The following is a 144,179-nucleotide window of genomic DNA, read 5'->3' on the forward strand; positions in this document are numbered from 1 at the left end:
TTTATTCATCATTGCTCCTGGGAGAGCCACTATTGGTGAACTTCATGTCATCATGTGCCTTCCTGTAAATACTGTGAGTAACAATACATAAATGTGAAAAACAGATTTTTACAGTTTCAGAAGGTTAATATCAAGTTTATCACTTAATAATATAAATGTCGGCAATGCACCATAAAATATATACAGGGATGGGGAGTAACGGAATACATGTAACGGGATTACGTATTTAAAATACAAAATATAAGTAACAGTTACAGTTTAAATCATTGTAATTAGAATACAGTTACATTCAAAAAGTATTTGATTACTGAAGAGATTACTTTGCCTTTTATTGTCATTTGTTTAATTTAATATTTAATCCTTTCAGATGGAAAACTTTTATACATATCAATTATGTGATCCAAAGTGCATTTGAACAGCGGTGAAACACTTTCTAATGATGTGTTACATTCATACGAGCAGACAGAGAAGTACGTTTGAAGTAAGTTTGGATCAGAAGAAATAGAAATAAACCTTGTGTAAATTGTCAGCGTTATGCTAAGATAAAATGCTATTTCTAGCCATTTTACATGCACATGTTACCAGACACGATCATATTTATTATCAAGAAAAGTCACGTTAGATCATAATTACTTTTTTTCTAGTAAGATCTTTGATATTAGGGAAAAAATCACATTCTTGATAATAATTGTTGTATTGTTTTCCTGTAAAAATATCTAAAAATCCTTAAAACATGATCAGTTTGATTTATCTTGTTTTAGAAACAACACTGCATAATATATTTGATTTTCAGAGAATGTATTTTTAACATGTGTATTTTGTCTGACTGTACTGGCAGAGTTTTTATAGTCAAAACAAGTGAAAAAAAATCTACCAGTGCTGAAGAAGTAATCCAAAGTATTTAGAATACGTTACTGAACTTGAGTAATCTAACGGAATGCGTTACAAATGACATTTTACAGCATGTATTCTGTAGTGGAATACATTTCAAAAGTAACCCTCACAACAGTGTATATACCGGCATCAAAATAACATCCTGCACATTTTTACATTTATCTGGATTTTAAATTTATTTTACAGTGTAGAGCGTTAGGAACTGGTTCCCAAGGAAATAACGGGAACCATATGCTAACGTAACGCGAACTACTGCTGCTGATTGTGTGACGTCACAAGTAACCGTGCTATAAACAGGCTTATGTTTCAATCAATCAATTAATCTATCTATCCATCCATCCATCCATCTATCTTAAAACGAAGGTGCTGTTTTCAGAACTAGACACCTGCAGACACCTTATAAACTACGTCACAAAAGTATTAGAGCTGTACGTACTTGCGCACTAGCCTATATCAAGAGGACACACACACACACACACACACACACACACACACTAATAGTGAGCAATAGATGCAATCATCACATTGGGAGTGTGTGATGTGCATTGTTTACTTCTTACTGTATAATGGCATTCTGTAGGTATCCCAAGTGGCACCAAAAAAACCAACAACAAAAACCATTATCAAGGGTGCAACAACTGTCCAGCAGTAATTAATAATTAATAGTATCAAAAGCACAAAATAGTGTTTCATTTCAGTGTTGTGCGCGTGCCAGCTCACCAGAGCGCGAGAGTCCAACAATCGCGCGCTCTATCAACAAACTTGAGTACAAAGTTAAATTGTTAAAGGGTTAATCAGTTTCGGTTTAATTACTGCTATCCAGTGAGCTAATTAAAAGTTATGTAAAGGGAAATGTATTGTGGCGTTCACAGTAAACCCTTAAGGTGAAGAGATTCAAGATGGCGTTCTGACTGAAACACAATCATCCCTGAAAATGTGAATAACAAAATAAGCCCGCGCGACAGGAACACAATGGTTAAGAAATAATTTAGTAGCCTGAACTACACTGATGACTTTGCCAGGGAAAGGTGCAACAATGAGGGAAAATCTCCGATAAGATACGCGTTTCCCTGCCAAAGCAGAGATAACAAAAGAATGCGCGAGCGCTTAAAGCATCCACTTAGTTCGAACAGTGTCAATATGTCAATAGTATCCATAACGTGCAAACCATCAGGAAAGCATAAATAGACCGAGATATGTAGCATGAGCACGGTACCGGTGGGTTCTGGTCGGTAAAGCTGGTCTTTGGGTCGTTGGCAACTTTCCTAACAGCCGAGCAGTTCTGTCTGATCACCCAGCATTTCAGCTGCTGGTATGTGTAATATAACGTTTTACTCGTTTAGATATAAAGCACATGTGTTACACCAACACATATTGAAATGTATGTATATAATGCACCATACGGGAGCCACTTTAATTCGAGCACATTTAATTTATAGAAGGTTTAACAATAAATAATCGCAGTAACGTCACGCGGACTCGGTGGCTGGACTGTGTTAGTTCGTCAACTACATCAGCTTATTAAAAACGAAAACGACATTTTCCATGAATCAAACCCATCCGGTCCTCCTATGTGTTGATTGGGCTTTCATGTGCATTTGGTGTTCCCCAGCTCGGTTTCATTGTTTTGGGTTAATTTTACCTGAATCCCGCAAAATAGATCACCGCGCTCGTCAGTTTGAGTCGATTTTCTGGGGAAAAAAGTTAAAGGCTAGACGAATTCATGCCAAAGAAACACACGGACGTAAAGCCCAAAGCCTCCCCTCTTCGACCGTGGCGCTGGGAGGATCGGTACCGAATCAGGCTGGCTAAATTCGGCCTCAGTTCGAGGAGGAAGAAACACAAACCAGCCCGCGCAGATTTCATGGAAGCGCGCTCGATCAGCTGCTGGCAGTTGGTGTTCTCAATCACGTCCGCGTGGAGGCTTTATATACAGTACAGGCGCACTTTGGCGAATTATATACACACTTTCCGCAGCGCTAATTCGGATGAGAGTTTCTCGTATTTACATAAATACCTGAATTGGAAAATCGAGGTGTGACGTGGCTGTGATTATATCTGCACTCATATCGAGCTGATTTCCGATCAACTCGCTTCGGTTTTTTTGATTGAAATCCTCAAGGACTGACCAAAACTATTTTTTGGCCATGGCTGAGACGGCAGCAGCCCCCGCGTCCAAGCCCAAGAAGTCAAGAAATGCCAAGAAATCGACGTCGCATCCCAAATACTCCGACATGATCAAAGCGGCCATCGTCGCGGACCGGAGCCGAGGAGGCGCGTCGCGTCAGTGCATCCAGAAGTACGTGAAAAATCGCTACAAGGTGGGAGATAACGCAGACTCCCAGATCAAACTCGCCCTCAAGCGTCTGGTGTCCAACGGGTTCCTGCGCCACACCAAGGGCATCGGAGCTTCGGGCTCCTTCAAGCTGGCCAAAGCGGAGGACGCCAAGAAGCCCAGGAAACCCAAACCGGCGTCGGTGAAAGCCAAGAAGCCAGCCAAACCCAAGAAAGCTCCCAAGCCCAAGAAAGTGGCGAAGTCTCCCACGAAGTCCCCCACGAAGACCAAGAAAGCCGCACTGAAAAAAGTGAAGAAGGCGGCCGAGAAGAAAAAGTCACCCGTCAAAGCCAAGAGAGTTGCCAAGAAGGCGAAGGTGGCCAAACCGGTCAAGGCGAGGAAAGCGAGGAGGGTGAAAACGGCAAAACCCAAACCAAGAACAGCGGCCAGGAGAACGGGCAGAAAGAAGTAAACAAACTCCATTCCGCCGGACTGACTTTTACAGAACTCAATATAGACACTTTTTGAAGGGGGAGGGGGGCATATTGTTATTTTTGTAAAGTCTTTGTGCGCGGACTTTTTCCAAAAACTTTTTTTGTGCACAATTGTCAGTTTACAAAGAAGAAGAATCCGAGATATTTACATTTGAAACGCATAAGCAGTTATTTATTTTTAATTTTTTCTGTTGAACATTTTTTTTTGTGTGTGTTGTACACATACTAATTGGGATATGTCGCAACAATAAGATGTTAAGAAATATTCGTAGGTTATTCGAGGACTGTGAAAGAAAAACATCTCATTGTTTATTTGGAGAACGGTGCTGACGATGATGTACAAAACCGAACCAACTTAGTGACGTGGACTGTTGTAGTCTAGACTGTCATGTTCCATTGATGTCCAATAATACTGTCATCGCGTAATATTTCGCATCAATAAACTTCTCATTTTACGAACAAAAGCGTTTGCCCTGTTTTATTGACAACGTATGGAGATCATAAGGTATATTAGTTTACAGGGGTGTTACTATGACACTAGTCCCGGGTTGGGATGGGGTCTTTGGGGACCGCAACCTCCGGCTCCTCCAGAGAGTGCGAAGGCAAATGTGAAGCGCATCTTCTGATTTTAGGACTATGCTTGGCTCAATGCTGCCTTGCATTGTCTGATCTGGGAACTGCACTGGTAAGTGTCATCTGGGGTAAATGCAAAGAAGTTTGCATGGCGTGCTAATACTTAGTCTAAAATAATTTTTAACGGCACATTTTGTAAAACTATTAGCCTAAATTATAGGGGATAAATTCGTTTTTTTTTTTTTCGAAATGATTCATTTTTATTGATTATTGAATATTTATATAGCAACATCATTTGCATGAAGATAAATAATAACAGAAGGTAGCTTTGATTAAAATTTGGTTTAAAAAAAAAGGTGGTGAGTGAACCTTTTACCCCAAGTACGTTGGTCTTTTACGCACTTGGGGTAAAAGGCCAACGCACTTGGGGTAAAAGGCCAACGCACTTGGAGAAAAAGGCCAACGCACTTGGGGTAAAAGGCCAACGCACTTGGGGAAAAAGGCCAACGCACTTGGGGAAAAAGGCCAACGCACTTGGGGAAAAAGGCCAACGCACTTGGGGTAAAAGGCTCACGCACTTGGGGTAAAAGGCCAACGCACTTGGGGTAAAAGGCCAACGCACTTGGGGTAAAAGGCCAACGCACTTGGGGTAAAAGGCCCACGCACTTGGGGTAAAAGGCCAACGCACTTGGGGTAAAAGGCTCACGCACTTGGGGTAAAAGGCCAACGCACTTGGGGTAAAAGGCCAACGCACTTGGCGTAAAAGGCTCAGGCTCATGCACTTGGGGTAAAAGGCTCAGGCTCATGCACTTGGGGTAAAAGGCTCAGACTCATGCACTTGGGGTAAAAGGCCAAAGCACTTGGGGTAAAAGGCCAACGCACTTGGGGTAAAAGGCCAACGCACTTGGGGTAAAAGGCCAACGCACTTGGGGTAAAATGCTCAGGCTCATGCACTTGGGGTAAAAGGCTCAGGCTCATGCACTTGGGGTAAAAGGCTCAGGCTCATGCACTTGGGGAAAAGGCCAACGCACTTGGGGTAAAAGGCTCAGACTCATGCACTTGGGGTAAAAGGCCAACGCACTTGGGGTAAAAGGCTCACGCACTTGGGGTAAAAGGCTCACGCACTTGGGGTAAAAGGCTCACGCACTTGGGGTAAAAGGCCAACGCACTTGGGGTAAAAGGCTCACGCACTTGGGGTAAAAGGCCAACGCACTTGGGGTAAAAGGCCAACGCACTTGGGGTAAAAGTCCAACGCACTTGGGGTAAAAGGCCAACGCACTTGGGGTAAAAGGCCAACGCACTTGGGGTAAAAGGCTCACGCACTTGGGGTAAAAGGCTCACGCACTTGGGGTAAAAGGCCAACGCTCATGCACTTGGGGTAAAAGGCTCAGGCTCATGCACTTGGGGTAAAAGGCCAACGCACTTGGGGTAAAAGGCTGAGGCTCATGCACTTGGGGTAAAAGGCTGAGGCTCATGCACTTGGGGTAAAAGGCCAACGCACTTGGGGTAAAAGGCCAACGCACTTGGGGTAAAAGGCCAACGCACTTGGGGAAAAAGGCCAACGCACTTGGGGTAAAAGGCCAACGCACTTGGGGTAAAAGGCTGAGGCTCATGCACTTGGGGTAAAAGGCCAACGCACTTGGGGAAAAAGGCCAACGCACTTGGGGAAAAAGGCCAACGCACTTGGGGTAAAAGGCTCAGGCACTTGGGGTAAAAGGCCAACGCACTTGGGGTAAAAGGCCAACGCACTTGGGGTAAAAGGCCAACGCACTTGGGGTAAAAGGCCAACGCACTTGGGGTAAAAGGCCAACGCACTTGGAGAAAAAGGCCAACGCACTTGGGGTAAAAGGCCAACGCACTTGGAGAAAAAGGCCAACGCACTTGGGGTAAAAGGCTGAGGCTCATGCACTTGGGGTAAAAGGCCAACGCACTTGGGGAAAAAGGCCAACGCACTTGGGGTAAAAGGCCAACGCACTTGGAGAAAAAGGCCAACGCACTTGGGGAAAAAGGCCAACGCACTTGGGGAAAAAGGCCAACGCACTTGGGGTAAAAGGCCAACGCACTTGGGGAAAAAGGCCAACGCACTTGGGGTAAAAGGCCAACGCACTTGGGGAAAAAGGCCAACGCACTTGGGGAAAAAGGCCAACGACTTGGGGAAAAAGGCCAACGCACTTGGGGTAAAAGGCCAACGCACTTGGGGTAAAAGGCCAACGCACTTGGGGAAAAAGGCCAACGACTTGGGGAAAAAGGCCAACGCACTTGGGGAAAAAGGCCAACGCACTTGGGGAAAAAGGCCAACGCACTTGGGGTAAAAGGCCAACGCACTTGGGGAAAAAGGCCAACGCACTTGGGGAAAAAGGCCAACGCACTTGGGGTAAAAGGCCAACGCACTTGGGGTAAAAGGCCAACGCACTTGGGGAAAAAGGCCAACGCACTTGGGGAAAAGGCCAACGCACTTGGGGTAAAAGGCCAACGCACTTGGGGAAAAAGGCCAACGCACTTGGGGAAAAAGGCCAACGCACTTGGGGAAAAAGGCCAACGCACTTGGGGTAAAAGGCCAACGCACTTGGGGAAAAAGGCCAACGCACTTGGGGTAAAAGGCCAACGCACTTGGAGAAAAAGGCCAACGCACTTGGGGAAAAAGGCCAACGCACTTGGGGAAAAAGGCCAACGCACTTGGGGTAAAAGGCTCAGGCACTTGGGGTAAAAGGCCAACGCACTTGGAGAAAAAGGCCAACGCACTTGGGGTAAAAGGCCAACGCACTTGGAGAAAAAGGCCAACGCACTTGGGGTAAAAGGCTGAGGCTCATGCACTTGGGGTAAAAGGCCAACGCACTTGGGGAAAAAGGCCAACGCACTTGGGGTAAAAGGCTGAGGCTCATGCACTTGGGGTAAAAGGCCAACGCACTTGGGGTAAAAGGCCAACGCACTTGGAGAAAAAGGCCAACGCACTTGGGGAAAAAGGCCAACGCACTTGGGGAAAAAGGCCAACGCACTTGGGGGTTATAATGATATCATTTAGATATAATGACAATAGTTATAGGGTAAAATTTGTCAACTAATGCAAATAATGTTTTTTTTTACTTCAGAAAAGTTTGCACAATTTTCTGTTAATTTCAAACATATTTGGCATTTTTTAACATCTCAAATATTCTACAAATTAATTTCCATTGTAATTGGATCAGTCGATGTGAGCCCACTTTGAACATATTTCAGAACAAATATATCCCCGCTCTTCAGAAAAACTGTGTTTTACCCCAAATACTGTCCTTTTACTTATTGGACAGCTATTAAAAAACATTTGATTTAATGACTTTGAACAAAACTGAAAATGATAAATAAGTAATTAATCTAAAAATAAATGTGTTCATTTCAGGGATGTTCATTATCTACATAAATGTGCAACATATACAAAATTATGAAAAATTACAGTAGATCAAATTGCCTCAAAATCAACCTTTAGACCCCACACGCAAAGATCTCACGAATCGGGACATTTCTGCAGTTCTTAGTGACAAACAGGTGTTTAGGCAAGTACTTTGGTCATTTTTGTTGCTATTTATTGTTTTGGGAGAAAATTAATTAAAAGGAGCCCTTTACACCGTGGGGCCTGTAGCCCCATTGTACACTGTTTGTATGACCTCTTATTAATCAACAGATTACATAAAATATGTATTTGCACACATTAAAAATTCAATTGTCTAAATTTTTTTTGTAGCACCACTGACTCAACCCAACAACATTAGGGTACACAAACAAAACCCATTTTAATGCTTAGACCAGGTCAAGTAGATCTGCACCCCGGAGATCTTCAAACAGGGTGGAAACTCCAAAGGGGGCGGGGTTACACCAGAAGGGGGCTGGGCCCACTTAAAAAGGGCACTGTAAGTCGCTTTGGATAAGAGTCTGCATCTCTTGAATGTAAGCAAATTTGTGACAATGACCATGTTAACTCATTCACTGTAAAAAATAAAAATCCAATTTAATTTACCGTAAAAAAATAAATAAAATAAAATAAAAGGCAGCTGTGGTTACCAGAAATTTACAGTTTAAAAAAAAAAAAAAAAAAAAAAGACTGACCACATATCAGGCTTCACGGGTTATAATTTGATGCCTGTAAATTTTACGCTTCACTACCATTTAAAATACTTAATTATTTAAACTTGATATACTAACATTCTTGAACTATGAATGTCTTCTTTTCACTTTAAAATGTATTGTTTATTACATAGTAACCACAGAAGGGCACACGGTGACATGAAGTTCATCAAGAGTGATAATATAACAGTCTAGGCAGGTTTATAAATTAAAGTAAGATCTGCTAGAATACTGTAAATGCAGCACAATGCATATTGAACGTGAACATGTGACCAAGTGAATGCACCACATTTCCTGACATCACAGAGCACAGTAAACAAGATCTCCTGAAAAATTGCTATTTTATTACAAAATAATTCTATTAGAACACACTGGATTCATTCCGAGCATCTCATTTAATATTTATGCTGCAATGCAACAGAGATACAAGCCTGCAGTATTTTAAAATTGGGCCCACCAACATAAACAGTAGTGATCCGTATGCGTCTTAATACTGAAGTTATTGAAATGATGACAATTAAACAGACTAATCAGAACAGCCAGAGAAATGTTTGCTTTCCCTTTCTTTTTTCTCAAGAATGAGTATCTTCATGCTGATTCAAATGAATGAGCAAGATTGGCAAATGTGAGGTTAGCTTTGTGCTGATCTGACCATTTAAAAAAATATCGGTTATTGACAAAAATCTATACCGAGAGTGCCAAAAGTTTTTTTTATTCCTCCGTGTTCCTTTGATCATGTTTTTTAAAGTGAAGCGAGGGCATGCAAAGAAATGCGACTATATGGAAACGTCCCTCGTCACCACATACATCCTGTCTCCAACTTCATATATTGTGAATAATAATAATAATAATAAATATATAGGCTATAATAAGCTTGCATTGTTGCATCTGCTACTGAGCATGCCCACTGGAGGAGCACTGTGGCTGAAGACATTACCCACAATCCCCAGCGCTTCAATTTATTCATGTGTGTTTGGTCAAAGCGTACCGACTTATGAGGATATAATATGTAAATAATCGGTTTTGAATAAATAGATATTTTAGCTCTTAATGCGTTTTTAATTATGTTTTGCTGTAAAACATTGTGTTTTGTTTAAAGTCACCATCAGGGTGATTTGTGTTTGCTTTGATGAAGTTTAATCATTTCTAAAATGGACTCAACTTCTAAAAGTCTGAAGTACTTGTAACCTACACCATCTTTTAAGTTGGACCGACTATTTGGTCTCTTGATGCGGCCATTGAACATATGATTTTATAAACTATTGGCCGATTAATCGGTTATCAGCTTAGTTATAGTTATTGGCAAAATCCACTACCGGTAGACCTCTAGATTGAAGGAGTCTCCGATCATCTGAGATAATCAATAACCTGACAGAGATCCTAGATCAATCCAGCACGGACAATTATAAACACAGTCAGCCAGGCTGTTCTCTACGGATTACTCAAGACTTATTATCCTTTCTATCAATTATTGTGATGATGTAACTAGTGATACCTGGTTCTGTGGATCCTGCAACAATGGGACGGCTCTGAACAGGAGCATCATTCAGCATCAGAGCTTTTAACCTTAAAAATATAATTTACAATACACTTATTAACAGCATCCATCTCTACTTTAATTTTAAAACAAAATTAGAAATCATTCTCCCCTACAAACAACAGATATGCAAAACGTTGGAAAGCCTGGACAAGTCTAGCTATTCTGAAAGTCGTCAATAGAATTTGCCTAAAAAAAGAGAAAATAATAACACACACACACACACACAGTCATCGTCAGCCGTGGCCCACGCACATTAATGTCCATCTAAAGGACAGGAAATGGAAATGCAACAGGATTGAGGTTTATTCTGCTTCATTTCAGCCAATGTGCATGATGTAGTAGTTCTCTTGAGCATCTGTGGCATAAAGTCGATTTCCACAGGTAATAATTTCAACTCGTACATCAGTTTGTAAAGAAAAGAAAAAGTGCATGTCTATAATCGTTTAGTCTTTTTCTGATGTCCAGTAGAGTTTAACTTTGTTTTTGTTTTTCTTAAATGTATTAAATACTCTGAAACTGAGCTATAAATGAAGTGCTTTCCCTGAACTGGCCGAAACAAAACAGAATAATTGACCCCATCACTGAGCTTTTGAATACCTGTCCGGTAAGGTTCAGGAACGGAATATGTTCAAATGGAATACATTCTTCATCCATTTGGAGATCTTTACCTCTTAAATACATTTTTAATACATTTCAAATGTAATACAAATATCAAATCACTTCCTAATATCGCTCCTTACTCCCCCTGTGCTCAATACAGTAGCTTTGAGCTCAATTTGCAAAAATGTTCCCTGGGGTCAACCATTTAGATCAAGGTCAGGAAGTTAATAATAAAAGCAAACCCATAAATCTCTCATTAATTTATGCGCATCTGTTTGTATGTGGAACACATTTAGTCCAACTTAAAAAAAAACAAACATCTGCTTTCTTCTGTTTTTATGTATTTGTCATTGTAACTAGAAGGGTTTCAAGCTCCCGTTCCGCCAAAAATGACTCCGTAAGGTCGAGACAGTCAGCAGGAAATGAGTACGAGTGTGTTTATGTTTGCATTGCGAGTGAATGCGTGCATTATTTGTGTCGGCTAAAGGCTCTGTAGAGAGCGAAGCCCAGCATGGCTGCTATTGTGGCGCCCAGAGTCACGCGCAGCCAGAAAGACGTGCTGCTCATATCTGATCCATTCAAGTGCCTGCAGACAAAAAGTGACAAAGAAACATTCAAATACATTTAATGACTTTCTGTGACCTTGATGACACACGTCCACCCATTTAAGAAGGCTTATTTTAGCCACAAATGCGTATTAAACTCTAAAAAGTTTCCATTTTTGGGCTGCGGTCTGTAATTATTTACACAAATGTAAAAGCTCACCATTTACACATACTGTGGACTAATTGCCAAAAATTGGTCAAACGTTTTTAGACCCCCCCCGGCAATAAAAAAAGACTCAGTAATATTGTACATGTTTACAATCTTATGATTAATAGATTTTATTTTTTAGATTTTTTTTGTTGCTGTCCTTCATTTGTAAGCATGTAATTGTGGTTCTGTTCCTCTCCCTACAAAACGTTTTTTTTATTCAACTAGGTAACAGCAGAAATGCCGATCTGAAATGCAGGTGGCACTCTATCACATTTAAGCCTTTGCAGATGTGCTCATGCATAGACATTCAGTCTAATTTTCAGTTCATGCACCACCCCCATTGTTTCGGCGAATATCTCGGCCTCTGAGTGGACTAGAAGCTCAATATATGTGTCATTAGAAAGCGGAGATACTCTTCTTTGCAATGGTCTAACATTTTACAGATCAATAACAGATGATTTGTTTAGCATGCTTTTTCTGCTGGACCGGATATTTTGTTCTATAACATTGTATTATTCACACAAGCAAGCTCACAGACAAGAAACAATTGCTAATGTTTTGAAAACTGCCTTAAGTTTAAGCAGATCATGTTTTTAGCTATTTGTAGCTTACAGAAGCAGTGATCAGCACATAAAAGAGACGTTTGTATCTTACAGAAATCATATTTTACTTTGAGATTCTTTTGAAAATCTTTCAAAGTGTGGTATTTGGGCAACAAACTAAAAACATGATGTCTATTTAAATGCTATTTGAAAGACTTCTATATTCATATTAGTATTTTTACCACATGACCTCTAGGTGGCGCTGATTTGCGGCGTGAATGTTTTCAGGCCTTATTTTGTTATTTTATGTAACAAATGCATAAGTGATGGTTATCATGCAAAGTTCAGATTCTAAGCTTTCTAACGATACCCCATATGCCTGACTTATGCATTCGGAGACTTGAACGTATTAAGCGTAACATGTTTTTTGCAACATAGCGCCCCCTTTTAGACCCGCCGGCGGGTCCGCAAAGTTGGTGGTTAAGAAAATAAATAAGGACAATTTTGATGTTTAAATAGTTAAACTAAACAGTTTATTTTAATTATTAATAATTTGACCATTTAAATTTAAAATTTAATTTAAAAGATAAGTCTTGGCGTGATTTCATCAGTAACCAAAAACATGCATTAGTTAACCTGCTTTCGTATTAATTAAATAGGAAGATGAACATAATCTTAAAATTATTTATAAAATTTGCATAGTTTATACAATTTTAAAGTTAAAATCACTAAATGTGGAATTTAGTAAATACTGCTCTACATATTTTGTCACTAATTTTTGTCTCTATTCACTGTCAATAACAAACAATTTGAAAATTAATTTTCAAAACTTTCTCCATATTTATACTAAACTAGAATATTCTGAAGGTACATTTTGGCATGTTTTCAACAGGTTGTTGAAACAGGAAAATGTGCATTATTTTAAATACATAATTTATTTGTAAGCGTTTGAAATATGTCAGGGTGTGTGTGTGTAATACTTACGGGTACATGGCGGCCCAGGTCAGCTTGCTGTAGATGTGTGTGTGAGTGTTTGTGAGCAGTGCGGAGAAATGGAGAGGTGAAGGCAGTCGGTGTTTGTAACAAAACTCAGATGGGCTCATACCATGATGCTGTTTAACTTCTATAAGATCAGCTTTAGAGCCCACCACTACACACGGGATCCCACTGTCCATATAGTGCTGCTACAGATGAGAAAAAAAACCAAAAGAAACAGACTGATTTGACCGATGAAGGGTTTCAGACAGTGGAACACATGCAATGCATGTAATTATGTGTGTGTCAGAGTGTGTTTGTAAAGTATTACTACAGAGCTAAAGCATCTCGTGCATGTGCATTTCTTACCTTATATATACTAGCACAGTAATTAAATGAGTCTGGATCGGTGACATCATACATGAGACATGCCACATCACACGCTACATCTGCTGCTTTTAGAAACTCAGTTTCCACGTCAACCTCTTCCAGCTACATGAAATAACACACGTTCAAATACAGTTTGTGTAAACACTTGGCTCAAAGACGTGATACTATTTTTTTAATTTAATTATTCAAAAATACATTAAAATGCAATTAACACCAAATAATTACTTACATTTTACTCGACACATATGCTATAATAATTCTTTCATTTCTGAGTTTAAAGTCGTTTTTATATTTTTTCTGGGTAATTAAAGTAAAATATCTCTCAGTGGTGAAACCGCCCAAAAATAAAAAAATAAAATAATAATAATACAATATTAAAAACAAAACATTTTTGAAAGAATAAATGTTGGTAATTTGGAATAAACTTCTAATATTATTTCTTAAGAAAAAGAAGCAGTAAAACAATTTAGTTTAAAATATTATCAATGATTGAAAAACGTTTGTCCAACAAATTAATGTCAGGCGGTGAAACCAACATGTTTTGTCATGTGACAATAAACTCATTAAACAGAGAGGACCCCTCATGACAGGGTGTTTTTACAAAAATAACAGATATTTTTTAATTTTTATAAAAAATTCACATTCTTGTCATTGTTCTGGTCAAACGGAGCAACCTTAAGAAAACGTGACATTCGTGACTCATAAATTCATATTTCGAACTAATATCCCCCCCAAAAAAAGTGTTCACTCAACGTGAATCTGAGGTGCAAGGAAAGTATTTTAATACCTTTATTTGATGGTTAAACCACTTAATGATATTTAAAAAAGAACTAGAAAATGCTCTAAATGTTTTTCAAAATGTACGACACCAACATGGACACAAGTATTACACTTCTACAAACATGGTACATGTGTTTTAAACTCGATTTTTACAAGATCTCACATTTTTATAATCTCAGACAAGCTTACATGTCATCGACCAACTTACTATGAGATACTTCTCCTGATTGGCTACTGAGACGCTGTTGATGGCGTATCCGGCGGGGGGACCAAGGTTGCATCCGTTTTTCTGAAAACACACAAAATTCAGCTTCATCACCACCTCTGTAAATATTTGGGAGATTTTAAAGTATTCTATTTTTGTTGGGTCACCCTGGTTAGCTCCACCAAGGTATATTAAAGCTGTATATTAAACATGGTCGCTTCCAGTCAGTTCTGTCAAAGGAGTTCAAACTGAAGTTTATATTCTTTCACCTCAGCGCTCCGCTGCAGAAAAGCTTGAAGGAAGTCTGTCTTTCCCGTTCCGCGAGGGCCGATCACTTTACAGAGGAACACAGTTCGATGGGTCTGTCTCTTCTCCAAATCTAACGGCTTTTCCCTCGTTACTGAAACACACGTGCAGAAAAAGACAGGCATACTCTTAGATCAAACAACCCGATGTACCAGAGTTTAAACGCATGACTGGGTGTGAATCAGATTACCTATGATGGCAGACGTCTGGGAGTCTTGGTCCATAAGAATCGGGTAGCCGAGGTAACCCAGATGCTCCAAACACCGGTGGACATCCAGATATGCAGACAACCTGCAGTCAGGTCAATGAGATTATGGATTTGGTTCAAAAGATGAATACACAAAATCTGGATTGTGAACTGATGCTACATATGAAATCTACAGCTTGGGTGTTTCTTCAACTTTGGGCAAGTTGATTTAGATTTCACTATCTAAAAAAATACAAAAATAAATCATACTCTCATTAAATTCTCTTCTCTCAATGTCCAACTACAGGCCTGTGTCTTTAGGCCTGTCCAAAAAAAATATTTCTCTAAAAAAAGATTTCTCTAAAAATGTTTTATTTTTTTTTTCTCTCTCAAATGTTTTTTTCACTCCAAACATTTTGGGAGAAAAAAAATTTAGAGAATAAAAAAAAAAAATAAAAAAAAGGTAATGTATTTTTTGTAGGACATAGGCTCAATGAAGGCACTAAACACCTAAAAAACTAAACAAAAATTTCACAGTGCGTTTTAGGGCTTCATAACTAATATTTTATGTACCTTAAATACAAACAAATAAATATTATTTTCACAGGTTTTGTGTAAATTGGGCAAAACTGAAGGATTTTTTAAATTTTGAAACATTTGTGGAATAAAGAAATAATTAAATTGTTTGTTTATTTCACTCATTGTTTAGATTGTTATACATGTAGTTTTAAACAAGTAATAATTTTTTTAAACAGCATTTAAATATGGATGATTTCATCCAGTGCACCATGAGCATCTGAGAAAAGGCTCTGGGTTCATACTAAGCTGCAAAAACTGAAAAATGACAAATTTTTAACAGTTTATTTACATGATATACTTACAAACTATTTTGTAAGTATAATATTGAAAGTTCAATATAACAGAAAAATCACTACAGAAAAGGCATCTGTCCACAGTTAGACAAATTCTGGAGTACCGTGGCTACTCTCTCTAGAAGTGGCCGTCCAGCCAAGATGACAAAGGGCACGTCGCAGAATGCTCAATGAGGTAAAAAAAGAACCCTTGAGTGACAGATAAAGACTTAAAGGAATCATTGGAACTAAACTCAATAAAAGAAACGTCCTCTCACTTTCAACTGCTTTTATTTTCAGCAAACTTATGATGTGTAAATATTTGTATGAACATAAAAAGATTCAACCACAAAGACATAAACTGAACAAGTTTCATAGACATGTGACTAACAGAAATGGGACATTGTGTCCCTGAACAAAGAGCGAGGGAGGATCAAGTAACAAAAGTAACAGTCAGTATCTGGTGTGGCCACCAGCTGCATTAGACCTCTCCAAATGATCCAGAATGCAGCAGCACGTCTGGTCTTTAATGAACCTAAGAGAGCACATGTTACACCACTCTTTGTCTCTCTCCACTGGCTGCCGGTTCATGCACGTTTTAAATTCAAGGCCCTGATGCTGGCATATAAAACAGTCACTGGGTCTGCTCCAGCATACCTAAAAACATTTATGCAGAGCTACACTCCTGCCAGAAGCCTGCGGTCGGCTAAGGAACGTCGCCTTGTCGTACCAAAACAAAGAGGCACCAAAACACTTTCCCGGACTTTCAGTTTCATCATACCACAGTGGTGGAATGACCTTCCCAACTCAATCCGGGAAGCTAACTCACTCTCTATCTTCAAAAAACGGCTAAAAACACATCTTTTCCAAAAGCACTTAACCAGTCACTTAAAAAAATAAATAAAAATATATATACAGTGAGGAAAATAAGTATTTGAACACCCTGCTATTTTGCAAGTTCTCCCACTTAGAAATCATGGAGGGGTCTGAAATTGTCATCGTAGGTGCATGTCCACTGTCAGAAACATAATCTAAAAAAAAAAATCCAGAAATCACAATGTATGATTTTTTAACTATTTATTTGTATGATACAGCTGCAAATAAGTATTTGAACACCTGAGAAAATCAGTGTTAATATTTGGTACAGTAGCCTTTGTTTGCAATTACAGAGGTCAAATGTTTCCTGTAGTTTTTCACCAGGTTTGCACACACTGCAGGAGGGATTTTGGCCCACTCCTCCACACAGATCTTCTCTAGATCAGTCAGGTTTCTGGGCTGTCGCTGAGAAACACGGAGTTTGAGCTCCCTCCAAAGATTCTCTATTGGGTTTAGGTGTGGAGACTGGCTAGGCCACGCCAGAACCTTGATAAGCTTCTTACAGAGCCACTCCTTGGTTATCCTGGCTGTGTGCTTCGGGTCATTGTCATGTTGGAAGACCCAGCCTCGACCCATCTTCAATGCTCTAACTGAGGGAAGGAGGTTGTTCCCCAAAATCTCGCAATACATGGCCCCGGTCATCCTCTCCTTAATACAATGCAGTCGCCCTGTCCCATGTGCAGAAAAACACCCCCAAAGCATGATGCTACCACCCCCATGCTTAACAGTAGGGATGGTGTTCTTGGGATGGTACTCATCATTCTTCTTCCTCCAAACACGGTTAGTGGAATTATGACCAAAATGTTCTATTTTGGTCTCATCTGACCACATGACTTTCTCCCATGACTCCTCTGGATCATCCAAATGGTCATTGGCAAACTTAAGACGGGCCTTGACATGTGCTGGTTTAAGCAGGGGAACCTTCCGTGCCATGCATGATTTCAAACCATGACGTCTTAGTGTATTACCAAGAGTAACCTTGGAAACGGTGGTCCCAGCTCTTTTCAGGTCATTGACCAGCTCCTCCCGTGTAGTTCTGGGCTGATTTCTCACCTTTCTTAGGATCATTGAGACCCCACAAGGTGAGATCTTGCATGGAGCCCCAGTCCGAGGGAGAATGACAGTCATGTTTAGCTTCTTCCATTTTCTAATGATTGCTCCAACAGTGGACCTTTTTTCACCAAGCTGCTTGGCAATTTCCTCGTAGCCCTTTCCAGCCTTCTGGAGGTGTACAATTTTGTCTCTAGTGTCTTTGGACAGCTCTTTGGTCTTGGCCATGTTAGTAGTTGGATTCTTACTGATTGTATGGGGTGGACAGGTGTCTTTATGCAGCTAACAACCTCAAACAGGTGCATCTAATTTAGGATAATAAATGGAGTGGAGTTGGACATTTTAAAGGCAGACTAACAGGTCTTTGAGGGTCAGAATTCTAGCTGATAGACAGGTGTTCAAATACTTATTTGCAGCTGTATCATACAAATAAATAGTTAAAAAATCATACATTGTGATTTTTGGAGTTTTCTTTTTAGATTATGTCTCTCACAGTGGACATGCACCTACGATGACAATTTCAGACCCCTCCATGATTTCCAAGTGGGAGAACTTGCAAAATAGCAGGGTGTTCAAATACTTATTTTCCTCACTGTATATATTTACATTTCTTGTTGCACTTAAATCTGTTTTGTATACTATTCTGATGATAGTGAAACGTTGTAATATGGCATGCTGGAGGGTCATGTCAGGATGAGTCTGCAGGAAGGGTACCACATGAGGGAGGAGGATGTCTTCCCTGTAACGCACAGTGTTGAGATTGCCTGCAATGACAACAAGCTCAGTCCGATGATGCTGTGACACACCGCCCCAGACCATAACGGACCCTCCACCTCCAAATCCATCCTGCTCCTGAGTACAGGCCTCGGTGTAACGCTCATTCCTTCTACGATAAACGAGAGTCCGACCATCGTGGTGAGACAAAACCGCTACTCATCAGTGAAGAGCACTTTTTGCCAGTCCTGTCTGGTCCAGTGAAAGTGGGTTTGTGCCCATATGCGATGTCTGATAAGGATCTGCCTTACAACAGGCCTACAAGCCCTCAGTCCAGCCTCTCTCAGCCTATTGCGGACAGTCTGAGCACTGATGGAGGGATTGTGCGTTCCTGGTGTAACTCGGGCAGTTGTTGTTGCCATCCTGTACCTGTACCTGTCCCGCAGGTGTGATATTCTGATGTTTTGATCCTGTGCAGGTTTTGTTACATGTGGTCTGCCACTGCGAGGATGATCAGCTGTCCTTCCTGTCTCCCTGTAGCACTGTCTTAGGCGTCTCACAGTACAGACATTGCAATTTATTGCCCTGGCCACATCTGCAGTCCTCATGCCTCCATGCAGCATGCCTAAGGCACATTCACACAAATGAGCAGGGACCCTGGGCATCTTTCTTTTGGTGTTTTTGATGGATTTCAGAGTCAGTAGAAAAGTCTCTTTAGTGTCCTAAATGTTTATAACTTTGACCTTAACTGCCTACCGTCTGTAAGTGTCTTAATGACCGTTCCACAGGTTCATGTTCATTAATTGTTTATGGTTCATTGAACAAGCATGGAAAACAATGTTTAAACACTTTAAAACAAAGATCTGTAAAGTCATCTGTTCATGAGTTTACTATATGGAAAACATTAAACAGGCATAGCTATGATTGGTTCATAGTAATGTTGAAACATGCCACACTTGTGTATATCATGTTAAATATGGGTGTCCTTTTCCTTTCTTGTACTCACATCCACTGACAGAAGTAGCCTTGTTGTGAGATGTAGTTCTCTTCTGTTATGGGGACGTTACTGTACACTGAAGGGCCCCAGGGCATGTAGGGTAAAACACTAAAGAGATTTCTCAACTCTGCAGGTGAGAGAGCCGAGTCCTTATCCTACAGGAGAGAGACAGACTATCATTACACCAATGAAGCTCTATCCTGACAAGATTTACAAAGTTCGTAAGAAGGTGAAATCCATTAGTGTGATTGCTCACCTCATCATACTTATCAAAGAGCTTCTGCAGGAACTGTTGACCCACATGATTCAACTCTGTCGTACAACCGACAGGTACTCGCAATCTAAAAACACACGAATACTCTCATTTAAAATCTGATTTCTTTAAGCAATCAAATGCTTTTGCACTTAAAGAATAAAGCACCCAAAAATGAAAATTCGGTCATTATTAACAAATATACAACTGTTAGTTCCGGTCCTCGAATCTGATTGGACGAGAGATGTTCCATGAGCACTGATGGTCTGACACCATCAGCACTCCGACGCTTCACTGTGTGTGTATCACTTCACTGTGTGTATTCACTTGTGTTCATCCCGTTCTAAACTAAAGTGTAAGAGCAGTGCAGATGTGTTAAGAGCTACTGTATAGGTGTCTCTTACTGTATCTTTTGTTTTATTTTTTGACATTACATATGTTAGCCAGCAGGTGGTGGCAAAAGATCTGTGATCGCTCGTATTACTAATTACTATTAAACTATTAACTACTAAAGCTAGGAAATAGCTTTAAACAAACAACTTCAGCATTAAGGCACATCCCACCTGAGAGACACAACAGAAAGTGGCAGAGGACATTGCGGTATCTATAGCGAATGACTCTTGAACATCATATAGAGAGAAAAACCAAATAGAGAGGAAAACCCCTGTTTGGACGGCTATTTTTCCACTGAGAAATCTGACCTTCAGAAAGCTGACAGCATCTCTGCTTGAATTTGGCAACAGGTGATCACACATCTCTCTCTCTCTCTCTCTCTCTCTCTCACACTCACTCACATCCATCCTTGTTTATCCAATAACTTGTTTGAACCAGCAACGGCAGATTCTGATCGGTAACGCAAGAATGTAGTTCCATGCACAAATGCGTTTTTAAGACCTTGCTCAGTTTTTCCTAATTTTTTTTTAATTTACTTGTTCATTGAACTGTTGTATACAAGCAATATCACACGAACAATAGTGCGATATGGCCCTAAATCAGCTCTGATGTGATTGCCTACGGCCTCGTGCCTGCGGCCGAATCACAGCAGTGCTGATGTAGGGCCATATCGCACTATTGTTCGTGTGATATTGCTTAAGTATGTATTTGAAAGAAAAAACAAAGAAATGAACATTCTGCCTAACATCTCTCTTTGTGTTCTGCATAAGAGATAAAGTCATATGGGGTTGGAACAACATGAGGGTGAGTAAATGATGACATAATTGTATTTATTTTTGGAGAACTATCTCTTTAAATATGCAGACAGACAGACATACTGCGGGTAGAGGTAGTCGTCCATTAGTTCCAGGGTGTCATCGTAGCCAAATTTGCGCAGGATAGTCCAGGTGGTCTCATGACGTCCTCTTTGGATAAAGAGTGTGTTTAAAAACAGGAACCCTACAGAACACACACACACACACACACACATACATACATACACACACAAGGATGTGGAACAGGGTGTGACAATAATAAAAAATGACAAAGATAATAAATAAAAAATACAATAAAAACCAAATATACAAAAAACTACATTGAAAATAGAAAACAAGACTAATAACTGTGAAATCTAACAAAAATGAAACCTATTTAAAAGCTTATTTTATCTAACACTATAAACCTACACCCACTTGCGTAAGGAAATGTAATATTTGTTATACGAGTCCCCTGTTTACTGTAGCAATGTCAGGAATATGTTTGAGTGTTAATCACTTCCTCCAGGTAAATTCAACCACTGTCTGCATTATATGCAGTAGCTTGCAATTTTGTATAATTATCGCAACTTGTTCGCATAAACAGTGAATCTGAGATAATCCGATAGCTTTTCTCCATGTTTGACAGTAGCAAAAAGAAATGCACGAAAAGTTTGACGCAGTCGAGACTTAAGTAGCTTGCCCCCTTTGTGTCACTGCATTTATGAACCCTCAGTGACCAAGAACATTTGCCATTACACAAATAATCACATTCAAAATCCTTGTTTAACTTTCGTGGGACCGCGGACGATGCGCATAATTCAGAGAAAACGTTTTATGTTCTGGAGCTGCTCTGAGTGTGGTCCACGGTGCGGGTCTGTGACAGTCCGAGTTCATTTGGAGTGCTCACATGAAAATGACAAGCAAAATCGTAGTGCTCTATAATCACAATTATCCCAAATAAATCACAGTTAAAGAGACAGAAATGTTTTATTGAAAACAATTAAGTGTCTTCCGTTTCACCTATTAAATGTATTGTATTTCTGTGTGTATTTATTATTTTTTGTTTGATGCATATCCAGTTATTATGCACAAAATATTTACAGATAATTGCACTTGTACATCAATGACACAAATTACACAAGTATACTATGATTATTTGTGAGTTTCCATTGCAAAACAACACAAAAACACAGCAAATTTAAAAAAAGAAATTTGAGAAAAGCTGCAGCAAATTCACTCAAGAAAAAGTGAAGAGAAAACTTGGTGGGACGGGTTAATGTCGAATGAGTGTGTGCGCGTTACCGTCGAGTGTGAGTCCGTTGTCCTGCACTCCATCACTGGTGTTCTTCCACACAACTGTTTTCACATCCTCTAAAGCTTGAGGAGCCAGTGGATTCCCAAAACATAATTTCTAAACACACAGACCAATTCAGATCTCATCATGCCATACAAATCAATGGTAGATTATCATTTTATTTTTGTAAGTTAATTAAACTATTATTTAGCTAAGCTACAGCACATTTGTTAAAATCAACATGAAATCAAAATAGACCCTATTTACACTGCGAAAAAGTATTTGCCCCCTTTCTGATTTCATCCATTTTTGTGGATTTTTCATAATTATTTTAGACCTTCAAACGAGGTATCATTAAAACAAAGGCAAACTGAGTAAACACAAAATACAGTTTTCAAATATATATTTTTTATTAAAGCAAAAAAAGATATTCAACACCTATATCACCCATGTGAAAAACTAACTGCCCCCTTAAACTTAATAGCTGGTTGTGCATCCTTTAGCAGCAACACCTGCAACAAACGCTTCCGATAACTGGAGATCCGTCTTTCACAACGCTGTGGTGGAATATTTGCCTTCTCTTCTTTGCAGAACTGCTTTAGTTCAGCCACATTGGAGGGTTTGAGAGCATGAACTGCACATTTAAGGTCCTGCCACAGCATCTCAATGGGGCTCAGGTCAGGACTTTGACTAGGCCACTCCAAAACTTTAATTTAGCTTCTTTTGAGTCATTCAGAGGTGGACTTACTCCTATGCTTTGGATCAATGTCTTGCTGAATAATCCAGTTGTGCTTAAGCTTCAACTCACGGACTGATGACCGGACGTTCTCCTTTAGGATTTTCTGGTAGAGAGCAGAATTCATGTTTCCCTCAATTATTGCAAGTCGCCCTGTTCCTGAAGCAGCCAAGCATCCCCACACCATCACACTACCACCACCATATTTGACCGTAGGTATGATGCTCTTATTGTGGAACTCTGTGTTTGATTTACGCCAGATGTAACGGGACACGTGTCTTCCAAACAGTTCCACATCTGACTCATCAGCCCACAGAACATTCTCCCAAATGGTTTGAGGATCATCAAAGTGTGTTTTAGCAAAATTCAGATGATCATTAATGTTCTTCTGGGTTAGCAGCGGTTTTCACTTCGCCACTCTTCCACGGATGTCATTTTTGGCCAGTGTCTTTCTTGATTTCTCTAACCAGGTTGCTATGCATTCTGATAAAGAACATGTTATTTGAATCATGTTCAAGTTACTTTTTAAAAGTTGAAAAATCAACGTGAATAGTCCAATGTAATTTGTTTTGCCATATTGGCCAGCCCTATTTTTGGCAAACGTGTCTCCTGACAGTATTCCTTTTGCATGCATGTTCAGAGTATGTTTCAAAAGCTAAAACACAAACAGAGCATATCTGCTTGGCAATGTTTCCACTGATACACAGTTTCATCGATACGCATTTAATGGTTAAGGATGGCCCTGAATTAAACATTTTGAATGTGAAAAGACCTTTTGTGAACGATTCGTCAATGCATGTAATTCTAACTAAAATAAACATTTTCATAATCAATCATCAAAATGTAATAACTTTCTCCAGCACAGCAAGAACATTTCTGTTTACACCAACAAAGCTGCATGGGCGGGGAAAATTATAACTTACAAATAACATCATAGTCTAGCATCCATGATTCAATAAAATCCCAAAGAATAAAATCAAGTCTCAACCCTATGTTAATTCCAGCTGAATATTCAATTTCAATAAAATTGTTTACATTAGGTAACTTATACAGTATGTGTTGCAGATGCTGTTTCTAGTTATATTTCTATTGTAAAAGCAAATGCAGGGGGAACCCACACTGCTGTTGTGTGCTCACCTGAAAGCAGTTAAGTTCAGCATCACTGAGAATGTGATCGTTATCCTGATCAGAGATACTGAAGATACGACTCAAAGCGCGCACACACTGCGGCTTGAGCTATACAAACACAGAAGAAATACAGAAACCATCAAAATGCTCCCAAACATGAGTGTATGTATGTGAGAAGACATGCAGAAGAGTATGTGAGTACCTGTTTGTCTTCAGGGTCGTAGAGAGGAGCAGTCGGGTGTAGAACGGCTTTTTGAGCATAGTAGAAAAGCTCCGAAATATTCTTCAGATTCTTAGCAGAGCACTGCGGACACGGACACACACACACACCATCTTATAATCATCCCACACAGTTATTTGAATGTTTTTGGACTGGCCACATTCACTTCTATTGTAAGTGCCTTGCTATACACTATGCTACAAATAAATGTTGGAGTGGGATTTTGGTGTATTAGTGTACTGGTCAGACCACACCAACACCAACATTCATACTCCTGACTAACACACATATGATTTGTCTGTATAAATTGTATGTCCCTTAACAATGCTGACACTATAAGGGAAAGTGGCGCCACAGTGTTTATGTTAACAGTTTGTGTGTATTGTGTGCGAGTGTAGTGGTTCTGACCTCCACACAGGTCTCAATCTCAGAAAACTGGTTCATGATTGGCAGGATGGTTTCCATGGAGCTGCCAGAGCGAAGGTCAGACTTGTTGCCTACTAGGATAATAGGAATCCTAAGACAAAAAAAGAGATTTTTTTTTTACATTATACATTTTAAAAATGCAGATATATTCACTAAGAATGCACTGACGTAGTGGGCGCCGATATTTATCGGCCAATTATTGACCAAATTAAAACCATCTGCAAATTGGTTTTAAGCATGAAAACGGCAAAATGAAAAAGAAAGAAATAAAAATGAAAAACAAATGGTTTATTTACACTGCTTGGATCTTTATATCTTCCATTGTGGCTCTCTTTAAAATGTATTCAACAGATCCAATCAGTAGAAAGAATTTATTTTTAGAACAACAAAAAGCTTGTAATTTTTTTTAAAACATAATATCTGAGCAAAACAGTGATCTGATGACAAAATAAGGCAAGTGGCAAAATATCGATATTTGTATCGGCCAATAGTTTTTTGTTCAAATCAGTATCTGCCACTCCCACCCCTGAAGTCGTGAGTATGAATTCTGGGTGTGCTGAGTGACTCCAGCCAGGTCTCCTAAGCAACCATATTGGCCCGGTTGCAAGGGAGGGTAGAGACACATGGAGTAACCTCCTTGTGGTCACGATTAAGTGGTTCTCGCACTCAATGGGGCACATGGTAAGCTGTGCGTGGATCATGGAGGCAACTGAGACTTGTCCTCCACCACTCGGATTAAGGCGAGTAACCGTGCCACCACGAGGACCTAGTAAGTGGTGGGAATTGGGCATTCCAAATTGGGAGAAAAGGGGATAAAAATATAATGTATTTTCAGTGCATCCCTAGAATCCAAACAGTCAGCAGAGAGGAATTCAAAAACATACTTGCTTCCTTTTTCAGCTCCTCCATTCACCAGCGGGATCCATTTAGTTCTGATCTGAGAGTGAAAAAAAACAACAAACAAAAAACAATGAAAAGATCAGTTTATAGAAAACGAGAAACTGTGAGGGAAAAATATAGACACACTGAGATAGTTTGGCACTGACATTGATACCTTGTCAATGGTTTCCTCTTGTGTGACATCATAAACCACACACACGACATTGGCCTACAGAAATGACAACATAATCATATTCATAACGGGCTTCTAGAAGAGGGAATTTGATAAATAGAAGTTTTAATGAAAATGTATGTTTTTTTATTATGTAGTAACTGTTTTGTAAATGCAATAAGGTTGTGCTATATAGAGTGCAACAGCCCACTTTTATAGCCAGAAATATTTTTCCCATTAATTATTTTTCCATTTGGATTTGATAAAATCATTCATAAAAGAGTTGTAAGCTATGAACCAAACCAACCAACCAGTGCTGATGTGAATCACAACATTACAAACTTTGATATGAAGCAAAAAATATTGGAAAATCGGCATAATCGAAAGAAAATGAAAACGATTGAAAAAATGTCAGATATATACAAAAAAATAAGTAGTTTTAGAGTGTAGGGAGACCAACTTAATCAAATCAATTTCAGTGTGTCATTGAAGTGGGCGGTCGCTGCAGAGCTCTTTTGGCGCACTTTGTTTGCCGCGATTCTCCGATTGGTGGACCTTTCTCTTTAGGGTCATGGGTAGAGTAGTTCTTTACCAGAATTCCAGTTTTACAAATGATTAATAAAAAATTATGTTGAAATAACATGGACTGATGGCTTCAAATTAAGCACATAACATCAATTAACAACCTCAGATCTCACGGTAGTTCTGTCTTACAAGATTTATAAGTTATCATTAATAATATATTCCCCTATGGAGAAAATAAATGTGATTTCTACTTCTGGAACCAGACTGTTGCTCTCTATTGTGAATATAGTCACGGCAGAAAAGGTCTCAACAAACAACACCCTTTGGCTGTGACTATATATTTACAACATTAATTGACCTCTCGTACCTTATAGTGTATTCATGTACAACTCAAAGTTAATGTCTCACCTTTATGATTTCTTCTCTCAGCACTTCCTCAGTTTGCTCATTTTCTGTAGTGAAACAAAGAGTATTAGTAAAATATTGCAAGGCAAATATTACAAGTTACTTATTGCACATGCACGGACACAAACCTGAATAGTCAACTATATGTGTGGGCACTTTCTCAGGTGTGACGTCTGCAGGTATCGTGATCTCCTCTGCTCGGAGAGGAACCTGACGGCAAAAACAAATCAACTTCCTCTAACTGCATCATGAACACACCAGCAGCCATGCTGTATTAACACAGGATTATAGAACAACTTGTCAAACTCACCTGCTCTGGAAACTCCTCTCCAACCAGAGACATGATGAGCGAGGTCTTCCCCACTTTGGCTAGAGGAAAAAAATAATAAGACATTCACTTCATTTTATTCCCTATAGATTTATGACCAACAGCTCATGATAATATCAAGGTCAAATCTGTGATATGATTAATGACTGCACAGCAATCACAAACTATGTTGCCCTGATTCCTTGCAAATCTCTGAGGCATGGTTAAGAACTTAATTAGATTTATGAGAAGAAAAGGCTTCTGTCTTGCCCCCACCCCATAGCCCATTCAGATGAAGAATACAGGAGATTGTTGTCACATGTAGCCAGTACTTGCCAGAAATTCTTGCAGTTCTTTTAATGTTGCTGTAGTTCTTGGTAATGTCTCTGTTGTGCCATATTTTCTCCACTTGATGATGACTGTACTCCAGGTAGGGAAGGAGGTATTGCCCCAAGTGAAGGAGTTCAAGTACCTCAGGGTCTTGTTCACGAGTGAGGGGACAATGGAGCGGGAGGTTGGCCGGAGAATCGGGGCAGCATTGCACTCGCTCTATCGCACCGTTGTCACGAAAAGAGAGCTGAGCTGAAAGGCAAAGCTCTCGATCTACCGGTCAATTTTTGTTCCTACCCTCACCTATGGTCATGAAGGCTGGGTCATGACCGAAAGAACTAGGTCACGAGTACAAGCGGCCGAAATGGGCTTCCTCAGAAGGGTGGCGGGCTTCTCCCTTAGAGATCGGGTGAGGAGCTCAGTCATCTGTGAGGAGCTCGGAGTAGAGCCGCTGCTCCTTTGCGTCGAAAGGAGTCAGTTGAGGTGGTTTGGGCATCTGGTAAGGATGCCACCTGGTCGCCTCCCTAGGGAGGAGTTTCAGGTACGTCCAGCTGGGAGGAGGCCTCGGGGAAGACCCAGGATTAGGTGGAGAGATTTACATCTCCACACTGGGCTGGGAACGCCTCGGGGTCCCCCAGTCAGAGCTGGTTAATGTGGCTCGGGATAGGGAAGTTTGGGGCCCCCTGCTGGAACAGCTGCCCCCGCGACCAGACTTCGGATAAGCGGTTGAAGATGGATGGATGGATGATGATGATGACTGTCTTCACTGTGTTCCATGGTATATCTAATGCTTTGGAAATTCTTTTGAACCCTTCTCCTGACTGATATTTTTCAACAATGAGATCCCTCTGATGTTTTGGAAGCTCTCTGTGGACAATGGCTTTTGCTCTGAGATGCAACTAAGAAAATGTCTGATAAATCCTACTAGAACAGCTGAACTTTATTTGTGATTAATCAGAGTCACTTTAAATGATGGCAGGTGTGTAATAGAGGTCGACCGATTAATCGGCCGATTTGTTTTGCATTTTTTACATAATCGGCATCGGCCAATATCCACGCATATCAAGCCGATTATTAGGCAGGCGCATCTGTGGGCAGCCTAGTGTTGTTGTGGAACACGTGTTCGACGCACACTGCCCCTAGAGTCATTTTCCAGTAGAGTGAGCAGTGTCTAAGGAAGGTGCTGTCGGTACTGGAGAAATTAAGAAAATACATTCTTTATTGCTATAAAGAGAAAGTTATTTTATCTCGCCAGCCATTTCTATGTATAATAATATGAAACCATTTGTCTGTGATGCAATTTAGCTATTCGCAGTCAGAGAGAGAGAGAGAGAGAGAGACTCGCTCACGCGGTGCCACAGCGAGCACAACACGAGCCCTGCTTAATGAGTGACAGAACTAAACATTCAGACATAGCCTGGTTTAGATCTGTGATTATTAGTCTGATTTTATTTTAGATTTCGCCTTCCAAAGATTATAAAAAGAATATTTATACGTAAGCCGCATTCTGTCTAGCACAACTTCCTTCTCTTCACAGCGGTGCACTGACATTTCTCCTTAAAACTCAAACTTAACGTCAGAATCAGCACGATCGGTGATTGTTGTAAAATGCAGTCTAGCTACTGTTGCTAAATTGCGGGACGCGTTTAATAATAAAAAGAGCGCAAGAGATACCGTTCCCAAAGCGGCGCGAGCTCGAAACACACCGCAAAGAGACAAGCAAACTATAGGCTACTTTGGGTTTCATGTGCGCGTCTAAACGATCAAATATACACAAAAATATGTCAAAATGACCGACTTGGAGATTCACTTAAACACAGTTTATGTCTTAAATGGACGTAGTTATGGAAATAGTTTGGGAGAAAATATGCTGCATCAAGGTGCGTACACACTGCCAGCGACTTTATCGCTGCAGGTCGCCAGTGGCTGGCGGTGAAGTCGCTAGTGGGTGTTCACACTACTGGTTGCCTAGTAACGTTTGTAAATGACATTCACGGATGTCATTCCATTGCTGTTGACAGCGAATCTCTTTTCTTGCCACTAAAAACAAACATTTTGGAGGGAAAAGACTAAATATAAATGGAATCAGTACATAAAATGCTTTATATCAAAGATGAATGAGAAACAAGGCATGCTGTTTGCCATAGCGGCTGTTTATCTGCGGCGAAAATGCAAATGCCGGTCTGTCTGGGTCCATAAAATCCCCGCGATCTCAGATACACCTTTCCACGCAGGATTTTTCTTAAAAATGTCCTTGTACGTGGGAAGAGACATATCATAGAGCACTGGAAAATTTCTAACAGCAAGAATTAGCCTTTCATCCATCTTTGCGTTACTGCAGGAGCTGAGAGTGAGAGAAGGATCACGTGATTTCTCCCGTCGTCTCTCCTATTGGCTGTCGCTTCCGCTAGTCGCTCCAAAGTTGAAGTTTTCTCAACTTTGTCGCGTCGCTGGACACGCCCACATCTAGCGCCAACGGTCGCGACAGCTTGTGTCGCCGGAAGTCGCTGTGCTCGCATTGAAAATGAATGGTATTGAGTCGCTGTCGCGCGCGATGTCGCTGGCAGTGTGTACGCACATTTAGGAGCCTATTAGATCTCGGTCTTAAAGGGGAAGCGGTCAATTAAACATGTGACGATTGAGCCATTACTGCGAATCAAACAACAAAAGGCAAAGAGAAAATCACTTACAGCTCTTGAATGAATAACTTATGCATTAATAAGCATTAATCTATCTATGATAAACTATGCAGTGTTATTTTACAATTGATTACATTATTAGATTTCTTTTTAGACCACACCTGAACAGTAATGTTAGTAGACCTTCCTGAAATTAAATCACTGTGCCTATATAACGTTTATATTTGTGTAATATATATATATAACAAAAAGAACCGTTAAGAATACCGTTAAAGTACCGGATCGATAAGCAGTATCGGTAAGAGTAGTAATACCATTAAAACCTTAATGATACCCATCCCTAGTTATGCCTGTGCTTCTCTTGGATGCTCTGAATATTAGATTACGTGTCTGGATTGCCCCTTAATTAAAGCTGCATTTGGATCTCAACCTTTGTGTCTCGGAGCAGTTCGTAACACCTGCTTTGTTTATTTAATATATTTGTTATACATTATTTATACAATATGTTTTTACATTATACATTTTTTATTTAAGTGTACAAGTGCAGATTGGTCAAGTGTTCAATAAATGTATTTGTTGAGAAATGTTGTCTATCTTAAGTAATTATTTGTGTTACATTTTATCTTTCAAATAAAAGGTTCAAATAAGAGGTTAAAAACAAGCACATATCGGCCAAAATAAATTGCCAGCATTAATCGGCCATCGGCCGACCCGGATTTCAAAAGATCGGCATCGGCCTGAAAAAACAATATCGGTCGACCTCTAGTGTGTAACGACTTCTATTTAACATGAGTTTGAATATGATTGGTTAATTCACACCCCCAGTTATAAGAAGGTGTTTTCATTTTTCCCCCACTAAGATTTCAGTTTGTTTTTCAATTGAATTGGTCACATTAAAAGTGGAAAAATGTCTGACATGATTTATCTTTGTCTCATTATTTTACATCACAAAAACCTGGCATTTTAACAGGGGTGTGTAGACTTTTTATATCCACTGTATATAATACATAAATCAATATATATATAATACATAGGTCATTGACAAATAAGGTTGTCTGAGGTGATAAAAAATAAAAATATTTTTAATATGTTGTTTAAAACACGTGTCAAGTTTGTAGACATGTAACTCGAGTTCATGTTGTTTTTAAAAGCATTTTTAGTATTTACTACAAAAAATTATTTAATGACTTAAAAAATGTCATGAAGTAAAACATATTAAAACAATTTCCTTAAAATAATATCCTGATTCAAGGTGAAAAATATCTTCTTCTTCTTTTTATTTTATTTTACACATATCATGCATTTTTAAGTCAAGAACATCAAGACGTTTTCTCATGATTACACCAAATGACCTGAACAGAATGTGCCTTTTCATAAACATTTAAATAACTTTATATTTAATGATATGACAAAATAATAATTATTTTATTTGGTCTTCTCAGTTTTATGAATTTTGTCACATGGGAACAAAATCGCTACCTTGGTGCACAAAAGTTTTTCAAATATTAATCTTTTTTTTTTTTTTTTTTTATAAAATGCTTTCACTGCTTTTTTATTCTTTTTTTTTTTTTTAAAGAAATAATACTAAAAAGATTATTCAACGCAACTATTTTTTTTTTCTGAAGAATTTCAGCTTTAAATAATTAAATAATTATATATATTTTTTCATTTTACTGTCTCTGGACGTTTACACCACATTACATTTTTTTACTGTAAGCCTTGGTAATATCAAAATGACTTTTCAATGACTCAGCAATTGAAAATATGTTCATCATAGAAGAAGTCCAATCAAGTAATTGTTTTGTGTAAATTCCATTTCTAATGTATTTTTCTTTTATTAATTTATTAAACATGGACAAAAATAAATACATAAATAAATCAGCGTCCGTCATATGTGACATGTCAAATGTCTAATTTTATAAATGTACTCTAATGAACAAAGATAACAGGAAAATAATAAGCAGGCCTTTATATTAATCACTTTACATGCGTTCTATTTGACACACATGCAGATATATACACACAATACATGTGCTGGTGAACGCTATAGGAATACACGCATTATGTTTATGTCACGTGTGCTGGTGTGATTTGTTTACAACTCACGTTCATTTTATTTTAACCTAGCACAATGATAGTAACACATTCATTATCAATTCACAACATTCAACGCACACTTAAATTTGTTAATTCGAGTTTATATGAGGAGGTATGAGAAATCAACATGAAAATTAAGCTGTCTAATAAATCAACACAAATATCTTCCTGTAACACGAATATACAACAAATCAGAAGGACCGAAAAGGTGTTACAAATTAATATGTATGAGTATTTATCAAATCCAAATGCATATTCAATAACAACATGTGGGTTAGTTAGCACTATAAATACATGCTAACTTTCATTTAACTGTTACATTTAGTTGCTTTGACATTTTTAGGGTATCTTACGTTCCCCCAACAGCAGTATCCGGACATCGCGTTTCATTTCACTCCGCTCTCGGTGCAACTCTCTGACAGGTGGCGTTAATCTTGTGCTTAACTTCAAATTAATTCAAAACTCAGTGCTAGATTCTCGCTAGCTCCATTCCAGTCAAAGAAACTGGCAGCTCTGCGGACTTCCGGTTAGAGCCCAAATGGAGCGCCCTCTGCTGATAGAAGCGTTTCATTTTACCCTTATTTTAATTTTATTTATGGGCTATTTTGTACATGTAAATATTTTATACGCTTTGGCAATTTTGTAAATAATAATGCCAACACAGAAGTATATTTAAGTACCATTATGGACTAATGTAAACAAAGGAATATTCTGCGTTCAATACAAGAAAAGCTCAATCGTCAGCATTTGTGGCAAAATATTGATTAACACAAAAATGTATCCTCCTTTTCTTTAAAGAAAGCAAAAATGTGGGTCACTTACAATGGAAATGAATGGAGCCAGTCAGTAAACGTTAAAATACTCACAGAAACAAGGCGTAATCAATATTCATGTTAAGATTTTTGTGTGATAAAATCGCTTACTAACCTTTTCTGTGCAAAGTTATACCCAATTTTAAACATAAATAACAACTTTAACCAACTTTACATTCAAATAATACATGAGTTTCAATAGAAGATTTAATGCAAGTGTTTAATAAAATTATAAGCTTCACATTTCTGCCTTTAAATCTTTCAAAATGTGGCAGTATTCACTTCCATTGTAAGTGTACTGTAACCTCCATTTTTGCTCTTTTTAAAGAAAAGGAGGGTCAGGGGGCCTGGGTAGCTCAGCAAGTATTGACTACCACCCCTGGAGTCACGAGTTCGAATCACGGGGCGTGCCGAGTGACTCCAGCCAGGTCTCTTAAGCTGCATTCACACTGCCAGCGACAAAAAAATCTCATCTCATTCATATTCAAGGAGAGCTGGTGACTTCCAGCGACACGAGCGGACGTTGTTGGTGAACAGAAGTGGGCGTGTCCAGCGACGCGACAAAGTTGAGAAATGTTTATCTTTATGCAAATGAAGAGTGACTTTCGGGAGCGACAGCCAATACGAGAGATGGTATAGCTCATGTGCTCCTTCTCTCTCTCATCTCCTGCAGTTACGGAAAGATGGAGGAAAGGCTACTCTCCATACTCACCACTAGCGACCTAACCGCCAGCCACTGGTGACATAGTGGCTGGCAGTGTAAATGCAGCTTTAAGCAACCAAACTGGCGCGGTTGCTAGGGAGGTGTGATGAAGAGGAGAGCAGGGTGCACGGCTGACCCCCAATCTGGCTAATCAGCCGAGGAGAGGGATAAGTCCAAGTCTGATGTGGCAGTTCAGGAGAGAGAGCACCACACGCAGCTGCCATTTGTGTTTATGTCTTTTTAAGTTTTCATTCAACATTATTTTGATGGTTCGTAAAGTTCCCGCCTCCTCCTTGCCCATTTTAAACCATGTTACATTGGTGCCAAATCCCGGGAAGGAGGAGGGACACGCTGTCGTGGAGTCCTCACCACTGCCACCCGCCCAAAGGAGCAACGGACGTCCGCTGCGGTATGGAGGAGTAGCTGCCAGCCGCCTGGACGTGGAGGAACGTCCGTGAGGGGAGGAGGGGCTCGCTGCCAGAACGTGGAGGGACGCTCCATCCGCCAGGGGTCAGAGGACTTTCTCCGGTCCGCCCGGGGAGGAGCGGCTGTTATCCGCCAGAGGGTAGAGGAGTGGCCGAGGACCAGGCAACAGCGTGTCGGGGAACCGGCGAGCAATTGTTTTTCTCTCACCCTCTCTCTCTCACTTTCGCTCCGCCTTGCCCTCTCCTCTTTTTGCTCCCCTTGTCTCCCGCCCAGGTCTCGAAAGATGGGGAAAGCCTGCCGGCAGGCGCAGCAAATGAGCAATGCCCCTCCCCCCTCAGAAAGGAGGGGGGGTGTACATCATGCCGGGGGTTCCCTGGCCTGAGGCAAACGAGGGAGAAGCGTTATGAGGAGGATTGCGGGACTGGCCCCCAAACAGACTAATCAGCCTAGGAGAGGGATAAGGCCGAGCCGGATGCGCCAGTTCGACATGTGGGTGTGTGTAAGTGTCTTTTTGTTTAAGTTCTTATTAAAATATTACTTTGAATGTTCAGCCAGTTCACACCTCCTCCTTTCCCATGTAGCTAGTAACCTTGTTACAGGACGGTAGAGTCACATGGGGTAACCTCCTCGTGGTCGCTATAATGTGGTCCGTTTCCGTTGGGGCGCGTGGCGAGTTGTGCATGGATGCCACGGAGAATAGTGGGAAGCCTCCACATGTGCTATGTCTCCACGGTAACGCGCTCAACAAGCCATGTGATAAAATGCACGGATTAACGGTGTCAGACGTGAGGCAACTGAGATTCGTCCTCCGCCACCCGGATTGAGACGAGTCACTACGCCACCACAAGCACTTAGAGCACATTGGGAATTGGGTGTTCCAAATTGGGGAGAAAAAGAATAATTAAATTAAATTAAATTAAAAGGAGAGACGAGTCGAAGTTTATGTGATAATCAACATTACGCCACAAATGCTGTCGATTGAGCTTAACTTGTATTGAACCTGGAATATTCCTTTTAAGTAATTTAGGTATGACAATGTATAATACATTTCAAAGCATAAACAAACACTTTTACTTTAAATAATGAATACGAGATCACTCAACAACATGACTCTGTACAGTTCAGAAGTTTTCTCATTGAATGTCCTGTTTCACTTGGAAATACATCACATTACAGCAGTAAAATGGGTAACAAATGGCATTTCACATTGACTTTAATATACTGTGTATTTTACCTTTTATAATGCTGCAACTGTAGAACAAGATCAGTGTATGGAAATTTCAAGGTAATTCTTACAAGCAAAATTATTTTGAACAGTAAAAATAATAATAAAAAAAAAACTTGCAGTGCCAACTTTTACACATTTATTACAAAAATTATTAAAAACAAGTAAAGATGAGAAAAACTCTAGTTGATAACTTAGAAGTTCAAGTCATCCACAGAGAGCTGGAAGGCAACTCATGAACCTATTCTGCTACATTAGTGCAACATTTCTACTGTCAAACAGAAAAACATCGAACTGACTTCAGAATAACCTCAGAAACTTTAAACATGGAGGGATCAAACTATTCAACACAAAAGTATGAGCTTTAGGGATTCAGCAGTACTAGTGTTCTTCTAACAGGTTTATGTGCTGTGTCAATGTTATAATCCGTGTACAGTCCACAGTAAGAGCTCATTATGAGCAGCAGTGAACAGCTGTGATCCAGACCAGCTGAAACTGCACACGTCAACGGAGTCACTGTGGGATGAGAAATCCTGAAATTGGCCGCTGGAGGAGTGAATCAGCTTCAGGACTCGCACTGAAACACAACAACAGTTAGATGTCTAAATAAAGCACAAATACAACATTTGAAGATAATGTTTCAGGGGCTGTTTCATATATTTTATATGGACAACATGCTATGCAGTAGTGAAAGACTGTTACTTTAGCCGGGCCGATATTTTGCGCCCAATTGGCCAATAAACAAATGTGGTCATTCTGAGACTACTGCATAATCATATTATCTGTTTTCAAATATTTCTAGTGAAATTTCAGTAAATATTGTGAAAGATTAGTGTTACTTTAAATTCAGCAATTTTGTGTGCATCTGAGGTACTATTAAGTTGTAAAAAGTGTTTATATATATATATATATATATACACACACTGGCGGCCAAAAGTTTGGAATAATGTGCAGATTTTGCTATTTCGGAAGGAAATTGGTACTTTAATTCCCCAAAGTGGCATTCAACTGATCACAAAGTATAATGAGGACATTACTGATGTTAAAAATTACTATTACAACTTGAAAAAATTACTTCAACTTCAACTACTTCAAAGAGTGCAGCAATGACAGCTTTGCAGATCCTTGTTATTCTAGCGGTCAGTTTGTCCAGATACTCAGGTGACCTTTCACCCCACACTTCCTGTAGCACTTGCCATAGATGTGACTGTCTTGTCAGACACTTCTCATGCACCTTACAGTCAAGCTGATCCCACAACAGTTCAATGGGGTTAAGATCCGTAACACTCTTTTCCAATTATCTGTTGTCCAATGTCTGTATTTCTTTGCCCACTCTAACCTTTTCTTTTTGATTTTCTGTTTCAAAAGTGTCTTTTCTTTGTAATTCTTCCCATAAGTCCTCCTGAGTCTTCTCTTTACTGTTGTACATGAAACTGGTGTTGAGCAGGTAGAATTCAATGAAGCTGTCAGCGGAGGACATGTGAGGCGTCTATTTCTCAAACTAGAGACTCTGATGTACTTATCCTCTTGTTTAGTTGCACATCTGGTCTTCCACATCTCTTTCTGTCCTTGTTAGAGTCAGTTGTGCTTTGTCTTTGAAGACTGTAGTGACACCTTTGTATGAAATCTGCAGCTTTTTGGCAATTTCAAGCATCGTATAGCCTTCATTCATCAAAACAAAGATTGACTGATGAGTTTCTAGAGAAAGATGTTTCTGTTTTGAAATTTTTGACCTAATATTGACCTTAACACATGCCAGTCTGTTGCATACTGTGACAACTCAAAAACAATCACAAAGACAATGTTCAGCTTCATTTAATGAACCAAACAGCTTTCAACTACGTTTAATATTATTATTAATGTATTAATATTAGTGATTTTCAAGTACCAAATTAGCAATTTAGCATGATTACTCAAGAATAAAGTGTTGGAGTGATGGATGCTGGAAATGGGGCCTGTCTAGATTATATATATTTTTTTACATTATTAATGACCTGACTATATTTTGTGATCAGTTGAATGCCAATTTGGTATATAAAAGTACCAATTTCCTTCTGAAACAGCAAAATCTGTACATTATTCCAAACTTTTGGCCGCTGTCATATATATATATGTGTAAATAACTAAGGGCAGTCAATTATTTAAAAACTTTGAATCGAGTAATACAATATTTGCAGAGAAAGCAATGCGTCTAAAAGTGTGGTTTATTTTCTGTTCAGCTGCGAGTTGCCTGGAAAGCAACATTGTTACATTGGCCATTTTAGATATTAGTATTAGCATAAGCCATTAAAAAAAAAAACATATTGACAAGAAACCTTAAGTAGCGGTATTCCTACTAAACTCACTATTTGATCCAACAGCAAGCAGTCTTCCTGTAGAGCAGAGACTGAGGCACAGTGCCCAGTCAGAGAGAGAAACTGTCCTCACAACCTAAAAACACAAACATACACATTCACAATCTTTCCTTTCATGTTCGTTATCTCACAGTCTCTCTGAATAGCATTAATTGCTCAATAAAGTATTCTTGCGAGGAGATGAAACCAAAAAACTCAAGGTAATGTGTTTCATTTTTACATGGATTCCTCCATAAAAGTACAGTTGGGGTAAACAATGTGTATGTGTGAGTACCTGTTTTTTGTGAAGACTGTAAAAGATGATTTCTTTTTCCACAGCATAGCCAGTGTAAACCACCACTCCTCTCTCACTCTGGCTGAATGCTGCCAGACTGGGTGGCAAAGTGACTGTATTCTGATTTAAAAAGACGTGATGCCAAAACATTATTTACTGGACTCAAGACAAAAGGCATATTGCAACCATACTGTTTTAGCTGCCTACAATAAATTTTTCAAACAACCTGATGGAAAAAATTAAGTAGTTGACAATGAAACTTCAGTTTCTCATGTTAATACGTTAGTAACACTTTACTAAAAGCTTTGCTAATATTAGTTTATACATTACTGGTATCATAAACAAACAAAGGACAATCATTATTTTACAGCATTTATTAAACTTTGGATCTATACTTGAGACCAAGTAGTTTACTATATTAATATAAATATACAATTTAGGTTCTATAAATATATTTTAAGTCATTTGTGGTTCATAATGTACCCATTTCAAAGGCTTGTTGTCAATCTTACAAATAGCACCTTTTACAGATAATGTGTAATGTTAAGATTTAATAAGATTAATAAATCAGGATTAAACAAACACTGTAACAGTATAGTTCACTGTTAGTTCATTGCAGTTACTAATGTTAATGTAAACAACCTCATTATAAAGTTTTACCAATACATCATCTCATAATATGAATATTCAGTGCTTTAAATCACCTTTGGGGGGCTGGGGGCGGGGAACGTCAGCCAATCAAGCAGCTCACATTTATCCTTCGTCCAATCAGCAGCCCAGATGCTGACACGCCTGTCTGCACTCACGGCCAACCACAGCTCACTTCCTTCTAGACCAAACTCCTTATACTATAAGACATTAAAATGCGCACACACACAAAATCACTCATTAAGGTCGTCAAATCTGCATACATAAATGTGTTGCAAACTTGCATTACAAAACAGAAAACTACGAAACAAGAACCACCTGTTTGCTGGTGCACTGCACTGTAGTTATGGGCGCCCCCTTGTGGTCACTGATGGTGCGTACAGTGACTCCATTAACAGGACTGCTGACTGTAATGAGACCATCACGACCACCAGACAACAGCACATGACCTACAAACACACACACACATGCATATAGTAAACATAAACACAAACAATCAGACACAGGACACTGGGTCTCTCACACACACACACACATACACATACACACACACACACACACACACACACACACACACACACACACACACACACACACACACACACACACACACACACACACACACACACACTCACCGTAGTTTGAGTACTGCAGGGCACACACAGCTACAGGATGAGGTTGTAGTTTTAGCTCCATCTCGGCTGACTCTAGACTGAAGATCCTCACTGTACCATCACTGTAACCTCCAGCAACACACTCAAACACACCCCTCGGAGGGCTCCAACACACACACTCACAGCTCTACAATACAGAGAGAGGTGCAGATCACACATACTGTATAAAGAAACGAAAACTCAGTTTCCATTAGCCCATTAGTATGACATAAATAGTAATTTGATACCTATTGTAGGGGGGGAAGATTATCAGTGTATAACGACTTTCAAATTTGAGTGAACCAAGCTACCAGATTGCTTAAAGTAATGTTTGAATATTCTCATCATTTACTCCCCCTCATGCCATCCCAGATGTGTGGGACTTTCTTTCTTGTGCTGAACACAAATTCATATTTTTAGAAGAATATCTCCATTCTGTAGGTCCAAACAATGCAAGTGAACTGTGACCAAAACTTTGAAGCTCCAAAAATCACAAAAAGGCTGCATTAAAGTAATCCATACAACTCCAGTGGTTTAATCCATGTCTTCTGAAGAACTATGATAGGTTTGTGTAAGAAACCGATCAATATTGAAGTCCTTTTTTACTATTCTCCTCCCTGTACTGTAGGTGTTGATATGCACAAAGAATGTGAATAGCCAAAAACAAAAGAGCCTTTAGAAGAGAAGGACGTATAGGAGGGATGTTTGAAAGTGGAGATTTATAGTTAAAATAAGGACTTAAATATTGATCTGTTTTTCACACCTATCATATCACTTCTGAAGACATGGATTTAACCACTGGAGTCGAATGGATTACTTTTATTCTGTCTTTATATGCTTTTTTGAGCTTCAAAGTTTTGGAACTTGTTGACTTGTATGGACCTAGAGAGCTGAGATATTCTTCTAAAAATCTTCATTTGTGTTCTGCAGAAGAACGAAAGTCATACACATCTGGGATAGTATGAGGGATTTTTCAGTTTTTGGGTGAACTATTCTGTTAAGACTTGGAATAAGAAACACCAGTTATGTGGACTACTTTTATAATGCTTTCATGCTTCTTTTTGTCATTTTTGCAGCGTGACAGGCCCTGGTCACTATATGCTCACATTGTATGGAAAAGAGCACCGTAAACATTTGTCCTTTTTGGTCATCATTAGAAAGAAAGTCATATGGGTTTGGAACAACATGAGGGTGAGAGTGTGTGTAACTCACCTGGTTGAGCACCTGAAACTGCACCAGCAGCTCGTGGCTTTGCAGTGAACAAACTCTCACACTACCGTCCTGCCCACAGGTTACAAAATGACGCTCATCTGGACTACAGACCACACCGTTCACCTACAACACAAAACATACATAAATGTACTGTATCACTTTAACTCTTAAAGGAAGTTTCAACTTTGAGTCACATGGCAGTAGTATCTGTAACATGTAACTTGTGAGTATGGCTAAACGTATTGCTCTTAAAGGGATAGTTCACCCAAAAATGAAAATTCTGTCTTTATTTACTCACCCTCATGCCGCTACAAACCAATACGGTTTTCTTTCATGTGTGGAACACAAAGGGAACAATTTGATAAATCTCAGTTTTCCCCTCACATAAAGTGATTGTATGGCTTCAAAGTCTTCAGAAGAAAATAGTGCACAAATTGTATAAACTACTTTTACTGCGGTTTCATGGTGGGTTTTTATTTTTTTTTGTCCATTTTGGTCACTATTCACTTTCATTACAGTTTACTGTATGACAAAAATCTGTTTGAAGATTCTTAAAAAAAATTCTGTTGTTTTCCATGCAAGACATGCAAATCATACGGGTTTGAGGGTAATCGAATAGCTATGTTTCCATCCATGTTGCGAATTAAATTTATGCAGGGAAAAAACAATTGAAAATTGCAAAATCAGTTTGAAAATAAAGAAAATTTGGATTTTGACATTTAGGTGATTTTTAATTTTACAGCCAACTTAACATGCATGTAATTCCCAGATCCATGTTTTTGCCATTTCCCGATATTGTCGATCATGTCTGTTCGGAATCGGCATCAGGATCTTTGTAAGATGTCGTCGATATCCGATTACATCGTCCTATCTCCCAGCCCTAGTATAGTTGTGAAGTATTCAGCAGAGAGATCCTTTCACTGCGTGTTGAGAGTAAAAGTTGTTCCGTTTCATGCGTGTCCAAAGACAAGATCCACTCGACCCATTTGTCATTTAATAATATCTCATTGAATACCCTTTCTGTTCTTTACAATCAGTTGATGATAAAAAAAAAAAAATAAAAAAAAAGTACATTTAATTCTAATCATGCTTTGCACAAATGAGATAAAAGCAATCAAGTCTCTCTCGTAAACATGCGCTCATTTACAGATGCTCTTTACAGAAATGCTGGTTTTGTTAAAGAGACAGTACCAGTTTTTGGATGTGTTCAATAAATCATTGTAAATAGTACAAACTATGCAATTACACAATAAACTTGTAACAAAAAATTATATACAAAATATAATATCTGATTTATTGATTGAACACATGGATTTGTTCATTTTTAAAAAGCCAAAATGTGACCAAAATAGTGAAAAAATAAATAAATATAATTAGTAATATTAATATTTTCATAATGCGCCTAATTAGAATGCCCCTGTATAATTAACAGCATTAGCTGGGAGAGAATTAATTTAATGTGTAAGCAAAAGGGACATTGTAATTGAAATATATATAACAAATATTAATCAATTTCTTTGGAATCAAATCGGGAAATCTGTATCAATACCCAGCCGTATTAGTTTATGCGCTTCTTACCAAATAAAAAAATCTCAAGCGAGTGAATGTTTTTTAATGTGCATTTGGAAACTTGATTTGCATCTTGCCATTTCCATCCAGCATTATTTTATGAGACATCCGAACATTTGCATAAAAATACATGAATAGAAACCCAGCTTTTGACAGAATTTAAATTTTTCTGTGAACAATTCCATTAATTCCACATATATATATATATATATATATATATATATTTATTTTTATCAGATAATTTTTTTACTGAAAAGTATCTTCTATTGATGGACCCCACAGCGTTACACTGCTAATAAAATCTGTGAAAAATGTCAGATGATGCATAAAAATATCAGTTTTTACAGTGTACCTTGCTCTTGTGTCCACTGATCAGCCGTATACTGCTGTTGTCTGCCCAGTTGATGTACCATAGAGTTCCAGTTATCGTACCCACAATCCCCATGTCCATGACATCATCAAACGCTGCACTGACCACTGTACCGTCCAGCAGCAGTTCCTGTTCTAACTGCACCTGAGCATTTCTGCAGGATGCAACAGAGCATCAAACGCCTTCTTATTTATTAATTAAACATGTATTTACAAATTAATTCATACTGTTCGAACTCTTAAAGGGACAGATCACCCAAAAATTTACTCTCCTTTATGTTGATCCAAACTTGTATGACTTTTTCACATTTTAACTTTCCTTTTAAATTTAGGGAGACATAGTGTGTGTGTGTGTGTGTGTGTGTGTGTGTGTGTGTTTGCATACCTGTCTTCGTGTGGACTTCGTGTTCTCTTGTTGTTGGAGTTATTGAGATTCTGGACTGAAGCTATAGACCACAGTCTCAATTTTTTGGCATTACTGCCAGTGACCAGCTTATTTCCACGGCAGAGTAACACACCTACACACACGAGTCTTAGTTACACCATTAAAAGCAATACCATTATTTCCTAGAAACACAATTCCACCCAGTGACCCAATAACAAACATAAACACATACCTATCTCTCCCTCGTCTGCTTCCCAAGTCACAAAGCAGCGATGTGAGTTATAGTCCCACGCACACACATGACCGTTGTTTGTACCCGTGTACATGATACGGTGAGAGTTATAGCACAGTGATGTCACCTCTGCCTGCCCCACCTCAATAGGTAACCCCACCCTTTTTACCTGTGGGAGAAGTTATAAAAAACAATCGGTCACATTTACAGTGAAGATTTATTCATTTACAGTTGGTGGAGCATCTGTGTTACATGAAACATGTCTGACATGTATCATGTTTTGTATGAATGTGTATATTCCATTTGGATACATGAATGTCAATTAACTAGGGCTGTCAATTGATTAAATATTTAATCTAACTAAATGATATGCCAACTTATCGTAACCAAATAATATTTATAATAATAACATAATATCAGATCATTTAAAGACATTACATTATTGTGTCAGACGTATTAATTAGACAATACAAAAAGTGGCTAAAGTCGTCAATATGTTGTTTGGTTTAAATAGACACCATATTTAATTATTTAGAGAATACATTTTTCCTCGTCAAGTTACTTACATTCACAACGTGTTTTTTTGGTCCTCTGACAGTGTTTGTGACATATTTTAAACGTTTCATCAACTGAATTACCAAAGCCCAGGTAGAAAACTTTATGACATAATGGACAGACTGTATTTATGTCCTACAGACCCTTGTTTTCATTAGTGTCCATTAAACATGCAGTGTGAACATCTGTTGTTCATGTATAAAGGAATCGTTCACCCAATTTTAAAAATTCTCTAATTTACTCACCTTCATGACATCCCAGATGTGTATGACTTTCTTCTGCAGAACACACAGATTATTAGATGAATATCACAGCTCTGTAGGTCCATACAATGGAAGTGAATGGTGACCAAAACTTTGAAGCTCAAAAAAGCATATATACGCAGCATAAAAGTAATCCATACGACTCCTGTGGTTAAATCCATGTTTTCTTTTCTTTTTTTTTAATCCCTTTTCCTCCCAATTTGGAATGCCCAATTCCCACTTCTTAGTAGGTCCTCGTGGTGGCGTGATCCTGGTGGTGGTGGACAAGTCTCAGTTGCCTCCGCTCGTTGTGCATGACACCACGGAGACACAGCATGTGGAGGCTTATTCTGCTCTCCACGATCCATGCACAAATTACCACGCGCCCCACTGAGATCGAGAGACACTAATCCCGACCACGAGGAGGTTACCCCATGTGACTCTACTCTCCCTAGCAACTGGGCCAATTTGGTTGCTTAGGAGACCTGGCTTGAGTCACTCAGCATGCCCTGGATTCGAACTCGCGATTCCAGGGGTGATAGTCAGCGTCAATACTCGCTGAACCACCCAGGGCTCAAATCCATGTTTTCAAAAGCAATATCATAGGTGTGTGTGAGAAAGAGATATTTAAGTTTTTTTTTTTTACTATAAAGATTTCTTTTATTTTTGGTGATTCACATTTTTCGTGCATTTTGCCACCTACTGGGCAGAGAGGAGAAATTATAGTAAAAGTATTACTTAAATATTTACATGATTTTCATATCATATCACTTCTGAAGATGTGGATTTAACCACTGGAGTCGTATGGATTACTTTTATGCTGCCTTTATATGGTTTTTGGAGCTTTTCTGGCCACCTTTCACTTGCATTGTATGGACCAACAGAGCAGAGATATTCTTCTAAAAACTTGGTTTGTTTTCAGCAGAAGAAAGAAAGTCTGGGATTGCGTGAAGGTGAGTAAATGATCAAATAAATTGTCCTTTTTGGGCAAATTATTCCTTTAAGAACATCTCAATGTTGTTCTAGGTTGTATGTACCTGAAGTTCTGTGCCTTGATCAGTTGTTTGTATGCTAGTGAAGAAAACAGCACTGCTGCCGATGAACGCTAGTTCATTAGCAGTAAAAGGACAGAAAGCAGCATCATGCACTGGGACCGACATCTGAACTGTACAGAGCAGCTCAAATGACTGAGTACTCCACAGCGCCACCACTGGATCAGAAAAATCACCTGCAGGCAAATACATCATGTCATAAAATAAAACTGGGGAAAGTTCTCAAACATGCAATGTACAAAAGATACAATATTTATTACACTGCAGATATGTGTTACTGTATGACACTCTTTAAGTGCTAATACTGACAGGCCACTAGATGAAATTTTCCACAGCAGGTGACTTTAACAGTACATTCATAAACACAATACCAATGTGAACATCCTGGTACCATCATATAAGCAATTATGATAACCCAATTACACAAGACATTATTTCGAACACTGACCCACTGAGAGGAAGAACAAGTCATCCCTGGAGAAAGCAAGGCTCTGCACCGTCCCCTTGTGGTATGAGAGCCGTTGTCTACACGACCCATCAGAAACATTCCAGATGCAGATAATGCTTTTTTGTGAAGCTCCGCCCCCTGATGCTGATGCAACTGTCTGCCAAATAAATCAGACAAATGTTTTATTCTGAGGAATAACTTGATTTATGCTAACAATCAATTTGTGTTCTTTATATAGTGTTCGATGTGAAGTATTTATTGGTAACAATGCTAATTGAGGGATAATGAGTGCTAAGTGAAGTGCATGGTTGATGTAGTCTATAGCTGTCTATAGAACAGAGTAAATCGGGTGTGTGTACTACTGTACCTGTGCATCATGTGTGACAGCGAGTGTTGAGATCTCCTCGGTGTGGCTGAACCAGTGTCTTTGTGAGCCTGTGTGAAGATCCTCAACGACAACAACACACCCACAGGAGTACACAAACAAACCTACAAACACAGACAAGATTAAGCTAAAATAAGAGTTGAATTTATGTACACACACTAGAGAGCTATTTTTTGCCTTTTTTAATGAGGTGGAGAATTGACAGTAAACATTAGGGTATGAGGTTGGGATTGGGACATGACATGAGAGGGACATTTTTTTGCTGATTAGTTTGACTGACTACATAAGAGCTCACAGTCTGCAGTATTTACCTGTGTCTGGATTCCAAACCATGTTATTACGACCATTTCCATTGTAGCCAATCACAGCCTTCAGAGTAAGCCCCGTCTGTCCTGAGGGCAAAGCTAATACAGTCTAAAATGATAATGGGGAGAAAAAAAGGGATTGGGGTTTGCACAATGAATTTCAAATTTTTTTTCTCCCCTTTTTCAAACGTCCAAATCCCAATACACTCTGCGTTTAGACCAGAATTTAAAAATTTGCTCTGGCTGCCCTGCCAACAACGCTATCGAAGATTCGTGGACGCTCTGACGTAGTTGAAATAGGCAGCAATGTTTGGTCAGAATGCTTGGTTTTGGGAACTATCCTTAAATGGGCTGCAAAACATCCAGACATGTCAAAAAATATATTTTTGCCAACATATCACAAGTAGCATATATCCTCATGAAATCTTTTAAATGTGTAAGTAAGAAATCGATCGAAAACAGGGACAGATTGTATATTACGAGAAAACACGCCATGGCAATAATCAGTTTCTCCTCCATTTTGTCTTCAGAACTATTGTTTGGTGGGAACTAAAGTTTACACTGTTGTGTTCTCTAGACTTTGCTAAAGTGGAGCACTTCTATATTCCAATAGGTTGCCACCAAACCACTTCAAAACTCATTACAATAATGTTGCCCGCACTTGAACTTTCCTCTGATGCTCACAATGCCCAAGACGTACCATTTCTTACCGTCGAGAGATGCTGGCTGCCATAGAAAATGAATGACTTCTGATCGATTTGATGCTCTCAACGTCTCTGGTCTGAACGCCCCATAAATCCTCGTGGTGGTGTAGTGACTCGCCTCAATCCAAGTGGCGGAGGATGAATCTCAGTTGCATCCGCATCGAGAACGTCAACCCACGCATCTTGTCACGTGACTTGTTGAGCGCGTTTCCGCAGAGCCGTAGTGCAAGTGGAGGCTTCACACCATTGACTGCGGCATCCATGCACAACTCACCACGCACCCCACCGAGAGCGAACCACATTTTAGTGACCACGAGGAGGTTACCCATGTGACTCTACCCACCCTAGCAACTGGGCCAATTTGGTTGCTTATGAGACCTGGCTGGAGTCACTCAACACGCCCTGGATTCAAACTCAAGACTCCAGGGGTGGTAGTCAGCATCTTTACTCGCTGAGTTAGCAAGGCCCCGGGGTTTGCGCAACAATACATTTACAATGGAACATGAGATGTCTTGATTTTCATTTATGCAAGCTATAATGGCATGCTGACTTTTGATACTGCATGTCATAAATTATGGATAAAAAAATGTACCTGGTCTAGTGTAGAAATCTTAAAACGTGGAGTGAAATGTTTATAGCAGTCAGGACGGACTGGCGATCGACCCTCCCCTATTGTCTCTGCCCTCGTCTGGTTGGCTGATAGTGTGGACGTGTCCTTGTCCCTCACCCATTCAGTGACTCTGAGGAAGGAGGCGTGTTTTGGGGGAGAGGTTTGGGCGTGGCCTGCTGTGGGACTCGGGTGCAATTCAGCAGTGTAATCTAGTGACATTTGGAAAATAAATGTTTTAATAAATAATTCAAACACGTGCAGAAACTCAAAACACACTTAAACACATACCTCTGCTGTCCTTTCTCTCATCGAAGTGAATATTCATAACAGGTGGAGAGGAGGGAAAAGGTAATGTCTTTCGAGGATTCTCATTGGTCAGCATCACCTCGTTTAGCTCCACCCTTCTGTGGGCTGAACAGAAAGAACTCATTAAAAGTAATCAGAACACATTATTGGTAAAAGGTAATGGGGTAAATCACAAAACCATGAAAATCACGCAAAAAATTTATTTTAAAATGCAAAATATTATTTATTATTCTTCCTTTTGGTTTTGGGCATTTGACATTAATTTGTGATACTCATCCAATTATTTGGACTTCAAAAAAAAAAAGGAGAAGAATGAAATGGATTCCCAAAGATGAATTATACAGTGTCCCTTAGAGGACAGGGTGGGATTTTTTTCTTTAAAGTAGATCAGATTTTTTTTTTACCATAATTTCATTTTCCTGTATTTTTATGGTTTTACTAAGAATAAGGTTAAAATATGGTTTCTATAGTAAAACCTTGGTACGTTTATTGCAAGGGAATGCAAAACTATTAACAGGGCACTTAATACCATTTCAGAATAAAATAAAAAAAGGGTGCCATAGAATTAAGTAGGAATAAGCTAGCTGACTATTATCTTAAAACAAAAAAATGTACTTAACTTTCAACATCTTTTTAGTAAAATCAACAATTTACAAATAAGTTTCATAGTTTAATGTTTACTCAAACAAGGTCAACCCCAAAATATAATGAACGTCAACAATAAATGCTGCACTATCAATTAAGCACTCATAAACTTTGATTAACATAATTGACCAAATGACTATATCACACCTGATGTACCAGGTGAGATCTGAATGACTGGAGATCTGGGAGGAATAGAGAGAGACTGAGCAGCCTCCCGTGGATGAGCCAAGAAGTCCCAGAAGAAGAGGGCGTCGCCCACAGTGACCACGCCCATTTGATCAGGTGTGAACCTCACCTGTCTGATAGGTTCAGAGTGACCGATGAAAACCTAAAGGATTAATCGGAGACATGCTGAACCATATTTAAAGCCTAAACAAAATCCAGCATTTAAGTCAAAACAAACATACCTGTGAATTGATTTCCAAGTGCATGTTATAGTCCCACACCTTCACCGAGTTCTGACCGGCCGTGAGCAAATACCGGCCATCTTCACTGACAGCCAGAGACAAACACTGATGCTTATGCACATCAGATACCTATAATGATTTTAGAAATAATTCCAAAATCTGTTATAAATATTATTCATTGTGGCCCAACAAACAGAAAATGATTTCACATTTATGGAGTGCAAGACCTCAGCCAAACAGTATAAATGACACCCTAAAAGCACACTCTCACTCGTTCACCTGTCTAAGCAGTTGTCCAGTGTGTGTGTTGATCCAAACGATCTTATTGGCTGATGTGGTGATGAGCAGGTGAGAGAGAGATGTGGGGGAGAAACACACATTCAGTGCGGAGTCAAGCGTTGTGCTCTCAACATCGAGAATACTGACATCAACCCGGAGTAACTACAAGACACAGAAACACAGACAATTAATTTGACACATACTGAATAGGGTTTTTAGGCATACTGTTTGATGTAATATTTTGAAACAAGTGTCAAGAACAATGTCTATATTTTACATTCATGTCCTAAGTCAAACAGAGCTCTGTACAAAAAGAATGATATCGTAAAACATAATCAATTTGATATACCTCGTTAAGTGAATGTGCCTCCATAATAGTGACGGTGTATTCGGTCGGTCCAACTAACGCTAGACAGCGACTGTCAGAACTCACAGCCAAAGCCTCTGGCCCACAATTCACTCCCCGAGCAACCACATTACCTTAACAAAACACAACAACTGAGTGTGTTATTTACAATTCTTCGGGTAAACTTGGTTTATATTACATTTATGCATTTGGCAGACGCTTTTATCCAAAGCAAATTACAGTGCAATTATTACAGGGACAATCTCCCCGGAGCAACCTGGAGTTAAGTGCCTTGCTCAAGGACACAATGGTGGTGACTGTGGGGATCAAACCAGCAACCTTCTGATTAACAGTTATGTGCTTTAGCCCACAACGCCACCACATATTTCACACAAAAAAAATTAAAATTCTCTTATCATTTACTCACACTCATGCCATCCCAGTATGGCATATGAAATGCAACAGTTGTGGTTAATGCTAATAAAATAATTTATCATTGTAAATCACTGAATAATGAATATCAATTAATCAAACATTTAACCATTACTTCTGTTATTCATCAAATAGTGATTATCAGGTATCCAAAATATAACCATTACCTCACGTTTTACCCTTTAGATAATCATCCACTCAAGTTTAACCATCAAGCTGTTGTCCTGCGTCTATAATCATCAACCACTGAATTATCACTCGTTGTATTATCACCTTGTGGCTATCCAAATTAGATGGGTGTGGCGCATTCAATTATACATCAGTGCATTTCTACACACTCGCATGTGTTCAAGACTGACAAGAGCAGGCAACAGCAACATCTGTTGCCTTTGCAAAATAACAAAATCTAATAGAGCGTTCATATTATTTATTTAACAACCAATATAATTGAATGTGCCTCACTGAAGTACACCCATCTAATTTGCATAGCCGCAAGGTGATAATACAACAAGTGATAATTCAGAGGCTGATGATACTAGAGATGGGACAATGGCAGCCTCCTTGGCGTTCATGATATAAAACTTGATCATGTTTCCTACCGCCATCTAGCGTCAAGCACTGGGAAGTGTACTCGAGCTTGATATCATGATTGTTCTGATTGTTCCTAGAGAATGAAATGGCAAGTTGTACAAAGAAAAATTAGTTACATTTTGGTCTGTTCTCAGCCAAAGATGATTGGATTGCTTCAGAAGACATGGATTAAACCACTGGAGTCTGATGGATTACTTTTATGTTGCCTTTATGTGCTTTTTGGAGCTTAAATGTTTTGCCAAATTCACTTGCATTGTACGGACCTGATGAGATATTCGAGTTCGGCTGAAGAAAGAAAGTCATACACATCTGGGATGGCATGAGGGTGAGTAAATGATGAGAGAATTTATATTTTTGGGTGAACTGTTCCTTTAAAGACTGTTTACTCACCCAGAACACGGACCACATGATGGTCCAGTTGAGAAGCTTGGTACAGGGCCAAGTATCCAAGAGAACCAGCACTGAACAGACACTGACCATCAGGAGAATAGGTCACACATTCTACTGACCCACTGTGCTGCCTGCAATTACACACAAACATGAAATAATTCAACATATAAATGGAATATGATTCAAGTGTTTGTGCTGTTATGCAGTTAAAGAATATTTGACTAAAATATGCAATTTGGATCAGAAAAGAGGCAAATATTAAAATCTGCATTGAGTGCTATGTTATAATGGTGTAAGCAAATTGGTAAGAAGCATTGGTTTACCAGGGTAAATGAGTGAGTCTCTAAATACCTGTGCTGGGCAATTAAGCTCGACGTTTGGATATCAAACACTCTCACAGTTCCAGAGCTTGAACCACAGGCGAAGAGAGGCATGCTGGGATGGAATGCAACTGAACAGGGATTCTCATCATCATCCGAGATAAAATCATAGAGCTACAAGTCAAGACAGAAGATGAAATAAGCATAAAAATCAAACAAATAAGCAATCACGACAGATCAACAGATTTGTAAATTTTGTGTCTTTTGAACCATAGGTTCCCTGTGTTTTTTTTTAATGGGTTTTCAGAATACTGGTTTTCAACAATGCACTAATTAAACGTGAATTTTGAAGCCGGCAAGCCGCTGTGTTTTTTAAAAGTGTAGTTGCTGACAAGAATGCAAGTTTAGGGGGTGCCTGGGTAGCTCATTGAGTATTGACGCTGACTACCAACCCTAGAGTCGTGAGATTGAATCCAGGGTGTGCTGAGTGACTCCAGCCAGGTCTCCTAAACAACTAAATTGGCCCGGTTGCTAGGGAGGGTAGAGTCACATGGGGTAACGTCCTCGTGGTTGTGATTAGTGGTTCACGCTCTCAACGGGTGCGTGGTAAGTCGTGCGTGGATCGCGGAGAATAGCATGGGCCTGCACATGCTGTGAGTCTCCGTGGTGTCATGCACAGCGAGCCACATGATAAGATGCACTGATTGAAGTTCTTAGAAGCGGAGGCAACTGAAACTTGTCCTCCGCCACCTGGATTGAGGTGAGTAACCGCACCACCATGAGGACCTACTAAGTAGTATTCTTCTAAATGCATGCTTTAATGATAAACATTTTCTGTAACCAACCTGTTGCAGTGTGTCCATGTCCCACACCCGTACTGTGCTGTCTTTGGACACTGTTGTCACACGGTGTCTATTTCCGTCCACGCTGAAGCCCAGAACACTTGCTGTGTGGGACCTCATCAGTGTACGGTAACCACGGCTACCCACATCCAGATACCCAAGATTCCCTGTGGTCGTGGCAGCTAGAACTCTCGAGCCGTCAGAGCACACACACACTAAACTGACGGGACCCTCATGCTCTACAGATACACAAACAAACATTTGTTGATTCCTATTGTTTATGTAAAGTGAGATGATTGATTGAGAGATTGATAGACAGGGCAGTACTGACCCGCCTCCAAGAAAACAGAAGAGAAATCGAGAGGCCAAAGACGCATGAATCCGTCCTCTGAGCCAGTCACACAGAACTCAGCACACAGACTGATGCTGTTCACTGCAATACCAGCACCTGAAACACACAAATACAGTATAATACATAAAAATGCATTGATTCTAGTGATGCACCAATATAGAAATTGTGACCAATACTGACAGTTATTTTTATGCTATGGGGTCATTGACAAATAAGGATGTCTGAGGTGATAGAAATTAGAAACACTTTAAAAATCTAGATTAAAACACATGTGTCAAGTTCGTAGACTTTTGAAAAATTTTTTTGAAAAACATTTATAGTAATTTCTACAAATATTTTTTAGTTATTTATTTACTTTAACCTGTTGATACGCACCCCCTTTTTGAGCACAAACCATGAAAATGGCATAACTGAAGTTAAATGGTTGTATTTATGGGACCCTTTGGAGTATGGACACAGTTGTAGTATCTTTTGAAAGAAGACACTTTGGGCTTTATTTCCCAAGTTTCTGAATTAATATATGTTGTTAGTTTTTAAAGTTAGAGAAGCTGAAGTTTACAGTAATGGAAATATTTTGTGCTGACATGTTTTTATAATCTAAAAAACAATCATAAAAGTGCAGAGACAACCCAGAAATACAATGTGCTCAAAGTCACGAGTCTAAAGAAGTTACGTTTCAAATCTGAAGATGATCTAACTTCGCTGGAAGCGTAGAGAGTAAAATTAAGGCTCCGCCTTTCAAGACAACACTAAATCTGACGGCACTGCTCCGCTATTATGAATAAAACTACGCCACATTTTTAAAAATAGACTTTGTAGACGGGCTGGTTTTGTTTATGAGACTCTAATATATAAAATCATATACAGTTTTACAACATGAATGCTGCACAGATTGCAGTTTGTTGAAGAACCGATGACGAAGGTTAATTCTTTCAGGAGAGATCTCATGTAAACAATGGAGAATATATAAATATTTCTCAGATTTATCACTTTTATGGACAAAAAGTGCTATTGGATGTTTTTCAATGAACGCTTGTCATGGACGATTGACCGAAGTGTGTTGAACTGGATTCATCTGGCGATCGTGTTATGAAGTCCCGATTTGGTATTGCATGTTTTCATTTGTACTCCTGGCACAAATAACTAAATTGCTGTTAAAATTGCTGTATAACTAAAATGCTAACCTGGAGCATTGCTATCGTGAAACAGAGATCGGATTTCAATGTTGAACCCTTAGACCTTTGGAAAGATGTATAATTTGTTAACATTTATTTCATTTATAGACGGTAAATTATATATTTAACGTAAGCTGCGTGCGGGGGAATTGCGCATCATCAGGTTAAAAATGTCATGAGCCAATGATAAGTATCAGTGGGAGGAGTCCAGATGTTCCTGCAATAGAACATGAACTAGCATGGCTGCGGTATCAAGAAAGTCTCATTGGACCGAAGAAATGGAGGAAACATTTGTCGAACAAATTTGCCAATTCTCTTGGACAGTCAGGTCAACAAATTGGGCTGAATTTTCAGTAGGAGGTCCTTATTATATTGTAACCAATAAAATATATGATGCCTTTAGGCGATTAAAAACATACACATCATATTCCGAAATGTATAACATATGATCATGCATTTCTTTCTCGTATCACTTCTCACGTGTACTCTGTTGTGAAATGTTTTGTAATGTGTTCACCTCTGTTGCAAATTCTTCAATGACAAGAGAAACAGTTGTGTGATATAAACGGTAGTTTGAAGGAGGCATAAGCAACCAAATCTGCCCGGTTGCTAGGAAGGGTAGAGTCACACGGTGTAACATCCTCATGGTCGCTATAATGTGGTTCTCAGGCTCGATGAGGCACGTGGGGAGTTGTGTGTGGGTGCCGCAGAGAATAGCGCGAAGCCTCCACACACGCTACGTCTCCGAGGTAACGCACTAAACAAGCCACGTGATAAGATGCACGGATTGACGGTCTCAGACATAGAGGCAACTGGGATTCGTACTCCGCCACCCGGATTGAGGACAGTCACTACGCCACCACGAGGACTTAGTGCGCATTGGGAATTGGGCATTCCAAATTGGAGATAAAAAGAAATTCTGTTTTGTGGGTCTAAAGAGATCATCTCTGGTTTATGATTTTTGTCACATAACAACATTGCTACCTACATGTTAGTTACACCACAGTTTTTTTAAACAGTATTATACTGAAGTATTATGTACCACTGAAACACAATAATAAAGAGTTAAATCAATGATAGCTCTTTATTTGTGTAGCTGACATAGAAAAAAGGGTTTCATCTTTCAAATGGTGAGATTGTCTGCTATTAAAAACGTGGATATTGGCAGATATGCCTTAACTCCTCTCACAACCAGCACATATAGAATATAACTCACAGCTCTTAATATGGGCCAATAGCAGGATATGCCTTCCATTTAAACATTTTTCTCACCTGTGCCAAAAGTCTGCTTCTCTCTGTGTTGGGCGTGACTTTCCTGAGCTGGGAGAAGCCTCCTAATATTTTTTATTCCCACGGCAACATAGTCGATTTCCAGGATGTGACCACTCCTACTGCTGACAAACCTGATCCAATCACATTTTGTCAAACATCAAAATAAATTATATTAATTTGAGCAGGGGCTAATTTAAGCCATATGCATTATAGATTCATGTCCCTTGTCATGTGTCATGAATGTGTGTGTACTCACAGTGTGCGGTCATCCACTGGCCGGTCCTGTGTGTGTCCCTGCTCAAAGGCGAGGTCAGTAAACTCCAGACTGTGATACTGACCCAGATTCACTGGACAAGAGCGCAGAGAACTGCCACGTATACGCCACAGACGTATGTTACCTAAACCACATGACACCATACTACACACACAAACAAACACAGTCACATAACAATTTAATACATTTACATAAGATACCTTTATGAACAAAATCTCACCACTATGGTATTGATAACATTAGCTAGCAGCTCTGTAAATTATGTTACATTTTTTTTTACATTTCAAATTTTGTCCAGATGAAAATTGGTGCAAAAATACTGCTCATCATCACCAGTAATTTAAACATCAAATATGTTCTGATAACTATGATTTTGTAGGACACACTAGAATACAAGTGTGCGCACCGTGTATCATCAAAGAAGGCTATCTTCATCATTTGGATGTCCACATCCGTGTGTGCTTTAGCCAAGACAGGGACCACGCCTCCTTCTGACACCCGCCGAGTGTTCCACAGCACCACCGTCTAAACAAACAAATTAACGTATTAACACAAATACAAACACACACTTAATGGTTCTTCACTGCTGAAATACTCACAGTTTTTTTGTGACTGTCTTTCCCGACTCCACACAGCACTGACCCAGACTGAGAAAAACTAAAACAACAATGCACAACGTAAAACTGGAATTCAACTAAACAGCGTATATTTGATCGTGACAGAGCCATGTTGGAGAGCTTGTGTGTACTACCTCAGCCAATTAAGAGTGTGCGTGTGTGTTGGAATAATAGTTTGACACAGTCCTTTGCTGTAACTCCAAAGGCGAATAAGACTGTTTGTGCCCGTCTGAGCTGATGCCAGAAGAGTAGAGCTGGCATTGAGTGCCAGAGCTGAGACCTGACAAAAAAAGACAGTTCAGTATACAGTAATGTGTATAAGGTCTGTATTGTAATTCTGTCTGCATGACACATTATTAATAATAAATGTAACTATTTAACATTTCAACATTGGTGACTTTTATCACATTGCATATTGTTCTTTTACTGCACTTTATGTTGTTTAACAACACCCCTTAACCATGGTGAAATCACTTTTATAATACATTTCTAATGTGACATCAATATCTGAATGTCTACTGAACGTGCGACCAACAAACAACAAGCTATAAAATCTATCAATTACTGAATAAAATATTTAAAAGACATCATTTTAAGTGTGTCCGACTTTATCTGTGTGTCCGATGAAGAATCTCTGATGTCCCGAGGAAACGGTCATGCTGATAATAATGGCGTGACAGGGATACACAACTTCCTCTCCATCTGAGCTCCACACAGCCTTGAGAAAGATATAGCATGTAAGAGCATGAACAAAAGGGAATCAATTTTAATTCATATGTGCATTTCACTCACGCATCTCATTGTAGCTCCTCCAAAGCCAATAATTCTGTTCAGTTTCAGAATGGGGTCTGGATACAGCTTCTGAAAGATACAAAAAATTACCTCCAAATCAGTTTTTCCCAATCTATTTTGCTGTAAGTACTTCTACAGCAACATCAGTAAGGATCAAATACCCCTTCAACGAAATTAAACCAAATATGTGTACTATTAAGGCTAAATATAATTTAACATTATCATTAATACCCCTAATGTACAAAATGAAAAGATGATGTTGTCAGTTATGACCGTTATTCATCAACAGCAACATAAGCATAAATGGGTAATATGAGCCGTGGAACTAGTGATAAGAACCGACTTTATACAGTCAATTATACAGCTGACCTTTTAACTCGCAACATTTCAAAATATACATTTTACAAATTTTATTTTATCATTGGTTTTCATCATTTTGGTAGACAGGACAGACAGACAGATAGCTGATAGACAGACAGGCAGACAGACAGACTGGCAGACAGGCCTACATGTTTTTTTGTTTACATGCATTATTTGTAATATTAACAAGTATTTACGTCGATAACAAGAGGTAAAACGGTCACTTCTCTTCTGGCTGTTCAGCGTTTTGTTTTGGTTGAGCACATAATAACGTGACTGGAGCCGCATGGCTTCATCATTAGTATTAAATGTTTATTTTTTGTTGCTTTTGATCAACAACTGACTGTAAAGAACAAAGTATATAACTTTAAAAGAGACATTTAATAATAACAAAACGGATTGCATGGATCTTGTCTTTGGACACACATTACACGGAACGAGCCAAACCAGACTTTTCCTTTTACAATGCAGTGAAAGGGGGGCCTGGGTACCTCAGCAAGTATTGACGCTGACTACCACACCTGGAGTCGCGAGTTCGAATCCAGGGTGTGCTGAGCGAATCCATTCAGGTCTCTTAAGCAACCAACTCGGCCCGGTTGCTAGGGAGGGTAGAGTCACATGGGGTAACCTCCTCATTGTTTCTATATTGTGGTTATCGCTCTCGGTGGGGCACGTGGCGAGTTGTATGTGGATGCCACGGAGAATAGCGTGACGCCTCCACACATGCTATGTCTCCGCGGTAACGCGCTCAACAAGCCGCATGATAAGATGCGCAGATTGACGGTCTCAGACAAGGAGGTAACTGAGATTCATCCCCTCCACCCAGATTGAGGCGAGTCACTATGCTACCACGAGGATTTACGAGTGCATTGGGGTTTGGTTTTCCAAATAAATAAAAAAAAAAAACAAAGATGCAGTGAAAGGATCTTGGTGCTTAACATTGCATATTAAAAAGATAAATCTTGGGATGTAAAGAATCAATATCAAACTAGTTCGAATGACCTTTGCGATTAATCAGAAAATCTATATTTTTACCCAGCTATTATTTTGTTTTATAGGTTAAAAAAATCTAATTCTGTTTGGGTAGTCACTGGAACTGGCTTATGTACCCCCACGGTAAGCTTACCCCCGGTTGGAAATCACTGCTCCAAATGATAACAGTACACAGATTATACGCAAACACGGGCCATATCAAGGTCCCTTTCAGGGCAAGTTTGTCAAGATTACGATCAAAGAACATACTTAAAAACCAAAGTAAAATCTGACAACAATGGTATCATAAATTGTGGTTCTTTAGCTCAGATCACACAAAAAAAATGCAATTTTATTTAGGCTGGTTCAGTTTTTGTGCATGCGGATTCTCGAGTTGACTGAGAGCGATGTCTGTGTCTAAAAGGTTTTTGACTATTTTACCTGTAAGGTGTGAGATTTTCTACATCTGTTGGCCATTCCAATTGCTCATATTCATTTTAATAGCATTGGCCCATCTCAGGCTAAATCGAATCTGACCGTATCATGTAAACCTTGCTTTAGCATGCATTTATGCTATATGTATTTATGTGTGATTAACCTGTGCTTGCTTTGCTGGTTTGACAGAAGGCAGAGAGACTGGTCGAGGAGACGCTGCATTAATGACCTAAAACAGAAAGTTAAAATACATTTAAATAATAATAATACATTTGATAAAAGTTTCATAAATATCTTTTTTTTTAATATATAATTCTATTTAAATGTTTATGAACTACCGATCTGTTAAGCGAATATTCAGTGTTAATTATAAACTCAATCGACAGCATTTGTGGCACAATATTTATCACAATATACTCGTTCCTCGTTTAAAAAAAACGAGTTGAAAAATTGCGGTTACAGTGAGACACTTACAATGGAATTGAAAAGGGCAGTCCACAAACATTAAAATACACATTGTTTCTAAAGTATAGCCACAAGACGTAAACATTATACATGTTTATATGACTCTAGTGTGGTAGAATCTCTGTTCTATGTGTTTTCAGTGTGATAAAATTGCTTATAAGGTTTACCGGCTTTGCGTAATCATGGCAACAAAGTTGTAATATTGGATATAACTTTACTATGATAAGGTAAGAAAGTGATTTATAACACTAAAATCATGCTAACACATCTAAAGTTTACATGTTGTGGCTTTTCTTTTGAAACAGTGTGTATTTTAAGTTTAGGTCTGGCCCCGTTCACTTCCATTGTAAGTTCCTCACTTTATCCTCGATATTTGCTCCTTTTTTTAAAGAAAATGATTTATTTTTTGATAATTAAAATTATGCTACAAATGTTGTCAATTGAGGTTCATGTGTATTGAACCTGTAATATTCCTTTAAGCATTATTTAATGTTTGTTAAAGGAGACGTGTGTAGTTTTTTCAAAGTGAAATCCATTCTCTTATCCCAGCTTAAACTGCCAAGAACTTGTGAAACTGCTCCTGATATTGTTACGATCTGATCTTCCAAGCGGCTCCATCTTTCTACTCAGATATAGTGCAAATTAGTCTCAACTAGTCTCAGATCTACTTACAGCAATTTCTTCCTCACTGTCTGTCACATGTGTGTAGACATCATCCTCACAGCGAGCGTATACGTGTACACCATCACCATCGGCACACACTATTCTGAACTCTTCACCTGCCTGTGACCTTTGACCTGGTGACTCTGGGCTCTCTGAGCTCTCGGATGATGTATAAATCAACTCAGGCAGACTGGTTATCTGGATTGCTGATTGTTGTTTAGCACTCTAGACAAAGGGAAAGAATGAAAGAAATGGAAGGCGAGAGACCTAATTTGGGACGTTGGAATTAAGATCAGTTGAAGTTCACTGACATGTACACTCACTTACAGGTTTTGGGGTGGTTATCTGCTGGATGAGGGAGACGCGGTCTTGTACAGGTTTACTGATGCTTACAATGCGACTCTCTTCTCTTTGAGGACTCTTTTCAGCTGGCGTCTCCGCTGTAGACACAGATGAATGAGCGTTCGGTTTGATCTACACTAAATGTACATTGTAATGAGTAATTGTGTGTGTTTAGATAAGGCTCACGTTTAACTGCGCTGTTGGATCCTTTCTGTATGGAATCGAAAGGTAGCTTTGATCCATCTGAGGGAAACCTGTCAATCACACACAAGGTGTGATATATTTATTATATTCATACTGCAACAATGAAATAACATTGATATTTGAAGTCATAGTTTAAAATCAATGTGAAATTGAGCAGGGTCAAGCAAAAACGTATTACGTTTGTTGATCTTCTGTGAAACACAAAAGGATTTTTGAAGAAAGTGCAAAGTGCTCTTTTCCATACAATGAAAGTGGATGGTAAACAGTGTTGGGTAAGCTACTTTAAAAAAAGGAATCCACTACAAATTACTAACTACTTCTTTAAAAATTTGAATAAGATTACTTTACTGATTACTTACTTGAATAAGTAATCATATTACTAGGGATGTCATAAAATATCGATATATACCAATTATTGATTGGCACATTATATTATCGATATACTGAGGCATTGACATATATTAAAATTAGCCAACATTATAATTAGAAGCCCTATTTGTATGCTTTGCCATTCACTCAGCTGGCCATCTGTTTAACAACCTGCGTGAGGTGTGAAGATAAACCACTTCTGAAGTGCTGATGGATTTTTACAGTGAATGCAAAGCACTCCGGTTTCACTTTATTTTAATGATAATGTAACGGTAAATACTCTTGGTTATTGTGGGTTCATAGACAGTATTAATGACGCAGTGACACAGATGTACGCATCTCTATTTATGTGGAGAAACACAGAATCTTAGCAGGTCTTCCGTCATGCGAAATTAGGACTCATGGGTTTAATCAGAGTACCTTAAAATAAAAAAATTCATAATCGTGACAGCCCCAGGCCTGACTGAGATTTGAGAGCAACAAAGTAGGGCTTTTTATTTTTTAGTAAAGAACATCTTTTACTCAAAGAAATATACTGTATGGCTTCAGAAGACTTGGAATAAAGCACATGAGTTGTATAGACTACTTTTACAATGCTTTTTGTCCTTTTTGGAGTTAACATCCACTGGGATCACCTCTACATTTCCTCTATGGATATGAGCAGCGTAGATATTATGCAATTTATTATGTGTTCCATGCAAGAAATAAAGTCATTTGTGTTTGGAATGACATTAGGGTCAATAAATGATGACAGAATTTAAATTTTTAACACTAGACAAGTGCATAGTTATCCTACATTCTCTGCAACAGGTGGCACTCACCTAATGTAATCATACAACTGGTGCCAGCTCTGGCCTTTCAGTACAGGGAAACACATTTCTCTGGGCATCGGGGCAGTGCCATCTGGCAATTTCAACCCAGCTTGCCTGAACTCAGTGTATGACAGACCTATGAAAAAGACAACGATAAAGAGGGATTGTGAGAGCTTTGTGTGAGCGTTTGTGTGTACCAATAAGCATTTGTGCGATTGTGTGTACCGGGGTCAAACAGCAGGTCACTAGTGATGATGTTTTTGACAGACATATTGGCACAAAGTTTAATGCTCTTCAGGTGACTGTATGTTTTGTTCAGATAAACTGATAGCAAGTAACGGAGATCCATCATAAGACATGTCCAACGTGTACATGGTGGCGCAGGACCCACTAAACCTGAAACACAAAAGTTATCCATTAGTATTGACAATAAATTATTCCAATATGTACCACATTGAAATCAAATTTGACAGTATAAGATGCATGGTTTTTGCTGAATGTTTACCTTGTTTAGCAGCACTGGCTGTATTCTCATACACTGAACCGTGAGCAGCTCCACATAGAAAAGGGAACTGTAGCCATGTTACTGTGGACTTGAACTCTTTGAACATGTTGGAAAAAGACACTCGGATAACCTGACCCTCCTGAAAAAAAGAACAACAGATCTGATTAAACAAAAACATAGATAGACCTAGAGACTGACAGACAGATAGGAAGAATACATTGGCATGCATCTTTATATAAAGTAATTATGCACGCAAATCTACACTTCTCACCTCAGCAGCAATGTCCAGGTGCACAATGAAGTGTTTATTCGGGCTCGGTCTGAACAACAGATAAAAGTACCAGCCGGTGAGACCAAGAGACTGGCTGCTGGTTTTGGGCAGTAGAATGAAGTTACTGGCCGGTATAGAGCCACGGATCCGGAACACAGAACACTTCAGGGTTTTATCCTGCCATCACATCACAATGGAAACAATACAGCACGATTATATACATTATACATTAGTCTTATTCATTGGTGGGATTAGAAGTGAATTTAACTTGAACATTACAAACTTTTAATATCCAAAATAATTGGAAATAAAGAGTGATATACCTTTACAGACTAGACTAGATAGATAGGATATATCAATAGATCGACAGACAGACAGAAAATAGATCAATAGAAAACAAAAACGTATTTTCAGTAACTACAATATTTCTGGTGGTTCCCACAAAGATTGTTCAATAAAAGGAAATGATCTAAAAGGTTTAGATTTCTATGATATTGATATAAGTTCCCTCTGAGTTCTGCATAGTCAACCCTTTTGGGCATAGGGCCAAATGTAAGACCCCTCTCCAAAAGTTTTTCTTGGCCTCCAGAAAGAATAAAACACTTTGGCTGGCTGGCAGATAGATAGATGGCTGATAGACAGACAGATAGATCTGTCAGACAGATAGATGCAGGATCAAATCAAATGTTCTACAACAGACATATAGATATTTTATTTAGAGAGATTCAGAGGATGTTGCAGGACTGAGTCAATTCTTAATTTTACTGCTGTAATAGTAAGAAAGAGTGGTGAAATCTGTCCCCAGTTATCTTCACTGCAGGCTCTCATTTGTATACACCACCCCGAGATACAAGCACCAAAATTCATACCTCACAGCAAAACATTTCAACCTCCTCTGGATAGATAGCTGACAGACAGACAGACAGACAGACAGATAGATAGATATGCAGGATCAAATCAAATGTTCTACCATGTATGTGGTAACATCTCCCTCTTTGCTGACTTTCTTCCATTCCTCTATCTTCATGTGTTTGAAGATGTTGACATATGGCTGCTGCCACAGAGCTGATGGACAGAAACACTGTCAATTAATTTAATGCATGTGTATTTGTTTACTTGAATTGTACTGTAATGCTTATTATACTGTGCTATCTTTTATTTTGCGTGTAAACTGTATTGTGTTGTGTTGTATATTCAATATTTTATTAAGTTCAGCGCAGAACTAACTTCATTAGTTATGTGTATATTTTTTTTTACTTTTTAAAAGTAATCTTACCTCTGGAAGGCATTGTTGAGTTCACAGGTCTGATTCACTTGTTGACAGCTAACGGACTACAGTTCACAAACTATCATAAATTAAATAAATTCCGTCTCCAACATATCCACACTGACTTTATACATGATGAAACTGTGTTTCAATGACGTACAGAGTTTTTTGTTACAATTTTAGTCGCTGTTTTGTGTGGTTGGCGGGTCTGTGTTTTGTTTCTGTTGATGAATCGCGCCGCTCGCGCTGCAGAGACCGCCACGTTCGAACGGCATGACGTCAGAGTGACGTATTTGTCCCATAAGCGTAAACATGAAGACGTTTTGGAATAATTGTTATATTCTTCACAAAACTATTCTCTTTGAAGAAAAAAAAAAACAAAAAAAAACATTATTAAATATCCTACTTTTGTGATCCATAAATAATATTAACGATGTTCGCACTTGTCTACTGGACTGCAGAATAGAGTGAACAGCCTCTTCAGGCAAGTGAAGCCAGGGATTGTTTAGCAGATGTTTAACAGAGATTCTATTTAAATGAACAGATATCGGTCAACGGATGCAAAAAGAAAGTCCCGCCTTACAGGTAAACGAGCCAATCACCTTTTAGATACAGACATCGCCTGTCAATCAACTCACTAACACGCATGCGCATTAGCTTTACAAGCCGGGAAAATTGCTTGTTTTAGAGTCATATGAGATAAAGAAGCACAATTTATGATTCCAATATGATCACATTTTATTTTTTTATTTGAAATGTGCTCTTTGATCGTAATCTTAACCAACCGTTTTTTGAGATTTTGGTGTTTCCCCATTCAAGTAGACAGGAGCTGCACTGTCATGACTGGTAATAGCCTCCAGAGAGCGTACGAAAGATGGCCGACAGTTGACTGACGTGCTAGAGACACTTTGGTTAAACTCAATCGACAGCATTTGTGGCATATTTGTAGGTGACAGCTACTGTTTACTGGATTAAAAGGAGGGCAGCAGTGATGTTTTTTAGAGATCTGAGGAGTTATTAAAGCAACATTTTAATTTTATACATCATTGTTTGTAAAAGCTAAAACATTTAGTCAAAGTACTTTTAAAAGGGATAGTTCAGCCAAAAATGAAAATTCAGTCATTGTATACTCACTCCTGTGTTGTTATCACAAAGGGAGCAATTGTGAAAAAAAAAAAAATTTGTTCGGTGATGTCATATAATTCCATGAGACTCATGATTGTTATGAAAGCATACAATGCGGTTTTGTGAGAAACCAACTGGTAATGTATTATTTAGTGAAAATGTTCACTGACTGTTGATCTCCTTTGTGTGCGTTCATGATAGGGCACGAGAGTAACAGTACACGCAGCGCCCTCGCGACATTGGGGCGTTTTTCTAAAAACAGGTCCTCCACAGCGATATTGACAACAGAGCACAACACAGCTGCACACAAAACAGAGAACAGAACTTACAAAACATGTCGGAAGAGTTTATAGTCCAAGAATCGATGCATTTCTATGCCCAGCCTTTTTTTTTAACTGAGTGCTCGAAAATCAAACGGAAACATAGAGGAGGCTACAAGCAGCCACAGTCACACTGTGTCCTAACCTGATGGAAAACGGCACACAGTATAAGTTGAGTTTTTGCCCTAACCAGCAGTGACGAGCGACGGTACATTCTATTGTTTGCTTGTTTTCTATTTTTGATAACTCTGTCCACTGTGAAATGGCACCAGTGCAAAAACGTTCAAAGAAATAAGGCTGGGCATAGAAATGCATAAATTCTTCTACTTTAAACTCTTCAGACATGTTTAGTAAGTTCTGTTCTCTGTTTTGTGTGCAGCTGTGTTCTGTTGATGCTATTGCTGTGGAGGACCTGTTTTTAGACAAACAAAACAAGTTTTTGCTTGAATGCCCCAATGTCGCGAGGGCACTGTGTGAACTGTTGCTCTCATGCCCTATCATGAACGCACACACAGGAGATCATCGGTCAGTGAACATTTTCACTAAATAATACATTAGATTTCAGTTTGTTTCTCACAGACCTTATCGTATGATTTCATAACAATCATGAGTCTCATGGAATAATTTATTAGACTTCTGAATTATACTTTTATGTCCTTTTGAAGCTTGAAGATGTGGTCACCATAAACTGCCATTGTATGACATCACTGAGCACAATTTCTTTTCACAATTTCTCCCTTTGTGTTAAAAAGGTGAAAGTCATATAGAGTTATAACAACACAGACAATGACTGAATTTTCATGGTGAACTATCCCTTTATTATTCTCATACTGTTTCAATATGTGTTTATCTACCGTACTGACTGTATAAATGTGTCCGTATGTGCTTATAAAGCATTTTAGAACTGTTTTGTAATAATATGTTGTGGTTTGTATGTGTAGATTTTACAGAGATGATGCGAGCGCTCGGCTAACCACTCCTCATCTCTATGGAGAACTTCAGATCTCCAAGCTTCCCTTTAGTGGTGGAGATTCCATCTGGCTTGTCAAGAGGTGATAAATATTAGCCTTTTTTTGCTTTTTTGTTTTAAATTATGCTTTTAATTTATGCCCATCATAATAATAATGAAAACTACCATACAGTTATTTAAAAATTATTATAATTTTGGGTATATTCCAATAGATACGAACCTCAGATGGAAATTCCTAGTGATTTGAACACGGAGTTAGACAGAGTGTTTTTCATCAGAGCTGTGTTTCAGTTCATGTTAAATCAGATCATTAATATTTATTAATATTTGTTCATTCAAATGCAGTCTTAACACAGCGTCAGAGGACGGTTTCATATTATTAGTAGCATTTTTCCAAACATAACATAGAAGATATTGTGGCATTAGACAGCAGAAGATATACCAAAATCACTTATGTGATGCTAATAAAGTAATTTTCCATAATGTTATTACCAAATGAATGCTAATTATGTGCATGTGTTGTGTTTGTGCATCGTGAATGTACTGTATATTTATGTGTGTATTATGTGTGTTTCGCTAGGCGACAAAGGCTCATGGCAGATGGTTATGCTTTGAAAGAGATGCTGAAAATCACCAGCATCCTTTACATTGCCATGAAGGCCAAAGAGAACACCACTGGTGACCAAAACCCCGATGAAAACAGCAAGTTCATGGTGAAGTGTAGGATAGATTAGACTAATATCATGAAATTATGTCATTGACTTGACTTCCACAAGGGTTTTCAGGATAAGTTAGTATCAACTTAAGCAATAATTTACATTGTTGATTTCACTTACAAACTTTTTGGCAATTTTTTCACATATCTGTCCAGATAGCGGATTTAAAAGTGGCATGACAGTTGGGATCTGAGATCACAGCAAAGGGAGCCACTCTGGATGACCTGCTTGGGCATGAAGAGGACCTGAGAGAGTCAAGTCAAGTCCAGTGGTTTTTTATTGTCGTTTCAACCATATACAGTTAGTACAGTACACAGCAAAACGAGGCAACGTTCCTCCAGGACCATGGTGCTACATAAAAACAACAAAGGACCAACACAGGACCACATGAGACTACACAACAAAATAAAATACCTATATAAAATACCTATATATACCAATATAAAGTGCACGTGCAAACATGTGCAAAGTACTTATTTTATTTTATTTATTTATTTATTATTACAGGGACAGTGCATATTAATTAACATTGCTGCCAATATGCCAGAATTAGCCAGAAGGCTATTTTTCATCTGCAGTCCCCGGACAGATGTCACCCTAAAAGTCACCCTAAAAGAGAATAAAATTACAAATAAAAAAAAAAAATTAAATAAATAAAAAAAAAAAAAGAAAGAAATTGTGTAATACATTTAGTAAAAGATCCTATTATGTTAAAAAAAAAAAAAAGTCGAATTACAGCAAACCAACAATCAAACAAACGTCTGACAAAGACATAACATATACACACACACAAGGCAAGAAGCCTAGAGAAATGTGTTAATGTTGACAGCTCTGAAATTCAAGTAGCCATTTCTTTAAATGGTTCTTAAATGTACAATATGTTTTTAGATTTCTGATTGTTAAAGGAATGCGGTTTCATTCAGTAGCAGCTCGAACAGAAAAAGAAGTATGACCAAATACACTTTTTCTAAAGGGAATGACACAATCTCCCCTCACTGCACCTCTGGTTCTGCTATGATCAGCTGTACGGATGTTAACAAACTGTGTTGTATGGGACAGTACAACAAATTTCTGACAATGAACAGGACAATAGACACAGTGCAGCGCCGACCAGTACTCAGTAGTGCAAAAAGATGACAGTTTCTAAAAACGTAAACATAAGATACTATAAAATAGTGTTCTATGCACGTAGCAGACAGTTATAAAGTGACAGTAATTAAAGTGCAACTCAGGACACGTGTGTGTCAAACCAGTCTCTGAGTATTGAGAAGTCTGATGGCTTGGGGGAAGAAGCTGTTACACAGTCTGGCCGTGAGGGCCCGAATGCTTCGGTACCTCTTGCCAGACGGCAGGAGGATAAAGAGTTTGTGTGAGGGGTGTGTGGGGTCGTCCACAATGCTGGTTGCTTTGTGGATACAGTGTTTTTTGTAAATGTCTTTGATGGAGGGAAGAGAGAACAGGATGTCGGCAATTGCCCGACCACCGGAGATCACTGAGACAGAGAGAGCTCTCAGAGCAGCAGTGAAAGACGTTACGGTAAAACACAGATCCACATTCAACAGTAATGGTCATGTTTTTTTGGTTTGGTACATTTGCATTAGGCATTATTGCAGTTTTTAGTGTCTATTATTAGTCTTTGTGGACAGGAAGCCTCATGAATCTTAGAGTATGTCTACATTAAACAACATGTATGCAAACATGTACATATTTATTTCAAAATCTCTTTAATTATTTATGATTGGATCACTTTAAGCATCATAGAACTACTGTATTAGAACTTAATAAGAATTGTTAGTGTCTAGAAATATAAAGTGTACAACAAATGTTCTTTGAAAGTCTCTAGAGGGCAGCGAGAACTCAAAATAACTTTCTGTGTCAGGTCAGTTCTTGAAAGGTATGATTTTAGTGCACTCAGTGAATAGTGTACATTATTTATTTATTAAAAGAATATGCAGTTATGTGATGTTATTTTGGAGTTGCTATGACATCTAACCTTGTGTACTAATACATTGCGCATGTTTTACTGTGTTCAGGAGAGCATCCAAATGACTAAGGATCAGCTCAGGAAAGTGTCATCTGATGAGGCGAGTCTATAGGCCAAAATCGAGAAAAAGATTCAGGACCTGGAGAGAAACCAGAAACGTTTACAAACCCAACAGAGCAGCAAAATACAGAAACAGTACTGTCTGACACTGTTTTGATGTGTAGTCCTTGCAGAAGCAGCACCAGACGTATGTGGAGAAATTTCATAACCTGAGTTTCCTGGAGCAACAGCTGGATGACTATCACAGAGCAGAGCAGGAATGGTTCGAGGTACAATTACACACTCATACTTTACACCCCGTTTCCCCAGGAGTATGCAAATGTGTCTTTTACCAGAATTGTATTAAAGAGGTCAAAGAGGTCATGCAGAATCAAATTTTCCTTGATCTTTTGACATATAAAAACAGAGTTCATAAAAACATACTGTAAGTTTCAGAACTCAAAACTTCCTCCTCACTGCAAAAAGAGCATTTGATGAAGCCAAGCTGCCAAAATGACTTGTTTTCTACTTCCTCCACATTGTGATGTCACACTGTGGTAGAGATTTGCATCTGCCCTACTCCACAAGAACACATCAACACCTACTTTACCTTTAATCACTTCCATAGCCCGCCCACTTGTGCTGAGCAGCGAGATGGCGAGTAGAGAGAGCAGGTGAATCAAGAGCAGAGAGCCAATCATAAACGTGGGCGTTTCCTGTCAAGTCTTAAAGGAGAAGCGGCACCAAAACTGAGTGTTTCTGGCAGAGGTTCAGAATGAGGGTGAAAAATTATCATGTTTTTGCAGAAAAAAACTTTACTAATATTATAAGTGAACCTCAAGGAAAACATTAAAATAATAAAACGGCATGTCATGACCCCTTTGAATTTATTTATTTCTGATTTGTTATCTGCTCTCTAGATATCATCTCATCATTTGGGAGCAGGCTGCTGAGGGCAGTAAATGCAATACGAATTGCATTTCCAAATTATTATTCCTCAAAAGTACTGAAAGAATCGTTAAGATTCCCAAATTATTTATGTAGAATACATTTAAAACATGAATTACATTAATAAGTAAATATGTTTGCATTTCTGTAAAAGCTGAAGTGTGTGTGCCCCCTAACAAGTCATTGTATAGGAGAAACGAGTGTGTGACTTGCGTACGGCAATAAACAAGGAGGAAATACAGACGTTATTTTTATTTCAGGGGAAATGAGTCATACTCAGAGGAAGGCTGTTTGCTAAAATGCATCACTGAGCAGTCTTTTTTTATATCATTGTTAATGTCCTGATGTGACTAGCCAAATGATAATAAAGGCTTTTTATATTTTCAAGTGCCCAGAATTATTTTGAATATCTTGAGTGGGAGAGCAAAACTAAAAGTGTTTTAGAAAGTAACTTAAAAGTAAAATAATAATTGCTGTGATTATGAAGTAAGTGATGTGGTGGTGTAGTGGGCTAAAGCACATAACTGTTAATCAGAAGGTTGCTGGTTCGATCCCCACAACCACCACCATTGTGTCCTTGAGTAAGGCACTTAACTCCGGGTTGCTCTGGGGATTGTCCCTGTAATAAGTGCACTGTAAGTCGCTTTGGATAAAAGCGTCTGTCAAATGCATAAATGTAAATGTAAATGAATGCATACATTCACATACAGTAACTCTCTGTTCCATAGACATGCATGGTATCAGAACGATAAAAACATCAAGGGTTTTCTTCCCTTTTATATTGCTGTTAAATTCTTCAGAGTTTTCAGATTAATACATGCAATAATGGCTTCCTACTGACCGACAAAGACAAAACGCAATAACTAACCCAACACTGAAACTGAGAAAAATAGCTTCAAAGTTACTCACTGGTAGTTTTAGTGTGGATTTTGTTGTTACTACAACCTCTGAATTGTAGCATAGTTAAGCCAAACCCATCAGTCATAGGACTGATCACAGTCAAAAAGAAATGCAATTTCAGTCATAACTTAGTCTTGACAAAACGTGTAGTTACTGCATTTTGCCTTTGCACAGCAGCCTAGCTCTCTTTCTTTTCCACATTTGAATCACATTTCCTTATTTTCCTCCACACTTCTACACATGATTAGGAATCTATGGTGATTGTTGTCCTTCGTTTCCTATTCTTAATGTATATGCTGTCAGTTCTCATTTCATTCACTCTATTTTCACACCTACATCACTCTTTGTTGTCCTCTGCACTCGTTCGTCATGTCCAGAGTAAAGGAACAAGTCTGTCTATCCGGCAACTGCTGGAAACTAAAGAGAGAAAATGTGTTGCATGTATGAGTGTGTTTATACTCTGTGTGTGTGGCCGGTCCTTCTCGCCCCCGCTCGGAACGGGACTCGAACCAACGTCTCCGGCGTGGGAGGCGGGTGCGCTAACGAGGAGGCAAAAGGCTACAGCCTCTAGCATCAGTCGCTAGTGCACCTCTTGAGGCCAGGAGAGTGAGGTTTACATACTGCACAGCTATTTACCAGCTGGCTCCCATTACACTCACCCCCCTAAACCTCACTCCCATCCGGGTCACGGCACCACTGTTGCCGGTCCTTCTCGCCCGCTCCGAACGGGACTCGAACCGACGTTTCCGGCGTGGGAGGCGGGTGCGCTGACGAGGAGGCAAAAGGCTACAGCCTCTAGCGTCAGTTGCTAGTGCACCTCTTGAGGCCAGGAGAGTGAGGTTTACACACTATTTACCAGCTGGCTCCCGTTACATGTGTACAAATGTAGAATACATAGTTGTTTGTATGTAGAATGGAGCTCAACAGTGCCGGCCCAATTTTTTCAGCCATTTTGGTTTTGGAAGTTTTTTTTTTTATTTATTAATTTTTTCCATAGGGATCTCATCAAATCATTTATAAAGTAGTTCTAAGTCATGAACCATACCAATCAGCTCTGAGGTGAATCACAACATTACAAACTTTGATTTAATGTGAAAAGGTATTTTAAAATCGGCAAAACTGTGTGTCATGGGAGGCACTGCAATTCTCTGAATAGTGGATTAGTGGTGGGTAGTGTAGTTCTTTACCAGGAATTCCGCTATTAATCATAACTTTGAGGATGAAATAACAGGCTCCAACAGAGGCATAAACCACCAATTAACAACTTTGGAGCTTACGGTAGTTCTGTCTAGGTAATCAATTCCCCTATGGAAAATATTTATGGGATTTTTACTTCCCGAACTAGACTGTTGTGCTCTGTTGTTACTTGTAGGCTTACCATAGTGGTAAGGCAAGAACATGGTTTCGAACACTTTTTTTATGTAATGCCTAAAAAAATTAAATTTTGTGGGGGGCCTGGGTAGCTCAGCAAGTATTGACGCTGACTACCACCCCTGGAGTCGCGAGTTTGAATCCAGGTCGTGTTAAGTGACTCCAGCCAGGTCTCCTATGCAACCAAATTGGCCCGGTTGCTAGGGAGGCTGAGTCACATAGGGTAACCTCGTGGTCGCTATAACATGGTTCTCGCTCTTGGTGGGGCGTGTGGTGAGTTGTGCGCTGCAGAGAATAGCGTGAAGCCTCCACACGCACTACATCACCGTGGTAACGCGCTCAACAAGCCACATGATAAGATGCATGGATTGGTAGTCTCAAATGTGGAGGCAATTGAGATTCGTCCTCCGCCAACTGGATTGAGGCGAGTCACTACGCCACCACGAGGACCTATGAGCGCATTGGGGAAAATATCATTTTGTTCTTTTTATAACAAAAAATGTATCAAGACATCCTCCGTAATGTACCTTTAAACTGCATTTTAGTAATGCTATATAAGTGGTGATTTGTTATTGTTTGCAGTCGGACAGTGAGATCGATGTTGATGATGATGATGGTGAGGAAGAGGAGGGAAACGAGGATCTACATGAGGATAAGGAGAGTCTCAAGGGCTCTTCTGCCAAACCTGGACGCTCACACCGATCACTGTACACCCCAAATCCTCGAGGAGAGCGATAATGATGTTTAACACACATGCAGACACAGCTGACATGCATTCAATTATTATATAATGGCGTACATACATGAATCATGAATACAACTACATGGAAAATACGCTCAAAAGGCCTCATTCATGAAAGAGTTCATCAATCCATTCTTACATGAATTGTCGCAGTTTAAAATGTTTTTACGAATGATTTACACCCCAATTGGTTCTGCTGGTGTTCTATGAATGAAGCCTGATAACACACACAGATAAACAGTCAAATCTTTTCAGTGTAAGTTAGACCCAAAACAATGCACTCCATATCTATGTAAATATTATAACGTATTTTCTAATATATGTAAATATCTTCTCACTCGAAATGCAATTTTTTGTAAATCGGATAAATTTAATTGAAAGTCAAATTGTTGTAATTGTCTTTAATTAAGGTAATATCTCTGTCAGTACTGTCAAATCAAATAAAATTATATTATTACAGGGAATAAATATATACATTAATTTACTTTATACACTGTTTGCTTTGTTGAGAGTATGCTTGCATGCTAGATATCCACCACACACTCTGGCGCACCAGCTTTGATGGCATCAGAGACGACCTTTGCCCCTGACTCGCCGATGCCATTACCCTGGAGACTGAATGAGAAATAGAAAATATTTAGACAGATGCAAATGACAGACAAACCACTCACAAAAAATAAATTACACCGATTAGCGATCACATCAAAATATGAAAGATATTCTCTCAAAATAAATGATTGCTCTTTGGAATCACACCCTGTATGAAAGTGTAAGACATTTACCACATATTCCATTCACAAATGTTGCAACACATCATGTTTTAACATTTCACACATAGATGGTGGTTCACACATATGCCCACACACATACACACTGACTTGATGTAAGTGAGCTGATGGTTTCCTCTCAACGCTGTGGCAATGAAGATCGCTCCATCCATCCCCAGAGAATTCTCCTGTAGACTACAAACATGCAAACGCACAATTATAAGACTTTATATTTTAGATTGCTCATAGATCTGTTAGAGAGGTCTGGTGTCTATAGACGTACTTGAGACTTCTCAAATTCCTGTTAATCTTCAGAGCGCTGGAAAACGCCTTCGCTCCCTCCATCCCAATGGAGTTGCCACGGAGACTATGACAAAAATTATGGAAGATTATAGAGTTTATATGAAGAGCTGATTGTCAACTGTGCTGAATTATTTATTTTGTTAGTCTCAATAAGCAGGGGGCAATAAGTGCAACTAGAGCTACAGGCAAAGTGAGGCTGTACACAGGGGCGTAGATTCCAGGGGGGATGGGGGAGGAGGTAACCCCTACACCCTTGGCTGTACAGACAACAAACCACAACAGACGGCTCAAGTGAGGATGTGTTCTGCCTGATGGAGCACAACTCCGAATGCATGATCTTGAGACAAGTTTTTTTAAGTTTCAACCCATTTTTAACTTGATCCAGCATCCTTCAAACACTGTTTATGAAGCTATGCATCCAAAATGAGATGCTTCAAAAGCATCCGTCAAACATGCACATACCCGTCTTTAGAAAAGCCCTTCTAATAATCCTATCTCAGACCGATTGATGAATTCTATTGTAAAATGGATTGCTGTTGACTGATGGCCAATGACAGGCTTATGTTCAATGATATGGAAATAAACAATATTGAATTCAAAAGCAATTATTTGTATTGCCTAATTAATGCTTTTTCTGCAAATCTAAATGATAATTGCAATACATTTGTTGCATATGATGTTATTATTTCAATTACAAATGTAATCAATTGACAGCCCTTATTTCAACTTATTCATTTTTTAAATGAAAGGTTGTTAACATGAATGTAAACAAGAGTTAATGCATTTTGCCATTAACTATGAACATGGACTAGCAGTAAACAATTGTATTATCATATTTAACCACATAAACCAAGATTAATAAATGCTGTAATAAAACATTGTCCATTATTAGTTCATGAAATGGAACCTTGTTGTAAAGTGTTTCCAAAATAACATTAATGTAACGTCTAGAAGGGTGCCCAAACTTTTGCACCCTTAATTTTTTCAGTTCCATTAAATTTAGCATTTAAAGGTGCACTCAGTAATTCTTTCCTCATTAAAAAAGTTGAACTCCGAAAGACATGAGTTGTGATTTTGCAATATATGTAAGAAATCAAAACCACTCACATTAAAATAAAGAATCCTGTTATATCAGTGACCTCATAAACGCGATTTTATTCTACATGGAGAGGGTCCCCTCATTGGGGGTGGCCATTTTAGAATCACATGACCAGCTGAATACTACTCGCTCAATCTCAGTAACCGTCCTGTTATTTGAGACTTTTCCCCTCATTTATTAAAGTAAACATGGCTGTCTGTGAATAGTACATTTCTAAAATTTTAAATGATGATACATCCAAGCCACTAGGTGTCAGTGTAAGTCTAAGATGACACAGAGACAAAGGTTACTGAGAGCACCTTTATCTTGTTAACTGTGTCATTAAAATTGGTTAAAACTGTGCATTTAAATAAAAATTTGAATTTTATGTAATGTGGGTTTGATTATTTTTTACTTCAAAAGCAGGTAATTTAATTGGAGGGTCAAATCTTTGTCATTCATCTCTATTTATTATAGATAGAACATACAGTATATGAACTTACTCTAGTGTATGAAGGGTTTCATTGACCACCAGAGCTTCAGCTAGCGCCACAGCCCCTGCTTTACCTGCAGATACACCCTGAAGACTACAAACACACAAACAGATCAGAGTGTCAGACATCAACAGCCTCATACTGTGAATGGACCAAATGACCAAAACCTAAGCGAATAGATCAGACTTACTAGAGGACATTGAGAGAGGAGTTTGTCTTCAGTGCACTGGCCAGTGAAATGACACCATTATCACCCAGAGCGTTCTCCTGCAGACTGATGAAGGAAATATATGAGTGAAAATAAATCATTTTACAGAGCCATATGCAATGACACATTTGAGCCAATACATCACAATAAAGTTGAGACATACACTCTAAAAATAAAGGGTTATCCCAATAAGAACCAAAAAGGCCTGATCCATTAGGAGAGCCGTTTTAAGTTCCACAAAGAACTTTCTATACACTTGTTGTTAAGTTTGTGCTGATGCTTTAAGAAGACAGTGATCTGTCTGTATAATGATACTCAGGAACAGCTTGCTAGGTTCATAAGTCATGATGTAAATGGTCTTACTCCAGCAGCTGAATGCAGGTGTTGCTCATGAGAGACTGTGAAAGGGATTTAGCCGCTCCGGCCTTCATAAAGTTCCACTGGAGACTGAAAGACACACACACACACACACACACACACACACACACACACACACACACACACACACACACACACACACACACACACACACACACACATTCACTATAGCAGTGAACACAACTCAAAGCGATGTTTGTTCTACAGTGATAATGGATAAACTAACCCTGTTCCTAAACCTAACCCTCATAGAAAGTGATTTGACCTTCTCATGAGCCTTTTAGTTAGCTGAAAATGTTCCCACAACACTCAAAAAAGTATTTTAGCCTATTTTTAAGATTTACGCATTTCAATTTATAACAAAATTCCATCGAACTGAACTGTGTAATTAATGTTTAACAAGCATTTAATAAATTGGAATATTTAGTATTTTTTTATTTAATTAAAGATTACTCAAATAAATTTGATGGAATTTTGTTATGAAATTGAAGTGGGTAAATCTTATTTTATTTTAATTAAATATTATATATACAATTATTTAATCATTATATTTTGAATAATTTTTATTTGGGGGCCTTTCTCTGCAAATATTGATTATATGCAAATAATTGCGATTAGTTGTGATTAATTGTGATAAATTGCAATTAATTAATCTGCATATGCTGTCATTCATTTGATTTAAACTTTTAATCAACTGACAGCCCTAATTTCAACATATACATTTTTAAAAGAAAAGTGGTTAACTTTGTTAACATATGTTTTGAGTAAAGATGGTTACCAACACGTTTCACTAAATACAGCAGCGGCTCTTCAGTCATTTCCGCGAGAGATTGTCCTGGTATGAACAATAAACATCCTTTGTTCCATTGAGAGAGTGAATCGTGAATCATGAACATCTACTCAATCAGTTTGATGGACAAGATTACATCCTGTCACGAAATTCTTTCAATCTTCAAAATCTGAAAGACCATTTCTGGACTAATTAACAGAACAATATGTTTGGTTTGACCCAGGACTAACTGAATTCATGAGGAAGACTGAATACCTTTAGTAACACCAAGAGAAAACTATAGAAAAACGGTTTTAGTGTTTTGGTGTAAAGTGTGTGTTTTACTCACTGTAATGAAGTGATCGCTCTGTTGACCCTAATGGCTTCAGCGATAGCGGTCACCCCCTCGTCATGAAGAAGATTAGCTGTCAGACTTAACACACACACACATCACATGATTTAGAATAATGGTCAATTAATTTTAACTAGGTTTGTGAAACAGACACTGCAGTTTTGTGTTGAGACCAATTGACAGCAAAACGTGTGTGTGTGTGTGTGCACTCACTCAAGTTCTCTGAGACAGGTGTTGACTTTTAAGGCTTTGGCGATATCTTTGGCACCTGCAACTCCTATTGAATTCTCCCTTAGACTGCCACAAAAAACATACAAACAAATAAGCATTATTCATTTACCAGGAGACAGACCCCTGTATAAATAAGGCATAACGTCAGAATGACCAGAATCAAGTATTCCAGAATGCCGTGGGTTAAAATATATTGTATTCAACATACAGTGGAAAGAAAATGTATGTGAACCCTTTGGAATTTTCTGGTTTTCTGCACTAATTGGTCATAATAATGTGATCTCATCTTCATCGAAGTCACAAGTATAGACAAACAACAATGTGATTAAGCTAACAGCACAAAAACAATTATAATCTTTCATGTCTTTATTGAACACATCCCATTAAACATTCACAGTGTTGTGGAAAAAGTAAGTGAACCCTTGGATTTATTAACCGGACGATCCTCCTTTGGATATACGTAGTGCTGTGTGTTCTTCCCAAACAATTCAACCTCAGTTTCATCAGTCCACAAAACATTTTCCCAGTAGTGTTGAGGAGCATCAAGGTGGTCTTTGACAAACTTCATGTGTGCAGTAATGTTTTTGTTGGAAAGCAGCGGCTTCCTTTGTGGTGTCCTGCCATGGACACCATGCCTGTTTAATGTTTTCTGTATAGTAGACTCATGAACAGAGATGTTAACTAGTTTATTTGATCCCTTCAAGTCTTTATCTGTCACTCTAGGGTACTTTTTTACCTCATTGAGCATTCTGTCGTGTGCCCTTTGAGTCATCTTGGCTGGACGGCCACTTCTAGGGAGAGTACCTATAGTACTAAATCATCATTTATAGACCGTTTGTCTAACTGTGGACAGATGAATATCTAAGCTTATAAGCGTAGGTCTTCTGAAATCTGTTTTTTTACGAGGCATGGTCCACATCAGCAGATACTTCTTGAAAATTGCAAACTCAAAATGTTTGAGTGCTTTTTATAAGTCAAAGTAGCTCTAACCCACACCTCCAATCTCGTTTCATTAATTGGATGCCAGGTCTGCCAACTTCTGACTCTAATTAGCTTTTGTTGATGTCATTACCCTAGGTTCACATACTTTTTCCAACCTGCACTTTGAATGTTTGAATAAAGTATGCAATATGTACAAGAATAATGCGATAATGTGTGTGTTATTTGTTCAAACAGATTGTGTTTGTTTCATTTTTGTAACTTAGATGAAGGTCAAACCAGATTTTAAGACACATTTATAGAAATGCAGTTAATTTCAAAGGGTCCACATACAGCCCATATTTATTTACATACTTCAGACTGCTGAGTCCTCGGTTTGATTGAAGAGCATGTGAGAGAGTTTTAATTCCTCTGTCGCTAACAGAGTTACTTTGAAGACTGAAACACAGACACAGAGCAGAAGGTCACTGACATTCAAATTCTTACTCTGGAGTGGATTGCTTCAAACGAAACTGTTTTATATGTGTTTTACCTGAGTGTGTGGACTGTGTGGTTGTCCATAAGAGCTTGAGCCAGAGCCACTGTCCCAAAATCACCTAAATGATTGCTGGAAACACTGCACACACACACACACACACACACACACACACACACACACACACACACACACACACACACAAATTCAAAGAACAACCTTTATGATGGAAACATAACAAATTGAAAGGAACACAGCTGTCTCTGTTGCGATCAACATCACATTAAAGGTTGATGTTTAATAAAGAATTTTAAAGCCATTCATTATTTAAAAAAAAAAAAAAGAATTATAATAATAATAATAATTCTTAGCATTATTAGCAAAAAAATTTTTTATTTTTTTTATTAAATTATATTATTATTAGAAAAAACAAATCTAATAATAATATAATATATAATAATATTTTTTTCTAACATCCTAAAAACAAGACACTTCTTTGTAATTATATACACCCTTATAATTACTTCTTTATTATAAGAAAAAAAAAAAATAAGAAGTTAAAACTTATTTTCAGAGAAATCTAACAAAAACTTGAAAATGCTTAAAAACAATAATAATAATAATAATAATTATAATAATAATAATAATAATTTAAAAAAAGTCTTACCACATTTGAAATTAGTTTTTCTTTTTTTAAGCATAAATCTTACAACATTTTGCTAGATATCTCTGAAAAAAAAAAAACATTTGATATCTTTTCTGGAAAACAAGACATACATTCTGACTATATATAGTCAGTATAAACGGTTTTATATGCATGCAAACACACTGCTCTCACTTTAGGTCCTGTAGAGTTTGATTCTTCTTGAGCGCATCTGCTATTTTTTTCACTCCGTCTGGTCCGATGTTGTTCTTCTGAATACTGAAATGCATGAAGATTCATGTTTATGATGGTTCAGTTAAAGTGCTATCACACATTTAAACACAGACTCACTTCAATGTGGTGAGCTTTCGGTTTGACTGAAGAACCTCGGCCAGCGCACGGGCACCATCATCCTCAATTTGATTACTCTGCAGACTACACACAAACATAAAATAATGTATTGCTTAAATAAAGACTTTTTTATTTTTTCACTTTTTTCTTAATAGATTATTTATCATTCATTTTCAAATATGTATTACTAAAGTATTTTATATAAAAATATGTAATAATAATAATAATTATTATTATTCTTTTATTATTTTCAGTCTTTTCTTTAACAATTATTCATCATCAATTTAAATGGAAAATTATCTTAAATTTTATCTGAAATTTATCTGAAATATTTGTTATTATTATTATGATGCAAATATTTTTGCAATAAAAACTTTTATTTTATTAACTTTTATAAATATGATATTTTTATGTATTTTACCTTCATTTTTATTTTTCATATATTTTTTGTTATTTCATATTCATTAATTAGCTTTGACATTCTGTAAATGACATTCTGGTTTATTGGAACTCACTTGACTGTGACAAGGACCTGGTTCATTTTTAGGGCCTCGCACAATGTCTTTGCTCCCTTGGCACCGATGTTGTTACCACGGAGACTAACAGAAAAGATATACATTCTGTTAAAGACTCACAATTTTCCTTGTATACAAGTTCCAAAAACTCTTACAAATTTCTACAAAAAGGTAAAAAAAAAAAAAAGAAAAGTTACTTACTCGAGAGTTGTGAGGGTTCTGTTGACAAGAAGAGCTCGACTGAGTGGTTTGACTCCTTTACTGCTTATTGAGTTCTCAGCTAGACTAGAAAGAGAGAGTGAAAGTTAAATGTGCTTACATGTAATTAAACAGGCATGTGTGTGTGTGTGTGTGTGTGTGTGTGTGTACCTGAGGGTCTGAATATGACACTCTTTGGCGCTCAGCAAACTTCCCAATAATTCCATTGCACCTTCCTTAAATTCATTGTTTTCCATTCTGCAAATCACACACACACAGTAAATGTATAATTTGTTGTGCTAGCTTTTCTTAGTTTGTATTTAAAGAATAAATATTCTTTAAATAATAGAGAATAGCTAAAGAATATATTAGAATTTGTGTTTTTACCTTAGCTTACTACAGTACAGGAGCTGTGGGAGGAGCCTTTTCAGGGAGGAGGAGTCTAGGCAATTGGACAGTTGCACCTCGTCAGTACATGCATCTGAAACCTGCAACAAGTATGCAAGCACAGAACAAAGTCCACCTTTTAACTTTCCCCGCAGGTCGCAGTTAAGTAGATCCTCCTCCACTGACCTTAGCCACTCCCCCTGCTGCAGCTCTGCCAGACACATAACCATGGTGACACTGCGCATGCTGACGGCGTCGCCTCCTGACGCGGTCACTGCATTCTGAAGCAAGCTTGTCGCCATTGTGCGCTGGGTCAACTGCTCCTCTCGTCCAACACCCAGCGGACCACCCAGCAAAGCACTTGTCGTTGGCGACAACAGTCCAGACAGAAATCGCATGAAAAGGTCGAGGTTGCCTTGGGCTGCGACATCTGACTGATTGGTTTTCTGCAGTGCAGCACGGTAGTGGCTATGGAAACCAATACGTGGCCAGGAGACGGCACTTTCCGAGAACAGATCAAACATTCCACGCCTCGAAGAAACGTAGTAAAACAACGCTCCCAGGAATTCCTGCATGGAAGTGTGCTTGAACTGCCACGCCACATTATCGGACGACCAGCTTCGCTTACGCCGGAGGATTCGATAGCCAAAAGTCCCTACCTGAGGTGGTACATCAAACCCGTAAGTTCGCAATTCAGTCTCACTGAACGTATGGCTTCGACGTAACACACTATAGAACGCCAAACGACCCAACGTACTCAGGGGCTTTCTGATACTACCACTGGATCCCGAATCAGGAATGGAGATGTGTGGCCAACAGAAGTGGGCGTAGACCTCTGTTAGGGTCCTAGGAAGGGAAGCTGCATCTGTTTCCCCCTTCTGAAGCCGAGAAAGAGTTGTTACGATAATATGGCAGATAGCGGGCACGGTACATAAAATGAGCAATGGTTTCTGGGAATTCAGGTATGTCCACACCTGGAAGGAGACATCATCGGGTATGTAGGTGTGAGAATCGCTAAGACTTGATGTTCCTGATTTTGAGTTCTCTTCCGGTAAAGAGTACACATCCAGTGTGTTAGTAATACAATGATTAACATAATCCTTTATTTGCGTTTGCGATAGAGGCGAGACTTCCGTTACACGATCGACCAGTCCTGCCGGCACTTTCGCCCCAATGCCAGGCCTTGACAAAAGCCAAAGCGTTGCCCCTGGCAAGAGGTTACCACGAACAATATTTGTAATGAGGTCCGAAATGGGAATTTCCCGCCGAGGGTCGCTAGTGGGCGGTGCATCTGCGAAATCAAGAGGCTGACGGAATTCTTCCAATCCGTCAAAGATGAGTAGAACTTTGCAGGCTTCGTTAAAAACAATTACATCCATGTTATCGTATGGAACAAACAATCGCAGCATGCGCTCAACAGATAAGCGATCGAAACTGCTCAACTCCCAGCAAGGGATAGGGATTACGAGACTCAGGTCTGGATAGATCTGCCCGCCGCTCCAAATGCGGATAAAACGGCGGACCAATCGGCTCTTCCCGCTACCAGCCACGCCTACTGTCAATGTCACTCGTGGGGCGGTGCTAACCCTCGTCAAAGGTGCAATCAATTTGTCCAATCCCAGCGCTCGACCGTGAAGAGGTCCCGCCCCTCTGTTTACTGACACTTGTATGAGGTCATGCTCTCGTTGTTGGAGGTCAGAAACACTCTCTATGAGTAGGAGCGTAGAGCTATATGAGCTACCAATGCCTTGGTACGAAGAATTTTCATTTTCTACTTTAAGTCGCTGAAGGAGAGCATCTTTATGCTGATGAACCACAGAGTCTGGGGAAAAACAAAGGGGGAATTACTATGAGTCATTGGAAATGACAAACACATTAACACTGATATATAAACACTAACACACTCAAGGTGTGTTCACACGGACAGCGATTAAATCGCTTATGGTCGCCAAGTAGATGTACAACAATTGAAACTTAAGAATACCTTTTCAATTCAAATTCAGTTCTTGAGAACCAGAATGCAGAATTGTAATTTCGTTTTGAATTTAAGTCCTGCTCCCAACTTACGCCATTATTGTAAATGTTGTTTACAGTGCCACAGAAGCCACTTTTCCACCATCAGAAAGGTTCTGAGCACAGTATGGAAAGGTTATTGTAGCATTTCCACTTGAGCATGGTCCGGCACAGCATGATTATAAACCCATCTTGACACAGAATTCGCTGCATGGATAGCTAACCGTACTCAACCGTTCTCAAAAGTGCTGGTGGAAGTACGTGGTGACTCACAACTGTCAGTGCTTTTAGTTGTTTTTAGCTTGCCAAGTTGGATAATATTTGGCTGAAGTTAATAAAAGTTAATACAAAAATAGTGTATGTTTAGAGTATTGGCCCGGATCGGCACGGAACGGTACAGTTTTGCAATGAGAACTGTTTGGCCCGATGGTGGAAAAGTGGCTAGAGACTCAGTGTTTACAGTTTTGAGAAAACGTACCTTTGAACGTCTTACTCATAGCTGTCTTTATAGCTTGGATAGGTGAAACTATTTCTGCACCAATAAAGTTACACACTTCAGTTTGAACTCCTGAACTTCGTTCAAACTTGATATTCAACTATATGAAGAAGCGGAACACATGCGCTCCACAGTCTTCAAGCTGATTGGTTGTTACTGCTCCTTTGCATAAAGTTGAACTTTCTGATTCTTTTGAATATGTTTCGAACTGTGGTATAAGGTAACAAAATAAACTGCAATGTCACATTCCTGAGAATGAAAGCTTTCATTTGATACAATATATGACTTGTTTATTTAAGTGCTATGTGAAATACTTTTATACTCATATTTTTTTTTCTCTCACCAATTTGGAATGCCCAATTCCCAATGCACACTAATTCCTCGTGGTGGTGTAGTGACTCACCTCATTCCGGGTGGCGGAGGACGAATCTCAGTTGCCTCTGCGTCTGAGATAGTCAACCCGTGCATCTTTTCACGTGGCTTGTTGACCAAGGTGTGGAGACATGTGTGGAGGCTTCACACCATCCACCGCGTTATCCAAGCACAACTCACCACGCGCCCCACCGAGAGTGTGAACCACATTATAGCAACCACGAGGAGGTTTTCCCATGTGACTCTACCCTCCCTAGCAACCGGGCCAATTTGGTTGCTTAGGAGACCTCACTGGAGTCACTCAGCATGCCCTGGATTCTAACTCGTGACTCCAGGGATGATAGTCATCGTCTTTACTCACTGAGCTACCCAGGCCCCCTTTTATATTCAAATGAATATCTCTACCACATAACCTCTAGATAGATCTTATTTTTTCTGGGCTGATTTTGTTATGTAATGTAAAATAGCTGCAAAAGTTATGGTGTTGTATGAAAAGTTAAGATTCTAAGCTTTCAAAGGATACCTCATATGCCTGACTTATATAACTGGTGACTTTAATGTTTTAAGCGTAAACTTACTTTGCCCTCTGGACCCGCCGGCGGGTTCATAGTGTTTAAGGGGTCACTGGTCACTTTTGTCACTTTCATTAAAAACAAATGACTTCCAGTCACTTTGTCATGTCAAAATGCATTTTACATACTTACCATGTACGGTTATGAGGTTATACTCGATAGGGTGAGACTTTCGAAGGTATGACTGAAGGATGGCGCCTTGAGGATCCGTGACAGATAGGAACTCGACCAATGAATGCACTTTATCCCTCAAAGAGCCCATTTCCTGGATAAGCCCCGCCTCTTGTGCGCTGAGTTTGTCTGTTTTTCTCATGTGATGGACCACATTCACTAAGATGGAGGTAGACAAAAACCTTTGCAGCAATGTCTTGTGCTTGCATAACCAACTGGGATCTAGAGAGTAAACATATATACACAAACACACATATTTAACATAAAGACTGCATAAACTTTTAGGAGTGAAAAATTATGCAAATGCGATGTGTTTGGTGGACGCTTATCTGTACCCTCCATCCTTTTGTTAGTCTCTTGTTTTTTTGCATTGGACTTCAGATCCAGGTAGCGGCACTCCTGCCATGGAATTTGAGAGTGTCTCTCCATCCCAGAATGTGCTGGGAAAGTGTGTCCAGGTGTCCTCAGCGCAATTCAGTCGTTGGATTCATTTTCCTGTAACAGGTCGGCATCAAAATGATGTCAAAAGGATAGAGTCAGATTAACCACATTTTGTGAATTAGGGTTTTCTAGGCAGACAGATAATACGGTCTTGTTTTATGTCAGCATTGTGTTTCGGTAACACTTCATAATGTACTTAAAAGTAAATAATTAAAAGTAACTGTAATCTGATTACAAGAATTTAAAATCAAATGTGTTCCACTACTTTTTTGACTTATTACTAAGTAACTTATTACTTTGTAATTGGAGACACCAACACTGTTTATAATAAGTTTCTATTAGATAAAGGTGCCATAAGCATTTGTTTTCATGGAAAGGTATACAAAAAATTGTCTCCCTGAAAGATATTCATGAAATAAGTATCCTGAGGCATCTCACCGGTCTCTGTGACAACTGTAGACACTGTAAAAAGCAAACAAATTTCTGTGGACAATGGCGCTTTCTGTCTGTCAATCATTTAGCATGTTATCATTATTGTAGTTGCAGTGAATTCTTGGATAAGGGTATCGCTGCAGGCATAGCTCCAAAAGCGGCGTGAGACTCCAAATCGCTAGTAAAAATATAGGGAGTCCCTAATCTAACCCTTTTTGGGAGTTGGCGCAACCCCCTTTTAGAGTAACCCCACCCCTTTTGGATGAGACCCTGCCCTCTTTTGGAGACTCTGCCCCCATTTGGAGGTCTATGGCCTGCTTGAATGTTTTTTTGACACTTTTATGCCATGTTGCTCATAACCGTTGTCAGCTGAGGGCGCTGTTTTACTACTGTTGCTTTTGACAACCGTTTCTGCTTGTGTTGGTCTCAGTAAAGCTCATCCGGTATCTTTGGAGTGCAGAGGTTTGTAAAAAAAATTAAATAGAAAAGGGGCGTGGCTAATCCAACAAGACTGTATTATGAACTAACAATGAAAAAATACTTGTACAGCATTTATTAATATTGGTTAGTGTACATTTCAAAATATACTAAATTTGTTTTTATTAAAATTGTATATATTAACATTTGTTAATACATTAACGTTAGTTTGCATTAACAATGAACAATTGTATTTTTATTCATTAACATCAACTAAGATTAATACATTCTGTAAATAATATTGTTTAATGTTAGTTCATGATGTCCCATGCATTTCCCAATGCTAACAAATAGAACATTATCGTAAAGTGTTACATGTGTTTCTTTAAATTAGGAAATCTGCTTTGAAAATCTTCATAGCATTGATTTTTAAAGTATAATTGACATTTTGCGGGGATCCCTAAATAAGACATTTATATAAAAATATGAATTTATCTAATATCATATATAATTTTGCATTGTAATTCTATACATAATGTAATATTATTAAAATAATAATAAGACATAAGCCTGATATCCCAGCTTAACAAGCTGAAAAGTGCCCAAAACTTGTTTAAAACCAGTCAGCTGACCAGTCTGGCTAGGCTGGGAGATCATTTGAGACCAGCCAACCAGCTCAGGCTGGTTTAAGCAGGTTTTTATCAGCTGGGTATATAAGTAAATTAAAACTTATTAGAGTAAAAAGGGTAAATAAAAACAAAATCAAAAATATTTCAAGACAAGTCATTGATGTGTCTCTTATCACACATTTCCCTGTGCACTTTGTATGCAGTTGGTTTTCTCTCTATAGTTGGAGGGATTCAAGCGCACATCACTTCAGTGAAAACAGACAAGACCGCACAGTCTGAGCTGCAAGACATCATTGAACCTCATAACCCACATACACCAACAAACACCATGTTACCATGGCATGCAACGAACAGCTGTGCACAAATGTCTGATGACAAACGCATATAATTTCTAACTCTGACAAGTGCAGACTCCATCCTATGATGGGCCTAAAACCTGACTGAAGCTCTTCGTCAATACAGTTTCTCTGCTAAATAAAATAGCACATTAGGGAAGATACAGCTTCTTAATTTTTGACATAAATGGGAGATTTAAGGTGGAGTTTTAACTAACCAATTCACCATTTTGAGACCTGCACTCTTGAAAGTTTTTGGGATATTTCCTAAAGATAAGGAGGAGTTAATAATATTGATAAAAATACAAGAGGTTCCAAAACTACAGGAAACTCATTTTTCAGTCTAACATACACGTTGTTTATTATGATGGTCAAACAATGAATGACAAAACACTTGATTATAGCAAAACAGGGACGTCCCAAAAACAATACTACTTTAGTACAAGTAGTATTCCAATAACATTTTATGTAGAAAACATGCCTGAAATTACTTTTTAAAATACTTAAATTAGAAAACAATTACAACAGTACAAGCATGTTTACTCATGGTCTCCCCACTGTATATTATATACAATAAGACACATGTATACAGTTCCTATTATTATTTTTGACGTTCAGACAGACAGCACAAGACTGCTGATAAGGAAATCAAACACACAAAGAGATCACTTACAATTGATTCGGCTTTAGAGTTGAATTGTCCAATCACAGGACCAGGACCATGCATGTATGAAGGGCAACTTCTTGACTACAGGAAGTTATACCTTCAGATACTCTGTACCCTCGTTCACACAGACTCCATCCTCTATTCTACACTTTCTCTGTTTGAGTGTCTCTCTGTCTCACTCTGTCTTTCCCTCTCTTTCTATCCTTCCTGTTGCACCTCTGTCTCTTCCTGTGCAGCAGGCCACATTATGCACTTTTGACATGTAGCATCGTCTCTGACATGCTGTCACTAACTGCACAAAACCACACACACACACACGCAGACACGCACGAGCATACACGTGTTCGCTTTACATAAAGCTTTGGACTGTGCAGATGTGTAGACAAACACAAGTACGTACAGACAAAAGTGTTTACAGTTGTGTGGAATTAATAAAATGGACACACTAAAGAAAAAATATATATTGCAATATATGTAAACTGGGTAAATAAATAAGATGTCAAACTAGGACAATGTCTGTGTGTCTATGTGTATCTTAAAAAGATTTGACTTATACAGACAGTACAGGAAGTGTTGATGAAAGAACAGGAAGTGACAGAGGAAGAGAACGAAAGAGTTTTCTTTTCTTAGAGCAGGTGTTAAAGTGCATACAAGCCAAAACAAAGTAAAATTATGCTTCTAATCAATATTAAAATTTGCACTAATCAAACATAAGAATGTCTTTCACTAGTGGTCTCAGACATTTGGACCCCACTTTATAGTATTATAGACAGGGAGGTCATCCACGGCAAATATTAACAAACAAGCCTTTATTTTAAATTGCATTATTTTACAAAATTGCATGGGAGTCATCATTAATAATCAGTGCGAATAGACAATCAATGACAATTTAGATTCAAGACAAGATTGTAAAATGCAAAAAAAAAGCAAAAACAAAAAAAGAGAAAAGCAGATTGCAATTGCACATAATATTAAACAATATAACCTGAAACCTCTATTTCCTGTATGTGTGTTGTCTGTTCTATCTAGACCTCAGGAACACAGAGCTGGCTGGAACATATAACTGCGTCTAGCCCTTTAAACCTTGTGCGACCTTCGAGATATTTTTGTTTTTTCGATCATTTTGTCTGTGTTAATGCCAACATCATCCATTTTGCCAAAGGTGTGCATTCTGGAGGGAATTCTGATATTGCAACCTCAGTTCCTATAATACATCTATAACACATTGTGTACACAAAATAGTTACACTCAGGAACTTCAGGACAAATATGTTCCCATTGAAACCCATTAAAACTGCAATATTTGATCCCAGTCCCATTAAAGTATAAAATTGTGAATACGATGATATTATACTTTCATTCCGGAGCCCTGGCTTCAAAATGTACATTCTTTATATTTTCCACCAGATGGCGCAATTTTTCTCATGTTTGGCCTATGGAGCAAATACATACTTTTCTCCTATTTTCTGTTTGCTGTATTATAGAGCACTGCAGGCCAACTGAATAAATGATGCAGCTAAAATTGTGTGTGTTTTGTATGTGTGTGTTGAGAAATTGTGTAAGTGTAAAAAAAAACAACAACAGTGGCATTATATAAACAAACTGGCATTTAAAGGGTTAAAATCCTGAAAATGAATGAATATTTGGTAGTTATGATCAGGACTGATGCTGATTAAAATGTAAGTCAGTGAATGTGGCAAATAATATTAATATATAATATTATTAGGACATTTTTGTCCTTGAAGGACCTCTGAGTAACTTTTTTATTGACGCACAAAGGTTAAATTCAACATTTCGAAGACAGTCTTAGAATGACAACACATGAAAACTCAAAATACTTTACTTTACTAAATGTGAAAGCCTTTCTACTAACTAAGTTTACCTTTTATTTAATTTATAATCGGTCACAAACATCATGTAACACAATGTCATATAGGGTATGCATCAGTATTTTTACAGCCGATACGTTCACCGATCATTTCTCCTTTTAACAAGATCTCTGCCATAACTGGCTATATGTAAGCTTCCTGCACACTGTCACTTTAAATTGAATTTTCCTCTTCCCAGTAATATCACTTTGCCTAGTTTTTGCTGAAAGTTTAAAAAAGCTTTTTTTAATAAGACTTTGAAAAGTATAGGCTAACAAAATATTCTCTATATTAAGATAGATACCCTATAAAAAAATGGAGACAAAATTATAATCCATAGGTGCCATTAAACTTAATGTGACATTTTTGGTTATTGATTCATTATCATTATTCCTATTGCATTATATTTAATGCATTATATTATGATATCTTAATGTTGTATAGAGAATAATTACATTAATAAATTCCTTCCTTGCCTTTTCATTTAGTTGGATGATTGTATTAATATTTCATTTTTCACTTGTTACTGCTTGAACTTTAATGAGGGGAACACGCGCTGTCTGGCAAGAGATGATGGGACAGCGGACTCTACAGGTGCAACTATTGTTAATGGCGTTTAATCGGGCGATATTTAATAAAGATGTGTGAATGACACCATTTCTTGTAACTTGCGTTATTACCGAGATGTCCAGCCGAGACTGAGAAGCTGCCGCCAAGAACGATAATAAGGACCAAATTATTCCATTATTTTGTTTTGTTTATTTCTGTTCGTCGTTTCAAACGTTTTCTCAGTTAGAAAACAGTTTTTCAAAAATTCTTCAATTTGAGGATCATAGTGCATTTAGTATCTTTGAGATCTTTGCATCCCTTGAAAGTGTTACATATCACAACAAGCTAAAGTTTGTCGTCAAAGTTAGCGGTTATCATATACTAGACGCAGCACATTTGCCTACTGATGAGTACACACTTCCAATTAACATTCAAATTGGACAAAAATATGACGTGTAATTTGTTCGATGTTAAAATGATATCTTGTTCTCCGGCTTAATATGTAGTCAACTAAAGGTAAACCATTTTTTAGGCTGATTTCACTGAAAACTGTAGCGTTGTGAGTTTGTGGTGCAGTTAAAACATTCCTCTGTTTGTTTGAGTGACCGTCCAGCGCGCCACAGCAACACTGACTACCACTGGAAGATGGGGGGAGTTTTTTGAAAATAGCGGTTATTTTTGCAACTGCTGACCTGGTAGCACAGAAATTACGCAATTTGGATGGATATAATAAAATAATGTTCTTGAGGACGTCGGTTTAAACTTCAACATGTTAAACAAATGAAACAACCGTTGAAATATTTCTCTTGCAAGATCAATAATATGGCTTTAAAACATGACAAAACTTGAAATCTGCATACCTGCATTTCTAGCACAAATACAAATACTTACAAAAACACTGTACCTCATAAACAGTCACAGACATGTATGATCCAGCAAGCATTCACCAACACAGAAACTCACACACACACCCATGCAAACACACTAAAGTTGAAGTGGCGTCTCGGCCTGTTCATTGAGCTGCATTGAGAGGTAGTCAGCAGGCCGTCTGTGAACAGACAATCACACAACAACACATGAACTGGTGTTAAAGGAATGTTCCGGGTATTATACAAGTTCAGCTCAATCGACAGAATTTTTGCATTTGTTGGTTAGAACAAAAAAAAGGGATTTTCCATGCGATACAGCATTTTACCAGATTATAGTGTTTACCTATGTTTCATTGTCATGACAACAAAGCTGTAATGTAATATTGGAGATAGCTTTACACAAATAAGTTTAGTTAGCTAATGAATCACACCAAAATCATTTAAAAAGTATGTTTACATCTTGTAGCTATGCCTTAGAGTATTTTAACGTTTACGAACTGGACCTATTCACTTCCATTTGTGCCTTTCTTTAACCACAATATTTGCTTTTTTAAATAAATGAAGGTCAAGTCCAAAAAAAAAAAAGGTTTTGGTGGTAATCCACACTATGCCACATTGAGCTTAACCGGGACATTTCTTTAAAGGGATAGTTCACCCAAAAATGTAAATTCTCTCATCATTTACTCATCCTCATGTCATCCCAGTTATGTATGACTTTCTTTCTCCAGCAGAACACAAATTAAGATTTTTAGAAGAATATCTCTGCTCTGTTGGTCCATACAATGCAAGTGAATGGTAGCCAGAACTTTGAAGCTCCAAAAAGCACATAAAAGCAGCATAAAAGTAATCCATAAGACTCCAGTGGTTTAATTAAAGTGGTTAACTATGAAGTGTAATTGAGCTTGAAATCATGTTTGTGCCTAGAGACCGCAATAACATGATGTACAGTGAAAAAAGGAGTTATATTTTGGTCTGTTCTCTCCCAAAACTGACAAGATCGCTCGCACAAGAAGACATTGATTTAACTACTGGATTACATTAATGCTGCCTTTATATGCTTTTTGTAGCATCAAAGTTCTGGCCACCATTCACTTGGATTGTATGGACCTACAGAGCTGAGATATTATTCTAAAAATTATTTGTGTTCTGCAGAAGAAAGAAAGTCATAAACATCTGGGATTGCATGAGGGTGAGTTAATGATGAGAGAATTGTAAATTTTGGTTTGCAAAAACTGAAAATGGATTTGTAAAAATAATTTTGATTCAAACCGATCTGCTAATGAATCATTCACACCGATTTGTGAACTGGTTCAAAAGATTAAATGAAAAGAATCAATTAAAAAAAACAGTTTTACTCTTTATGACATGGGGGGGGCTTCTGACACCCCTTCCAGGAGTGGCTGTGGCTCAGGTGGTAGAGCAGGTGAATGAGTGAATGACTACAAGAGCATTATCTGGCCGATTTAACACTAGCAAAAATTATCAAATGTAAATTCACTACAGAAATCTCAATGGATTTAAGATGTTAATTTTCCCATCATCCTAGGAACTCCTGAACCACCTTGAAGCATCAATGCAAAACACACACACGCACACACACACACGCACACAAAACTCACCTTTTTTTGTACAGGTAAACAAACAAGGCAGCACCTAATCCAAACAACAGAACCGCTGTGAGCACAAGCCCCACCTGCAGGCCAACAGATGCTCCTTCTGGAGACACAGATGGACAATTTCTTATTTGACCAATACAAGCCCACAAAAGCAAAGAGTTATGTGGCATTAACAGCTGTGTGTTTGTGTGCGTATGGCCCACACCTCCATGAACCCGTCCTTCCTGCGGCGCTGAACACAAGAGTTTGTTGTTGTCCAGTCTTGCAGTGAGACTCACCCTCTGCTGTTCAGACACAGTAAAGACAGACCCTACGGCATACACTCTACCCGATAAACAGGATACATTCACACCTACCACACATGAAGGTTAGTCTGTAGTTATTATAATTGTGTATCAATGCATACTGTATAAACACCAATAGAAGTGTATGGCATGTCCCTATATAGCCAAGTAAACATGTGTGTGTGTGTGATGTCTTACCCTTAAGATGTAGGCTTCTGATGCCGCAGTTACAAATTTCATCTAATAAATCAGAAAATCTCTCCATGGCACAATCTATAAAAAACAGATTTATATTAATTTTAAGAGGAATAATTCTAACATTAACAGGTCTCAATATAATACAGGTTATGCCGAGGCTGTTATTGAAGGCCACAACCAAGAAGTATTGCTCGTTTTACATGTGAAGAGTTTAACCAATCAGTGTAGAAGGGATGGTTACACAAAAGTCTTAAAGGTACAGTACAGTTAAAGAGCCCGTCCACTTTTTCAGCCGTATTTTTCCCATTAGTTTTTTCCCATTAATTTTTTTTTAATAAAATCCTTCGTAAAAGAGTTGTAAGCCATGATTCATTTTTAAACACTTTTTGCTTCAAATCAAAGTTTGTAATGTTGTGATTCCCCTCGGAGCTAGCTGGGGGGTTGGGTTTTGTAGTTCTCTCCCAATTTGGAATGCCCAATTCCCAATGCGATCTAAGTCCTCTTGGTGGCGTAGTGACTCGCCTCTATCCGGGTGGTGCAGGACGAATCTCAGCAGCATCCGCGTCTGAGATGTCAATCCGCACATCTTATCACGTGGCTTGTTGAGCGTGTTACCGCGGAGATATAGTGCATGTGGAGGATTCACCCTATTCTCCGTGACATCCACGCACAACTCACCACGTGCCCCAACGAGAGCGAGAACCACATTATATCGACTACGAGGAGGTTACCCCATGTGACTCACCCTCCCTAGCAACCGGGCCAATTTGGTTGCTTAGGAAGCCTAACTGGAGTCACTCAGCACGCCCTGGATTCGAACTCGCGACTCCAGGTGTGCTAGTCAGTGTCTTTACTTGCTTGCTGAGCATTTCCCTTCAGGATTATGGGTAGTGTAGTTGTTCCCCAGGAATTTCGATACTAAACTTTAAAACAAAGTGCGGTTGGGGGGGTGGCCTGGGTAGGTCGGCATGTATTGACGCTGACTACCACCCCTGGAGTCGCGAGTTCAAATCCAGGGTGTGCTGAGTGACTCCAGCCATGTCTCCTAAGCAACCAAATTGACCGGTTGCTAGGGAGAGTAGAGTCACATGGGGTAACCTCCTCGTGGTCACTACAATGTGGTTCTCGCTCTCAATGAGATGTGTGGAAAGTTGTGCGTGGATCGTGGAGAGTAGCATGACCCTCCACATGCACAACGAGACATGTGATAAGATGATCGGATTGACCGTCTCAAAAGCAGAGGCAACTGAGTCTTGTCCTCCGCCACCCGGATTGAGGTGAGCACCACCATGAGGACCTACTGAGTAGTGGGAATTGGGATAATAAAAAAAAGAAAAGAACAAAATGGCTCAAATGAATGCATCGACAGCAGCATATACAATCTGTGCTAGTATCTGTGCAAAGTGTCTGTGCTACACATATTGCATGTTACTACAATTAATTACATATAACTAATAATAAAGTTTATTTACATGCAGCTGCACAAAACAGTTACATGGTATGTACATGTACAGTAGTTCATAAATATTACTTTGAACTTATGGAAATACACAGTAAAACAGACACTGAAAACTAAAGTGTGACCAAAGGTTTTGTTTTTTTGGTTTGGGTAGTTTTATGTGACTCGTGAAGAACATGTATTAAAAACAACAGTACATGCACAAACATGTCCAGAGCTCACACCCAAGGAATTAAAGACATTATACAATAAATCACTGTGAACTTTTCATTTAAAGGTATAGTTCACCACAAAATTACAATTCTGTGATTATTTGCTCACCCTCGTGTTGTTCTAAATTAATATGGTCATCTTTATTTTTCAGTACACAAAAGGGAGAAAATGGTCTGGCTCGCTGTTGGCCTTACAATGGCAGTGGATAGAGCCCATCTGTTCAAGCTTTAAAAGGATGCAAAAGTAGTATATTTCAAAAGTCTAATATCTAATTCAAAGCGACTCCTGAAGGCATATTTGTATTATTTTTGCTGTCATTTACACACAAAGCTTTCACTGTATTGTCCTTTTTGGAGCTTGACAGATGTGGACATAAGACCTGTGTGAAGAGTTTTCGAAATGTCTTCTTTTGTGTAAAAAAAATAGCACATACATGTTTGGAATGACATGAATGTGAGAAAATGATGAGAGTATTTGTATTTTTGGGTGAACTGTTCCTTTACAAAAAATACTTCTGCATACTTCCTGATTTTCCCTGCCAATCATTATTTTCCGGCTGCAGGCACAGGTCCACAGAGACGGAATGGGCAGGACTTGGACAGAGGTTCTGTAGACGAGGAGTCACCTTGGAAATAATCCAATTTATGGGCCCATCTGACGCGCAACGAGATACAGAATTCATACTATAGACACAAAGACACAGGTATACACTTGAACACAGCAGGAATGCTTACAAAACTGAATTGCATTAACCTTCTGAAACTGACAACAGAACTGATTTACACACACACACACACACACACACACACACACACACACACACACACACACACACACACACACACACACACACACACACACACACACACACACAGCACCCATACCAACCCGAGCACTGGGGTACTGATGTCTGGGGGTCTGATGTCTGATGTGTTGTACTGGATAATCCTCTCTAACCACGATTTATTGGAAGTGATGAGCCGGTCCAAATAACGTGAGTTAGTCCCACAAACACCAGATCCTGATGGCTCAAAACACATGACCACTGCACTGAAATCAATCAGCGCTGGCAAACCCTGATCTGCAGAGACAGAAATAAAGGGATGAATTATTGAATGAACGAATGATTGAACAAACAAACAGATGAATGAAAAAGCAAACTCAAAGGTTTTTAGAATTCAAACGCTGTTACATGGTGTTTTATTTATTATTGAAATATCAACTAGTGAGCGAAGATGAAAATTAGTTTAAAGGAATAGCTCACAAAAAAATTACAATTATTTTTTTCTGTGGAACACATAAAAAGAATTTATGAAGAATCTTCAAGCTGCTCTTTACCATACAACAACAGTTCATAGTGACCATGTCTGTAAAGCACCAAAAAGGACATTAACGCACCATAAAAGTGGACCTACCAATCAAAATTTGTTAGATGTATTTTTTTGTTTAGTTCATTTTATTGTCCAGCCATGGCCGGAAATTGTTTGGTCTTGACAAATAACACAAACAGTTACATTTACTACACACCAAAACAATACATTACCAAAGGCGATACATACAGTACACACACACACACACACACACACACACACACACACACACACACACACACACACACACACACACACACACACTGTTTGGTTTCCATGTTTTATGGGGACTTTCCATAGACATAATAGTTTTTATACTGTACAAACTTTATATTCTATCCCCTAAACCTAACCCTACCCCTAAACCTAACCCTCACAGAAAACTTTCTGCATTTTTACATTTTCAAAAAACATAATTTAGTATGATTTATAAGCTGTTTTCCTCATGGGGACCGACAAAATGTCCCCACAAGGTCAAAAATTTCGGGTTTTACTATCCTTATGGGGACATTTGGTCCCCACAAAGTGATAAATACACGCTCACACACACACACACACACACTCTTACACACACACACACACACACACACAGACACTCTTACACACACACTTACACACACTTAATCACATACACACACACACACTCACGCACTCTTACACACACGTACACACACATACACACACACACTCTTACACCCCTTACACACACACACACTCTTACACACACACGCTCTTACACACACACACACACACACACACACACACACACACACACACACACACACACACACACACATACACAAAACAATCAAATAATTAAAATTAAGCCAGTAATGTGTCCTTGAAAACTCTTGCCTTATTAAAGAGGCCTATTACACATAAAACATTTTTTTATAAATTAACTTTGTACACTTCGGTGTCCTATAACGCCGTCCTGATGGAATTCATTATTAAGAGGATGAGTTATGTAATTTGTGATTGACAAGGCTTTTCTGTGTACCATCATATTGTATCGGTCATCCAATGATTTCTGTTTGGCACCCACAGTTTTCCCAGCTATTTTAACAATCCTACCCAGTTTGTTTACTTTGCCAATGTTAGTTGTCCGTACCATACTGTTACGCTGAACACTAGAATACTTTCAACTAGGCTGGTTGAAAGTATGCCGTTACTTTTTCCTTTTGTGTTCCAAGGAAAAAGTAACAGCATTCGGTGCAGAACTACATGAGGGTGAGTACATGATGACAGAATTTATTTTTGGGGTGAACTATCCCTTTAAAATAATATTCCAGGTTCAATACAAGTCAAGGTTAATCAACAGCATTTTTGGCATAATAAAGGTTACCAGAAAAATGAATGTAGACTCGTCCCTCCTTTTCTTAAAAAAAAAAGCAAAAGTTTGGGTTAAAGTGACACACTTACAATGAAAGTTTATGGGGGCCAATCCGTAAACGTTAGAAAGTATAGCCACATGACGTAAACAATATACTATTAACATGATTTTAGTGTCATAAAATCACATACTAAACTTTTCTGTGTAAAGTTACAGTATTTGAAATTTTTCAACTTTGTTCCCTTGATGATGTTATGCTGTAAACACTGCAATCCAGCAAAAACAATAAAAAATATTTTTTTTAAACTACTGTACAGCTCAAAGTATACAAATGTTTTAACAGAAGAATTAATGTAAGTGTGTTTATGAAATTATAAGCTTCATATTTCTGCCTTTAAACCCTCCAAAAATTGGCCCCATTCACTTCCATTGTAAGCGTTTCAATGTAACCTTTTTTTTAAAAGGAGGAACGAGTCAAAATGATATTTTATTCGTGGTAATCAATATTATGACATAATTAATAATGTTGTCGATTGAGCTTACAGTAACTTGTATTGAACCCAGAATATTCATTTAAGACAGATCAGCCAATTTATTGAAAAAAAGGCATTATATATATATATATATTTTTTTTTTTTTTAAAAACACACCCACCTGCACTAGAGCTGTTCTGGAGAAAATAGAACCCATCACTTCCTGTGCTGCCAGTTAGCGGGTAGTTTATTTTTTGAGCTTCATCGACAAAAAATACCAAAATAATTCCAAGCAATGAAGTCAACGGTGGACCAACCAGCTCCACAAAAGGATTCAGTGTGTCGTCCAAGCCAATCTCATTAAAAACGACACCCCCAGGGGGTGGGGCTATATTGGGTGTGGATGGGCAGTCATTTATCTTCCTTGGTGTTGGAGAAGCGACCTGTAGACACAGTAAATGGTTGATATTAGGCATTTCATAAAATATCAATATATAGTTTATTTATCGGCACGTTATTTTATCGATATATTTTTGAGGCATCGATATAGTAACATTTGCGATATTTAAATTAGAAGCCTAATTTGCGTGCTTTCCAATGCACTCGGTTGGGCTTCTGTTGAATGTCTGGCGTAATAGCGTTGGGAAACCACACGGGGGTGATACACATTTACTGAGGCAGGTTGCAAGGCATCACAACATAGGACGGGTATTTTAGAGCTCTTCAGGACGCAAAACAAAAGTTACAAAGGTTTTTCTACTGCAGGAATGAAAGTGATGTTCATGAGTTCGCAGGTTAGTGTATAAAACTGGTTTAACTGCGCAAACTGAACAATTAGAAATTATTATGCAATTTCTCTGTTTGTATCTGTGAAGAGGTTTCATTCAAGCTGTCAAACCTAGCTGTCTCTATGAAAGATACTTATACACAATATATCATCCAGCCATCGCTTGAGTAAATGATCTTTGTCCTTTGATAATAAATGGGGTCGAATTTAGAGAGACGGCGAGACCACGCTGTGTATGAACCTTCATAGAAGATAAGGCATTGATTCCAAGCCTAGTTAATATGGCTGCATATGTCTAGTACAGTCTTTAAACAGATGGTTATATTCTTACAGGTACATCACATAAAATTAACACATGATCAGAAAAAGAAGATCTCACCCTGTAAGAACTGAGGTCGAGTCTGCCAGCTCCACATCGGGTGAGCGTCTCGTCGCCGGGTAATGCATTACTGTCCTCCAGCAGGGGGAGCTGTCCGGGTGTAAGCGCTTCTGTTAGCTCCAAAGACTTTTTGTCAGATCCACGAGTACGGTAAACCACTGCATCCAGCAAACCGTCCGTAGGAATACTCTGACTCGACATAGAGGGCGGTGACTCACTGCGATATAACGCTATGGCATCTGGTCCATTCTGAATAGTGTTGACTACGATGTTAATGTCTGCAGCGAGCTTACCACTCCCAATCTGGGAAGAATGGATTCAAAAAGATGGTAATATTACAAAATGCACTTTATGCACAAGACAAAACACACACAAAAAAATGACTTGCAAACATGATTTTTTATCCAGGATTCACTGAAAGCAGTTTTAGGGAAGCTACTTTGAAACTATACCTCCCTAAATTACATACATGTAGCTTTGGAAAAACTAGTAAGCCACACACACACACACACACACACACACGTGCCTGCCAAAAAGGAGGGCAAGATTATCAGTGAATAATGACTTAAATTGTGGTCTGTTGCTCACACAAAGTTTGTAGTTTTAATTCAGAGACAACTTTAAGTGTCCCGATCACCTGACACAGCACAACTGACTCGGGCGGGACCATCTATTTATTTGACCAATAACAAATGGGGAGAATTTGTGAAAGCTATTTGAAAACAATCTGTATTTTTGCAATTCCGTTTGCTGATGCTATTGTCGCAGTACTCTTTTTTTCATGCATTCAGTTTTGTCCAGCTCACTGTTGCCTTTGTAGTTGCTCACCAGGAAGTATCCGTCATCGTCAGTGTAATATCCATTGAGCTCCAGTTCATGGTAAATCTTGCCAGTCTGTCCATTGATCATCACCAACCAGATGAAATCAAGGGACATACGGTAGCCAGACGGATGCCACAACTCGATGAACTCCTCGTCTTCTGCTGCTCCAGGTGAATCAGAGTTGATCTCGTTAAGCAAGAAATCATAATTGCTATGAAAGGGGGGCTGGAGCCGTCCTGTCGGTGATGTATACGCTGCTGAAATAACAGGGCAGATGTATATAAATATTCATAAATGATCTATGGATTTGTTACCTTGTGCGTACACTCGTTCATTTTCGGTCCACTGTGCCAGACAGCAATTTCACAACCATTCTTAACATATACAGATATGTTGGGTGTGATTTTGCAAAAAAAACAATGAGTTTTCATAATGGAATTATTTATGTATTTAATCAAATTAATGATATGATATTCTGATATATAAATATTTGCAGAGAAAGGCCCTGAAATAGCAATAATTCAATATACAGTATAATGATTAAATAATTAAATAGTTATATTTACAAAATTCTACATATATCTATTATAAATAAAATAATTCAGATAATTAAAATGCACAACATTATCACGGCAGATGAGTAAAGCATTTATGCGACAGTAAACAAAAGTGGATTTAGAATGCAATATGTTGTTTATTTCCATATTACTGGCCTACAGTCCACAGCAATCATTGACGAATTGCAATTGAATTCCTCAATCAGTCTGAGATAGATTTACTATAAGGGCTTTTCTAAGGATGCATTAATATGCGTCAGATGACTGGTTTGAGCATCTCACTTTGGTTGAGTTGCATCATAAACACATCATTTTTACATCGCTGTGTCAAGTTAAACTACAAAACAACACATCTCTTGATCACTGCACTCGAAATTGTGCTCTTTCCAGCTGTGTTCTTGTTTTGTGTTGTCATTGTATTCAAGCAAGCCTGAGTGTGGTTTGTTGTCTGTACCACTGCACGTTTACTATACAGCTGGAGTTTCACTTACTGCCCCCTGCTGAAAACAGATGGTACTGCAACAAACTTGAATTCCTTATTACAGTACAAGGACATGATTAATTGTGTTATTTTTTATATATAATTAATCATACTGAATTAAAGTGTTAAATCGACAACCCTAATATTTATACATACACAAATCATGCAATTAACAAATTGTTGCTTGTAAATTGGTATCAGACAAAAAGTATCCAAATAAATATTGTTCATCTAAACATTTTCTGTTCTGTTCTGTTCTGATATATTCATATGAGACCTACTGATGTTACGTGGGCAGGACTGAAACCAAACGCAGTCATTTACTTTTCCGGGACTTCGTGGCCTCGTTACAAACAGTCCCGGATCTCTCGTCCATTCAGCAACACCGCAGCGACTGCCATGAAGACCTACTGTGTGAAAACTGGTGGGCAAACAAAAATAACATTTTCACTTGGATAAACAACAAACACGAAATCCAGATAAAGGCATCATGCATTATTGTCTATGCAGATTACCTTTCTGCGAGTATAAATGGTTTCCTCCCAGGTATGAGCGTCTCTGTGAGGTTCTCACTGGGCATGTGCACTGAATCACAATAAACAAAGGCATCGATTGGCTGCTGGTGGCTGAGGGGGCTGCCCTTGGGGAAGTCTGAAGCCGGGCCTTCATACACTGCCAAAGCCGCACTTTGTGACACTGAAATATCAAATATTGCATTAAAATTCGGCTGAGGTCTTAACTGTGGATGTGTTTGTTTAAGAGCTTTCAAATTTAGTTTTATAATATTTTACCTCAAAATTAAAAAGGGAAAAAACACTGAAATGAGTAAATATAATTAAATATATATAACTATAATAATCACTTTTATATATGTACTGTATATATGTATCTAGAAATACAGAAATGTGCGTAATTATCATTTCTTTAGGACATTCAACCAATAACGTATGAGAAAATAAACGGTTTGAGCTAGTGTCCTTTAAATGAGTTTATCGGTGAGTCTGAACCATATAAAAGCAAGATTACCTGACAAAATCCCAGTATCCAAAGGTAGGGTAACAAATCCAGCACCTGCTGTACTGAACTGCACACTTGAGCTAATCAGATCCGTAGTGACATCATAAAGAACCACAGAAAACGATCCGGTTACCATGCCAACATTGAGCTCCACAAGGCCCTTTTGATCTGGCCCACCGAGATCCACTTCATTGATCCAAACATGGCCGGGGGTCGGCGGTGGGCAGTGATTGACCCATCCAGGAGTGGGCGGGCCTGTATGGAACGTCCAGAGGTTTTCAGACTGCCAGCAGCGTTGAATCGACTCGTCCCCTAACAAAGCCTGCTCATCCTCAACATACGGTACCGAGCCTGGCGTCAGAACCGACGCAAGCCCATCGGCACCTTCTGTAGATTTACGAGAAGTGTACACCACCGCGTCTATCAAACCAACTCTGGAAACATGTCCATTTTCGGGAACCGGAGTCCAATTGGGCCCGTAGAGCGCAATGGCATCAGGCCCATTCTGAATGGAGTTGGGTGGGAGAATGATTGTGGGACGGGGATTCAGTTCAGAAGATCCAACTAAGAAGAAGCCTCGCTGGTCCGTCAGGTGTCCGCTTAGATCAATGACACGGTACGCTTGGTCTCCATTGCCATTGTAAAACACAAGCGTGTAGCCATCCAGAGAAGCAGGATTCAAACCTTCATTGTACAACTCCAAAAATTCAAGAGTGTCCAGTTTGGGATTGTCACAGTTTACCTCACTGATCATTAGACAGGGGGTCGCAACATCAAAAATACCCAAAAACACCATGCACACCAAGTTCAGCAAAAGTTCCACACGCATGGCTACTGACCTCCTAAAAGTTCTCAGCATACCAAATTAAACAGGGCTGACAGATGAAGTGCTCGAATGACCTGTGGACAAAACAGAAAATTATTTCTAGACGAAAGCTTTCAAAACATCATATAGTGGCTTCATTTAGAAATGCTTAAAGGGATAGGTAACCCAAAAATAATATATATATTTTTTGTCATCATTTACTCACCATCATGTTGTTCCAAACCAGTATCACTTTCTTCTGTGGACTACAAAGGGACTGTTACGCAGACCGACAGCCACGGTCACAAGTTACTGTCATCGTATGGAACAGATACAATGAAAGTGGATGGTGACTGAGGCTGTCAGTCTGCATAACATCTAATGATGACAGATTGATCATAATAAAGTGCACTATTTCTTTAAATGTAGTTTATTTATAGTAGTTGTAAACCCAACTGTAACTGTAAACCCAATAAACAAAAGTGATACTGATTGGTATTTTGATTTTAAATTGATTGTTATCAGATGATGTAATCAAAGAGATAATGTTTGATGCTTGCTTAACAAAATCAGAGTAGATTATTTTCACTGTTGTTATTATGTCATAAATCGGGTCACAGGTCAAAGGTCACATTCCCGGATGATGTCTGGAATCTAAGGATATTACCTGGATGCATACCTAAAGAACATACTGTTTTACTGGCCGACAAGTGTGCCCTTCATCAAATACAGTACATACCCCACCAGTATGTGATTTCAGATGCAGGGATAATGTGCATGCTATATACTGCAGAAATAGTAGTATGGTAGTTTGTTACCACATTGAATCCCACAATGCATGTTAGGGTAAGGGTTAATGTAACATAATATGGTAAACTGTCTAAACGCAAGGCATTCACAACAGAGTAACTTCTAGACTACCACCCCTGGAGTCACGAGTTTGAAACCAGGGTGTGCTGAGTGACTCCACCCAGGTCTCCTAAGCAACCAAATTGGCCCGGTTGCTAAGGAGTGTAAAGATATGCACAATGTGGTACATGAGGTAACCTGCTCGTGGTCGCGATTAGTGGTTCTTGCTCTCAATGGGGCGCGTGGTAAGTTGTGCTTGGATCGTGAAGAGAAGCATGAGCCTCCACATGCTGTGAGTCTCAGCGGTGTCATGCACAACGAGTCATGTGATAAGATGCGCAGATTGACGGTCTCAGAAGCGGAGGCAACTGAGACTTGTCCCCCACCACCCGGATTGAGGTGAGTAACCGCGCCACCACAAGAACCTACTAAGTAGTGGGAATTGGGCATTCCAAATTGGGAGAAAAGGGGATAATATATAGGCCTATATATATATATATATATATAAATTTATATTTATACATTTTATCCATGTTTTTGTCACTTTGCACATTATTGTCAACCAAAATTATTATTATTTTTTTTACTAAAATGATATGCCATTTTAGTACGTTAAATTGACTAAAATTAATAAAGGGCTAAATTTAAAGTTTACTTTCGTTAAAAGACCAAAATTATGGCTAAAACTTAAAACAAAAAAAAATACTCTGACAAAATTATCATTTATGACAACAATGTAGCATATTACTGTTTGTATTACTGTACTTGTATTTATTTTTTTAAGTCAGTATGCAGTAGCCAAAGTATCGTGTCCAAACACAGCCACTATCTTTGTGACGTCATGGCATGCATGTAAAGTATCATTTCCAGTTGGATTCCTGAACTGATGGATACAGTAACTTTTGTTGTTTTCTTACACACTTTAGCAGCAAACCAATTCAGATGATGAAAAACGAAGCCATTAGACATCATTAAGACAAAAGTGACAAATGAAGAGAACATTGCAACATTTACTATTATAGTAGGCTCCTATCTCACAGTATAAAAGAAAAGGTTACTGTTTGTTTTTTTTTGCAAACAAAAGCGATGCAATCAATGCACTTCAAAATACTGCACAATCAAACGGGTTCCCACAAGAAACAGTCGGTTTCGTAACAGTGCACAGTAAAAAACAAAACAAAAGAACAAGCGGACTCGGTTAACTCTATCGGGTCTTTAAGAAAACGACAAAGAAAACAACATTGAGAATCCGAGCCGCGACTATCGCATCTTGTCTGGTTTAATGAGGTCATATTGCTTACCGTAACGGCTCACGTCTGACAGAACTCCTTAAAAGTGTTTTCTAAACTCTCGGTAACTTTAAAGCTGCGATAGACCCGATTTGATCCGTTCGGTCTCTTCTGCAAGCACGCGTGAGCGGGCGGGGTGACGGGTGGGGGTGAATCGGGAAGAGTTTACGCACATTCCCGGAGACATCCCGTTTCACCGAAAGATGACTCCTTCCTTTATTTTCCCAAGAAAAAGATTATTCCTATACACATTGTTTCTCTGTAACCAAAAAGGTATTTGGAAACTTTATGTTTGTCAAACGTTAGTGGAACATGTCCATGAACTTATGGCAAGCTGATTTGTCTTTTAATGCTCCCAGCGTGACTGATTGTAGCTCTCTGTTTGCATTTGTACTAGTAAGAATGCAATTGCAGAGCTCTGCAGTTAAACCCCCCCCCCCAAAAAAAACACTTTTGGGCATGAATAAAGGACCCCTCACGCTTTTCAACGTGCCATCCAACACAACTCCCCACATGCCCCACCAAGAGCGAGAACCACATTATAGCGACCACAAGGAGGTTAACCCAAATTGACTCTACCCACCCTAGCAACCAGGCCAATTGGTTGCTTAGGAAGCCTGACTGGAGTCACTCAGCACACCCTGGATTCGAACTTGCGACTCCAGGTGTCCAGCGTCTTTACTTGTTGAGCTACCCATGTGCCCCTCTAATTCTCAATAGTATAAATTGAATTGTAGTGGTCATTAATTAAAAATGAATGGAAGTGAATGGAAACACATGACAATTAAATATTTAATAGTAGAGCTCTGTAATTGGAATTCTTACTAGTTAAAATGGAGTAAGAGAACCCTGTAATTATGATGAGTAATGCTGGGAACATTAAAAGATAAGTTGGCCTTCCATATGTAGTACACCTGCAGCTACTCTGCCAGGACACCTGTGTGAACTGGGAACTAACAGTGGGTTCAAATAAACAAATTAACAAAAAACGGTCATTGCAAAAATGTTTGTTCTGATACCAGCCTGCACAGGTTATATACACTGTGCAGTGCAGTTTGATATTTAGTTATTTGTGCAATGACATTCATACATTTTAAAGTGTGACTTCAGTGTGCAAATATTTTTGTAGACCACTGTATAAACCAGCAAACACATAGACATTTAAGGGATACTGTACAGAAAGCTGGTTGTTCATGCATGGCAGTTTTTCAGTAATAAGAAAAGGGGGTGTATAGCCTGGGCAGGGTACATAGAGTGCAGTTTTGGAACGGTAAACATTTCCTGATTTTTCAGGTCTGATCTGTCACTTGAAACTGTAAACTGTGTGATGCATGGTGGCTATAGTCTTTTAATCCATTCTGAAAATCATCTCTTAAAGACATTGCTGTTTTGCCATTCACGCATGGCAGAATATTCTTTTTTGTTGCTGTTGTTGAAGAAATTGCTGATAAAAACATGCATAAAAAGAAGCAGCTATTCCTTTTTATGAAATGCATAAATAATCAAACATATGGGCAATTATGGGTGGTGCATATGTCAGTGATGCTTGCTTCAGATATTGAAACCACCTATGGCTGTAAACACTCACTTATAACACCAGAGGTCGCTGTCTAAACAATATTGGACACTGTTTTAGTTAAAGTTTACACCTGTTTTCCAAATCCTCAATCTCCCACTGAACATGTATTAATCTAACATGGAGCACTTTGCTAATGAGCTGATGAGTTGTATCTGCTGTGTTAAATAAGGAAGACTGCCCAAATCCAGTGTTGGTGGACCTCAAGATCAGGTTTGCGAAAGACTGGTTTAATAAAATCACATATCCTGTTCTGTCTCCATGCTCTCTAGGTACATTGGGTAGTCTTGTAGAACAGATGTTATGACTGGATTACTTTCTTGTTTTGTCTAAATTTGCTTCACTATGAATGTACCCTTGCCTATTTTCAAGGTTCTACTGAAGCTGCTAAAAGCTGTTTTTGACATACACATGACACCCAAACCAGCCCACACACAGCTACAAGTAAATATGGTCCATCGTTGTGGTGGCAAAGGCTAATGCTCTATTCAGTTTAAAAGCAACACAACTGACTTACCTACCCTAAACCTTAAACCTAAACCTAACCGATAGTGTTCTAAAGAGCAAATGTGAAATGAAAGATTCAATAGCTGAAGCTAAACACTTTCAGCTCAAGTGTCAACTTGCATGCTCTTTAGGACTTGTAATCTGGTCCTTTGCATTAGCAGGGCTGGACTGGGAAGAGAAATCGGCCCGGGATTGTTCGCTATCTGCATATCGCGGCGCCGTTTTGTGGTCTGTTCTGCATAACGCGGCAGCTCATTTTTGCTTATCGCGGCCCATTCGGCACATTTCGTGGCCGACCCACCAGCTCGCTCGGTTCACCCTCTGGCCATTCCGCCCCTGATCGGCCCCAAAGTACATCGGCCCACTGGGAAAATGCCCGGTATGCCAGATTGCTCTATCACTTGGGCTACCACGCAATTTGATCATGCTCGAACAAGCTTGTAAACATAGTTGGTTATGCAATGCAAACGTTCAAATGTGTCGCATTTGCATGTCATGCATGCGCTATAGTTAAAGTGTTTAAATGTCATAAGACAGCATTGTGTGTTTATGAACTGATAATCTGCCATTTAATTTTGTGTGTAAGGGAATACAATTAATTGTTGTTGTAGCTCCTCTAGTGTTCATTTCACCAGGAAACTGCTGCAATGCACACAACAAGCAACGTAAAAATCATTTTCCAAAAATGAAGGTATAGTCATGTGATTCAATGAGGCTCCAGGTTGCCAGCAGCCTATGTCCAAAACACATCATATGTTGGTCTTTTCAACAGGGCTAACATCCTGGGGTTTTGGATCATGTTTGCATGGACAGTATTGTAGCTGCATAGCTGTAACTCTTGTTTTTGTTCTCAAAGCAGGTTATGCACTCAGTTGTATGCCTGTCAGGGGGTCACCTAAAGTTTTATTAGTTATCGAGCTGTTGATCCAGGTGACGTTTGAAGAATCTGACTGGAAGATCTCTTTCTCCCAATATAGCATCTTGAGTCAAACTCACGACACCTGGGGAGCGTTTGACAGGCTGATTAAAGGAAAGTGATGCAGTTGTCATGTAGAATTGAAACAGTGTGAGTAAATCAGGTATTTCAGGATGTGTTTGGCTCATTCAAAAGCAGCGTGCGTATGCAAGCATCTGTTCTCTATTTGTCAATGAGATGTTGACTCACTCTGGCAGACAGGAAGTATGAATTACAGACTTGTAAGACTTGTAACACATAACTGTTTACAAGACTGTTTTAGTAATACATACACACACACACACACACATACACATACACACACACATACACACACATATACATACATACACATAAACACACACGCACACCCGTGTAGCTGTTCGCTACACTACCGCTACACACACACACATACACATACACACACACGCACACACACATACATACACACACACACACACATATACACACACGCACACACACATACACACACACACACATATACATACACACAAACACACACACATACATACACACATATACATACACACAAACACACACGCACACACACATACATACACACACATACACGCGCACACATACATACACACACACAAACACACATACACACACACATATACAAACACACACACACACACACAAATATACATACACACAAACACACACGCACACACACACACATATACACACAAACACACACACATGTACATACACACGCACACACACACACACACATATATACACACAAACACACACACACAAACACACACACACACACACACAGTTTGTTGGTCTAATCACAAAATGTTCTGCAGATTAATCAGCTGTTGTATGTTATTATCCACACATATGCATGTGATATTATGAGGATCGTGCCTATTTTCTTAAAAACAACAAACTACAATCGTTGAAACTATACTGCAAAATTACAGATATTTAATGATATATCTGCATATAACGTATTTAACAGATGTTTAATTACAGACATCTTCTGAAGATTCTATTGACCAGAATTAATGCTGACAGCTATTTTTATAATATTAATACATAAATGCTATTTGCATAGCACCTTTCATACATAAAATGGCTCTCAAAGTGCTTGTCTAAAAAGGACAGTACAGAATATAAAAACACAAAACCCAAACATTAAGAAAAATTAAAGCATAAAAGCTAATGAAGACGATAAATACAAATAAAAAGCATAAAATGAATGCATTCACTACAAGAATAATCAATGGACAAAAATGGAATGCAATTACTAAAAATATTAAAAATATATATATATATATATATATATATATATATATATATATACAGTGAGGAAAATAAGTATTTGAACACCCTGCTATTTTGCAAGTTCTCCCACTTAGAAATCATGGAGGGGTCTGAAATTGTCATCGTAGGTGCATGTCCACTGTGAGAGACATAATCTAAAAAAAAATCCAGAAATCACAATGTATGATTTTTTAACTATTTATTTGTATGATACAGCTGCAAATAAGTATTTGAACACCTGAGAAAATCAATGTTAATATTTGGTACAGTAGCCTTTGTTTGCAATTACAGAGGTCAAACGTTTCCTGTAGTTTTTCACCAGGTTTGCACACACTGCAGGAGGGATTTTGGCCCACTCCTCCACACAGATCTTCTCTAGATCAGTCAGGTTTCTGGGCTGTCACTGAGAAACACATAGTTTGAGCTCCCTCCAAAGATTCTCTATTGGGTTTAGGTCTGGAGACTGGCTAGGCCACGCCAGAACCTTGATAAGCGTCTTACAGAGCCACTCCTTGGTTATCCTGGCTGTGTGCTTCGGGTCATTGTCATGTTGGAAGACCCAGCCTCGACCCATCTTCAATGCTCTAACTGAGGGAAGGAGGTTGTTCCCCAAAATCTCGCAATACATGGCCCCGGTCATCCTCTCCTTAATACAGTGCAGTCAGCCCTGTCCCATGTGCAGAAAAACACCCCCAAAGCATGATGCTACCACCCCCATGCTTCACAGTAGGGATGGTGTTCTTGGGATGGTACTCATCATTCTTCTTCCTCCAAACACGGTTAGTGGAATTATGACCAAAATGTTCTATTTTGGTCTCATCTGACCACATGACTTTCTCTCATGACTCCTCTGGATCATCCAAATGGTCATTGGCAAACTTAAGACGGGCCTTGACATGTGCTGGTTTAAGCAGGGGAACCTTCCGTGCCATGCATGATTTCAAACCATGACGTCTTAGTGTATCACCAACAGTAACCTTGGAAACGGTGGTCCCAGCTCTTTTCAGGTCATTGACCAGCTCCTCCCTGTAGTTCTGGGCTGATTTCTCACCTTTCTTAGGATCATTGAGACCCCACGAGGTGAGATCTTGCATGGAGCCCCAGTCCGAGGGAGATTGACGGTCATGTTTAGCTTCTTCCATTTTCTAATGATTGCTCCAACAGTGGACCTTTTTTCACCAAGCTGCTTGGCAATTTCCTCGTAGCCCTTTCCAGCCTTGTGGAGGTGTACAATTTTGTCTCTAGTGTCTTTGGACAGCTCTTTGGTCTTGGCCATGTTAGTAGTTGGATTCTTACTGATTGTATGGGGTGGACAGGTGTCTTTATGCAGCTAACGACCTCAAACAGGTGCATCTAATTTAGGATAATAAATGGAGTGGAGGTGGACATTTTAAAGGCAGACTAACAGGTCTTTTAGAATTCTAGCTGATAGACAGGTGTTCAAATACTTATCTGCAGCTGAATCATACAAATAAATAGTTAAAAAATCATATATTGTGATTTCTGCATTTTTTTTTATAGATTATGTCTCTCACAGTGGACATGCACCTACGATGACAATTTCAGACCCCTTCATGATTTCCAAGTGGGAGAACTTGCAAAATAGCAGGGTGTTCAAATACTTATTTTCCTCACTGTATATATATATATATATATATATATATATATATATATATATATATATATTAAAATATAATAAAAAAACACTAAAACTGACTTTTATTTTCTCTGACAAACAGAGAAAATAAATCCATTTTCATTTTTATAATTTAATAAAATTTGCATCAGCATTATTTTGAGTGAAGAGTTTTTTTAGCGGATTTAGTGTGCTCAATTGAACACAATTCCTTAAATTTCTATAAAGACTGTATATGAATGTTATGCAGTTTAACAGTTGATCTCTTTGTTGAAATACATGAAAGAGTGTTTTTGTGCCAGTATTGGCACACGTCTGGGCAGATATCTAAATTGAATGTGTTTGTCACGTCTATTTTTAGTGAGAAGTAGGAAACTGAAGTGTGAGACTGAGATGTGTGTGTATAAAGCATGTGACTGTGTGTTGTGGGGGTACAGTATGTGTGAATGCAGTCCTATTAGCAGATGGTCGTAGGGTTTTCATACAGAACATATGTAGGTCAGGTGCAGCATGGGTTGTCAAACAAGTCATTTTCTTATATTTTATGACTCAAATACTGTCATCATGTCATTCCAAACCCATATGATTTTCTTTCTTCCTTGGAACACTTTTTACACAAAAGTCTGATGTTTTATTTATAAGAATATACTGGTTGCTCTTTTCCATGGAATTTAAATAAATGAGGACTGGAGCTTTCAAAAAGGATGTAAAAGCATCATAAAAATAGTTCATACTTACTGAAAAGATCCAACTCAAATGGTTTGCACTTATAGAGACTTTTTTAACCTTATCACGCACTCACACACCAACGACGGCAGAGCAGCCATGCAAGGCGCTAGCCTGCCATTGGGAGCAACTTGGGGTTCAGTGTCTTGCCCAAGGACACTTCAGCATGTGGAGTCGTGTGGGCCGGGATTCAAACCACCAACCCTGCAATTAGTGGCTGACCCGCTCTACCACCTGCGCCACAGCCGCCCCTCAACCAACAACTCAACTCAAACAAACGAACAAATAATGTGTTCATAAATCAGGCATCACTACTTCAATTAGTAAAATATACTATTTTCATTTAGTAACTACCCCAAAGCTATTGATTGACTTAGGAAGACATGGAATTAAGAGTGAGTCATGTGGACCACTTTTTGTGTGATTAACAATTTTATTGATTCCTCAGAAGACACAAAAAACAAAACATATATACAGGGAATCAACATTTAACATTGAATCCCCTCTCAATCCCCGACCCCCAACAAACACTCCCGTGGTCACATGAACATATTCACACAGAAATAAATAAATAAATTAAATTAAATTAAAAAAATGACAAAGAAATAAAAAATATATAATAATCACACACATCCACAGCTAATCCTCTCTCTCCGCTACCTCTCCCTGAGAACCCTCCTAGAACGCCAACCACTTGCCACCTTCCCAACAAACAAATCCAAATGACCCAATCTACTAAATATCATCTCCTCATATGCTGCCACCCTCTCAATCTCAACCCCTCAAAACAATCTGTCTGGCAACCATCACACTTGTCAGGACCCTGGTCTTTATGTTTTTGTTCACCATATCGATCACCTCCCCATTGCCCAAAATACAGAGTCTGGGGCAAAACAAAATCTGAGTGCCCAACATGTCACACACAACACTCTGAACCTTCATCCAAAACCCCTGGATCTCAACACACCACCAAAAAACATGGGCCGTATCTCCATCCTCCGATTGGCATCGCCAGCAGGTGGGTGTGTCTTTAAGAACGAGCCTATACAATCTAGAGGGTGTCCAATAGAATCAATGTATAATCTTGAATTGCATATGATGCACCCTTGCGTCTCTAGATCCTAACCTACACTTCCTCCTCCAATACCAAATTAAAATCTTTCTCCCATAATCTCTTGATAGAAGTTAAAGCTCCGCCCCCAGACTCTGTATTAGCAGGGAGTAATACACTGATGCCTCATGACCTTTCCAAAAGCAGTAATCACCCCTCCCAGAGTATCTGTCACTTTAGGGTGTTGTGTGCTACTCCCAAAAATAGTACAGAGCCACAGGCGCAGCTGTAAATACCTAAAAACTGAGATCTAGGAATCCCAAAATGTTGAACCAAATCTTCAAAAGATTTCCTCCATGTGCACCACTTTTTAATAATCTTATGGTGCTTTTGTGTCCTATTTTCAGATCTAAAGCTCCATTCATTGTAAACACATGGAAAAAAGTGACTAATACGTTCTTCAAAATGTCTCCTTTTGAGTGAACTATTCCTTCAATACCGATTTAAACTGAAACTTTTCTCATCTTTACCTGTTCTCCTCTCGTACCCTTTGCTCCCATTTTCTTCTGGACATCCTACCATCTAAAATAAGCACGCCGTACTGCTCTATCCATCATTCCGATACCAGCGCAGGTAATAAATCTTCTGTCCGGCTCAGAAGGCTCATGGGAAGACTGTTCTATTTTCCTTCCAAGAGAGAACTAAATAAAAAATATCTAAAGCAAAGGAATCTCTTGTGTGGGTAGAGTGCTAGTTATCCACTTCATCATTTCAATAACAAGTCAAACAGAAACAGTTTTGATGAGCAAGATAAATTACCATTATGATGTTTAGAAGTACCTGCCAGGGGCACAGCAGTCCTTTTAAAAGTGGGGGGGACACACTAATTGTAGGTGGCTTGCACAGACCCAACAGTTTCAGTCCAGTATTTCTGTATTACAGTGTATATTAATATACACGTATAAGTCTTATATTAATATATAAATATATATACTTGTAGTATTTTAAAGATTAATATATTGCAAATTAAAGGCAAAATTTAGCCAACTTAGCTGCGAAAATAAAGGGCATCTTGTGGAGCACTTTTGACTCTGTGCTTGTGCATTGTGGCATTTAAATATATCCAAGTGGCTCAAGTGTTTTGACTATGCTCACCAAAATTCATTGAGCTCCGTATGATGATTCGTTCAGTGACATTTCTGGTGATGCCACCTGGTGATGTCTTGTGTGCAGGGACGGATTAACAACGGGGCCAATGGGGCCAGTGCCCAGGGGCCCTTGACTGCCCGGGAGGGCCCTGGGCTTTAAGGTTGCGCAATCTATTTTGGTGATCCCCCCACTCGAAAGCCTTTTTGGGCATGCGAATCTGCGGTGGAGGGGGCCCTTGGAGATAATTGGCCCCAAGGCCTTTGCAAGTCATAATCCGTCCCTGCTTCTGTGAAATGAGTAAGTCACTGAATCAAAGATCAAAAGAAAATTTTAATCTTTTAACATGTTTATGTCTACAGACCTACATAGAGTCTTTAGAAGAGGTTTTATGCATTATAAGAACAAAGCAAATCTAACATTTCCCTACAGTTTGTGAGTTGCTGAGCATGACTTTATCAAAAGACAACAATAATAGTCTTATGTTATTATGGGTTTTAATAATGTCCGTTCATTTGTATGTATAAAAAAGTGTATCTACATATCTATTGACTTATGAGTAAAATGCAAAAGTTTTTCTGTTTTTTTATCTTACAGTTTGTCGACTGCACACCAACATAGAGATACAAAACAGGAGCTGATATTAAAAATAGCTTTACATATTTAACACAGATCTAGTAATCTACTTAAATTGGCAAAAGTACATTTACATATATTTATTAGTGACTTACAGTGCTCTTATTACAGGGACAATCACCCCAGAGCAACCTGGAGTTAAGTGCCTTGCTCAAGGACACAATGGTGGTGGCGGCTGTGGGGATCGAACCAGCAACCTTCTGATTACCAGTTATGTGCTTTAGCCCACTACGCCACCACCACCACTCTGAAAGTACAAAAAGTACAGATCAAAATATTACCTCACAAACATAATGTAAATGGTATGCTTAATGAAGTCTCCAACACTGATATAAACTTCTCTAGCCAATGAGTGCTAAAATAGAAGGATGGTCTCACAGAATCACATTTTTGCAATAGGATTTTTACATTGCTCATTGTTAAATTGCAGCAGATTCCTGGTGAAATTATTACAGGAGGCACTAAAAAAACAATGACTTCGTAAAATGACAGATTATCAGTTAATAAACACCTATTTTTCCTCACACAGTGCTATCTTATGACACCGAAACACTTTTACTATAGCGCATGACGTGTAAGGCGATACATTTAAACATTTGTATTACATAACCAACTAAATTTACAGCTTGTTTGAACACAATAAATAGTGTTGCACTTGTGGAGTACGAGTCCTGAAGAGCACACGATTCGACACGTGAGCCGAAAGTGTCATAGAAACACCACAAAATGACGTGGTTGCTTCAGCAATTGTGTTTTTCATCTCACATTTGATTTTTATGACACTATTGGTTTGGTTTAGGTTTAGGGTAAAGAGGTCAGTCACGTAACTTTCATGAGATCAGGATCATCGTTTGGCTTAAATAATTGGTATATAGCACCCAAGTCATGTGGACTTCTGTTATTATAATTTTTTGTCAATTTTACAACTTACTCGCCATGAGGATGTAATGCCAACAAACCCTAAATAAATAAACGACTGTAAAAATTATTTAAAGAACTTTACAGCTCAAATAATACACAAGTTTTAACTAAATAATTAATGTTAATGCTTTTATAAAATTGTAAGCTTCACATTTCTGCCTTTTTTTAACCCTCTAAAGGTTGGCCCCATTCACTTCCATTGTAAGTTCCTCACTGTAACCTCCATTTTTGCTTTTTTCCTAAAGAAAATGAGGGACGAGTCAAAATAAAGTTTTGTGGTAATCAACATTATGACTAAAAGGCTGTCGAATGAGCTTAACTTGTATTGAACCTGGAATATTCCTTTAATGCCTTACTAATTGTGTAATGGCAAGTTTAGACATGCATGAAGGCATTATCAACAAACAAGACTTAATGGTTGTTGTTTGTTCAAAGAAATAACAAAACAAATGTTACAGATGGCATATGGCACAATTTACATATTAACATCAGCGCTGACTTTAACAGTGACGTCAACATCATCAGCATGCTTTTAGAAGAGGGACGTACTGTTGGATTGGGGAATCTAAAAACAGCACAGATATCTGGGGTAACCCACTTCGGGAATAACTGCAAAAAATAGAAATGTAGTTTATCTGAATTATCATGTTTTGGCTAAAAGAAAATGGAAAGGGAGACTTTGCCCACCGTAAATAACACCGTGACTCCCTTTTATATAGTTATGTTTTAGGTAATAAAGCTATGAGACCATTTAAAATGTTTGAAATATCCTTTTTATGTCAAAGAGTTTCATAATGAAGTAAAAGGTCTTTATGGCAATGACTGTGTGTGAGCAGGCAGAACAAATGTGCTCCCGTTCCAGACTCTCTCTCTCTCTCTCTCTCTCTCTCTCTTCCTCCCTTTCTTCATCCCTCGGGGTCTCACTAACTATAGCCATGCCTCGGTTACTTGAAGGATGCTAAATAACAATGGTAAGGCAAAGTGAGGCTGAGATAAGAGGAAATGGGAAAAGTAAAGCAAAACCACTTAGCTCACCGCTATGGAAGGGCTCCATCATACTATATCAGAAAGGAATTTTTCTGCCAGACATAACTAAACTATCTGCCATGATGCTAGAGCATTGTAAGGTGGTACTGGATCCCACCCCCAAATCTCTCTGATATGCTGGTCTTTAGATATGGCTTGGGTCCCACCTTCAATATAAATCTGTGGGGTTTTTTTTACCTTTGCAATCTCAATCTAATAATTTATTTGTAATCAATTGCATCTGCATTTGTAAAGGTTGTGAACCAAATGGCTCATACTATAAGAATTGCAAAGAGATCATTTTAAGAAAACCAATTGGCTTGTTTCTCCTATTTGCTCTTATTGTATATAGTGTGGCTCTCTACGTACTGTATACATAGTTTTGTGATATAATTTTCATATTTTAATATTGTTTGTGGCAGTTTTGTTGAAGGTGTTATGCACTACCATTTTCAATCATTTCTTTAGGTTAAGGCTGAAACATACTCTAACATTAAGTGCGTCCCAAAATGTTTCAAGCCAAAAACATACACAACACGCAGATGCGAGCGCTGGGCCAAAGCATTGCCAACAGTCGGTCCTGTTGAATTTGCTTACCATGAGTTCTTGTGTTAGTGTGGCAGGTGCAAACCTCAGTCCTCAAGGGGGCGATAGAGTTAGCTGTAAAAGTTAGAGCCATAGTGGGCCAGGGTAGCTCATTGAGTACTGACGCTGACTACCACCCCTGGAGTCGCGAGTTCGAATCCAGGATGTGCTGAGTGACTCCAGCCAGGTCTCCTAAGCAACCAAATTGGCCCAGTTGCTAGGGAGGGTAGAGTCACATGGAGTAACCTCCTCGTGGTCGTGATTAGTGGTTCTCGCTCTCAATGGGGCACGTGGTAAGATGTGTGTGGATTGCGGAGAGTAGCATGAGCCTCCACATGCTCTTAGTCTCCACGGTGTCATGCACAACGAGTCACATGATAAGATGCGCGGATTGACGTCTCAGAAGCGGAGGCAACTGAGACTTGTCCTTCGCAACCTGGATTGAGGTGAGAAACCGCGCCACATTTGAATGAATATAGTACTAATTTATCTTGTAATAAACATAGAAATAGATATCATGTGATAGTAAACTTATATAGATAAGAAATAATCATAACAAATATAATTTATGGAAGTGTAAACATTTCTGGCAATTTTGTCATTTATGGTGTGTGTGTGCGTGTTACACCATTTATAAGAGATAGATTGAGTAATATTAAAGAAGTGTGGGCAGGGCCATAGAAATAAATTCTGGGCCCCTTGACTATTAAAATAATCCAGTTTTGAATTTTTGTGCCCCCCCACTCGGACCTTTGGGCCCCTAGAATTGTTACCACCTTTCACCCCACAAAATTACAAAAAATGAACGAGGTGCAGGGGGTGAAATGAGGTCCCAGATTTCTAAAGACCAGAGGTATGCATTTAAGGGTTAAGCATGTTCAAACAGACTGCGCGTTGGCGACGCGTCTAAGCACTCACATCTGCGTACATGTACTTACATTAAAGTGTGGCCTAAGTCTAAGCAATAGTAATAGTGATTTTTGCATTTACAGGAACAAATAATTTAATAAAAAGAGAGATTTTCAGGTGTGTGTGTGTGTGTGTGTGTGTGTGTCGACCTACGTTGTGCACAGGGTACTCAATGTTTACTGTGAAAATACAAGATTTTTCTCAGTCCACCGAGACAGCTCAGAATGAGGAATATGAAGGAAGCTGGAGAGTGAGATTATTATTAAATACATCTGTGAACCAAAACTGAAAGTTGCCTGCAGTGGTTGCCATGGAAATTATACCTGATTTTAAGTATGTGTGGTCAGAGTCAGGCATGCCATGTGTGCTCATAATAAAAAGTACAAATATCAGACACTATTGCATTATTGTGTGCCATTCACCAATCCTGGTGGTAGCATATAGTTCAGTCATGGGATCAGACCTTGTTACTTTGATATATACCATGATACTGAAAAGTTACTTCAAAGAATACCATATACCATCATGGTAGTATCCAAAAAGCAAGGCATTACTGTGGTACCGTGTCCAAAAAGCTTTGGTAATTCCATATCAAACATTTTTGCAAGTTAAGGAAGGAAAATGCCAAATGAGATGTCCTTAATATCTCAGTTGTTACTCCTAGATTGCAATGAGATTTAATGGAGACTTCAACGTTTCAGATATTGCTCCTGAGAAAAAGGCCCTAGTAATCGCACTCTGACTCAACTACAATTTCTCAACAATATCTTAAACTGTGATCTGAATTGCTAAGAAAGTATGCAATTAAGAAAGTATGCAATTAAAATGACTCAAACTTTTCTTAAATTCTTTGAAGATGTAATTACCCCCACACACACACACACACACACACAATATACACCCCTGATAGTATCTACAGTGAGATGGAGTATCAGATATTACAAAGAAACAAAATTCAGATAAACAACTTTTCCATTAACTGTATGGTGATGTGTGACCGGTTGTGTACATCTGTTTTGGTCTCTAGCGAATGCAACATAAGCAGAAAACATCACCAGACTTTTAATTACTCTGCATAATGAGTCTTTGTGTAATGAATGTCTGTGTTGAGTTAAAAAGTTAATTACCCGCACAGATAGCTGTGAGTGATGAAGACTAAATGCCTTTGAACAAAAATCTCGGAAAGGTCACAGAAAGGTTGTGTGTGTGATTGTTAATGTGTAAGACACAAAGATAATTTGCACCCTTTGTCTTAATTTTTTAAATCAATCAATGGCCAAGAGTAACTGGATTAATAAATGCATTAAACTTTTATATTCAACAGTTCAGTGAGGAATTAAATGCATTCTGTCACTTCACACTGTGAACAAAATGATACAAAAAGATTTGGAGGAAATTCACATGTAGTTTTGTATTTATGTTTCCTTTGTGCCACACAACTGCTCGTTCAGTCCCTTGTCATAACTAGACTGGACTACTGTAACGCTCTTATTGCAGGCCTTCCTGCATGTGCTATTAGACCTCTGCAAATGATCCAGAATGCAGCAGCACATCTGGTCCTTAATGAACCTAAGAGAGCACATGTTACACCCCTCTTTGTCTCTCTCCACTGGCTGCCGGTTCATGCACGTACTAAATTCAAGGCCCTGATGCTGGCATACAAAACAGTCACTGGGTCTGCTCCAGCATACCTAAAAACATTTATGCAGGGCTACGTTCCCACCAGAAGCCTGCGGTCGGCTAAGGAACGTCGCCTTGTCGTACCAAAACAAAGAGGCACCAAAACACTTTCCCGGACTTTCAGTTTCATCATACCACAGTGGTGGAATGACCTTCCCAACTCAATCCGGGAAGCTAACTCACTCTCTATCTTCAAAAAACGGCTAAAAACACATCTTTTCCAAAAGCACTTAACCAGTCACTAAAAAAAAATAAATAATCTGTTTTGTATACTATTCTGATGATAGTGAAACTTTGTAATATGGCACTTTTCGTACCACTGTCTCCCTAAGATGATTCGCTGATGTTTTTCCTCTTTTGTAAGTCGCTTTGGATAAAAGCGTCTGCCAAATGAATAAATGTAAATGTACTAAAGTTTTGTTGACATCCTCTCATTAGCATGTTGTGTAAAGGAAAATAAATACGGGACTACATACAGAAATAAAGGAATGATTTAAGACATCTAGAAATACAGAAATGTCACATTCCCCCAGCCATTTATTTATATCTAATATTGTATAATTTTTGCATTAATGGACGCATTTATTTGTTTATTTATGCATTTATTTAATTATTTGTATACCTTCTCGGACATGAAATATTTGTCCTCCATATAAATTTGTAAATTACCTTACAATGATGCCGTAAATATTTACATTACCTTACAGCGATACTTTAAATATTTACATTACCTAATAAAAACATAATTATTTATATAACTTCACTGTGATGCTGTAAATATTTACATTACCTTACAGCTGATACTTTAAATATTTACATTACCTAATAAAAACATAATTATTTATATAACTTCACTGTGATGCTGTAAATATTTACATTACCTTACAGCTGATACTTTAAATATTTACATTACCTAATAAAAACATAATTATTTATATAACTTCACTGTGATGCTGTAAATATTTACATTACCTTACAGCTGATACTTTAAATATTTACATTACCTAATAAAAACATAATTATTTATATAACTTCACTGTGATGCTGTAAATATTTACATTACCTTACAGCGATACTTTAAATATTTACATTACCTAATAAAAACATAATTATTTATATAACTTCACTGTGATGCTGTAAATATTTACATTACCTTACAGCGATACTTTAAATATTTACATTACCTAATAAAAACATAATTATTTATATAACTTCACTGTGATGCTGTAAATATTTACATTAACTTACAGCAATACTTTAAATATTTACATTACCTCACAAAAAATGCCATGTTTACATTACTGTGATGCTGTGAATATTTACAGTATCTAATAGAAATGCCTTATTTATTTATATAACTTCACTGTGATGCTGTAAATATTTACATTTTCTTACAGTGATACTTTAAATATTTACATTACCTAATAGAAATGTTTTATTATTTATATAACTTAACTTGATGCTGGCCCTGCGATGGATTGGCGACCTGTCCAGGGTGTCCCCTGCCTTTCGCCCAATGTTAGCTGGGATAGGCTCCAGCCCCCCGCGACCCTGTACACAGGATAAGCGGTTGACGATGGATGGATGGATGAACTTGATGCTGTAAATATTTACATTACCTTACTGTGATGACATAAATATATTTACTTTACTTCACTGTGATGCTGTAAATATTTAAATGTTTACAGTGTTTTTACTTAAACATTTACAGTGTTTTATTGGAGAAAACGAACTTTCTAGTGTCTCAATTTACTTATTCTGATTTTGTGGTAAAACTTGACTGTTTCCATTAGAGTCACCCTAGTTAATAAGGCAATCAGATATAAGCCAATTTCAGGCAAAGACTAGAGGGTGAGAAAAGATATTCAGGATTAGAAAGGACATCTCCAGGACAAAATGGTTTAAGCTGACAGAAAGTACATGGTAAATTGTTCTGACTAGTTCTAGAAAACCCCCCAAAGAGATGAAAGAATCCCTCCCTGCTGCTTCATTCCCCATTTGTATGCATTTCATTACTGTGGTGCATTTGAAGGATTTGAAACGGTCCTCTAGCCTTATCTTCATTTTGTCCTCTTTTTGTTCGCTTCAATAATTTTCTTCGTTCTTTCACTCTTTTTTCCATTGAACTCCCTTGTGACTGAATCAGAACACCCCTTATCACTGCAACTTAATGAGCTCCCGAGCATTACACACACACACACACACACACACACACACACATTCTTTAAACAACACTTTCTTACTTTGTCTGGCAGCATCTACTTAGTTTTCTAGCTCCCCTCAAAACTCCCTGCAGTCTAATTGTCCATTTATTCCTTTACTCTCTGAAACAACTCATTAGCGTTTTATATCAGAGAGAGACAGAGAGAGAGACCCAGTTTTAATGACCTTCAGATAAACAGCAAAAGTTGATGCACAGCAAAGCAGGATAAAAAGATGAATGAAGTAACGTGAAGAAAAGGCCAGAGAAAGAGTGCAAGAGAGTGGGAGGCAGCTATCCATATCCCATATTACATCTTTAATGATGTGTGACTCTATTCAGATGATTAAAAATACACTCAAATCAACTTATAAAGATCATCTCTATGCCTAAGAATTCAATGCATTTTGGAGTTATAAAGACATACACACATAGACATATTCAAGCATGTGATAGATTGACACAAACAGGTTGAAATGTTATAATGTCTTGTGGTGTCATTCTCTCCAAAAATAAATTATGTTATTGAAGCTTTTATGGCTATTTGCGTCTAAAGTGCGCACAGAAAGATCACATCTTTATTAGTTTGTTTCTGAGCTTCTCATCCAGCTGACAATCAGTATCCGATAAACAGACATGGATCAGGGAATTCTGAATTGAGTGGAAGGGAACAAAGCCCCATAATTACTGTAAATAAACTTTGTAAATTTACTAGCTAGAAATATTTATTTTATCTTCCTTTAATGCTGTAAATATTTTACATGATCTCCCTGTAATCCTGAAAATATTCACATTATATCAGGGTTGTACTGTAAAAATTGATATTACCGCACTGTAACACTGTAAATATTTGCATTACTGTAACTCTGTATGTATTTACATTACTGTAACACTGTAAATATTTGCATTACTGTAACTCTGTATGTATTTACATTACTGTAACACTGTAAATATTTGCATTACTGTAACTCTGTAAATATTTGCATTACTGTAACACTTTAAATATTTGCATTACTGTAACTCTGTATGTATTTACATTGCTGTAACTCTGTATGCATTTGGATTACTGTAACACTATAAATATTTGCATTACTGTAACTCTGTAAATATTTGCATTACTGTAACTATGTATGCATTTGGATTACTGTAACACTATAAATATTTGCATTACTGTACCTCTGTATGTATTTACATTACTGTAACACTGTAAATATTTGCATTGCTGTAACTCTGTAAATATTTACATTACTGTAACACTGTAAATATTTGCATTACTGTAACACTGTAAATATTTACATTACTGTAACTATGTATGTATTTGCATTACTGTAACTCTGTATGTATTTGGATTACTGTAACTCTGTAAATATTTGCATTACTGTAACACTGTAAATATTTGCATTACTGTAACTCTGTATGTATTTGGATTACTGTAACTCTGTAAATATTTGCATTACTGTAATTCTGTAAATATTTGCATTACTGTAACACTGTAAATATTTACATTACTGTAACTCTGTATGTATTTACATTACTGTAACTCTGTAAATATTTGCATTACTGTAACACTGTAAATATTTACATTACTGTAACTCTGTATGTATTTGCATTACTGTAACTCTGTATGTATTTGGATTACTGTAACACTGTAAATATTTGCATTACTGTAACTCTGTATGTATTTGGATTACTGTAACTCTGTAAATATTTGCATTACTGTAACTCTGTATGTATTTACATTACTGTAACTCTGTAAATATTTGCATTACTGTAACTCTGTATGTATTTGGATTACTGTAACTCTGTAAATATTTGCATTACTGTAACACTGTAAATATTTACATTACTGTAACTGTATGTATTTGCATTACTGTAACTCTGTAAATATTTGCATTACTGTAACTGTATGTATTTGGATTACAGTAACACTGTAAATATTTGCATTACTCTAACTCTGTATGTATTTACATTACTGTAACACTGTAAATATTTGCATTACTGTAACTCTGTATGTATTTAGATTATTGTAACTCTGTATGTATTTGGATTACTGTAACACTGTAAATATTTGCATTACTGTAACTCTGTATGTATTTACATTACTGTAACTGTATGTATTTGCATTACTGTAACTCTGTAAATATTTACATTACTGTAACTGTATGTATTTGCATTACTGTAACTCTGTAAATATTTGCATTACTGTAACTGTATGTATTTGGATTACAGTAACACTGTAAATATTTGCATTATTCTAACTCTGTATGTATTTACATTACTGTAACTCTGTAAATATTTGCATTACTGTAACACTGTAAATATTTACATTACTGTAACTCTGTATGTATTTGCATTACTGTAACTCTGTATGTATTTGGATTACTGTAACACTGTAAATATTTGCATTACTGTAACTCTGTATGTATTTGGATTACTGTAACTCTGTAAATATTTGCATTACTGTAACTCTGTATGTATTTACATTACTGTAACTCTGTAAATATTTGCATTACTGTAACTCTGTATGTATTTGGATTACTGTAACTCTGTAAATATTTGCATTACTGTAACACTGTAAATATTTACATTACTGTAACTCTGTATGTATTTGCATTACTGTAACTCTGTATTTGTATTACTGTAACACTGTAAATATTTGCATTACTGTAACTATATGTATTTGGATTACTGTAACACTGTAAATATTTGCATTACTGTAACTGTATGTATTTGGATTACTGTAACACTGTAAATATTTGCATTACTGTAACTCTGTATGTATTTACATTACTGTAACACTGTAAATATTTGCATTGCTGTAACTCTGTAAATATTTACATTACTGTAACTCTGTATGTATTTGGATTACTGTAACTCTGTATGTATTTACATTACTGTAACTCTGTATGTATTTGGATTACTGTAACACTGTAAATATTTACATTACTGTAACTCTGTATGTATTTTGCATTACTGTAACTCTGTATGTATTTGGATTACTGTAACTCTGTATGTATTTACATTAATGTATCTGTAAATATTTGCATTACTGTAACTGTATGTATTTGGATTACAGTAACACTGTAAATATTTGCATTACTGTAACTCTGTATGTATTTAATTACTGTAACACTGTAAATATTTGCATTACTGTAACACTGTAAATATTTACATTACTGTAACTCTGTATGTATTTGCATTACTGTAACTCTGTATTTGTATTACTGTAACACTGTAAATATTTGCATTACTGTAACTCTGTATGTATTTGGATTACTGTAACTCTGTAAATATTTGCATTACTGTAACTCTGTATGTATTTACATTACTGTAACTCTGTATGTATTTAGATTATTGTAACTCTGTATGTATTTGGATTACTGTAACACTGTAAATATTTGCATTACTGTAACTGTATGTATTTGGATTACTGTAACACTGTAAATATTTGCATTACTGTAACTCTGTATGTATTTGGATTACAGTAACACTGTAAATATTTGCATTACTGTAACACTGTAAATATTTGCATTACTGTAACTCTGTATGTATTTGGATTACTGTAACACTGTAAATATTTGCATTACTGTAACGCTGTATGCATTTGGATTACTGTAACACTGTAAATATTTGCATTACTGTAACTCTGTATGTATTTGGATTACTGTAACACTGTAAATATTTGCATTACTGTAACTCTGTATGTATTTACATTACTGTAACACTGTAAATATTTGCATTGCTGTTACACTGTAAATATTTACATTACTGTAACTCTGTATGTATTTACATTACTGTAACTCTGTATGTATTTGCATTACTGTAACTCTGTATGTATTTAATTACTGTAACACTGTAAATATTTGCATTACTGTAACACTGTAAATATTTACATTACTGTAACTCTGTATGTATTTGCATTACTGTAACTCTGTATTTGTATTACTGTAACACTGTAAATATTTGCATTACTGTAACTCTGTATGTATTTGGATTACTGTAACTCTGTAAATATTTGCATTACTGTAACTCTGTATGTATTTACATTACTGTAACTCTGTATGTATTTAGATTATTGTAACTCTGTATGTATTTGGATTACTGTAACACTGTAAATATTTGCATTACTGTAACTGTATGTATTTGGATTACTGTAACACTGTAAATATTTGCATTACTGTAACTCTGTATGTATTTGGATTACTGTAACACTGTAAATATTTGCATTACTGTAACTGTATGTATTTGGATTACTGTAACACTGTAAATATTTGCATTACTGTAACTCTGTATGTATTTGGATTACAGTAACACTGTAAATATTTGCATTACTGTAACGCTGTATGTATTTGGATTACTGTAACACTGTAAATATTTGCATTACTGTAACGCTGTATGCATTTGGATTACTGTAACACTGTAAATATTTGCATTACTGTAACTCTGTATGTATTTTGATTACTGTAACACTGTAAATATTTGCATTACTGTAACTCTGTATGTATTTACATTACTGTAACACTGTAAATATTTGCATTGCTGTTACACTGTAAATATTTACATTACTGTAACTCTGTATGTATTTACATTACTGTAACTCTGTATGTATTTGCATTACTGTAACTCTGTATGTATTTGGATTACTGTAACACTGTAAATATTTGCATTGCTGTAACTGTAAATATTTACATTACTGTAACACTGTAAATATTTGCATTACTGTAACTCTGTATGTATTTACATTACTGTAACTCTGTATGTATCTGGATTACTGTAACACTGTAAATATTTACATTACTGTAACTCTGTATGTATTTGCATTACTGTAACTGTATGTATTTGGATTACTGTAACTCTGTATGTATTTACATTACTGTAACTGTAAATATTTGCATTACTGTAACTGTATGTATTTGGATTACAGTAACACTGTAAATATTTGCATTACTGTAACTCTGTATGTATTTACATTACTGTAACACTGTAAATATTTGCATTACTGTAACACTGTAAATATTTACATTACTGTAACTCTGTATGTATTTGCATTACTGTAACTCTGTATTTGTATTACTGTAACACTGTAAATATTTGCATTACTGTAACTATGTATTTGGATTACTGTAACTCTGTAAATATTTGCATTACTTTAACTCTGTATGTATTTACATTACTGTAACTCTGTATGTATTTAGATTATTGTAACTCTGTATGTATTTGGATTACTGTAACACTGTAAATATTTGCATTACTGTAACTCTGTATGTATTTGGATTACTGTAACACTGTAAATATTTGCATTACTGTAACTCTGTATGTATTTGGATTACAGTAACACTGTAAATATTTGCATTACTGTAACACTGTAAATATTTGCCTTACTGTAACTCTGTATGTATTTGGATTACTGTAACACTGTAAATATTTGCATTACTGTAACGCTGTATGTGTTTGGATTACTGTAACACTGTAAATATTTGCATTACTGTAACTCTGTATGTATTTGGATTACTGTAACACTGTAAATATTTGCATTACTGTACTCTGTATGTATTTACATTACTGTAACACTGTAAATATTTGCATTGCTGTAACACTGTAAATATTTACATTACTGTAACTCTGTATGTATTTGCATTACTGTAACTCTGTATGTAGTTGGATTACTGTAACTCTGTAAATATTTGCATTACTGTAACACTGTATGTATTTGGATTACTGTAACACTGTACATATTTGCATTACTGTAACACTGTAAATATTTGCATTACTGTAACTCTGTATGTATTTGGATTACTGTAACTCTGTAAATATTTGCATTACTGTAACTCTGTAGGTATTTTGATTACTGTAACACTGTATATATTTGCATTACTGTAACTCTGTATGTATTTGCATTACTGTAACTCTATATGTATTTGGATTACTGTAACACTGTAAATATTTGCATTACTGTAACTCTGTAAATATTTACATTACTGTAACTTTGTATGTATTTGCATTACTGTAACTCTGTATGTATTTGGATTACTGTAACACCGTAAATATTTGCATTACTGTAATTTTGTATGTATTTGCATTACTGTAACACTGTAAATAATTGCATTACTGGACTTCCATTTAATGCTGTTTAATATTTTACATTAACTCCCTATAATCATGTAAGTTAACATTTAACATTGTCTCCATTTAATCCTGTAAATATTTACATGAGATCAGTGTCATGCTATAAATATTTACATTACATCAATGTGATGCTGTAATTATTTAAATAATCACTTACTTTAAAGCAATATTTTTAACATTTAATGTAACGTTAACATTTAACATTGTTTCCATTTAATCTTTTAAATATTTACATTACATCTGTGTGATGCTGTAAATATTTACATTATCGCACTGTAACACTATAAATATTTAAATTTATCTCCCGATAATCCAGTAAATAGCTACATAAATTAAAGCAGTGTGATTTTGTAAATATGTACAGTACCTCACTGCAACACTGTAAATATTTACATTACATCACATTAAAACTGTAAATATTTACAGTACCTCACTGCAACACTGTAAATATTTACATTACATCACAGTAAAACTGTAAATTATTACTTTTTATCTCGATAATCCTGTAAATAGCTATATATTAAATCAGTATGGTTCTGTAAATATGTAAAGTACATCACTGTAACACTGTAAATATTTATATTATCTCCCGACAATCCTGTAAATAGCTAACATTTGCTGTAAATATTTAAAAAGTCTCTCAATTTAAAGCAATATATATTCACTTCACCTCCCTGTGAAGCTTTAAATATTTTAGATTACCTGTCTGTAATTCTGTAAATATATACATTATCGTTGTAACGCCATGCACAAATGATGTGCTATGCACTCATTATAACACTTTGCACCATATAAGGGATAACGTGCCTTAAAGGCAAGTCAATTCATTTTGTGGCAAAATTCATAATACCTACAGCTACAGTATTTCAAGTCATACAAATACAGCCCCTATCTACTTAAATGGAGAAAGTGGGTAAATCTTCAAGATTATGTTCAAATAACATATTTCAAACGAGGAATGAAATCTGACAATGGTCTCATAAAACTCACAAACACAAATCAGATCAAGCAAAATTAGATTTTCTTTTTCTTTTTTCTCAAATCTACATGTTAAAATGTTAATGTTAAAAAAACATTAGTTGATATGCTGACAAGAAGAGATAACAAAGCTGGAACATAACTACAATTTATTTTTATAAAGCCTAGTATAGTATTGATATATTTCATCATTTCTAACCCTTTTTAAAAGGACTGATCAAATGGATAGTTAAAAACAGGAAAGGCAATTTGCAGTGCATTTAAGATGTTTAATTAGCTGATAATCAGTCAGAACAATCTATGGCATTTCCTACTCACAGCAGCTAAATAACATCCAGTTTTATGTGTATTTATTAATTTGATATTTATAAATACCAGCTGTTTCTTTGAATTGATATTCCAAGGTAATTTTCAACTATATACTTTTTACAGAATTCAGTGACTAACAAGAACAGAATCCATAACTATTAAACTGTTCTATGATTGTTATTGTTTCATAACATCAACTAGTCGTTTGCATGTATGACAGAGCACCATATTGTTTGTAGTACTTCTTATATTCTGTCCTATGAGCATGTTGTTAATGAGAAACTTGTGCTAATTTGCAAAGTATCCTCAAATATTTTAAGACTTTAACAGTTATCTACTGCCACAATCAATATCTAATATTCTTCTATAGCTATATGTAAACATACACTTGAACTAAAGGAATAGTGCATAAAATCATTGCAAATAACCCCTTATTATTTACTCCCCCTCATGTTGTTCCAGATTAATCCAGATTTTTGGGGGGGTGAGACATTAGTTTAAGACTAAAAGTAATCTCTGTTTAAGTTAAGTGATAGTTTATTATTCCTTTCTCTACAAATTAGCACTACACCGGACAAAGAACTGTAACAATGTTCTAGAGAGCAGATGTTCTTGTGTTTTTGAGCAATCCCTTGAGGCTTTTCTAGCCTAATTGACCCATTACAGAAAAACACAGAACAGATCAGAACAGTTTAAAAAAACTCCCACAAAAATGAACAGCTCCTGATGGATATCTTCAAAGATTTCATGGAAAGTTGGTGCTTGAATATACACATCAGCTACAAACACACATACTAAAATCCCTGTAATCTACGGAGACTGTGCCGTTATTCTTAAAAAAAAACTCGAAATGTACAGCAGAGGAAGCTTTAAAGAATGTCTTTCTGTGTATTTGTGTCTTTCAAAAGTTCAACAAATAGGCAGTGATGTCTCCAAGTCAACATGGCATTGAGTTCTGTTTTAATGTTTGTATCTTAGTCCAGTATAAAATAATCTTTTTCTTCTATTGGTGCAGATGGATGATTTTGTAATAGGCTGGTTGAAAAGTCACGTGACGATGATAACTTCACAACGAAAAGATCTTTGTCTTCCCTTCTTCGTTGAACTTTTTGGTTTTTAATGCACTAAAAGTGAAGTTATGGTAGCCATATTACATTAAAGGGATAGTTGACCTAGAAATGAAAATTCTGTCATCATTTACCCATCCTCATGCCATCCTGGATGTGTATGACTTTCTTTCTTCTGCTGAAGACAAACAAATATTTTTCAAGAATAGTTAAGCTATGTTGGTCATCACAATGCAGGTGAATGGTGACCAGACCTTTCAAGCTCCAGAAATCACATAAAGGCAGCATAAAAGTAATCTATAGGACTCCGGTGGTTTGAAGCGATGCAGTTACTTTGGGTCAGAAACACATCAATATTTCATACTATTTGATATATATCTTTTTTTTTCTTTTTTACAATAAATCTCCACTTTCCCTTTCATTTTCAGAGTTTGAAAGTGAAAGTGGAGATTTATAGCAAAAAGGGTTTAAATATTGATCTGTTTCTCACCCACACCTATCATATTGCTTCTGAAGACATGGATTAAACCACTGGAGTCTTATGGATTACTTTTATGCTGCCTTGTTATGACCTGTGTTTATGTAGCTAATTGTTTTCTCTATTGCTCTGTCTTTTTCTTTTTTCTCTCTCTTTTGTTTTTTTTTTTGTTTTTCTGATTTCTAATAGGTTGTCCAATGATCGGGGTGCACGAACGCCATTGGTTGTCCAGTCAGGGCGTGGTCTTTATAAGGACGCTGCTGGCACTTGTCTGGGAGCTCATTCTTGGTTCGGTCGCGACGTGGGTTGAGAGCTCCGGAATCCCTCCTCCGGCCGATGATCAAATTGTGTATTAGAAACTTTATTTAGTTCAAGTGAACGTGCATCTTGTGATAACCTTTGAGCCGTTCTCCTAAGGTCTAAACCATCTTAACAGTGTGGAGCGTAGGGGTGTCCTGCCTTGTTTATTTTGTAATTGTTTGATCTCTGTTTTTTGGGCAGGGAGTTAGGTAAGATAAATGTATTTTCTTTTGATATTTGAGTAGGTTATTAATTTTCCCTTTTACTTTCTATATTCGTTTTGTTTGTTATTTTGGCCTTTTGGACACCTTGAAGATTTGCTCTTTATTTCACTTGTTATTCTTTAATAAATTACTTACTTTTTGCTTCAATTTTGTGCAAGAGTTTTTGGTTGTCGACCGGAGTGATGCGTTCTGGGATTCCATTTCCACAACCCAATAATTATTTGTTGCGCCTCTTTGGTGATTTGTATTCCCCTAGAGCCGGGGCGTAATATGCCTTAATGTACTTTTTTGAGCTTCAAAGTTTTGGCCACCATTTACTTGCATTTTATGGACCAACAGAGCTCAGATATTCTTCATTTGTGTTCTACAGAAGAAAAAAGTCATACACATGAGGGTGAATAAATGATCATTTTTGGATGAACTATCCCTTTAAATGGTTAGTTCATTCAAAAATGAAAATTCTGCCATCTTTCCTCACTCTCATGAAATTTTGAAAATTGAATTGAAAACGCTCAAAAAATGACAAAGAAAGCACCTTAAAACTAGTCTATACTATATAGTACACTATATTCCAAGTCTTTTGGGCCATATAACAGCTTTGTGTGAGGTAAAGGCACAGGTTTAAGTTTCAAAACCTCATTTAACTCAAGTGTTGTCAACAATTTGACATAGTTGATATTTATATTGGTGCAACACATCCTTACATGAAGAAAAGATGAGATCATCATCAACTTTTTGTGTGTGTTCTCCCACTAAACTATCATATGCCTTCAGAAAAACATAGCAAGTTGTATGGATTACTTTAAAGATGCTTTTTTTGTCATTTTTGGAGATTGTCGTCCCCAGTAACCAATATGGAAAAGACTGAGGGTGAGTATATGATGACAGACTTTTCATTTTTGGGTGAACTCTTCCTTTAAAATGAAAGCGATTACGCTTAATTCAATACTTAAGTGACAAATCTTTTTTAAATCAGGAGAGTTTTAGAGTCACCAGGTTTAGAGAGTTTTTAGGACCTACATTTATGGTAGTTTGTGCTGTAGACTTCTGTCATATAATATGGAGTCTGCTGTCATTCTTGCCTTTGCTATTTTTCCTAGTTAATGTAATATTGATACCATTTTGAAAAAAATCTCAGGTCGTCCAGAAAAAACCATACTTTGAGACCTGCGGTATTGGCTTCATACACAAATTTCAATTGGAGTGGTCATCATCATTTTACTCTTGTCTTGACGGTTCGGAGATGGACTTTTAGATGTATCCTCTCTAGAAGAATGTGGCTCGGACAGGATGCTACGTTTGAGGGGGGTGGGGCATAGACAAGAAGTGCCAGAAGGAGGGGAGGGCTCTGCGTGTCTGTGGGTGGAGCAATGCGTGGAACTTCTCCTTGAAGCCCGACAGGAAGCTCTATGGCGATGATGATTCAGCAGGTCATATTTCAGGAAGTAAAACATTTCTTTAACACCGCAGCGCCGCTCTGGCTCCAGCGCCAACAACCGGCCAAACATGCGCAGCGCATCGTCAGAAAAACGCCTCCACTGGGACGGTACGGCGCCGGGCAGACACGCCCCCCGCTGCCAGCGCTGAAACTCTGAAAAGAATGCATCACTAGGCAATGCAACTTCCCAAGGAAAATTTCCCGTAAGCATGCAGAACAGCAGAACTCCAAATGCCCAAACGTCCTGGGTCGTTGCCACAACGATACCCTCTGATACCGAGGCCTGGCACACTTCGGCCGCGGTGTAGGGGATGGTACCGCTGATTCGTTTGATTCTGCTGCCCGCCCGGCGAGTCATTCCTAAATCAGCCAATTTGACACGTCGACACTCACGGTCGAATAGAAGAACGTTTTCTGGCTTCACATCCCGATGAACGAAACTTTTACTGTGCATGAAGTCTAAAGCTAAACCCAGCTGCTGAACGCAACGTTTGACCATTTCCTCCGGCAAACCGGCCTGAGATGAGAAAGAGAAAAACAAACATAAGAAGGACAAATTCACATATGATAATTGGAGGGGGTACTGAGAGTATATAATATTATTACAAGTACACTCTTGGAAGAAAAGGTTCCATATAGAACCTAAAAGTGTTTATCACTCGTTTCATATTTGGAATGTTTGAAATATTCTATCCAAAGAACCCTAAATGGTTCTTTGAGCCATGTGGAAAGGTTCTATATTGAACCTTTTAGAGGTTCCCAACATGGAATTTTAACATTTGTTGTTTTATTTATTTATTTAATTTTTGTTTCATTACCAGAAGAACGTTGAATGGAAATGTGAGTTAATTAGCTCATATAGTAGATAATATATCTATAGTAAATACCATAAAAAATAACTATATTAATAACATTTAAAGGTGCTGTAAGCGATTTCAGCCATTTTACTTTCACAAGGCTGAGAATTTGAATTAGCCACGCCTCCTCTTTCCAAAAGCCTGAACTCTAAAGCAGGGGCGGAGCCAGACATTTTTCAAAGGGGTGGCCAGGAAGGGGTAAGCGATCTATCTGTGGTGGCACAGAAATGGCAGAATTTTTATGTCGTCGGACTGTTGGTGGGGGGATGGGGGGGTGGGGTGTGAGTGCATACAATGACACCCGGGACAGAGAGGTTTGGCAACCTTGGTGTGCGCACATGTTAAGTTTGTACATTTGTATAGAGATGATTTCACCTCTAAAGAACTAAATTACTGATGTACATTTTTAAATGACCAAAAAAATTACTAAAACAGCAGTTGCGAGTGGAGTCCCCCTGGCCACCCCCTCAGCTCCGCCACTGCTCCAAAGATACCAAAATGAGCTTTATTGAGAGCAGCAATTTTTGTTTGCTTTACAGAGTTTAGTGCTGTCACTAGACAGGTGAGATAGCTCAGGACACTAATTTCGTTAATATCTTTCAGGGAATAGGACATTTTCTTTGCATTTCCTATAAGTATTATTTAGTAAAGCATTTTTAATAGTTTGTATTCCCAACAACACAAGCAATAAATAACACAATTCATAATGCAATAGTTATAAGAATTGGCATATCCACAGGTTTGCATTAATAAGCTAAAAGTCTAATTAGTAGTAATATTATTTATATATTATCTATAAATCAAAAACATTATGACACTATTGGGCAGGGCGATATATAAAATATTCAAGATATAATTGCGATTTTGTTGGCCATATTAATTTAACAATATCATGAATATCCTGATGATTTAATGCCCATTTTATTTGGCCACTACGTTTCTTAATGAGCACATTATTAGACTAGTTACATGAACCTTCAAGGTCCGTATGTGCTTCAGAGTGAATGGGTGGCGCACTGTTCTGTGCGCAAGTACAGGGCTCATGAAGCGCTGTTTTCAGTGTTCCCAGTGTTCCCATTGTGGTACGCAGTGAGTTGTGAAAGCAACGTGATGCAGGTGCTGTTGCTCTCGTGCCCTATCATGAAGGAGACCAACGGTCAGCACATTTTGACATTTTGAATCTACTTCACTGAAATAACTGGTTCATCTGATTTGAAAAAACAAACACCATTTTTTAATAATAATTAAGAAATAATTATTCAGAAATATATTAGAATATCGTCAATAGGCTGAAGAAATATTGAGAAACAAGGTACTCAAGCTCATGTACACTACATGCAAAATTATTAGACAAGTGAGTATTCTGATCTTATCATTATTTCCATGCAAATTTTCCAACTCCAACCCATATAAACTTGAATGCCTTTTGGATTCAATCATTTTCAGGTGATGTGTGTTTGTGTAACGAGGGAGGGTGTGGCGAAAGTGACTAACACTTTATTACAAGGTGTGCATAATTATTAGGCAGCTTCATTACTTCAGGAAAATGGGCCAAAAAAGAGAATTAACTGACACTGAAAAGTCACAAATTTTAAAATGCTTCAGATGGATGCAACACATAGCTAAACTATTGATGTGTGACCACCGGCCAATCAAACATTTTGTTGTGAATAGTCAACTGGGGCGCAAAAAATGCATGGAGAAGAAAAGGTGCAAATTAACAGCAAAAGACTTGAGAAGAATTAAATGTGAAGCTACCAGGAACCCATAATCCTCCAGTGCCACCATATTCCAGAACTGCAACCTGCCTGGAGTGTCCAAGGTACAAGGTGCCAAGTGCTCAGAGACATGGCCAAGGCCAAGAAGACTGAAACACAACCACCACTGATTATATTCAGCATCAAGATTGGGCAAAGAGATACATGAAGACAGATAAGGTTTTATGGACAGATGAAATGAGAGTGACACTTGATGGACAGGGTGGATGGTCCCGTGGCTGGATCACTAATGGACACAACTTTGAGTCAGGTGCCAGCAAGGTGGAGGAGGGGTACTGGAATGGGCTGCTATCATTAAGGATGAGGTAGTTGGACCTTTTTGAGTTGAAGATGGACTGAATCTCAACTCTCAAACCTACTGCCAGTTTCTAGAAAGTGCTTTTTTCAAGCAGTGGTACAGGAAGAAGTCCTCAGCATTCAAGAAGGCCATGATCATCATACGGGACAATGCTCCATCACATGCATCCAAGTACTCCACTGCTTGGCTTGCCAGCAAGGGCCTCAAAGATGCCCAAATAATGACTTGGCCCCCTTTCTCACCTGACTTAATCCTACTGAGAACTTGTGGGCCCTTCTCAAACGTGAGATTTACAGTGAGGGAAGACAATACACCTCTCTGAACAGCATTTGGGAGGCTATGGTTGCTATATTGGTCACTGAATATTTTTGAAAGGCCAAGAATGTTATTTAATTGTCATTTTGTGTTACTTATTTGTTGTGCTTACTCTGAAAATTGAGAATAATCAATTGAGTTGGGAGAAATTATTTTTGTAATTTCGTTGCCTAATAATTGTGCACACTTATATATTCCCCTAAGAAAGACAAAACTCACCTTTTCTTTGTGAAACATTCAGTTTTGAGATTCAGTAACATTTTGGATTGACTGCGAGCATTGTGTTTGTTCTACGTTACGTTTACGTTCGACGAGGAATGCAATTTGCCTAATAATTGTGCATGCAGTGTATAAGGGATTCACCAGCAGCTCGCTAACCTTTGTTGACCTAGTTTGACCATAAAGTATGTACAGAAGGATCTCACAAAAACTTTTCCAGGTTATTTTTCACCCCAAAATTAAAATATTATTGCATAAAGAAAAGGAAGCCTATTTTTTTTATGAGGATTAATTGAACATGAAAATAATGGCACAGTGCGAAAGATCTTAAAGGTAGAATTTGCCGAAATATAAATGTAATTTACTTACTGCTGTGGAACACAAAAGGAGAATGTAAGCCTCAGTCACCATTTACTTTCACTGCATCTTCTTTCCAGTGACTTAAAGTGAATGGTGACTAAGGCTGTCACCCTGCCTAATTCTTTAATAGGTCAAAAGTGTATTTATGCTGTGAAGTCATGGTTATGACATCCTACCTGAGGTGGGATAATGTCAAACAGGTCTCCCGCAGGTGCGTACTCCTGACCAAACACATAGCTGTCCTCGGTCTCAAACAGAATGTTCAGCACTTTGATGATGAACGGACTGCAGCCCAGCGCGACAGTCAGGCTGTACTCACGCAAAAAACTACGCAACTTTGTCTTGTTCTTACTCACATACTTCAGAGCGAGTTTAGTGCCTGCAAAACACACACGCATATGCAAATGCATGAATCTAAATGATGAGTCACCAGAGGGTCCTTTTACATTTATTAAATATTTTTTATGATACAAAGTGACATACTAGCATTACTGGATATGTATACTGTGCACTGTGTGCAAATCTGCACTTCTGTGATCATATACTAACCCTCTTGTCATCCCAAACCTATATGACTCTCTATTTCTAACGTCCAAAATGCAAAAAGGAGATGTTAGACAGAATGCTAGGGTGTCACCGTGCATTCCACAACCTTTCAGCCACCAGCCCAGATCTTCATCCATTAAGCCACATAACACTTATACATACTCACCCTGTGTCCGGTGCACCACCAGATCAACTTTTCCATAGGTGCCCTTCCCAAGAGGAGCAATCAGCTCATACTGCTGTTCCACCTCAGAGGTGGAGAGAGAGGTGATTGACAGCACCTGCATGTCCTCCACCGGGACTGCGCCCATACTGCTGCCCCGCCCCGCTGGAAGTACCCCAACCTGGGCACTGGGACATGCAAACACACACACACACACACATACACTCAAATTATAAACACTGCTTGCAAAGTGTTCAATTGATTGTCATTTGATCGCCATGGCTTTTTTAAATTGCTTCTTGATTGCTCATTCATAGCTCAAAGATTTCTTCTGTATATTTGATTGAAATATCATAATTCTATGTAATTCTCCTATAAATCCTTAGTAATTAAAAATGTGACAATTGTACACAAACAGTGAGAGAGTAGAGATATGTATTAACAGTAAAAACAATAGTTTTTGAAATTAATAATTGTATTGTTACTAGTACAAATACGAATTGCAGAAATCAACAAATGTACTAGTGAAGATGCAAATTTTTTATATCTGTCAATATCAAAATGTTAAATTTGGTATTCCCGAGATATGGAAATGTATTTTAGAAAGTAATTTGAGGAGTAATTAAAGAAATCTTAAAAGGCTTTTTTACTAGTTACAATAATATTACAGGTATCTAAAATGAACATTGCCACTACAGTGTAAACCAAATTACTAATATCAAACTTTTTTAAGAGTTGTAGTCACTAAAACTAGTTGTTACAGCAATTGATATTTGAACTAGTAACAGTGTAACTATTTATATTAATACATTTATAGTTTTACAAGTGAGATGTAAATGGCTGATATATGAAATTGGAATTTAAATTAGTAAGAAATGAATTATAGATATCTGTATTTGCATTTTGAACAGGAATGAATCGTGAAATTAAAGGAATATTCCGGGTTCAGTACAAGTTAAGCTCAATCGACAGCATTTGTGGCATAATGTTGATTACCACTAAAATTAATTTTGAATCAACCCTCCTTTTCTTTAAAAAAAAGCAAAAATCAATGTTACAGTGAGGCACTTACAATGGAAGTGAATGGGCCAATTTTTGAATGTTAAAATATTCAAAAGTATAGCCACAATACATGAACAATATATGTTAACATGATTTTAGTGTGATAAAATCACTTACTAACCTTTTCTGTATAAAGTTATATCCAATTTTACAAATTTGTTGACATGACGATGTAATGCCCCTTACCCTAAAAAGACTGTACAAATGACGCTTTACAGCATAAATAATACACAAGTGAAGAGTTAATGTAAATATGTTTATAAAATGATAAACTTCACCTTCCTGCCTTTAAACCCTCCAAAAACTGCCCCGTTCACTTCCATTGTAAGCGAATCTCTGTAACCTCCATTTATGCTTTTTTTAACGAAAAGGAGGAACGAGTCAAAATCATTTTTTATGATAATCAACATTATGCCACAAACATTGTCGATTGAGCTTAACTTGTACTGAATCCGGAATATTCCTTTAAATGCAGATACAGGTATCAAGAATGATATTTTTTGAATATTTGTCCCATGAATGGGTGTTCCCGTGAGTAAAAACATACGTTTTTATATCAATAATGTAACGTTTTAGTATTGCAAATGTATTTACTGATATTAAGAATTTGCATTATCAAGTAATTCCATTGCTGACATCAAGTATTAGCGTTTAGTGAAAACTGAATTGTAGATATCTATAATTTGTCAGGGTTCTGCCCTTAGTTTTGGGGTTTTTTCCCCTTTGTGGCAGATCCCTGACATTTACGTGTCCTATGTCTGTTTTATATCTTGTGTCTGGATTCAGCCACTTCGGTTGGTTTGATTTATTTACTCTGTGACTGAATGCAGGCACTCATTCCCTTGTGCAGTTATGTCTGTCTTCAGTGATAACCCCGCCCTCTCATTTGCCTTATTATATGTCTGATTATTAGTTGATTTTTTTCACTTGCCCTCCTTGTTATCTCCTAATTTTCTTCCCTATTTAACCCCATTGTGTTTTTTGTCTTGTGCCAATTCGTTCTGAATGTTTCCCAGTTAGGTGCCTCTCCTGGCCTGGCCTGCTGTCCTGTCCTGGCCTGTCCCGTCCCGTTCTGCCCCGCCCCACCCTGTTTGTCTTATTCCACCCTGCTCCAGCCAAGCCCGTCATCTGGTTTATCACACTGCACTGTGTTTTTCCCATTTGGGTCTATTTTTGTTATTTTTTGGGGTATTAAAAAAGCTCATATCACTACTCTGTGTTTGAGTCCTGCCATTTCCTCCACAAAACCTGATATAATTAATATCATAAATGTTGAGAGAGCTTGAGATACAAGGTATATCTCGGCAAATCTGAGCAGTTTGAGACATTGTTGAGATCTCTTCAGAAACTCAAGGTTTACTCGGGTCCTTTTCAAAGGAGAAAACCCCCAAAAAGTCTTTATTTGCTGTTCATTTGATATATTTGGTCTCTAGGAGTCAGTATGAAACATTGCCTAAAGGAAACACACGAGATTGACACTTAAGTAAAAGTCTCTATTTCATCTCCAGTCTATCTATTTTCTGTCTGTAAGAAATAATAGATATGAAAGAGCTCTAATTGTTTCCCCTATGAATCTTCATGTCTTTATCTCTGTCGAACTCTATGCATTTTCAGTGTCCTCCTTTCCGGTTCCTGTTGTGGTCAGAACTCTACTCTTTACCCACACTCTGCCCTGCTGTTCCGTCATGTAACTGACTGCATGCTCACAGATTAAGCAGTCAAGCCTTCATAAATATTTCAGTAAACATCAAGAAAGGTCACCAACAAAATCACAGTTCTGATGTCTAGAACAGCTCACGGGAATAAAACTGTGACCTAGAATGAGGACTCGTGATATCAGCATCATGCATAGTGACAGCGAGCTGTGCTCGCGGCTAAACTAGACCCCTTTCTAAACAACTGGACCATGTAAGCAACAGCAAAACTGGCTGTCTCGGATTAGGCTGCTGGGGTTCCAATGACCTTAAGGTGACCTTCCAGAGGTTCTGGGTTCTGGACACAGGGCACCTCCTGTCCAGTTTAGCCTTAGACTGAGAAACTGATGAGAAATTGATTTGGTGGTGTTCCCATTTTCACTCTGCTATAGATATCTTTTCCCCTGTCTCCTCTTCAAGCTTTTTAATCACACAGTTGGAAAAACATTTAGTGTAAATTTCTTGGTGTGAATGAAAACGTCTGGGTAAATCTCATGTAAACAAGTCAGGATTTATTTAGCTGCAATATATATATATAAAGTGCTTCACATTATATTCTCATTACTGTTCTACAATCATTTGTATTAAGATTAGCATACATTAAAGGCAGTAGTACAACAAATGATTGCAGTACAGTTTTGCATTTTTCAACCCTTGTGTTGTGTTTGTTTGTGCAAACACATTTTGTGTTCCCGGTCAAAAATGACCGGCCCACTAAGATTGTTAATAAATCTCTCATATTGCTTATATTATCCCAATAAATTACATTAGATCTTTCCATCAACTTCTTTTTTAGTAATTATGACAGGTTTTGTATTACTTTTTTGAACATATTTTTACAAATATTTGTTTTTATTGAAATGAGCTCACAGGGCTACTGTGGGGCACTTCCTGCAGAAATAATAATAATAATAATGTAATTAATGAATAGCCACTTGCTTGATCTGATCAAAATATGTGTAATTTTAAAACTTTACAATGCATGTAGCTGATCCTACCAGTGCTCACTGAAAAACATTGCCAGGATTTTACAAGATTTAACAGTAATTTTTACAATTATGTACCGTTTTCAATATTTTACTGTAAAATCAATGCAGGCTGGGTCATTTTTTGTCACAACACAACAAATTAGTGTTATGTTTGAAATCACCATAAGGGTGTTTAGTGTTTCCTTTGGATAGGACCTTTTTATTTCTAATTCAATTTCACCCATTTGGTCCAGTTGTGTTTAAGAACACAATTACTTTTTTGTATTTTAATGTATGGAGAATATAGACAATTTAGTGGTTGACTATGTTGGCCCATGATGTATACACTATACCATATGATGCATTTGAATGTAAAGAAATAGTATCATTTTAAATGCACAATGAGGTAGGGGTGTTTGCAAAAGCTAGGCTATAATGGTTGGTTTTATCGCTCATTAACTTTGTATCATGAGTTGTCAATCAGGCATGCAAGACATCAACACTCAGCATACAAACCTCAACAATGGTGACAATTGTCAAACCCTGTATATAAACAAGTACAGATGATCATGATGATTCTATAGCACAGCATTGCTACATTACAGCAATGTATTGATCTGGTTCACTGTGAAGTATTTGTAATAAATTACTACTGTAAAATATACTGTGAAAGTCATGCAACTAGTAGCCAGGAATTTACTGTAAACTCACACTATTTATTTTTTTTTACAGTGTTTAAATAATGTTTTTTAATTTTCTGTTTTGTTCTCATAATTCACAAGTGTGTTATCTCAAAAATTGGTAAAAACATAAAAATGATGGCATAGGTGGAAAGATCTCAATTGGTAAAATGCAATGAGCAAAGGTCACTCAGAGGTCAAACTGCAGTGAGTATTAGTGTGTGAAATTAGCACTGACACACATAAATATAATAAACAGGAGTGTTTTTTGTTTATTACTTCCTGAAACACACATATAGACAATGACATATCGTAACTCCCGATTCAAATGAGTCCAAACACAACATCATTTGATGAGTAGAGTGTGTATGTGTGTGTGTGTGTGTGTGTGTGTGTGTGTGTGTGTGTGTGTGTGTGTGTGTGTGTGTGTGTGTGCAGGGTTAGGAGGGATACTTTTGAAATGTATCCCACTACAGATTACAGAATACATGCAGTAAAATGTAATTTGTAACGTATTCCGTTAGATTACTCAAGGTCAGTAATGTAATCTAAATACTTTGGATTACTTTTTCAGCACTGGTAGATTTTTTCACTTGTTTTGACTATAAAAACTCTGCCAGTACAGTAAGACAAAATACACATTAAAAATACATTCTCTGAAAAACATAAATATATTATGCTGTGTTGTTTCTAAAACAATATTAATCAAATTTATATTGTTTTAAGGATTTTTAGATATCTTTACAGGAAAACAATACAACAATTATCATCAAGAATATGATTTTTGCCCTAATATCAAAGATATAACTAGAAAAAAAGTAATTATGATCTAACGTGAATTTTCCTGATATAATAAATATGATCGTGTCTGGTAGCATGTGCATGTAAAATGGCTAGAAATAGCATTTTATCTGAGCATAAAGCTGACAATTTACTCAAGGTTTATTTCTATTTCTTCTGCTCCAAACTTACTTCAAATGTACTTCTCTGTCTGCTCGTATGAATGTAACACATCATAAGAAAGTGTTTCACCGCTGTTCAAATGCACTTTGGATCACATCATTTATATGTATAAATGTTTTCCATCTGAAAGGACTAAATATGAAATTAAACAAATGACAATAAAATGCTTCAGTAATCTCTTCAGTAATCAAATAACCTTTGAATGTAACTGTATTCTAATTACAATGATTTAAATTGTAACTGTAGTGAAATACAGTTACTTATATTTTGTAATAATTTAAATACGTAATCCTGTTACATGTATTCCGTTACTCTCCAACCCTAGCGTGTGTACATGTTTATGCTACATTGTGGGTACCAGATGTCCCCACAATTATAGTAAAATCTGAGATCACTTACCTAGTGGGGCCCAGCCAGTGGTCCCCATGAGGGAAATGGCTTATTAAACATATTAAACAATGTTTTGTTTTTAAATATTAAAAGGCAAAAAGGTGTGCAAACACACATCCACATACAGTATGTGCTCATCTAAATGATTGGGATGCTCCTGATGCTCCTGAATATTTCTGTATTTTGTAGTCTAATCCATTCATCTCAAATGGCTGGTCATTTTTGACCGGGAACACAGGAAGTGTAACAAAGTGAAATAAAACCAAGAAATGTAAAGAAAATGGTCTGAATGTTTTGTGTGTTTTCAGAAACCATATGTGAACAAAGTCAAGGAATTTTATTCTAAATGGATTGAGTAAAATGGAGTGGTGGTGGAGTAGTGGTCTAAGCACATAACTGGTAATCTGGTAATCAGATGGTTGCTGGTTCAAGCCCCACAGCTACCACCATTGTGTCCTTGAGCAAGGCACTTAACTCCAGGTTGCTCCAGGGCGATTGTCCCTGTAATAAGTGCACTGTAAGTCGCTTTGGATAAAAGCATCTGCCAAATGCATAAATGTAAATGTAAAATGAAAATGTGTAATCCAGGTCAAAATTACCAGAACACAAAATAAGGGTTTAGATTACAGTAATGACAATTACACTTTTTATATGTGGTGGTGGCGTAGTGGCTAAAGCACAGGGCTGTTAATCAGAAGGTCACAGGTTCTAACCCCACAGCCACCACCATTGTGTCCTTGAGTAAGGCACTTAACTCCAGGTTGCTCCGGGGGGATTGTCCCTGTAATAAGTGCACTGTAAGTCGCTTTGCATAAAAGCATCTGCCAAATGCATAAATGTAAATGTAAATGTAAATATGCATTACTGTAATGGGAAAGCATTCATTAAGTATTCATTCACGTTGTCACATTTTGTTGAGCCTTATGAGCCTAAAATTGTTTCAATTAAGCAAAATTTAAAGTATCATAGCAAAGGGTCTGAATACTTATGTAAATTTTACTTTTATTAATTTGCACACACAAAAAATATCTAAAAATCCTCTTTATGCTTTGTCATAATGGGGTGCTATGTGTTGATTGATGAGGGGAAAAAATGAATTTAAAAAATGTTTGCATAAGGCTGCAAGTCTGCGACATAAAATGTGAAAAAGGTAAAGGGGTCTAAATACTTTTTGAATGCACTGCATATGTAATAATATACAGTGTAAAGGCAACATAATTGCCCTTCTAACACTCATAACAATGTTTTCTTTACTGACCTGAAATTCTCCCTTGTTCAGGTTACGCCCTGATTTTGACCTTTAACCTACCAGACTTCACTGGCCACATTACTTAATTTTACACATGATAAATAAAAACATTTACACCCACTTGTTGGCTCCATAGCTATAAGCATTGCACACATATTAGGCTAATGATATTTCTTTATCAAAATAATCCCCATATGAATTTTTATGCTTTTTATTGTATTTCTTATTTTATTCTTTAGCTTAATTTTCCTTACAGCCCATTCATTTTACTATATGTACTGTGTATTGTAGATGTTATATGGTAAATGTTAAGAAACATGCCAATACGGCGTTGCTGACTCTGAGAAAAATCAACATCATTTATAATTCATAAATAAATGATGTGGCACCAACAGTGCAAAACAGAACACTTCAGTACGGCAAGTTAATTTCCATCATGCCTGGTCAAAACGAAGCATCTCCAAACAAAAGGAACCAATTCACTTGTCAGGATTCAATTTCACACTGCGATGAGCTGGATTAATGAGAAGCATCAAAGACTCTTGAACTCACCTGCTGGTGCCCCGCTGCGTGTCCTCATGTTCCTGCATCCAAATGCTGCGTCCAGGTCTCTCCACTGAATCAGGATGTAGTGGCTATGAAATTATTCCTTGTCCATTGAGATTGCAAAAAAGCATGCCTCTGTTATAAGGCAAAACAACAACTGTCATCAACACTCAGGATGGGTCAGGTCACTGCTGGAGATATGTAGATCAGTCCTCCTTTAAACAAAACACACTGTGCATTGTTCTACTTGCTCTATTTAGCTTTTAAACCTTTTCAATTCTTTTAAGTGCTCATGTGTAAAAGGACAGTTCTGGTTTCCTTCTGCTGGTTTTGTGTTGTTGTCTGGTGTCCTTTGTGCTCCTGAAGGATGCTGCGGTCTGAGAGTGCTGTGAGCACACTGTGAGATGATGCTGTTGTGTGTATGTTCAGTCATCGGCGATGTGCAGTGAGTGAGTGTTTATGTGTGTGTGTGTGTGTGTGTGGGGGGTTGGCATGCGTACGTATCTATGCGTGAATGACCTACTTCGTTGCATTTTTCCGCTTCTGGATGTTGGGAGAACGGCGGTGGTCCTCGTCACGTCCCGTCTGTGTCTCTCAGCATCCAGGGTTCGTTTGGGGATGTCAGATGCGCCCATCCAATGGCCATTCTCTCATTTCTGTGCTCATGTGATCACAAAGACCCTCCAGAGCCAGGAGCAACCCATAGTTTAGGCAGGTGCGGGATTGGATGGGTTCAGAGAAGGACGATGGGTGAGTGTGCGCGCGCATGGTGCGAACAGGAGTT

At 38.0% G+C, this 144,179-nt stretch overlaps 7 protein-coding genes across 9 annotated transcripts; 2 read left to right on the top strand and 5 right to left on the bottom strand.

Moving 5' to 3' along the window:
• Positions 1 to 2,847: 2,847 nt before the first annotated feature.
• Positions 2,848 to 4,121, top strand: LOC127634366 (histone H1.0-like). Its single transcript, XM_052113896.1, has one exon. The coding sequence runs from the start codon at positions 3,042 to 3,044 to the stop codon at positions 3,639 to 3,641; it is 600 nt and encodes a 199-aa protein (XP_051969856.1). The 5' UTR covers positions 2,848 to 3,041; the 3' UTR covers positions 3,642 to 4,121.
• Positions 4,122 to 8,310: 4,189 nt separating this feature from the next.
• Positions 8,311 to 32,203, bottom strand: rhot2 (ras homolog family member T2). 2 transcript variants are annotated; one of them, XM_052113884.1, is made up of 19 exons: positions 26,975 to 28,176; positions 26,642 to 26,700; positions 26,460 to 26,541; positions 26,335 to 26,378; positions 25,405 to 25,458; positions 25,235 to 25,287; positions 24,333 to 24,441; positions 23,907 to 24,008; positions 23,714 to 23,812; positions 21,849 to 21,957; positions 20,628 to 20,748; positions 19,360 to 19,444; positions 19,113 to 19,258; positions 14,619 to 14,719; positions 14,392 to 14,522; positions 14,126 to 14,206; positions 13,117 to 13,239; positions 12,757 to 12,956; positions 8,311 to 11,060 (listed from the first exon to the last, which is right to left on the bottom strand). In XM_052113884.1, exons 2-19 carry the CDS (start codon positions 26,672 to 26,674, stop codon positions 10,943 to 10,945), a joined length of 1,791 nt encoding a protein of 596 aa, XP_051969844.1. In that variant the 5' UTR covers positions 26,675 to 26,700; positions 26,975 to 28,176; the 3' UTR covers positions 8,311 to 10,942. The 2 variants fall into 2 exon arrangements, with proteins under 2 accessions (XP_051969844.1, XP_051969843.1); XM_052113883.1 differs by lacking the exon at positions 26,975 to 28,176 and adding an exon at positions 32,058 to 32,203 and having other exon boundaries at positions 8,312 to 11,060.
• Positions 32,204 to 34,733: 2,530 nt separating this feature from the next.
• wdr90 (WD repeat domain 90) lies at positions 34,734 to 62,783 on the bottom strand. The gene is made up of 41 exons (XM_052113869.1): positions 62,582 to 62,783; positions 62,276 to 62,370; positions 61,306 to 61,482; positions 61,035 to 61,173; positions 60,755 to 60,925; positions 60,539 to 60,665; positions 59,331 to 59,398; positions 59,130 to 59,242; positions 58,812 to 59,027; positions 57,838 to 57,903; positions 55,908 to 55,976; positions 55,723 to 55,833; positions 55,250 to 55,395; positions 55,098 to 55,155; positions 54,905 to 55,023; positions 54,481 to 54,642; positions 54,225 to 54,355; positions 51,757 to 51,873; positions 51,429 to 51,664; positions 50,615 to 50,757; positions 50,264 to 50,394; positions 48,854 to 48,984; positions 48,505 to 48,666; positions 48,226 to 48,354; positions 47,966 to 48,146; positions 47,156 to 47,278; positions 46,850 to 47,076; positions 45,560 to 45,662; positions 45,231 to 45,352; positions 44,864 to 45,020; positions 44,401 to 44,591; positions 42,567 to 42,735; positions 42,335 to 42,467; positions 41,933 to 42,104; positions 40,012 to 40,134; positions 38,782 to 38,947; positions 38,465 to 38,595; positions 38,203 to 38,346; positions 37,499 to 37,618; positions 37,216 to 37,300; positions 34,734 to 35,447 (listed from the first exon to the last, which is right to left on the bottom strand). Exons 1-41 carry the CDS (start codon positions 62,592 to 62,594, stop codon positions 35,290 to 35,292), a joined length of 5,535 nt encoding a protein of 1,844 aa, XP_051969829.1. The 5' UTR covers positions 62,595 to 62,783; the 3' UTR covers positions 34,734 to 35,289.
• Positions 62,784 to 63,563: 780 nt separating this feature from the next.
• On the top strand, positions 63,564 to 69,279 carry cluap1 (clusterin associated protein 1). The gene is given in 9 exon segments (XM_052113891.1): positions 63,564 to 63,585; positions 64,959 to 65,048; positions 65,051 to 65,069; positions 65,200 to 65,316; positions 65,568 to 65,700; positions 65,841 to 65,961; positions 67,157 to 67,239; positions 67,737 to 67,878; positions 67,910 to 69,279. Coding segments are annotated over 9 exon segments (993 nt in total). The 3' UTR covers positions 68,176 to 69,279.
• A 2,760-nt stretch (positions 69,280 to 72,039) lies between these two features.
• Positions 72,040 to 86,503, bottom strand: nlrc3 (NLR family, CARD domain containing 3). Its single transcript, XM_052113874.1, has 19 exons — positions 86,327 to 86,503; positions 83,735 to 83,894; positions 83,361 to 83,621; positions 79,776 to 81,597; positions 79,560 to 79,646; positions 79,392 to 79,475; positions 79,191 to 79,274; positions 78,676 to 78,759; positions 78,520 to 78,603; positions 77,739 to 77,822; positions 77,561 to 77,644; positions 76,250 to 76,333; positions 76,034 to 76,117; positions 74,901 to 74,984; positions 74,520 to 74,603; positions 74,339 to 74,422; positions 72,738 to 72,821; positions 72,566 to 72,649; positions 72,040 to 72,302 (listed from the first exon to the last, which is right to left on the bottom strand). Exons 2-19 carry the CDS (start codon positions 83,826 to 83,828, stop codon positions 72,212 to 72,214), a joined length of 3,447 nt encoding a protein of 1,148 aa, XP_051969834.1. The 5' UTR covers positions 83,829 to 83,894; positions 86,327 to 86,503; the 3' UTR covers positions 72,040 to 72,211.
• Positions 86,504 to 87,130: 627 nt separating this feature from the next.
• si:ch211-183d21.1 (uncharacterized) lies at positions 87,131 to 103,683 on the bottom strand. Of its 2 annotated transcripts, none has more exons than XM_052113876.1 (13): positions 103,550 to 103,683; positions 100,604 to 101,494; positions 100,093 to 100,273; positions 99,859 to 99,998; positions 98,546 to 98,793; positions 97,718 to 98,020; positions 96,733 to 96,994; positions 94,264 to 94,456; positions 93,898 to 94,058; positions 91,704 to 91,778; positions 91,427 to 91,573; positions 91,225 to 91,321; positions 87,131 to 89,784 (listed from the first exon to the last, which is right to left on the bottom strand). In XM_052113876.1, the coding sequence occupies exons 2-13, from the start codon at positions 101,451 to 101,453 to the stop codon at positions 89,721 to 89,723; spliced, it is 2,721 nt and encodes a 906-aa protein (XP_051969836.1). In that variant the 5' UTR covers positions 101,454 to 101,494; positions 103,550 to 103,683; the 3' UTR covers positions 87,131 to 89,720. The 2 variants fall into 2 exon arrangements, with proteins under 2 accessions (XP_051969836.1, XP_051969835.1); XM_052113875.1 differs by having other exon boundaries at positions 98,546 to 98,796.
• A 24,090-nt stretch (positions 103,684 to 127,773) lies between these two features.
• Positions 127,774 to 143,769, bottom strand: sbk1 (SH3 domain binding kinase 1). The gene is made up of 4 exons (XM_052114130.1): positions 143,402 to 143,769; positions 135,847 to 136,031; positions 135,311 to 135,513; positions 127,774 to 131,824 (listed from the first exon to the last, which is right to left on the bottom strand). Exons 1-4 carry the CDS (start codon positions 143,437 to 143,439, stop codon positions 131,051 to 131,053), a joined length of 1,200 nt encoding a protein of 399 aa, XP_051970090.1. The 5' UTR covers positions 143,440 to 143,769; the 3' UTR covers positions 127,774 to 131,050.
• Between the last annotated feature and the right edge of the window lie 410 nt (positions 143,770 to 144,179).

Source organism: Xyrauchen texanus, chromosome 41 (genome assembly GCF_025860055.1).
Source record: "Xyrauchen texanus isolate HMW12.3.18 chromosome 41, RBS_HiC_50CHRs, whole genome shotgun sequence".
Lineage (NCBI taxonomy): Eukaryota > Metazoa > Chordata > Actinopteri > Cypriniformes > Catostomidae > Xyrauchen > Xyrauchen texanus.

Bases quoted from the DNA above. Each gene is read 5' to 3' on its own strand.
- LOC127634366 (XM_052113896.1), top strand. From the start codon at position 3,042: ATGGCTGAGACGGCAGCAGCCCCCGCGTCCAAGCCCAAGAAGTCAAGA.
- rhot2 (XM_052113883.1), bottom strand. From the start codon at position 32,094: ATGAAACGCGATGTCCGGATACTGCTGTTGGGGGAAC. The intron at 26,542-26,641 runs GTGAGTTTGACA...TTTTGCCGTCAG, and splicing joins GAGAGGAGTTTCCAGAGCAG to GTTCCTCTCCGAGCAGAGGA. The intron at 14,207-14,391 runs GTGAAAGAATAT...GTGTGTTTTCAG, and splicing joins TTCTGCAGCGGAGCGCTGAG to AAAAACGGATGCAACCTTGG.
- wdr90 (XM_052113869.1), bottom strand. The intron at 59,399-60,538 runs GTGAGTGCCACC...TGTGATTGACAG, and splicing joins CAGTTGTATGATTACATTAG to GTTTCCCTCAGATGGATCAA. The intron at 55,834-55,907 runs GTGAGTGAAATG...ATCTTTCTCAAG, and splicing joins GAGGAGCTACAATGAGATGC to GCTGTGTGGAGCTCAGATGG.
- nlrc3 (XM_052113874.1), bottom strand. From the start codon at position 83,828: ATGGAGAGACACTCTCAAATTCCATGGCAGGAGTGCCGCTACCTGGAT. The intron at 83,622-83,734 runs GTACAGATAAGC...TTTACTCTCTAG, and splicing joins GACTAACAAAAGGATGGAGG to ATCCCAGTTGGTTATGCAAG. The intron at 72,303-72,565 runs GTCAGTGTGTAT...TTTCTCATTCAG, and splicing joins CATCAGCTCACTTACATCAA to TCTCCAGGGTAATGGCATCG.
- si:ch211-183d21.1 (XM_052113875.1), bottom strand. From the start codon at position 101,453: ATGCTGAGAACTTTTAGGAGGTCAGTAGCCATGCGTGTGGAACTTTTG. The intron at 100,274-100,603 runs GTAATCTTGCTT...TTGATATTTCAG, and splicing joins GGATACTGGGATTTTGTCAG to TGTCACAAAGTGCGGCTTTG. The intron at 89,785-91,224 runs GTGAGTTTTGTG...GTCTGTTCACAG, and splicing joins GTTTACCTGTACAAAAAAAG to ACGGCCTGCTGACTACCTCT.
- sbk1 (XM_052114130.1), bottom strand. From the start codon at position 143,439: ATGCAGGAACATGAGGACACGCAGCGGGGCACCAGCAG. The intron at 135,514-135,846 runs GTGAGTATGTAT...TGTGTTTTGCAG, and splicing joins GGTGGTGCACCGGACACAGG to GCACTAAACTCGCTCTGAAG. The intron at 131,825-135,310 runs GTAGGATGTCAT...TTCTCATCTCAG, and splicing joins TTGACATTATCCCACCTCAG to GCCGGTTTGCCGGAGGAAAT.